The sequence below is a fragment of the Nyctereutes procyonoides genome, unplaced genomic scaffold (assembly GCF_905146905.1).
Source record: "Nyctereutes procyonoides isolate TBG_1078 unplaced genomic scaffold, NYPRO_anot_genome, whole genome shotgun sequence".
NCBI lineage: Eukaryota > Metazoa > Chordata > Mammalia > Carnivora > Canidae > Nyctereutes > Nyctereutes procyonoides.
In genome coordinates this window covers 10,015,452-10,159,630 of record NW_026575121.1, presented here as the reverse complement: position 1 = coordinate 10,159,630, position 144,179 = coordinate 10,015,452, and the positions used below count along the sequence as shown (strand labels likewise).

Below are 144,179 nucleotides of genomic sequence, written 5' to 3'. Positions count from 1 at the left end.
AACCATAGCAACGTCATCCCTCCTCCAGTCACCTGAAAGAAGATGAAGACTTCTGAGCTGCTTCTCAGTCTTTTCCTCCTCCTCCGCCCGAGGAACAGATCAAAACCTACCGCCTGCGTAATACTCAGCCCTGACATTGCAACAAAAATAACGTCGATGCTTTTGCATTTTTAACAATTTCTTGGCTCTCTACTTTAAACGCTTCCTGGACTTTCTTCCATGCCCAAGGAGCATGCATTCTGGAGAGCTCTGGAGACCTGACAACATTGTGATCAGTCCCCAGTGTCATCTGGGCATGGGTCGCAGCGAGAGCAGAAAATAGGATCCAGTGGGCCCCCGCTTGTGATGTTTCAAAGATATAATTTCATTGCTCTCTCGTCTGCTATGTTTTGAAATCTCCCCCACAGTTCTCCTTTGGTAAGACGAAGGCGCTTGGGGGGCATCCCCTACCCCAGTGTCAGAAACAGTCCCCGCAGCTGTGAGCTCCACTTGGGAGGTTGTCAGCAAGTTGACAAACTAGCTCAGCTGCTGGAAATCCACTTCGCGCTGAAACACAGGGAAGTGTATACTGGAGGTTCGCAATGTGGTACCAAATTCACTTTCAGAAAATCAAAATCGATTTAAAGTGTTTTGCTGACAGAGAGGAAGGGGCACCACATCATCCTCATCCTTCATTTCTTCTTTCCCGTCCATTCGAGGTTTCTGCTGAACCACACCTTCCCACAGGTTCCAGCCCTAAACAGCCACCTGGGGGCTTTGCTGCCTCCCCGTGATCATTTGATGCCAGAGGTGGGCACTTTGTGGACGCAAGCAGCTAGCCTCAGGTCAACCTCATAAAGGCGGCTCCAGAGAAGGCTTTCTCCCTGGTGCTGGCTCTCGCCATTGGTTGAGACAAACCTCAGTTGTCTGGTTGGTTGGTTGTTGGTTGGTTGGTTGGTTGGTTGGTTGGTTGGTGTTTATTCGGGGAGTGGGAAAGGATTGGGGGTTGAACATAGAAAATCAGCGGATCTGATCACCTCCAGATAAAGAAATTCTACATCTGAAGCCAACCTCCAACTTCATGGCACTTTAAAATTTGGCAACACAAACAGCTGGAGTCTGGGCTGGCCCAACTCCCAAGCTGTTTGGGAACCAGAGCGGAGGATTTCGGTAATGCTTCTGGCCAGGTTATTATTAGTAAGGCCATCTCCAGGGAGCTATCGAACCTGACGTTAATTACTGTCTGTCTTCTCTCTCCCCATTGCGGGTGATGTGTCCCACTGCCATCATGGCCAGTCCAGACCAGGCATGCAAGGGGATAAAAGTCCCAGCAGCCTGGAATGGGAGGATTGGGGCAGGGGCACTGCGGCTAGACAAGCGGCCTTAGGGCTTTGGCAATGTTTTCATCACACATAGATGAGGTTTAGTTTTAAGTTTCTGCTTCTGGTGCCCTCCCCAAGATGGCTCTACCTTTCCTACCTCTGGGGCCATAAAGGGTGTCCTTGCAAATCTGTACATAATAATAAACAGATAAAATAGATAAAGTAAAATAAAATAGATGTCCAAAAGTTACTTCAATTTGCTAAATCTTGGGTGCTACTCTAGCTATTGGCTACCGGTTAAATTGGCTGTTGTAACAGGTGTCAGGGGACAAACTGGAGGCATAAATGTGTTCTGTGGACAAAGTGGCATGACAGCGGCTACCCACAGTGGACTAGGCTGGTGATGAGAAGGGAAGCTAGAGGCTTAGAGAGTGCCTTTGCTGGAGGACAGCACGATGGCGAGGGTTAGCCATTTCTGATGCATAACATAATAAACCCTGACAATTCTACACCAAACTCCATGCCAACCAGCAAGAACTCAAAAAACTTCCTGACTTCAAAGGCCTCTCAGACTAGAAGGAGACAGTATTTATATAACTAACTATGCAACAACATGGTACGTGGAGAGAACAAAGACTGTGGGAATACAAGGACAGGGTAATTAATTTTTCTGGGAAGGGTCAGGGAAAACCTCACAGGGGAGAGGATCTCTGTAGAGCCTTGACTGACAAGAAAGGGAGCAAGGGAGATGACGGTAATCCAGGACAAGGGCCTGAGCAACAGGGAGGAGGCTAGGGTAGCCATGCAGGTACACGTTGCTGAGGCAGAAGGGTACCCAAGCCTGTGGCAGATGTCAAGGCTGCAGAAGGCAGGTGATCCCTGTTGACTGGAAACCAAACGTCCTGCCAAGAATTGTGGCAATGGGGAGCTGGCTTCTAGAATTCTTGAAGCAAAAAGTAATTTAGAGACTAATTTTGGCAGTAGCGATAAGAAAGGATGGAAGAGAGGAGGAAAGAGGGTGGAGACAGGCCGACCAGGTAAAGGGCTATTGCTCTGGTCCAGGTGAGACGTGGTGAGAAGCCTTTCCGGTGGCTAGAGAATTAGAAATAGAAGGTTAAAGAGAGGTTTTGGAAAGAAATCTAAGGCAAACTTGAAAGAATCTGATGGGAGATAAAAGGAAAGGACCAGGTGATATAACGTAGATAAAACTGTGGGATGATGGCGCCATACCTGACAAGGGACAGAAGAGTTTGGGGTTTGGGTTCCAGTGAATTTGGGTTCAGATGTCTTAAGCTTGTGGGGCTCATGGGACTCCCAGTGGGAAACCGGAACTACAACTCTGGAGATCCGGTGAGGAGCTAAGAGCACAGATTTGATCCCCCAACGACGTGGGGACATGAATCTTTAAGTAGTGGGTTCACTAGGACATCTCAAGCCTACAAAAGTGCTTGGCACACATTGAGGGGTTCCATAAATATTTGTGAATATTTATTCATTGGACGAATTTGATGACCATCAATCTGCGGGGGATAGCTCAGCGCCCTGGAGATGGGTGACATTTCTCAGAAAGCAAAGAGCAAGGATGGGGTGGAACCCTTAAGAAGGACATCCTAAGTGTTTAGAGGACACTTTCAGAAAGTTCGCTGTGAAGAAAAGGAGAGAGAAAGGACAGTACCTTGAGGGTTCCCTAAGATGGGCACCTCTATAGGGTTCACTAGTCAGTGTCCTAGCAGGTAACAGAATCCCAACAGATTGTTCAAATGAAGAGGCTGAACGAAGGCACTGTCTGTAGAGGTCCGGGCATAGTGAAGAGAACTACAGAGTGGCATGGCCACAAGAGACTGGCCACGGCAGGAAACCATCTCTATCCCTAGGTCTGACCGAGCAATGGGAGGAAACAGTATTACCGGGGTCCAAAGAACACAGGAGCCTTGAATCAGGGGCTCTCAGGCTGGTGGAGGGATGAAGCCAAATCATGGTGCCACACGGGGGTGCCTATGAAGAAGAAAACCCCTGATCTACCCTCTGATCTCTTGCCAGTGCCTCCCATAGGCAGACTCAACTGGAAACCAAAGTGCAAAGGGGGTGGGGGGGGTTCTAGGGTGTGGGAGCCAATTCTCCTGAGGGACAGAGAAGGGACGGAAAGGCATCTGGTAGGTGGGGGCAAATAGAGAACTACCAACACGGAGGGGGAAGAAACCCATCCAGGAAGGATAGAAAGCTTGTGCAGGTGCAAGAATGATTGGAAATATTGCCAGAGGCAGGGGCTTAACTGTGAGCTGGCAAGGTAAAGCTCACACGAGGCCAGGGAGTCTAAGATAAGGTAGACTTTGATGACACCAAGGACATGACCATCTGGAAGGCCTCTTCCCCAGACTCCAGAAGTAGCTGCTCCATATAGATGGTCCTCCTTGTGTCCCAGGATGACCCTGAAGCTGTGAGTGTCAGGCATCTGGTACAGCTTGCCCATTCCCTAGCTCCCTCGGGGCATATTCTAAGAGCCTCTCCGTCCCTCGGATACCACCACCACCTGCTATCTCTCCAGAGGCTGTGCGTGATGAAGATTCAGGGTGAGGCAGGAGGAAGCAGACACCTCCAAAAGCCATTTGTGCTGCCTCAGCTCTTGAGCAAGGCTGAGGTTCTCCCAGCAGGCCCACTCCAAACACCTGTCTGTGGAGCCCCGTGTGTGTCTGTGGAGCCCAGTGTGTGCCGGATACAGAAATCCGGGCTGTGCTTTCACTGTCCTAACGAAAATCATTGTCTTATCATCCCTATCTTAGGGACGAGAGAACTGATGCCTGATGTCATTGAGAAACTTGTCCCAGGTCACATTTAGCAATCTGATGGCAGAGCCCAGGCTGGGAACCCTTCCTGTCGTCTAACTCCCACCCACTGAGCATCTGGGATGTGCCCAGGACAGTTCTAGACACTGGCAATTAAGGGGTGAACAAGGCAGCCAGAGCCCTACCCTCCTAGAGCCCACTTTCTAAGTGTGGGTGTCGGGGGGGGGTGGTGGCAGACAGACAGCAAGCACAAATCAATACGATCATCTCCAATAGCGATAGTGACTTTTCCCCCCGAGCCTCGCCGTACAGCTTTTGGATACCCTCCAATGCCAAGCTGAAAAAAAATCCATGATCATAACACAAAACCCTGATTGTTAAGAAGGCAACACACCCACACAGCAGGTCTGTCTGCTGTGTTTGTGCGGCACCTTCCCACCAAGTGCTTGAAACGTGTTAAATAATCATTGCCATTCCACGGCAAGTGCATTTCTCTTTTATTTTAATCCTATTATAGAATTTTTTGATGGCAACCTGCTGTTAGAGTACATCTAACTATGTTAAAGCTCCCCGGGCCCTGAGCATGAAAGAACCTCTTTGGAACACACGCTAGGACAGGTCTACCTTGTTAGCATGGAAATGAAAATAAAAAGCACTGCTCTGGGGCAACGAGGAGGAGGAGGAGGAGGAGGAGGAGGAGGAGGAGGAGGAGGAGGAGGAGGAGGAGGGGTGTTCTAATACCAACACTTAGGAGGTGATCTCTCCTTGTTCTCTCCTTCATGCTTCAGGTGGTAGTGGCTTGATGGTGAGGACTCTTTTCTGTATTCTATCCAGGGCCTGGTGCTGGGTGTTTGAGCAGCGACGACTAGTAATATAACTTGCAACCCTTTAGCTAAAGGTCATATCTTGCTCTTATGCTCCCGTCGCTTTTTTCGGTGCAAGGGAATCAGTAGTCAGGATAACGTACAGGCTCACTCCTGAACTTTGGTGATGTTTCATTAACGAAATGGAAATATATATAATTTAAATATGCAGGTGAACATCTCCCTCCGCCTGCAATTATGCAAATGAAGAGCGGCCCTGGTGTGGCACGAATAACAGCTTCCTAGAGAATCCTGAGTTCACACTCCTTCGACAAAGTTAACATTTATGGGGTTGCTGCCAGAGTTTGTATTTTGATCATCTCACTCTAGAGAATAACAACCCACAGGTAGTACTATGTTGGTAGTAAAAATTAGAAATTATCCAGGGCACCTGAGCCTTCTGGGCCTCGCGTATGCCCAGGAGGATAGATAATGGGTGCTGTAAATAAGATTAATCATTGAAGTCCATTTGAATAAAAGATGGATAGATGTATCTGCTCTCCTTAGTGCTGTGGCGGTGGTGGCAGAGGTGACAATCATGAGGCATCCTTCACGTGTTCTGAGAGGTCGGTTCCTAGAAAATCCGTGCAGGAAAATCAAGTTCTCCTGTAAGGATAATGTCTTATTATGATCTTTGTGGCCTGTGGTACAACGTTAGGACTCAATGTATTTATTGTTCAGGAATCTATGTAAAGGGGTAGAATTTATTAATACCCCACAGATGCTGTTTATGGATTCTTTTTATAGTAACAGCGGAAGTTGTACCAAGGAGATGAGAGCAGATTATTTAAAGGAGTTTAACCAAATCATTCCCATGTCAGTGTGGGGCTGTGTATGTTTGTACACACCCACAAGATTCATCACTAAAAAGGGAGATAAATAGAAATAGAATTCATCTCCTTAAGGGACAGTCGAGAAGACCATAGTGGATGAACCCCTCAACTTGCGGGGTATATACAAAATATTTAACAGCCAGCCAGACATGAGATATCACAACAGATGCTGGCTTTATCAAAGCATTTGTCATAAACAGAAGTCCTGCAACAGCCCACTGGAGGCTCTTCTGCAGATGGGGACATCTATTTACTTACATGCTAAGTGCGTTCTACGATCGTCAGGGACTCTGGGCTAAATGTCAGTGATTCACAGAATAAAATGTTACGGCCTCAGAATCTAGTAAAGAAAATAAAGCGCATGTAAAACGTAATACACAACAGAAAAAAAATACACAACACAATGCATAAATGTCCTAAGACATTTATAACACAAAGGGTTATAGGAGTTAAGAAGAGGGGAATTTACTTATAGCTGGAGGAGCCAGCAATCTCCTCTGCATAGAAGAGACTAGTATTTGAGCTTGATGCTCAGATAGGATTTAGACATCATTATGGACTAACTGTTATTGTTCCTCCGGAACTCATACATGGAAGCCCTAACCCCCAAGGTGATGATAAGTGGAGGTGAAGCCTTTGGGAGATAACTAGGTTTTGATGAGGTCATGAGGTTGAGGCTGCCATGGTGGGATTAGTGCCCATGTAGGAAGGGGAAGAGACCAGAGCTCCCTCTCCCTACCTGTGAGAACACAGCAGGAAGGCAGCTGTCTATAAGGCAGGGAGAGGGCCCTCACTGGGGAACTGAATCTTCTGGACCCTTGCTCTTGGACCTGCCAGCCTCCAGAACGGCAAGAGTAAATGTCTACTGCTTAAGCCACGCAGCTTAACGGTGCTTTGTTATAGCAGCCTGAACAGTCTAAGACAGGTGTGGACGGTCAGGGAAATGAGCATCCCAGAGGAAGGAAAAATGCTAAGTGCCTACAGAGGAAGGAAAGTGAGAGGCAGATTCAGAGAGCCGTTCAGCTTGTCCACAACACAGGACTCATGAAGTCTGGTAATAAGAGGTACGACTGGGACGGTAGATTGGGGTCAGACCATGACAAGCCATGAATGTCAGAGGAAGGTATTTGGATCTGATTCTGCGGCACATGGAGCACAGTCAAAAATTATTTCAGTAGGAGAGTAACACGATAGAGCTTCATCATCAATCAACTCAACAATATTTTAACCTTAACAGGTAATGGTGGCAGCGAGCTGGCCCCAGAATGCCAAGCTCAGCTGAATAAGGTCAGGCAGTGGGCTGCATGCGCCTCTTGCACCTGAGCCTGGAAAAATAACTGCTTATTCAGGCTGTCAGTCACCAAGTCACTGGAAGCATCCTCTGTGCAGGACGACGATGAACTTCATACTTAGCAGCAGGAATTTGCTCTGCCCCACAGCTGTCATCTGGGACCAGGACAAAGAAGAGGCTTAAGAGGATCTGAGAGAGGAGCCTGTAGGCACTCCCATTTGTACTGTATATTTCCGTCAGCTTGGCTGACGAGGCTGGTCAATGTTCATTTTTCTGCATGAAATAGAAAAGCAGAAGTCTGTTGATTTTACGTTTTATGGCTGATCGATGAGGGTCAGAGTGAGGGCTTTGAGACCTGCTGAGAGGGAGGAATTGTGGTGCTTTTGACGGCCTCATTTGTGTTGTGTCTTCTTCTGGGAAAAAGGAAGGTCAAGGTGAATCCCTCTTTCAGACTCCGATGACTCCAGCGGCATCACCCCTGGGCTGAAGAGGCAATGGTGGGGGCGTTGCCAGCCAGGCCAAGCAAGGAGAGGTGACGGTTAAGGGCTTTGAAGAAATGCTGCACTTTTGGCATAGGGACCCCAAACTGCACCTGCGTTTCTGCAGGCTCTTCACTTGCTTTTTATATCCTCGCAGGCTGTCTCTGGAATTGCTGAAAGGTGGAAAATCTGCACACTCCTTGGGCGTTGAGAGAGACCGCAAGGGCAGGGAAGAAAGTGGCAGGAACTCAGGAGACCGGGCTCTCCAGTAACCAGGTACGTGTAATTCTAGCCCCAACCAGGTGCCTTCAGCCAAGCCCCAACTTTATTTCTGTAAAACTACCATCGCTAATAATAATAGCTATGAAGTGTTAAACACCCTCTGTATGGAGTGCTTTACTTGTTGGAAAAAAAAGAAAGAAAGAGAGAGAAAAGAAATGCTTTACTTCAATATGATTGCATTTAACCCTGGGAATAACCTCTAAGCATGTGATTATCGTCCTTATTTTACACAAGAAGTCAAAGCTCTGACAGGTTAAGTAGCTGGTCCAAGGTCACCTAGAAATAAGCCATAGAACAGACTGGAGCCCAGATCCCACCCTCTTAGTAATTGGCCATACTGTCTCCTCTACCTCACTCTTCTCACCTGTGTTATGGGGAAACCCATCATAAGGATCAAAGCCCAGCTAAGCCTCAATGCGGGCAGACAGGCCTTGCAAACCACAAAGGGCTGGGCAAATATAAGACAGCACTGCTATCAAATCCACTCCGCTTCGCCTTTGTTAGGGTCAAACAGGATTTAGACGCAGATGCGTTTCCAAAGGCCAAAATGTTGCATAAAACCAAAGTGTTACCATCAGGAAATTTTCCAAGAGTCGGTGCGCCCGGCACTATGTTCTACGCAGGCATCAGGGAGGGAGAGAAACAGGAGGGCCACCCTGGGATCCACAGAACCCATTTGACTAGGTAAGGAGGTTGAATGGCCACTTGAGCAAAAGCAGGAGACCCACGCAGAGATACATCTGCTCCATTCCACGGAGCAGAACGGAGCCGGCCGGGCCCAGCCCAGCCCAGCATTGCCCTCCTCTCTTCGGCCAGTTGAAGCTTTTTCCCATTGTTCTTGCTCCTACACGGTTTGCATGTGAAAGCAGCGCAGTGTGGACATCATTAAAAGTCTCCCGACTGGAGGCTGGAATGAGACACTGATCGTCCTATTAAGCAACAGATTTCATAAACAAACGCAATTCATCCTGCCTGCAGCCTGACACCGCTGTCGGAGGAGCGCTGCGGAAAATAATGCGGCTGCTCCTGCTCTGCTCCAAGTCCCAGAGGCCGGCGAGCCCCACCAAGTCACAGGGCCCGAGCTCTGCAAACGGCCTGCTGCGGCCACAACCATGCAGCGGAGAAGGAGCCCCCCCCCCCCGCACCTGCACCTGCACCCGCATCCCCCAAAAGCCTGAGTGTCCCGGTGGCTGTTAAACTGCCAGGGCTACAAAGCCATCGGAGCAGCCAACCGGAGCAACGGCCTCCCGAGAAATGACAGATTTAAAGGAAGAAATACCGTGCGCTTGCTTGAGGCGAGTTATTTTAATATAATGCCGAGATGACAGCTCTCCACATTTAATCATCAGACTCCCGATTCTTTTTTTTCCTTTTTTGCCACGACATTAGAATTTCTCACAATTTGGAAACCGTTTCTTTTCTACCCATGCCTGACAGTTGCATGTCGGCAAAAAAAAAAAAAGTCTTGTAAACTTCTCCAATTATTTTTAATAAAATGTAAATGATCTCCACAAGCCCTCTCTCTGCCCACGCCCCCCACCTCCCCCCCCCACAGCCAAGGGAAGCAAATGGGCCGTGCATGTCCCCCCACCAAGAAGGCCTCCTTCTCCCCCCATGCTCCCAACCTGCCACTCAGAAGGCTTGCCTCTCTCTCTGTCACCTACATTATGACCATTTCTTTTTCTGAGGGTGCCTGTGATCAGCTCTGTCAGAGAGACTGTGCATTTGATTATCTGTGCCTAAGTGGGCTGAAGCAGGCTGGCTGCCTCCCGATCAGAAGCTCAGCCACATCTCAGCGTTTGGCAGCCACTAAAATGGACATCAGCCCGAGCCTCTGGTTTGCTAATTCATAACAAGGTTAGGTCTGTAGGATTCTCACACCCTGTTTCTTTTAACGGATCAGAAGCTGAAATAGAGACACGTTATATCTTAATGAAAGATGCACAGCAGGATGGGACCTCAGCCAGGACCCACACCCAGGGTACAAGCGACTCCGAATGTTTCTTCTTTCACAGAACTTTGAGTGTCTACTGTCTGGAGGCCCTGAGGACATGAAAATAAATAAGATATGGGTTCTCCTCTGGAAGAGTTAACAAGGTAATAGAGCAGGGTAGACAGGTAAATAAATAATTTGAGCACAATGTGAGAGGCAACACCAACCAGGGAGGCTCAAGGGGAAGGGAGTGGGGGGCGTCTAGCTGCTGACAGAGCCACACAAGTGACAGGGAAGAGAGAGGGGCCCTTCAAGAGCAGGGCATCTTTGGGGAGGAAAGAGTACAGGCCACTGAATGGAGCGGACATCTGGAAGTGCAGCTGGAAAGAACCATGGTAGTAAAAAGAGGGATGATTTTAGTGGCTTTCTAACTACTGGGGGTCCAATGCCTGTCCCAGAGCAGGCTGGAATATGTTCTTATTTATATGTCAACAATCCTCCTCCCCCACCCCCACCCCCGCCCCCCAAATAAACAGCCTCTTGGCGCAACACCACCCCACTGCATGATAAACCGACCAGGGTAACTTCCAAGGGATAAAGGAGCCCCTGAGACCAAAGACCTCACCTCCAGGGCCTGAGTTACAGGAGGGAACTTTGCTCTCCTTAGAGGAAACTGCAGCAACTCAGCTCCTGACCTCCCGGGCAAGGATCTTCACCTGCCCAGCGGCACTCTGTCCACCTGCAGCCACAGCCCTCGCGCTACTGAGTCATCACCCAGCTGCACCTCATTAACTGCAGTGGGAGCGGAGGGGGGGTGTCTCTCAGAGAGAATGAGGCCGTCATTAATCCCGCTTCCCTGTCACCTGAAGGAGACATGCCGCTCTGCATTCCACAAGAAGAGTAACAAACCTCAGCCAAGGAATAGGTGCCAGGAGCCCCAAGAGCTGTGGCCACCTCCCTCTGATCTCATTTTCACCTATTCTGAGGTGCAAAGCTGGGACTTGGGAATTGGTAGTCTTGATAATAACATGAGGCGTTCTGCAGATCTGGGTTCGCTTCTGGGTTGTATTTGAGGTAAATAATTAGTGCTTCTTTGCAGCGGTCTGAGCTCCAAAGCTCCATCCACTCACCAGAGACAATAAGCGAGGGAAACCGAAGTCCTACTCAACATGTCCATGGAGATGAGCAGCATTCCCTGCTTTCTCCCCAGGATTTGGGGACCATATTTGACGCTGGGCACCTTGCCCAGTACCACTGCAGTGCTAAGAGGATAATTCCTGTACACAGCCCTCTCAGAACACCAGGGTAGGTCATTGCTTTGTAAATGCAAAGCATTATTCCCCAAAAAGGCAGGTGCATGCTTCCCAAGCAATGTGAAGAATCTGGCCCTGCAACCCCTAGCTCCTGTGCTGTCTTTGCAAGGTCTCCTCTCTTCCTTCTCCTGCAATGTACTACACTGAGATACAAATGAAGCTAAAAAGAGTCCAAACTCTTTTTGCAGGCCGTACACTTCAAAGGAAAAGGAAAATCTCTTGAGGTGACCATAGTTATACTACCACAGGTCAGCCATAACCACCACCATACCCCCTCACCACAGGTTCCAAATGAAAAATTTTGAGGGCTATTGAACACACCGCAAGTTTTCAGATCAAATCATGGAAAGTTACTTAGCACAGTTGTCTCCGTAATTGTGATACATTAGAGAAGTGGGTGGTGTTCAGCAGCCCTCAGCCCGGCACTTGCCCTGGCAACGGGGCAGCAGGGGTTGGGATTCTTCACCACAGTCCATTAACACCAGCAGGGAGACGGCTGCCCGACAACCTCATCTGAGTTAGGCTCTGCAGCTTAATCCTATTTGGTTTAATGGATTTGTCTCCCATATCAGAGGGTCATGAATAGATGAGGATAAAACCAGTGCCACGGGGATGCCTCTGAACTGGCCTGGTGTGCTTATCAAGTGGGCAGTCTTCCTCTCTCCCACCCATATGTCCAGAGTGCTAGACTGTAGGCAGTGCGCATCCTCCAGGATCCTTCTTAGCCTAGAAGCAACTAAAGTGTTGCCCCTCTGCAGCCTTCATGGCCCCCTGTCCCCATATCCACGTCCTGCTCCCTGGCGTCATGATCCAAGTCATCAGCAAAGCCCCTGGACATAAGAGGGATTGAAGATGTTCCAACATACACATTTTTTCCTCAGTTCTTCATTCAGCTATGCAAGTGTGAATGCCCTTGTGCTCCCTCATTTTTTATGTAAGAACACAGCATGGAAGGATAAGAAGTATCAAAAGGGATCATAAATCCTGTGCTATGTGCCAGGCAGACAAAAAGTACAGAGCTTGTCATTGTTTTTTTATTCTTCATAACAACCCTGTGAGGGAGCTCTGATTATGATCTCCATTTTGCAGATGAGCAAACTGAGGCCAGAGGAGGAAATTACTAATTATTGACTGTTACTAATTATTGACTGTGGAACTATGGTATCGTTATAACAACACAATAACCATAGTGGTAGCTGCCAGAGTTGAAGGCCTGGAAGTTATCTTCTGGAGCAAAGAACTCAAATTCCAGAATCAGACAGACCTGGGTTAAAATTCCAACTCCACTACTGATTAGCTATGCAATCTTATGCCATTTTCTTAATGTATCTGGGCTTCAAGATAACTGCACCTGAGATTGATTTTTGTAAGAATTACACATGAAAAAAATATACGATGGGCTTAACTCAGCATATGCATCTGTCCTGTCCTTTCTCTGTCCCTGATTCAGTTACACGGCTCATGAACCACAACATTGGCTGGTGAATTGCTTGTGGTCACCCAGTGCCACCTTATGGTGATTTTAGATCTCATTATTAAGATGTACAAATGAAAGTGGTGGGGCAATATGCCCACTGTCATTTCTACTCAAGAATGGGCATAAAATAACTACATGAATAATCAAAATACCTAGTATGGTTATCTGTGCATTATATATATATATATATTTACAGAAAAAAATCTCAATCAGAACCCAAGGTGGAATCAGTTAGCTAGTATTTCTTCTCTCTTAAAGACCTAAAGAATTATGAAATAAGAACAATGAAACAAACCTTCCTAAAATAGAATGTGCTACCTGGTAAAGTCATGAGCTCCCTGTTCACTGGATATAATCAAGCAAAGTTCGGGCAATCAACTGGAAGAGATTTTGTAAAGGGGATTAATGCATAGGCCAAAAGTTGGATGAGATCAGTGATTTTCAAACTTTTTAGCAGCAGAAGATGAAAGGATAAAAATGGAGTTGCTCAGGGTCGAGAGAGGTGGGAAGCTCTGAGTTCCCCCTACCACCACCACCCCGCCATGAAGGTGCTGAGGAATCCCTATGAAGTCTTAGGGCTTAGGAATTAAGGCAGTAAGAAAAGCCTACATTCACATACTATCTTGCAGTTTACAAAGTCTTCCTGGATATGTGTGTTATATTACAGCACAATATGTGATGATGTGAGTCCAGGTGTGCTTTATGGGAACTGGACACTTGATCACCCAAATAAGGTGAGCAGTGAAATGATTAAATTGTAACCGGAGTGATATTCTGGGGCCAAGGGAGAAAGCCCCTGGAGGGTGTGGATGGAGGGGTTGAGGAGGGGATATGAGAAACTGGCATCCTGGGTCTCCTGCCCAGGAGGAGGGGTATGTTTCCAGGAAGAACTCTTTGTCTTTAAACTCCCTACAAGTTCTGAGGCCCCAATTAGGCAAATGGCCCAGAAAAAGATAACATAGAACACAGAAGTCATTTTTTGGCAATAAACACTCACAACTAGAGTTTTGCAGCATGTACCCTATAGGAAAGTGATATCCCAAAGTCCAGCATCACTGATAAATCTGTGCAGTAATAAAGCTGAATCGCAAAGTGGCAAGAATTATAGCAATATGGTTCATGGAAGCTCATATTTGAAGTGGAAATTTTGTGCAACCACAGATAAGCTGGATTTTTCTGCAATTTGCAAATTAGCCCCAGTTACATAAGGAACTTGTCATTCCCCTAAAAAGCAGGCCTAGAGCTCTGAACTGCATTAACCAAAGCTCTTAATTGCAACCATGCAATCCAGTAAGGCTAAACAAAAATAAATTTCATATTGCATACACATATTATTCACAGAATCACTGGGAGGCTGAAGAAAAGGTAAACAGATCATTCTGGGCTGAGCTTTCAAGAATTATTCTCAAAATTCATAGCTCAGAACAGGGCCACCAAGGCAGCTGCTGTGATGGCAACCCACTCCTGAACCATAAAGCCTCTGCCATGATCAGTGACAGTAAAATGGATCAATTCCAAATGAAAGCCTCACATGTGTGCCACCAATTAATGGAACATCAGCTCACACAGAGCCCCAGCAGCAAGAGAATCTGGAAAATTTTGACCATTAAGTGTTCCATTCTCTTAACAACAGGAAGGTACTTCCAGAAGGGGGTTGGAGCAAGCATAGAGCAAACCAGTCCATAGTGTCCTCCCCTGAACCAAGACAAAAATCAAAACAAATAGGATTTGGGCAAGGACTCAAAAACTTAGAATTCTCTTAGCTACTTTTGGCTAAGAGTTCCAGTTGTCACTTACTGAAAGGAGACTGGAATTAACACAAAGTCATACCTTGGACTATTATCCAGGTATATCCATATTTGCTATATTATGTTTGTTTGCTCCAACTTTGATCGTGAGCTCTAAGTATTTTGCTCTAGAATGTAGCTAAACAATTCTTATCTGGTCCTTTCACTGCCAACATGAGATCCTGAATTGAAAGAGCCCTTCCAGATGGAGGCAGCATGGCAAGTTTGAAAAGTGAAGGCCTTTGGAGTCAGAAAACCCAAAGTCTGAATTCTTCATCAGCACGTCCATAAGTTAATGGCAGTTTGTTAATAACTCTGAAGAAGGTTCTATTTCCCCTTCAGTAAAAATCAAGATGTTGTTGCCCACCTTGGAAGTCATGGTGATAACTGAGTCAATAGTTCTTAAAACTGTCTGGCACAGAGCAGGTTCTCAGTAAATGGTGTTTTCCCCACACCTGTTCTTACCAGTTACCCAAAGAAGTCCTAACTAACAATTGTACAAAAGTTCTGTGTGGCTACAAATAAACCAACCTGATAAGGATAAGTAAGTGGTGTCCATTATGAAATGATACCTGAATTAAACCTCTTCCCAGTTGAGTGTGTCCTCTGACTGAAAAACAATCCCTTATGTCCACAATTATGTCTGCAATGAACACCCAAAGATTGAGATTTTTCAGGCAACAAAAAAATGACTTCAAGTAACCTTTTTTCTTTTTTCTTTCTTTCTTTGTTTCTTTCTTTATTTCTTTCTTTTTCTTTCTTCCTATCTTTCTTTCTTTTACTAAAGTGGCAAAATGGCCCCCCATTACTTTTAGAAAGAATTCTAACAAGAGCATGGACTCTCCCTTCTGGGAAGCAGACCATACGATACAGTAGGAATGGCTGAGGATTTATTGGGAAATTGTATCTATGAAAGGTAAAAGGGGGAGGAAGCAGGGCAGGGAAAGTTTTCAGTCTACAGTGCAGATCTGACCTCTGAGAAAGGAAAGGGCAGAAGAAGGAGGATTGGGCAGAGAGAGCCTCAGAACATGCAGCAGTCCTGACAAAGTCTTTGCCCACATCAACTCCAAAGCGAAGATTTTTCCTGACATCTGTGATCTGGTATCCCCACCATACCCAGTCCTTGGTTGGGGGCTGCTCGGGAGGAGTTGGTCCCACTTTTCCAAGCCAAGGAGACCCTGATTGCAGCAACAATGGAAGCTGGTCAGCTAACTGAATGTCTTCAACTCAAGAACAAGTTTTTTCTTGAACGGAGATCCAAGTAGCCCGTCTTCATGCTTGCCATATCTTAAAAGTGATTGAACATTGATTACACAAACACCATCATAGACAAACACTGTTGTATTCAAACACTATCACGTGAGAACTGAAGGTTTACTATAATTGGAGGTTGTTGATTTCCTCACTCAATAAATACTGTAAAAAATACTTACTTTCAGCCAGGTACTAGCCTAAGCACTGAAGTTCTGACACAGATTGAGAATAAGACCCCTGCTCTCAGGAGGCTTACATTTCTGTGAGAAAGAGGCAGAGAAACAATGCTATGTACTAACAGTGTGTGAATTCTTGCATTTAGATAACTTTAAATTGGGTGGTGACAGAAGGAGGTGATATTTGAATCACGAAAGGACACCAAATATGCAGCGTTCTTGGGGAAGCTTAATGCCAGCGGAGTCAACAGCTGGCATGCGGAACAGGAAGATCCATTCACCAAATCCCAGTGAGGATTTCCACCATGTACAGGATGTCAAAAATTACAACACTGCCAACCACCAAAAGTACACATCCTACTGTGTCTTTTATGGGCTCCAAGTTGCCAAGAAGGTCTCAACATACAAGGCAGTGGTTGGGACAACACTTTACTCACAGAAAGAAGAACTGCAGCAAGACTAGCATCTGCAATGTGCCCCATCTCCCTTGGCCAGTGGGCCCTTCCTCGTAGCTGACACAAGGTGATGGACTGCACTCCTCTTGGGCTACAGATGAAGACCCCCTTCCCTTCTCACAAGTAGAGGGAGCTGATATACTACTGGGGCTAGCCAGATGCCATATGAGGTATATACCTGAGCAATACAAGTTCATTGCAAACCCAGAAAAGGGGAAGCTTTCTCCTAATAGGAAAGAAGAATCTGGAGCTAAGTGACAGCTTGGCAGCTAGCTTTCATATAAGGGAATGTTCCAGGCCCAGAGTGCTGATTGAGCAATACCTGAGAGGAGTGGAGGTACAAAACCATAAGGTAAGAATAAACATGGATAGGGATGCCTTGGTGGCTCAGGGGCTGAGTGCCTGCCTTTGGCCCAGGGCATGATCCTAGAGTCCCGGGATCGAGTCCCACATCTGGCTCCCAGCAGGGAGCCTGCTTCTCTCTCTGCCTATGTCTCTGTCTCTGTCTCTCAATCTGTTTCTCATGAATAAATAAAATCTTTAAAAAAAAAGAATAAGCATGGATAGAGAACTCTTAGGATCTCTGAATCTGATTGGGCAAGGGAATCAAAATCATTAAAACCACGGTTAACGCTGGAATTTTGGCTTTAGTACCTAAGAAGTAACTAAGAAGGTGGTGGTTCCATTATTGAGATGGAACAACTAATAAATTCAATGGAGAGGAGGTCAAGAATTCTATTTTATAAATAGATTGGATATCTACTAGATACTCAAAAGCATAAAATGATATAGGGAAGAAGGAGGAAGGAAGGTGGGCAAGAAATAGAAACTTATTTTGATCTGATTTCTTCTTTCCTCCCGCCCTCCCTCCCTCTTTCTCTCTCTCTCATTCCCTCCCTCTCTCTTCTTCCTTTTGCCTCCTCCTTTCCACCTTACTCCCTCCCTTCTCCCTCCCTTCTTCCTTTCCTTTCCTTTCCTTTCATTTCCCTTCCTTCCTTCCTTCCTTCCTTCCTTCCTTCCTTCCTTCCTTCCTTCCTTCCTTCCTTCCCATCTTTCTCTCTCTTTCAACCTACTTAGAAGCCATCCTCCAAAAGTCATCATCTTTGGATAGGGAATAATACTAAGGACCCACATACCAAGTGACTCTAAAAGACACTCTGGCACCTCAATTAAAACTCTTCCTTTAGACACAGGCATTAACAGGAGATGCGCTGAATGCCTAGTTGAAGGTCTGAAGTTGCCAAGTCCTCCTACAGCTATTCCATTCTTCAGAGGTTCAGATTCAGGGGACAGTGTGTGTCAATGCCAGGACGGCTGAACCTCAGACAGCCACCTACTGTGGTAGTCATGCATCCTATGAAGCCATCAGGCAAAGCTGCCCACAGGCTCAAATATCAGCCACAGCTTTGCTCTCCACAGACAAGGGTAGCAAGCACAGCTTCAAAGACTCATCAGCCATATCCCTTTCCACTGCTGTCCATGTGTACTCAGTGTGCCAGGGGACTGTCTGCCTAACGCTTGAAATTATGATGCAGAGATCCACATAGGCCATTAATAGGTAAACCCAAACTTGTCACTAAGAACATGGAAACCCGCCTGTAACTGGTCAAGGGCTACGCCTGGTTAAGAAAGTATTTGTTATGTTTAGGTATTTGAAGAAACAGATATCTTTGGCATGTTGAAGCATTCCCACTTCCCCCTTCTGCTTATGCTTATTTTCATGATGTGAGTCCATATGAATGAAGAGCCCATAATAGAAACTGCTGATGGATGAAAATTAGTGCTTCTCAAGTGCATCAGCTCCATGAAGCTCTGAATTAAATACATGGGGGGGGGGTGTAAAGTATTTATCCCATTCTAGGAGAATGGTTTGGCCAACCTATTAAAATGGATAAACCCCACTAACACAAAGTCACAGATACTTATCTTGGTGGCTATCTGTAGTGGCTTTGAAATTATTTATAAAACCAAATCAATCCAAGTGATGGCCAGACTGCTCCTTTCCACAGGAAGATTTCAGGCTTCTTTCCCAACCTTTTCCAAGGCGTGAGTTTCTTAAACTCTTGTGATCAGGTTACTCATGACAGAGGATGATTAATTCTGATCCCTTTACAATTTGGAACTTCAATGAAATCTTCCCATTTGTCACCTCTTTAACCCAGCACAGATTTGACGCCTCTCAGATTAATTTTGGTGATGAATCCGATTTCAAAGAACATTCATCCAAAGTTGAACTCGTGCACCTGCTAATGTATTTCAGTACTTTTACTAATAGCTTTAGAGAGCTTTTTAATTTATATTTCACTGTATATTAAGATATGCTCCTTCAGTTCGCCTGCCTTTCCGTGAGAACATTTTTCATATTTCAGATTAGGACACCAAACACTAGAACTAAATGGATGAGATCATTTTAAATATTATGCAGATACCCACGCAGGTCAGGTATTTTAATATTTTCTCATCTCTAATTTATTTCTGTACTTGTTGAATGTGGCTTCTCATATGTCCTTTTAAGTATCTTCTTAATTTTAATGACATTTTAGAAAATTATTTGAGTATGTTCCATGAGAAGACATTTTTATGTAACCGGAAAAGGCCATAGGGGTAATGAAGTAGAAACTATTCTGGTTTGGAGTTTTTAGCACAATAAGGATGCATAATGCTGCTATCAGTATGTTTGCTGGCCTTGGGCAAATCACTTAACCTCTGTGGAAAATGGGTCAGTTGATGTTCATCTCATCGCCATTTTTGAGACAAACCTCAGAGTCATCATCTATCCTGAATTATCCCACATGTCATGTGTCTTCAACTTCCCCTGTCCCCACTGTTTTTCTTTCCCCATCATTTCATCCCTACAATTCCTTTCCTATTCAAGCCCCTATCACCCTTGGCTGCTACACATCCTACTCAATCTTCCATCACCAGTCCCTTCTCCTAAGACCCACAGGTTCCTCTAAGATTCAGATCTGATCACACCATTCACTTGCCAACAAAACAAACCAACTAGCCCACCCTTAGTGGCTTCCTTCCCTACAGGAGGGTCAGCTCAATTCAATAACCACTTCTTGAATATCTCTCAAATGCCAGGAGCAACTCAGCTAGACAACAAAAGACCTTCAAAAGCTACTGGCTGAACCAAAGTTGAGAATCAGATGCACAAATACTGGAGGGAAACTCTCTGATCAAGTACCTGTTCTCATTAACTTACATGTATTCAGGGATTTTTTTTTTTAATTGACAAAAGAAAGGGGAAGAAAATGGAGCATAATCATGAGTTTGGGTAATACTGGAAGATAAAGTCAGAGGAGACAAAGGGGTGGCAAATGTCTCCCCTTGGGGCCTTGGGGATAACTTTGAGGCCTAATAAGAAGAGTTTAGGATATAAGCTGAACCATGTTCAGAGGTATCTGTAAGATTCTAGTCTCTTTCATGCACAAACATACACTCACGTGGGAAGGAATGAAGAAATGTTATTAAAAAAGAGAGCCTGAGCTATTCACACTGTCCCTTTCCCAGTCATAGATCATAGGTCAGATTTGGCACCTTGAGAGTTGAGGGTGGCCACCAGCCAAGGTGTCTTGGTTAGGCAGAGAATGTTCTGGGTGCAGTCAGCAGTGGCAAGCTCAAGAGCCTCGATGAAAACACCGGAGCAGAAGAATAGAAGCTGTCGATTCAGAGTCCATAAGAGGCAGATGCCATGCTGGGGTAGGGGATGCCCAGAAATACCTGGGAGAGACTTTAGCACACCCTGAAAGATTGGATAAGAATAAAAACCCATCAGAATCAAGATGGTAGAGGCACCTGGGTGGCTCAGCCGGTTAAGCATCTGCCTTCTTCAGCTCAGGTCAGAATCCTGAGATCAAGTTAATATCAGGCTCCCTGTTCAGCAGGAAGATTGCTTCTCCCTCTACTCCTCCCCCCTGCTTATAGTCTCTCTCTCTCTCTCTCTCTCTCTCTCTCTCTCATGCTCTCTTCATAAATAAATTAATTTAAAAAATCTTTTAAAAAATAAGTAAAGAAAGAATCCAGATGGTAAATGCTACCATGACCCCATTGCACTCACCAGCAGGAAAGATCTGGAACATTCCCATGGCAGGCTCGTCTCCCTCCACACTCTATCCTTGGTCTTTTGTGGATAACCGATGCCCCTAGCAACTGGAGCCCTGTGTTCACATGCTTTTTTCTTATGATACCACTCCCTCTCTACCCTGGGTTGTGATAGCACATTCATCCTACAAGGTTTACCTCATTTGTCAGCTCTTCCATTAAGCCCTCCCTTCTCCCAACTTCATCATCTCTCCTAAAACCCTCCAGGCAGAATCAATCACTCTCAACTGGCCCCCTACCACTTGCACATACACTGTGCTTTCCAATTACATTTTTGGTCATTGTTTATGTGGCAATTCTGGCCCTAGGCTGAAAGGCAGAGGCCAAGCTTATTTAGTTTTATGCAAACAAACAGCAATCTGGAGTCTATCCACACACTGCCCCCAGTGCTCCATACTTCCTGACCCTGCAGGCATGGGTTAGGTACCTCTCCTATTGGCTCCAGTGCTCTCCATCAGTTTACCCCCCCACTGGCACACTTATCACACTAGCCTACCTCCTCCACAATAACTGTATGTCTCCAGTGTCCACAAGTGATTATCGCATGACAGGCAGTGAATGGTAATTTAGTACATAAAGGAACTCATCGAATGACTAAATGATAGAACAAATAAATAAGAAGTGGGGGAAAAGGGCGTTCATCATGTTTATTCTTAGTGTAAATTTCTGTAAATATTCCTAAAAGACTGGAAAGGGTCATTGAGAGAAATTGATTTTTTTAAAAATAAATCACTCAAATCCTTTTTAAATAGAATTTGAATGCCAGCTTTGTGGTTTTGTCTGTGTGAGCAAAGAGCAGGTCACTTTCTCTTCTAAGGATCACCTTCCTTATCTGCAAAGTGAGGAGATCCAACTATTGGCTAGAATTTATTGTGCCTTCCTTCTGTACAAGGAGCCATGTTAACCACATTAATTGCATTGTCTTATTTAATCCTCAGTAAATCCATAAAGTCCAAACTATATTTTCTATTAGAGAATGTAAATAATCTGCTCAAGGTCACAGAACTCTGGAAACCCCAGCCGAGCTGTGCCTGATGCCAAAGCCCAAATGCTCAAGTTCTGCCCCTACCTATTGTAAGATGCCTTTTGTTTCCAAATTTCATAAATTCTATTATGTTAAGAAATGCCCATGGCCTTAAACATATGCCAGACCAGTTGTGAGTCTCTTTTCTCACCCTACAGCTATAGAAGTTTGCAAAGAAAAGGTATCATAGTTCATTATGGTAGTAAAATAATACACAGTTTACTCCTTTGTAACATTGGGATCACACATGGAACATTAATGGTTCCAATCTTATACTGAGCATGCACTTTGGAAGGACCTGTGCACATCCAAAATGGCTAATTAAAAAGAGAACAGGTGGAAGCAACCGAAGTGTCCATTGACAGATAAATGGATAAACAAAATGGAATCTTTCTGGGCTTTAAAAGGAAGGAAATCCTATCACGTGTTACAGTATAGATGAACTTTGAGGCTATCATGCTAAGTGAAATAAGCCAGTCACGGAAAAGACAAAGAATGTACAATTCTACATATGAGGTACCCCCAAGTAGACAAATCTGTAGAGACAGAAAGTAGAATGGCATGGGCTTGGGGGAGGAGAGAATGGAGAGCTGTCATTTAAAGGGTATAGAGTTTCAGATTTGTAGGAGGCAAAGAGCTCTGGAGATGGGTGGTGGCACTGATTGCACAATAATGTGAATGTACTTAACACTACTGATCTATACACTTCAAAATGGAAAAATGGTGAATGTGTATTTTACTACAATTAAAAATCTTAAAAAAAAAAACAAGTATATCAGTTACTCAAAAAAAGGGGCGGGGGAGGAACCAAAATCACCTCCAAAATTCCAATCACTGTCAGATCACTTCACCCTCAGGGATCAGATCACTTCACCCTCAGGGATCAGATCACTTCACCCTCAGGGACTGGATGAGGCTCAAGTGAGTTTTGACGGGGACAGATCTTCATAGGATGAATCTGGGTAGATGCAGGAGCAGCAGGAAGGACTCTGAGAGGAGGAACCCAATTTTCCTGTGTGTGCTTTTTTTAAATTTAGAATTAAATCAGTTACTTCAGTACCATGTACATACAATCTAAACAAAGTTAATTAGTTCAGGAGCTGGGTTTTCTTTCTACTTTTCCATTCTTCTTGGTAAATAACTAGATGTGTGATCCCAAGCAAGTCCCTTAACCTCTCTGGAGCTTCATTTCTTTATGTAAAATAGAAAGGAACAGGACAGGAGGGCATCTAATCTAAAATCCTGGTTTGATGCCAAATTACCTGATCTCCTCCCCTTCCACCACCCAACCAGCTCACCACCACCCAAAATATAATTTGACTTATCTTTCTTCCTTTCAGTATTTCAAGTTTTCCTCAAGCAAATCGTCTCATTAAATGGAAAATACTTTTCTACATTGTGATGGGTGAATTTTTTTTTCTTTTGGCCTAAGACCCATTCTTTTCATTAATACAATCACATACTTTGTTTCTATTTAAATGATAAAAGAAAAAAAAAACAAATTACTTCCTTGCTCCTATTTCTCTTCCTCAAAGTCACCAAATGTTTCATTACCCTGTAGACTTCCTTAAAGAAAAACTGAGGAGGGTGATAAGATGAAATGTTTTCTTTCTAAATTCTTTTGTAACTTGAAAGGAAATAAATTGTACTAAGAAAGCCTTTCACTTATGGTCTCTATTTTAAACATCTTGCAATAGAAAAAAATAAAACTTTTAAAACAAAGAAAAATGTAGTCTGTTCCATAATAATAGGATCTACAAGGCAACAGACTATAGGAGCAGGAGAACTGAGTTTCAGCTTTTTACTTTCTTACTTTTTCCCTATAAAATTAAAAACAAACAAACAAAAAACAACACAGTGGCCATAACCAGAGTTGATATATTCAGCTGCTGTGCATAGATACAGCCATGTCTTGTTCACAGCTGGCCCCAGCTCCATGGATTGAGCCACCAGTCCTGTTTGATCACATGGCTGTTCTGATTGATTAGTATCCATGCCATACAGTTGTTAAATATTTCATTACTGCCCCTGCCTGTAATTCAGCAATAGAAATGCTGTGGTTGCTGACTTGTTTATTTGGAATAAGTAACAGAGTGATACATGATGAGTCAAGGAAATGAAGAAGGAAAACAGAAGGGAGGCGTAAAAAGAGGCACACTTGCTATTTCACACTTATCACATACAGATTCTAGGAATTAGATTTTCAAATTAACATGCTTTGTAAGCTGTGATGCACAGGACTCTCTATTCCCTAGACAAATAAACTGAATTAAATAATACCTTGTTCTCATTCTGTTTACACTACAGTTTATTATATTTGAACTAGCACAGCCTGGTTGTCAAAAAACCTAAACAGTGGAGTGCTCAGGATAGCATAAACCTGCCTTCTGTCAGTGAATTGTTTGTCCCTGATATTTAAATAGCATTTTCCAGGGCATCGATGAACCCTTTGGTGTCTGGGAAAGAGTAATTTATTACCTGGAAATCCAGATTTATTTACCTCCCAAAGATGATGATTTTGCATTTAGGAAATAGTGTAGGTCGTTCATCAAAAAATTTGACCAACGTTACCTTCATTTTGTTTAAAAGATTTCTCATGATTATGTAAAACATCATCTTTGACACATTGAATAATCTGTAAGAAAGAGTCCTCTGTTGCCAGAGGGAAGATGGCAGGAGGGTGGGGGAGAATGGATGGGTGAAATAGATAAAGAGGATTAAGAGATACAAACTTTCAGTTAGAAAATAAATAAGTCACAGAGATTAAAAATATAGCCTAGGGAATATACCTAATAATATTGTAAAAATGACACAGATAACAGATGGTAACCGCACGTATGATGGTGAGCACTAATGTATAGAATTGTCAAATCACTATGTTGTACGCCTGAAAATAATATAACATTGTATGTCAACTGTATTTCAATAATAAAAGAAAAGAGTCCTCTATAACTGCTAAGCTTCTATGGACTTCTCCAACTTCCAAACCGAAAAATTTATCACCATGTCTTAATTCACACATTACCTTATTCCCAGTTAAATGTTTCAAAAATTATAAAAATACAATGAGTGAGTAATGAGAGCAAGGCCATATGGAAAGCCATCCCCCAGTGCCCAAGGGAAAAAAAAAGATGTATCTAATAAAATACCACATATTTCTGTTTGAAATAAAAAGAAATGGAAAGAAGTAAATGTAATCAGTGACATAGTGCATTTTGTCTGTTTGATAAAAATGTATTACTTGGTTAGAAGAAGCACTCTTCTTGGAACTGAGGCTAGAGAGAAACTCTTTGGTGGATCTTTTAAAAAGACAGCACTGCGTATGTGAACCACATTCTCAAAAAACACCCTCATTAAAGACTTAGACTTCTTGGACTATGATAGAGGAGATTGCATCAGACCAGCCTTCCTACTGAGAACTTTCACAAAATGGATAAAATGCAAAAACATCCCCGTGTTGGCATCAAAAGCAATTGGAGCGGCCACAGCAGGATCTTGGACAAAAAAAAAAAAAAAAAATGCATAAGGAAGGAAGCCAACATTTTGCCACATTTCCCCTAAAATGTTTGCTAATTTCTAAATTTCTCAAGATGCAGAGCCAAGAATACAGCAGTATTTAAATCAGGCACCAATGCAGGTAAGCTTGGACAAGTACAAATTTCCAGGGGCAACCCCCTGAGTACAGCTCCTCTAGTGAGATTGACAACCTATGAACTAAAGACACACATTATCTGCCCCCACCCCCTCCCCTCCACATACAATAGTAGTACCAAGGCACTGTAAATACAATAGACACTGACATTCAAAGGTGACAGCCAGATGGTCCGGGCAAGAGACATAAGGGGATGAGAGTACACAGCAGCCACTGATCCAAAGCAATTCTGAAATCTATCTGGGCATATGTCACCAGTTCCTTGATTACAGCTCAGTTGTGGAAGCTGTTTTCCAAGGCTCTTGGTTTCACCCTCTGGAATTTTGTCTCCTCCCTCTTGGATATTGATTCAAAACTTCCTTTTCCACAAGAAATGGTCCCTACTTGCAGCTAACTAGCTGTCTCAGCCTGCTTCCTGCTCATATAAGGTTAAAGACTCAAAGGCTCTTTTCATTTTGAACTACCTCCATCCCTTATAGTCCAAGCTTATGATGCTCTATCAATACAATTCTCTTAAAGATCACTGGTTTTCCTATGAATAGTACTGGGATTCACTCCTGTAGACAAAAGGCCTACTCCCAGGTCTTTCTGATATAGACCCTAGTCTTTCTTGTGCTGAAAGTCAAGATGCTAATGAGCAACAACCTTAAGATTCTAAGAAAATTTTGTCCAGTTCTAACAGTCTGTAACACGCATCCTTGAATCTTTCTGAAATCCTAGCGATGTGTCGTACGTCTGCATCCTTGATATAATCTTTATCCTAAGATCAAGTCTTGTATTAAGAGCTTTTGGAATATGGGGAGCTGGGAATAAGATACAGCTTTATTTTTACACTTAGTAAGCCCTGGGTCCTTTATATTTTTTCTAATTTCTGCTTGAAATGATAAAAGTTCCTCCTCAGTATCTCTCTCTCTTTCTCATATAAAACTTTATCATACATAGTTAAAAATAATCAATTAGCACTTTTTTTTCCAATTAGCACTTTTGACATTCTTTCTGGAAATCTCTTTACACAGGTTCACTATTTCATTAAGTACATTTTCTGTTGTTCATGTTACCTCAGGCAACAGTTGCCTGTATTTTCTGCCACATTATATGAGTTGCCTTTCCTCTAGCCTCTTGTAATAGCCTCGTCATTGTTCTACCCAGTCCATCAATAATTCCTGTGAGGATCTTCTAGTGTTCCCCTACATCATGATCCCAAAGTTGATGCCACACACTTCAAGGTTTTGTTTCAACCATACCTTACTTCTACGTATTACTTTCTTTTGAATTTATTTATATCCTAAATGATTTATTCTCAGCCCTCATAGTTCAGTGGATTGACCAACTTCAGCTACACAGTTCTTGCTTGGTGTCTCATCTAGTTACAGTCAGACAGTGGTAGGGCTGCGGTCATCTGAAAGTTTAACTGGGTTAGATTTCCAATAACTTATTCACTCTTATATCTACATCCTAGATATTCTCTCTCATTCTTTCATTCTCTCTCTCTCTCTCTCTGTCTCTCCAATGGCAACTCATCTTCCAGCACCTTTCAGGGCCCTCCATGTGGCTTATCTATCTTATAGCATGGCAGCCCTAACCCCCAATGTGGCTGTAATTGGAAATAGGGCACTTCTTGACAGCAAAAGCCTCACAGGGAACATACTGAGAGTGAGTGTTCCAAGAAGCCAACTGAACAGCAAGACTTATGACTTAGTTTCAGAAGTCAAATAGTGTCAAAGATGATGTATCTGTTGGTCAGAAGTGAGTCACAGGGCTATCCTATATTAAAGGGGATTGATATAAGGGCAAAAATACTAGAAGCACAATTCATTAGAGGGACATCTTTGGAGACTAACTCATACAGTAAAACCATTGAAAAACAAAGAGAAAACTGAGAAAAGCAGTCAAATAAACTATGACATATTACCTTCAAAGGAGCAACAATACAACTGACGCTGACTTTTCAAAAATGAAATGATGGCATCCAGAAGATAATGGGATTGCATTTATAAGTGCTGAAAGAAAATAACTGCCAGCCTGGAGTTATATTTCTAACAAAAGTGTCTTGCAAAAATGAAAAATGTAAAAAGATATATTTTACAATAGCATCAAAGAACATCAGATTCCTAGAATTAAATCTGAAGAAATATGTGCAAGACTTCAACACTGGATGAGAGACACTTTAAAAGACTTATAGATTCAGAGAAATCAAACTGAAAAATTCAAGCCAATGCCTGATAAAATTCACTGATTCTTCTTATGGAAATGAAAAGAGCCCAAAATAAACAGAGTAATCTAAAGAATACAGCTGGGGTTTTATTTGACCATATATCAACTCCTATTATAAGGTCAGGGTAGTAATGATGCAGAGCTGGACAAATTGACCTGTGGAACTTGAGACATCAGAAAAAGACCCACACATACATGGTCACCTGATTAGTAACAATTGCAAAACTGCAAATTCAGCAGGAAGAGATTTATTTTTTTTCAATGAATGATGCTGGATCCATTGAATGTCTATATGGGGAAAAAATGTGACTTGAGCCCTGTCGTTGACTAAATTGCTTCCTCTCCTCCCCCAAATTCTTATATAGAAGCCTTAAACCCCATTGTGGCTATATTTGGAAATAGGGCCTTCAAGGATATAATTAAGGTTAAATGAGGTGACAAGGGTGGGACCCTGACCCAACAGGATTAATGTCATTAAAAAAAGGTAAGAGACACCAGGAGTGCACATGCACAGAGAAAAGGCCATGTGAGGACACAGAGAGAAGATAGCCAACTGTAAGCCAGAGACTGAGACCTCAGGAGAAAGCAAGCCTGCTGGAACCTTGATCTTGGACTTCCAGCCTCCAAAACTCCTTCCTCTCTCCAAAACAGTGAGAGAATAAATTTCTGATGTTTAAGCTGCCTGGTCTGAACCATTTATAATGGCAGCCCTAATAAACTAATATGGATTTTGGTGCCATGTAGTGTGATGCTGCTGAAGCAAATACAGAAGTATCTGGAAGCAGCTTTGGAACTGGGTTCTGGGTAGAGGCTGGGAAAGTTTTGAGACACGAGTTAGAAGAAGCCTGGTGACTGTTGGTAGGAATGTGGACATTCAAGGTAGTTCTGGTGAGAAATGATGGACATGTTGCTGGACAATGGAGGAAAGGCAATTCCTGCTACAAAGTGGCTAAGGTCTTGGCTGGATTATGTCTTGAATAAAGTAGAACTTGAGAGGATGATGTTGGATATTTAGCTGAGGCGTTTTCTAAGCAAAATGCTGTGGGTATGGCCTGGTGTCTCCTTACTGCTTATGGTAAAATGTGATAGGAGAGAGGGCCATTAAAGTAAATGGAAGGAATTGCTCATCAAAATGGAATAGAAAGTGAAGATTTGAAAAATTCTCAGGCTGTTTACATTTCAAAAAACAAGAAAGCACGTTCTGAAGAGACTGCCAAGGGTGTGGCTGGATAACACCTATCAGATTACCCACGGAGCTAAGCAGCCATTTCAGTAGAAGCCAGGAACAGTTGATGGGATTATACCAGGAAAAACACTGTCAGCTTGGACTAAAGGGGACAGATTCCAGACAAAATGAGGAAATGCTTTCAGCCTTCTGGGATTTTACAGGATGGGACAATAGAGTTATTTGACTGGAACCATGCATTATCCATCAAAAAAAGGGATGAATGGCCCTGGTAGTGACTCAGAGATGAGCAGACCTGCCACTGCCACCACAGGCTTGGAGGACATCAGGCCTAGGGGATAATGCTGTCTTCTCCCTGGCTTTGGAGGCCCAAGTTCTGCCACCTAGTGCCTCAGGGAGGAGTCTGCTACCTAGAACCTTGGAGGGCTGTCAGGGGATGCTGCTGCCCCAAGGGATCCAGAGGACAGACAGAGCATCAAACCAAAGAGGATTGTTGTTGAGCCTAAGGGTCTAATGCAATTTGCCTTGCTAGGTTTTGGGCTTAGGATCCGTTATCCCTTTCTTCTTACTAATTTCTCCTTTTTGGAATGGAAAGGTGTCTATTTCATGCCTATCCCAACATTTGTTTTGGAAGCACATAACTCGTCTGGTTTTATAGGGCCACAGCTGTAAAGGAATTTTGTCTTGGGATGAATCCTCTCTCAAGACTCACCACTATCATACTTGATGTGGATGATATTCATTTTTTTTGAAGAATTTATTTATTTATTTGAGAGAAAGAGAGAGAGCGAGAGAGTACAAGCAGGGGAGACAGAGAAGCAGGCTCCTCACTGAGCAAGGAGCCCGATGTGGGACTTGATCCCAAGACCCTGGGATCATGACTTGAGCCAAAGGCAGACACTTAATTGACTGAGCCACCCAGGATGTGCATGATAATTAGATGACACTCTGGACTTGGAGTGGATGCTGGAATGGGTTAAACTTTCAGAGCTGTTGAGATGAAGTAAATATATTTTGCATGTGAGATGGACATGAATTCTGTATAAAATATTCATAGCTGTGTGTAATCAACAAAAATTGGCAACTACCTAAATGTCTATTAATAGTAAAATAGATAAATAAACATTGGTATCTCCATACAATGCAATACTTATGGTTAGCATCCACTGTCTATAATAACTCCATGCAATGACATGAGTGAATGTCACAAATGTAGCTGAGTAGAAGAAGTCAACCACAAAACAACATACAATACATGATTCCATATATAGAAAATGCAAAAATAGTCAAATGCAATCTATGCTGTTAGGGGTCAGGAGAGTGGATACCCTTTGATGGAATAGTGATGGATAGGAGCAGGAGGGGCTCCTGGGAGGCTGGTCACATTCTGTTTCTTGGACTGGGCACTGGTTACACAGGTGTATTCCCTTTGTGAAAATTCATTGTGCTGTATTCTTACTACATGTGCACTTTTCTGTAAGTATATAATACCCTGATAGAGTTCTTTTTAATGAAGAAGAAAAAAATGCTTTCAGATAAATTAAATACAGATAATTTATAACCAGTATCAAGAGTAAAAAAAATATTATTATTATGAGCTCTTCAAGCAGAAGAAAATGGTCCCAGGTGAAAGCACGGAAATAAAAAAAAAAAAAAGAAAGCATGGAAATAAAGTTTGAAGAATAACAGAAGATAAATAGGAGTATCAAACTAAACAACCGTCTATTATATAAAACAACAAGAATATTATCTTGTGAAGTGTAAAGTATATGTAGAATTAAAATATGTAACAAATAGCACAAAAGATAACAAGGTAAAGTGCTCTATATTCTTCCATTTTCCAGGAAATGATAAAAATTATTAATTCATAACAGATTTTTATAAGTCTGGTATATATGTCATAATCCCTAAGGCAAACACTAAAAGAAGAATAAAATAATTTGTGACCAAAGGCAAATAAATAAAAGGAGGAAAATGGAATTATAATTAATCAAAAACTTGACTAGTTCAAAAGAAGGTGTAAAAGAAGAAAAAAGAACAAAGAAAATAAATAGTAAAATAATAGGACATAAGTACATGAAATATCAGTTTCATCTATATAAATGAACTAAATCATCTAAGACTAAAATTTTTAGACTAGATTTTAAGAAAATAAAAGTATGTTACTTATAACAGACATACTTGTAACATACAGACACAAAAATACTGAAAATAAAATAAAAGGAAAACAGATATATCATACACATTCTAACCAATAGAAATCTGCATGTCATACCAATGTCAGACAAAGTAGAAGACTTTTTAAGGAACAACATGAGTACAACACTACTGCACTGTACACTTCAAAATGTTTATGATGGTAAATTTTGAGTTAAGGGTTTTTTTCTACCCACAGTTAAAATTCGTAAAAATTTTAAAAAGAGAAAGCAGCATTGCTTGAGATAAATCAGGATTTTATAAATGGATCAATCCACAAGGAAAATAGAGTAGTCCTAAATTTGTATTTACATAATATAGCCTCAAAATATATAATGCAGAATCTCAAAGAATTAACAGGAGAAATAGACAAAAGCGCCCTCAAGATAAACAGAACTGAATTTCATAACTCTGCCTCTTACAATGTTCTCCCCATGTGGCTCTGGAATAAACCCAAAACGTGGTTCTGTCAAAGCAAGTGTGTGGGAGAACAGAGTAATTAATTTTGGGCATGCAGATCAATAGCGGAGCAGCTTGGCTTGGTCTATAGATACTTTTTAGGGGATCTAGAAGAATACGCAGTCTGCTTATCCATCAGATAACTAAAATACTCCAAAAGGAGAAAATTTAAGTATTAAAATAAATCACATCCAGCTTGACAGGAGACTACTGACATAGAAGCTTTCTTTTCTGCTGCTGTGGTTTTTTGGTTTTTCTACAACTGACTATTTGAAACACAACTGGCTATGATCCAAAAAGAGACCCTTGGTCACCGAGGGCATACTGCATTTAGTCATATTTATGTGAAAAACCATGTTTAACAGCTCACAGTTGATGTGTAACTGTGTTCAGTGATATATGTGTGAAGCATTTTGTTTAATGGTGCGTAGTACATTTGCTACTGTGTTTATTGATATATGTCGGAAACACTACCGAGATCACAAGAGTGTGACTATTGGCTTTATCAAAAAGACAGAAAGATGTAGTGGAAAACATTTGGGATTTCCAACCAAACATACATGGATTAAAATCCCAATTTGACAATTTTATAACCTATATCCTGGGGTAAATCACTTAACCTCACTAAGTATGTTTCCTTAAAATGGAAATAATGCTCTTAAAATGGGTAATAATGTCTCATTTCAGATGTCTTCAAGGATTAGAGATAAGGAACATAAAGCATCGAGCCTGAGTCTGGCGCACATACCGGCAGTCACCGTTCAAAAGCATTTTTCCTTGTGCAAGATCTCAAGGTTTCCAAGTCAAGTTCACCCCATCCGAACTCAAGTACATCTAATCGATTCCTAATAAACTCTGCAGGCCTTCAGGACAAAGTCTTTTCCACAGAAATGAACTTATGCCTAATTTTTTGCAACACCAACAATGGTCTTCAAACATACTGGTATTCAGAATTATAGAAGATGTCATTTATATTCCTTTATCCTTTGCTGAAGAAATGGAAAAGTTTCCCTCTTTCTTTTACCCAGAATTAAAAGGAAAAAAATGCAAACATTCTGCGTGTTCATAATGCTTTTAAGATAAAATATAGATATAACAGTATGCTAAATCTACTTAAGTAAAATTTTCATTTATGTGACATTTCTCTCTGATAAGTCCTCTCATTATGTAATGAGGATTTCCTGAAAGCCTACTGGTGTCAAACAAGATGTTCCTAAGGTCCTCTATAGCGGGGATGGGGTGGGGTTGAGGGGGAAGTTGCTCTACTTTCATTTTAGATCGGCTTCATTAAGACCAGGCTTTTCATATTTCACCAGATCTTAAATATAAAAAGAAAAAAGAGAGAGAAGTATGAGTAAAATATGGTCATAGTATATATTTTCCATTTCTCAAATTACCTAGGCCAGGATTCTACGAAACTAAGGGTGAGAAATTCTCTCAACCATAAGGGACTATCATCACCACGATCAGTGACAGTGGGAAATCCATCATCTTTCCAGGCTGCTGTGCACTCGGGTGTTTCAAAGGGAGCTCACCAAGCAAAGAGCAGATGGCTCCAGAAGAGAGCCCTTCTGACGACGACGAGGCCCCAACTGTCCCCAAGCTCAGCTGTCTCCTTCCCCTCAGGGCAGAGCAGATGCTTAGCAAGAAAGAAAGCTCTATGAAGTAGGTTCCCAAGTTCAAACTGATGTGGACAAGCTTCAGGCCTGGCTGAACAGGCATTTTATGATCTTTTTCTCATAAAGTAATCTTAGTAACTAAAATTACTAAGCTATGGTCTATGAAACTTTTTTTCATTAAATTCCTTCTTTGGTTTGCTTTAGAAAGCATGAGTTCCAGCTAAAGTAATTGTTTAAAACAACAATTGTTTAAAGTAATTGTTAAAAAAATCTTGAAGTTTTTTTAGCACACAAACTTGTATATCTAGCTCATTCATTTTCCAAGTATTATCTTAATCTTTCTGAGGAAATGTAAACAACTGGTTGCATAGAACCATAACTATGACCATGTGGAATCCCAGAAACAAAAAAGAGTGGCCTTATGGGAGCAAGTCACATTAGGAGAAAAACAGGTAATACTTTTATCTATTCTCTATTCCAATTTATTCCTGGTCTCCAGAAAAATATAGATTTCTGGAAACCACAGCTCCAAGCTTTGTACTGGTTGCTCGATTTACTAGACCACTCATCTAAAACCCTGGTTTAGTCAAATCACAAAATAAGTTCAATTTATGTTTGACTTTCCTCACTCTCTTATCCTTGTTCCAATACCATAAAAGTGTTAATGAGGAGAAGCAAGTGAACCATATTCACGTGGCAAAGAAGAGGAGTTGTGACTGAAGAAAAGGTTCAGATAATCCACAAAACTGAAATAAGTCCCAGAATATGAATGAATATAAATCATATATGCATTGAGCTAGGTGAAGACTGGAACATTAAGATACAGCTAGATACGGGTGGATGGATAGATGAATAGATAGATAGATGATAGATAGATAAATAGATAGAGACACAATATCATTGGAGGCATTATAAAGCTACTCACATATATAATACACTATCTTAACCCATAAGTTATTATGCACTAAGAATTTTCAAAATACATTTTCATAGTTTCTTTGCTTCTAGAAGCTTTTGTTACCTTTAGGGAACATTATAAAAATAAGTCAGATGGCATTGTCCTAACCAGAGGGAGTAGGGCAAAGGAATGCTGAATACTTTAGGTGCTTTATATTTTTAATAGAGGCTTTTTTACATTAGAAAGCTAATTGCCCTGATGAATAACTGAACTCTACATCTGAAACTAATTATGTACTATATGTTGGCTAACTGAATTAGAATTTAAAAAAAATAAAAAAGGAATCGAGTGGCCAGAAGAGGAGAATAGGTTGCAAAAGGATTAAAGTCACCACCAAGAACCACTGGATTACAAGCATAACCCCTGACCAGGCCACTAACTGTTTTCTCGTGTTTTATGTAAAACTCAAAATTGAATTTGCCAACAGACATGGAAAATTAAATTCCCCTGAGAAAGTTGCAAGAGCCTACATTTTTGCTACGGGAGAAATAGAACATGAATGGAAGTTGCACAATATCTGTCTTTTTTAATCAAAATCTCAACAGGGCCCTGAACAGTAGCATGCCTCAAAGGAAGCACCACTGAGAGTAGAAGAAAAGCTCTCCTTTGTGCAAGACCTGCCACATCTAGTAGGAACATGCATGATGGATGAGGGACGCTCAGCCAGAGAACACATCACATCTTTGAGTGGTTGAACATGCATTTAGATTGTTCATATGCTCCTGGTGATTTGAGCAAAGAAACTACCAAATGGGCTTTTAAGTACTTTGATTTCTAGACCTGCAGACCCAATAAAATGAAAAACTAACAATCTAAAGGAAAGGCAGTAAGGCAGGGTGTAACATGCACTGAACCCAGAAGTTGTGGTCTGGCATTGAAGCTTCATCACTAACTATTCTGTGACTTGCATAAGTAATTTAACCTTGATTTTCTTATTTAAAGAAAGATAATGATGCTACCTGCTTTGCAGGATCGTAGTGTCACTGTACCCCTGAAAAACTAGACTGACGTTAGTTATTATTACACCAGCATGCCTGATGCCAACATTTAATTAGAAAATGCTCTGGTATGTCCAGTGAAGGGATCACAGTGTCATTTTGCCTGGGGAGAGACTAGAAGGCTGTCCCCAAGGAGGCTTCAGAGACCTGTGTTCATTGTTTTTGTCAATTTATTATAATATAGGGGCTAGCCCTCAGATAGGCAGACTCAGATCCCTGATTTTTTAGCACCATGAATATAAATCTTTTCCTGAATAGCAGAATCACTTCAACCAACTTCATGGTACTACTGTACAAATCCAAAATCCCTCTCTTCAACAAATGGTGTTGGGAAAACTGGACACCATGTACAAAAGAATGAAACTGGACCACTTTCTTTCACCATACACAAAACGAAGCTTAAAATGAGTTAAAGACCTAAATAAAAATAAAAACAAAAAATAAAAATCCTAAAAGGGGCTATATGCAATAAGGTCTCTGACGTTGACCATAACAACATTTTTCTAGATATGTCTCCTGAGGCAAGGGAAATTAAAGCAAAAATAAACTATTGGGAATACATCAAAATAAACTTTCTACGCAGAGAAAGAAACAATCAATAAATCTAAAAGGCAACCTACTGAATGGGAAAAGATGTTTGCAAATGACATATCTGATAAAGGGTTAGTACCAAAATATCCAAGAATTTATAATAACTCAGCACCAAAAAAGCAAATAATCCAGATAAAAAATTGGCAGAAGGCATGAACAGACATTTCTTCAAAAAAGACATACTAATGGCTAACAGACACATGAAAAGATGCTCAACATCACTCATCATCATGGTAATGCAAATCAAAAACTACAATAAGATAACATCTCACACTTGTCAGAATGGCTAAAATCAAAAATACAAGAAACAACAAATTCTGTTTTGGAACATACTGTGGAAAACAGTATGGAGGTTCCTCAAAAAAGTAATAGATGTGGTTCAGTAATTCCACTATTGGTTCAGTAATTCCACTATTGGTTATTTACCTAAATAATATGAAAACACTAATTCAAAAAGGTATATGTACCCCTATGTTTATTGCAGCATTACTTACAACAGTTAAATTATGGAAGCTGCCCAAGTGTCCACCGATAGATGAATGGCTAAAGAAGGTGTGATATGTATACACACACACATACACACTGGAATATTATTCAGCCATAAAAAGAATAAAATCTTGCCATTTGCAACAACATAGATAGAGCTAAAGAGAATGCTAAATGAAATAAGTCAGCCAGGGAAAGACAAATAGCATATGATCTCACTCATATGTGGAATTTAAGAAGCAAACAGGCAAAGGAAAAAAAAAAAGAGAGAGAGAGCGAGAGAGACAAACCAAGAAACAAACTCTTAACTATAGAGAACAAACTGATAGCTAGTTGAGGGGAGGTGGATGAGGGTGGGGGAACTAGGATACGGGGATTAAACAGTACACTTACCACGATTAAAAAAAACAGTTTAAATATTTACATGAAAATTCTAACTTTCACAGGAACAGAATGCATGCTTCTATTATGTCAAGCCCATTTTCTCCCTGAAAACAGACCTATGTGGAAAACCAAGTCATAGGCAGAAGGAGAAAGTTTGCTGTGGACAAGGACTCAGGAGAGTAGGTATTTGTCACCTTTTAGGGGTCCATCTCTCTAAGGGCCCTCGGGTGCATTCTGGCCTCAGGGCTATCCAAGAGATAGCCCTGGCCTGAGATCAGGGGTTCAGTTTATAGTCTATGTGGATGTTCCTTCTCCATTTTAGGGAGTCAGATCATCAACAATGGGGTGGGAAGTGCACACAGGAAGATGGCAGGAGATAGAAGTGAGAAGTAAGCATGCCTTAGAACCTATGCCTTTTATTAAAAACATCTACCAAAATATCTATGAATGTTGAATGCCTTCTGGTCCTTAAGTGGGAGGCATTCTATTGGTTTTTCTGGCTTCAGGTTGGAAAGAAAATACCTTTCAGCTTGTGTCCTTTCTGGAAGTCTCTCTCTCATTTAGAAATGCCTCACTGGGATCCCTGGGTGGCGCAGCAATTTGGCGCCTGCCTTTGGCTCAGGGTGCAATCCTGGAGACCCGGGATCGAATCCCATATCGGGCTCCCGGTGCATGGAGCCTGCTTCCCCCTCTGCCTATGTCTCTGCCTCTCTCTCTCTCTCTCTCTCTGTGACTATCATAAATAAATAAATTAAAAAAAATAGAAATGCCTCACTATCAATCATCTCCCCAGCTACAGGGCCTGAGCCAGAAGCTGATCAATTACCATTTTATTACTTTGTGCCATTTATGGGGTATTACAGCAACAGCATGGGCTGATTGTAACATACCGGGAGCAGGGCAGGTGGTCTACAGGCTCAATCTAATGGCATATTAGCATTCACCAAAGCAGGTAAAAGTGGGATACTAAGTTTTTTCCCAAGGATTCTTGAACTAAAGAACCAGTGCATTTACTATTAACATATTCCCACATTTCCATTTAAATATCCTCACATAACTGTCAAGTTCGCTGCTGGCTTGGAATACAGCCATAAGACAAAATGACTGACTGATCAAACTTTACAAGAACTACTGTAAAACTGCACAGAAGGGTCTTCTGTTTTAAATCAAAGGTTCATACCATTGTCAAAAATACTGTAATCCCTAGGGGACTTTATTATTGTTTACCTATTTGAAAATTAAGTTTAAAACATAAGGGCCAACCAAAAGAGATGGAAAAAACTGCTGATTGCATCAAACAAAAAGAAATAAAGATAAATATTTAGGAATCTTTGTAATGACAAACTATGTCACTTTAAACACGGCAATGGGAAATAAGAAATGTTTCTGATGGTGAGAGAAAAATATATTAAGTGATTACTCTGTGCAAAGCATTGCTTTAGGTATTTTATATGTACTATCTCATTTAGCTATCCAAAATTCCTATGAAGTAGGTACTAACATCCCCACCATAGGCGAGGAAACGAAAAGCAAAGAGATTATGGTATTTCCTTTGAACAGAAGACATTATGTTGGCTGTTAGATCAGGCCGTGTTTTAAATGAACAGTTGTTTTCAAGTCCAGTGCAAGATTACACATCCTATGTTATGCCACGTCAGAAGGCATCACAGTTTGTCAAATTATATATGAATCCTGTGCTACCAAGGTAGCATGGATTACTTTCTCAGAAAACCAGCACCCCGTGGAAGCCTGTTCTATAACACATGGGCCAAGTCACTCCCCTAAAATGTGAGGCTGCACTGTCAGGAGTTTAGGAAAGCTTGAGAGAATTCAGTTAGCCTGTAAAGTCAGTTTTTGCCCAATCTTCCAGCACCCTATTACAAAAGGGCTCCTCTGTACCATATTCAACAATAAGGATCAATGAACATTACATTAAAATGAGTAAGAGTCTGAAAGGGAGTGGGAGAACAGGCAGCTGGCTGAGGTTTTTTTCCTTCCACTATAGCTAAATATTTCATCTTCCTCATGCAAGTGAAATGACTAGCCTCCACCTAATTAAACTGCACAGTGATTGTGCTGTGCTACCTTTAAAGAATGACAGACATAGGGCCTCACCAGTTGTAAACCACAGAAATCAGTAGCCGACATTTACTCGATGAAATACAAATTGAGATTAGCTAGCTTCACTTTTTATTCAGCAAATTCAAGTCTGCAATCAATTCCTGTGCATGTGTAGACTATGGAAATTGGTTTTAAATTGATTTGTTTCTTCCTTAGCTAATTACAGTACACAAGAAAATGAACAATCAATTGCTAACTCTACTCCTACTGTATACGTTTCAATGAGCAAAACAAGTCTGTCAAAGATAGATATTATTATGGTCTTTTCGAAGAGAAGCTACTAACCATTCCACATACATGGTAATATATCAGCTATTTAATGATAATTTAAAAGACTGTCTTATTTGTTGAACAAATATAAAACTTCCCCTGCTGTTATTAGTTAAGCCTATAGAAAGTTCTCAATTGATCAAGTGACTGCTTAGAAAAATAGAGCTTATCAGAGTATCTAGCACATAGAGACTTCTTGGTCACTGTTAGCTGTTAATGAGATAGTGAGTGTTGTACAATGGGGACTGGTGGACTCAGAAAACCCAGGGTTTCAAATAAATCCTAGATCCATCACTGTTTGACCTGAAAATCCTTATCCTAGTTATAAGGCCTTATTTCTGTTGAAATAAGTGTTTATGTCTACCAAAAAAATGTGTAAATTAATTCACAAAAGCTAAAAACTTGGGATCACTCTAATGTCCCTCGACTGGATAAATTAACTGTGGCAAGTTCATAAATGAAATACCATAAAACAGTGAGAAAGAATGAACTACTGGTACATGCAAGTGTGCGAAGCTTATAGACATAATGTTGAGTCAGGCACCAAAGAGGATATACTGTATGATTCTATTTATACAAAGTTCAAGGACAAGAAAAAGGAATAGATGATGAAAGGTTTAAATAGAAAGGCTTGAGTAGTGGTTACTTTGAGAATAGTTATTGCCTGGAAAGGTGCACGGAGGAGCCTTCTGCGGATCTAGAAATGTTCTAGACTTTGCTCTGGGTGGTGGTCACATGAGCATACACATTTCATCTAGCTGTCAACCTAAAATTCATATACTTTAATGTTATATCACAATTCCTTCACTTATTGTATGACCTCACATAAATTATCCTCTCTAAGCCTCCATCTCCTCATCTATGAAATGGGGATTATAATATAACTACTTCCTACAATGGCTATGAGGTATAAATATGATAACTCAGGTAAAGTATTTACCAAGAAGCCTTGTTTGCAATAAATGGTGATAAATGTTGCCAGTTATTACTTCCCCCTGAGAATGCAGCTATAAACAGGCAGGATTCCAGAGTTAAAAATTGCTTGAGGAATCATAATTAAGGTAGAAGCGACTATTACAAAAACATGTGAATCTGGTTTTAAGAAAAAACAAACACATCTAAACCTATGTTTATAAACTTGAGAGAAAGTTTCAGATTCTTGGCTTCTACAAACATTTCCCACAGAACTCACTTATATAACAAATTACTCATGAAGTTGAAATATTACTCAATATAATCCAAAAGATAGGTGTATATTTTATTTTTAAGGTACGGCTCATGTAAAACTGGGTACATTCTTGTTTGCTACAGTCTCTCTGGAGCCTAGACCACCAATTCTGGAAAGCTGATGCTTGGAAAAGCATTCTGACTCCAAAGACACCACTGGACCTGGAAACCAATTTCCAAAGCAGTGATTTTTCTACAGGAGGCCAGTGGCCAAAGGAGTTTAAACTACTTACTAGCTTCTTGCCCGAGCATAGCTAAAGAATGAATTACTTCTTAAAAACTGCTGCATTATTTCTTGGGAGAGCTCAGGAGTACGAGTAGGTTGGTTTTATCATGAATATTGCTGCAAAATCTCTAAGGTTATAGGACTGAATATGAGAGCTATAAATTTGAGTTGCTAGCTAGAATAGCAGAGGAGACTTCAGAAATTCCCCAGGCATGCAGAAAAGCTTGTACTATTGGGAATTCTTTTCTTTAGACATTTTTCAAATATTTTATAATAAACAATACAATGTGTCAACCCATTTTGAAATACTTATAATGAACCAATAAAAGACCAACTGTCTTTGACCAGGGAAACGTAGAGTGTGGAGAAAAAGAGAACATATAGTTCCCCATATATAAGCTGAGCAAGGAGGGTGGGTCACTGGCTGACCTCAACACCCCCAACCCATGGAGGTGGGCCCCTCACTTGTCCCTTCTTCCAGGTCAATGTTGTTCATTAGAACAATGATGATGGAATATTTTATAGCTGTTGTGTTCAATAATATAGCCACTAGCCATGTGTGGCTATTGAGCACCCGAGATGTGGCTACTGTGATTAAGGAACTGAATTTATCATTGTATTGAATATTAATTCATTTACATTTAAACAGCCACATGCGGCTAGTGATTATTGTATTGTGAAGACAGTTCTTGCCCATTGGGTTTTGATGAGCTGAGGTGCCTCCAGATGGGGAGACATTAGTGTCCTGCACTTACAGACTCAAATCTTCCCACCATCTGAGTCAATCTTAGAGAAAAGAAGACACAATCCAGCTACTTCCATCCCATCCCCCAGATTGATTCTGGTTCCCCTACTCTAATGCTGCCCCGAGAATCTGGTCAGCTACAGAAGGCCCAGCTGCTCACATAGCCTGTGAGTCACTCCAATTGGGTCCAATCCCTCCTTTTGCCCCTGGTCTTTTGTCCCGGTTTCCACCTAACCTCTTGTTCAGGGTGGGAGCCAAGTCCTGCTGAGACCACTAATCTTGGTGGCTGAGGCCTTAAGACTCTGGCTCTTCCCACTTCTGATCCCTGCAGCTCCACCTCTGAATGAGCTGCTATTATAAATGGGTTAGTGCCCAGAAGCACAACATGACTGGCCACCTCCATTTGATTTTCACTCATTGTCAGAATCCACCACTGTTTTACCCATGAAAGCACCCAGCAATCTTCTCAGATATAAGGCTAGAGAAATGATTCTGGTTCCCCTCCTCCATTGCTCCCTGAACTTTCTCCCTTATCCCAGTGCTGTTTCCTCTTTCTCTTCATTGGGCCTATGGTTACAGTTGGGGTCCAGATTCTCTTTCTTTCTTTTTTTTTAAGATTTATTTATTTGGGAGAGAGACAGAAAGAGCATGAGTGGGGGGGGGGGAGTTGGAGACAATCTGACTCCCCGCTGAGCACAAAGCCTGATGTGGGGCTGGATCACACAACCCTGAGACCATGCATGACCTGAGCCAAAATCAAGAGCTGGATGTTTAACCAACTGAGTCACCCAGGCACTCTCAGTTGGGGTCCAGATTCTTAATGTAGCCTAAAGCTAATTATTCAAAGTTAAATTGTGTTCCCAGTAGAATTGCAAACACCAAACATCAATGTACAGCTAGATCGAATATTTCATTTAAATTCAGAAATCATCCTAGAATATAAAATAGACGTTCATTTATTATTCTTGTGGTAATACGGCTGCATCTAAGACTTTTTGTAAAAATATCCTAGATTATATAAAATCATCACATGCTCTGACATTAACTGTTGACATAATTTAGGGAAATGCCTATCAAAACTAAGAGGGTCGTGTATGCAGCTTGGCTTATAAATACTTGACAGAAACATAAATGTGTATATTCCCAAAATATAACTGTCCATATGAGTTGCAGCATTTCAGAATGAAGTGGCTATTTCTGAAGTATGTGAAGGTGATCCATCCACTGAAGGATGATTTAATTCATCATTCTGTCTGAGAATGGGGGGAGGTGACATTGCTGGCCTGCAGTTTTGAACTCTGTCATATATACTTGGCAGCCCTTCACTTTGGGATTCACAGACTTGAAAATAACATCCTTTGAGTTCTGAGTGTACTGGTTGGAAATTCATATTTCTCATCTGGGAAATGTGAGGGGAAAGGATACTTGAAGAAAGTGCAATCTTGTGCCTATTTTCATGATGTGATGAAAGAGTCTTGCTGTTTGAGATTCCTCGATTAATCTTTCAGGATCCTTAAGTGTTTTTCATTCTGAATGATCTGAGGCAACTTGAAAATAAAATGGAAGAGCGTAAAATATTTAAAAAGTCAGAATGCTATGTGGCAATATACTTGAAAATGCAAACAACATTCAGTTGTTCAGGGACTAGTTATTTAGCGTTTTTTTTTTCTTCCTTTAGATTTTCTGCCAATGACTTGTACCTCCACCTGCTGGTGCACCGATGAAATGAAATGGAAATAAAATTCAAGCAACAAAATTAAATAATTTGCTGAAATCTCTGATACAGCTTTGGTGAGAGGAATGGTAAAAATTACAACTTACAATGAAATTTCTCAACAGATGTTGGTGAGAATGCAGAGAAAGGGGAACCCTCTTATACTGTTGGTAGGAATGCAAACTGGTGCAGCCACTCTGGGAAACAGTATAGAGGTTCCTCAAAAAGTTAAAAATGGAACTATCCACCAGTCCAGCAATTGCACTTCTAGGTATTTACCAAAGGATACTAAAATACTAATTCAAAAGAGTTAATGCACCCTGATGTTTATAGCGGCATTATCAATAATAGCCAAATTATGGAAGCAGCCCAACTGTCCATCAACTGATGAATGAATAAAGTAGAGGTGGTTTATATATATACATATACATACTGGATAATAAAAGAGGATGTAATTGGAATATTTATATATGTGTGTGTATATATAATATGTGTGTGTGTATGAATATTACTCAGCCATAAAAAGAATGAATTCTCGCCATTTGCAATGACACAGATGGAGCTAGAGAATATCATGCTAAGCAAAATAAGTTAGAGAAAAACAAATGCTATATGATTTTATTTGCATGTAGAATTTAAGAAACAAAACAGATGAACACGGGAAAAAGAGAGTGAGCAAACCATAAAGCAGACTCTTAACTATAGAGAACAAATTGAGGGGTAATGGAAGGAGGTGGATGGAAGAATGAGTTAAATGGGTGACGGGTATTAGACACTTGTAACAAGCACTGGGTGTTGTATGGAAGTGATGGATCACTAAATCCTACACATGACACTAATATTACACTGTATGTTAACTAACTGGAGTTAAAATTAAAACCTGGAAGAAAAATAAATAAAGTGAAGTTTCAGAAGAGTATCAATGTGTTTATTAATCCATTTATTCTGTGTTAAGTATTAAGAGTGAGATGAAAAAATAATAAAAATAACCTCACTAAACTTAACTCCAGCTATCAACATCTAATTCAATTATCTTGCCATCACCCATGTGTCATCCTTTCAATAATCTCACTAAAAGTTTTATAAGAAAATGCAGCAGAGAGCTGGAGCATAAACCAAAACCATAAATCAGAACATCTCATTTAAAGTCAAAGACAGAAACATCCTCAGGAATGTAAATCGGTCCTAAAGTTTTAGGAGACCCATAAAATAAGTGTTTAAAAACCCACTGAAGATGCAGTACCACAGTACATTAAAAGCATGAACTCTGGAGCCAGATTTCTGGAATTGAAAACTCAGTTCGGCCCCTGCAGCTGGGTGGCCTTGATCAAAACCCTCTTAATAACTCTTGCTTCAGTTTCCCCTTCTGTGAAATGTGGCTAAATGACAGTACCTACTTAATAGAATTATTGTGAGGACTAAATGAGTTAATATTTGTGGAGCACCTAGCACTGTTCTAGGTTTATAGTAAGTGCTATGTAAATATTTAATAAATAAATAGATAAAATGTTGCCATTGAATATGGGTGAGAGGAAACGTTGTAATTGTTATTACCAAGTAGCTATATCCTCCCAGATTGAATGCATCATCTTGATCACCTTCCTGTTTGCCCTAGCAGCCCTGTGAGCTACCATATGATTCAGAGAGCCTGCCCTATTATTATGAAGAGAAAACTTGAGCTAAGACAAGAACAAGCTGGTCATTGCCTAAACGGAGAATAAACAATAGCAGCTCCAGGAATTTGATCTTTTTTTGAAAAGGGTAATTTAACATTAAATGACCTGAAAAGATAAACTTCCTGTAAAATCTTCAAGTCTTGAGATGACACAAAAATCTAGAAAGTAAAGCAGCACAATGGAACTTCTAAAAAAAAAAAAACAGAATAATTTACCTAATCTAAAATGCAATATGATTATAAGAAATAGTCATACAGTTGCGATGTATACGCTGGCTAGACTACACCTTTCAATCATTCATTCAGTCAGTCAGTCAGTCATTTTTTCAGTACATATTTGATGCTTGATGATTCAACAGGGAACAAGTGATAAACACATAAAATAACGTCAGGCAGTGATAAATAATATGAAGGAAAATAAAGCAAGGTGGAGAGTGACAGTTGGGGAAACAGTTTGAGGCATGGAAGATCTCTTTGAGAGGATAGACATTTGAACAAAGCCACAAATGAAGGCAGAAGCAGACAATATGGATATCTCAAGAAAGAGCAAACTGAGTAGAGGGAACAGCAAGACCCTGAGGTCTGAGATGAAATATGTTTGGTTTATTCAAGAAACAAGAGAGCCTAAACAATGATCTAAATTATCAAGGGGAAGAGCGATAAGAAGTCATCTGTGAGAAGCAACCAGGGGACAGATAATATAGGACTTTATGGGTAGTGTGTGGCTTATTTAAAAACACGGCCCAAAAGTCTTTAATAATTTTTCAATGTAGAGGAAGGGGTCTTTTGTCCCCTCCCTTTGAATCTGGGTAGGCTTAAGACTACTCAGACCAGGAGAATATGAATGACTATATTATTTCTGAGACTGGATCATAAAAGAGGATGTGACTTCTGCTTTATCTAGTGGAACATTCATGCTTGCAACGCTGAGCCCCCATGTGACTTTCCTAAGTCTGCCGTGCCTATAAAGGGCACATTGTAGACCCTGCTTCCCACCCCGGAGTGAGTAATCCTAGACTTCAAATAATCCTAATCCACATGCGAGACATGCGTCTAAACCTTCAGATGAATCCCACCCCCAGCCATTACATCTTTTCAGCTAAGGCCTCAAACACTTTAGAGCAGACACGAGGCATCCCTGCTATGTCCTGTTCCAAATGACCCATGAGCATAATAAAATAGTTGCTTTAAACTGTTACATTTTGAGTCACAATTTGTTACACAACAGTAGTAACTGGGACCCCATGATGAGGATTATTAGATTTCATTTCTAGTGAGGAATCTTTAGAGAGTTGAATTATATGACCTGATTTGGAAAACAGGCTGGAAGAGGGCAAGAATAGAAGCAGAGAGTCCAGTTTGGAGTTATCGAGGCAGGAGATGATAGTGCCTGGGGTAGGATAGCAGCAAAGAAGGTAGTGAGAAGAGCACTGATTGGGTTATATTTTCAAAGTAAATCCAGTCAGATTTGCGGATGGGCTGAGGTTGAGTGTAGGAAGTTGAGTGTAGGAATCAAGAGCGACACAGGGATTTGGCCATGGCAAGCAACTAAGTAAACAGGGTTGTCATTTACTGAGATACAAACATGAGAGAAGGAACAGGCTTGTAGGATAGAAATCAAGACTTCAGTTTTGAACATACAGCATGTCTATTAGACATCCGAATGGAGATGTTGAATAGGCAACTGGAGATATTAATTTGGAACTCAGGAGACAGGCTGGTTCTGCAGTACTGTATCTAACTCTAAGGGTCTAATTTTAGGAAAGATATTTACAAACCAAAGAATATTCATAAGGGACCAGGATGCAGATGCTTCTAGAAGTCATCTTGTTTTTTTTTTAAAAAAAAAAGTGTTGAAGGAACTAAACACAGATTGGACAAAAATATCCATAATGTGAAGAGATATTTGAATCACTGGGACATACCATTAGGACTCCTCTTTGAGAATAAGGTATCTTATTTGAGGGGCCAACGATCTAGTGCCCACTTTCATGGAAACTAACACAAAGTTCATAATTGACTCTCCCCATAGAACTAGACACCATTACAAAGATTTTGACCTGAAACAAAACTCCCAAGCATTGTAGGAGTAAGACTGACTAGCATGATGTTGTGTGGGTGCAAGATTCTTGAAACAAAGTGCAGCCAAACAAACCACATATTCATATGCTCCCAGCAAACAGCATCCTGGCCTATGAAAAATTTATTCGTATGCTTTCCACTTCTGAAATCCCTACATATGGGAAGTTTTCGTTAGTGCTAACAGTATGAAATTATTTTAGCATTACTAACCACAGAATTCTTCTTTTTTGGTGTTTTAATCTTTTTGGCATTAATAGAAGCAGCTTAATAGGTGATTGAGAGGAAGAAATCTACAGCTGGAATTCCTGGGCTAAGATCTTAACTCTGACACTTGGGCAAGTTATTTAAACTCTGTGCCTCGGTCTCCTACTTCATTGGATTTCTTCTTATGGGGAATAAATAAGTCAGTAAGTGTAATGTATTTAAAATATGTAGAACCAGCTAAATAAGAAATGGTTGGGGGAAAAAAAAACCTGTTAACTCTGTTCAGCAGCACTCAGCATACTCCCCTCTATGAATGCACAGTTGGGACCACTTGTTTAGTTTTTTTTTTTTAATTCACTCAGGCATACAGAATTATGATGACTGTGAGGAAGAGCTTCAAAGTCTCAGGTCTGAACTTACCCTCTTACTTTGCAATCACTGAAAAAGATGCTTTCTTGAAGGCCCCTCTTTACTAATATCAGAATTGCTATCATTCAATTCACTGTCTCCTCTTGTGTTATCTTTCACACTAAATTCATCTAGATTTGAATGTGTACTGGGAGTGAAAAGGACAGAACCATTCTGTTTTCCATAAAAATGTACAAAACGTCAAACATAGTGCTTAGAGAGAACGATACATACTCTGAAATTACCTTAAACTCGCAGATTTATCCTCTCCACGCAGGGATGGGGCACGGAGAGCACCTGGGCCTGAATCCTATTTAAAAAGAGGGGTGAGAGCAGCAGATTAACTGCTCAGATATTTCACGCTCAGATATCAAAACTGACCAAGCAGGAACAACATCCCTCACTGGGAGTGCTTCGGGAAGACAGCATTTAAACCCGGAGCGAAAGGAAGATGTTCCAACTGGACCCACAAGGAAGTTACCAAGGGCAGAAACAGACCCAGGCCTACATGACCATCGTGCCTCCTTCTGCCTTCATCTGTGAAGAAAATCTTCCTCTCAAATAAAAAAATAAAATAAAAAACAAGTCCTAAAAAATTAGTCCTTTGAAGTCCCAAACCTGGGCAGACCCTGAATTTTCATAACGCCCTCAGCATGGAAATCTCCTAAATGAGGACACTAAGACTGCTAGCTAGGGTCATCCACCTGGGCCTCCTGCAAGATCCCTCTCCTCTCCCTGAACCAGGAGCAAAGAACGTGCCACCATCCCCGGACTGGGAAGTCTCTGCAGCCTTGCCCTCCTGGGCCTCCGCACAACTGGAAAGGGGCAGTGTCTCCCTGAAGAACCTCAGTGGAAGCCCTCAGAGTCGGCCTCCTGCGCTCTAGGACTTGGGCCAGCCTGGGCACTCCTTGCGCAGCATCGGCTCCAGCTGTGCTCACGGGGCTTCTTCCTCCCAGTCCTCGCCTCGCCTTGGCTGGCACAAGTCAGGGTGGCAATGGCCACCAGAAGGCCGCAGCCGCTGCCCAAAACACCGATCAACACGCCAGGGTAGCCAAGCTGTGCCGCCCCAGCTCCCTGCACTGGGCGCCCCCCACCCTTCCACCTCCGCTGCCTGGTTCGCCGGCGACCTCGGCGGCGGCACCAGCATCACTTTTCCGCCAGGTGGCGCTGAGGCCGTCGGCACCAGGAGCAAAGTGGCAGCGCGGGACGGCGCCGGCTGGTCTCCATCCGCACCACGATGACCGCCGTCGGCTGCCCAGTGGGCTGTGGGGACAGGCGGCGCTGGAGAGGCAGCTCACCCGCTAGCACCCCGGGGCCGCAGTTAGCTCGGCGTCGGGGCCTTGGTCTGCAGGCGGGTCACCCAGTAGCCCAGCGGAGCGCCCTGGGTCAGAGGCAGCTGGGCTGAGCCACTGAAGACAGTGGCAGTGTGCGTGGTCATCCTGGTGCTGCACAGGTAGCCACAGCACAGCCGGCCCCGGCGCGGCGGAGAGCCACCGTCGAGCGCGTTCAGCTCCAGCTGCAACTTGGCCCGTTACTCGCGGTCAGAGCATCGCGGTGCGCGCCGCTCCCCCGTGGTGGGGTCCACCGAGACTTAGCGGGATACCCACTTCTGCCTCCAGCAGCCGGTAGGTAACCTGGCCGTTGCGGCCCAGGTCCGGGTCCCGCGCGGCCACCGTGGCCAGGTAGGCGCCGGGCGGGTTGTTCTCACGCACCGACACCTCGTAGACTGGCCGCGTGAAGAGCGGCGCGTTGTCGTTCTCGTCGCTCACGCGCACGGTGTAGGGCCGCACGGTGCGTAGCGGGGGCGCGCCGCGGTCCTCGGCCACCAGCGTCAGGTTGTACTCGGCGATGCGCTCGCGGTCCAGCGACGCCGCGGTCACCACCAGGTAGCTGCCCGCGTAGGCCGGCTGCAGCCGGAAGTGCTCGTGCCCGTAGAGGGCGCAGCGCACCTGCCCGTTGGCGCCCGAGTCCCTGTCCGAGGTGCTGACCAGCGCCACCAGGCTCTCGCGCGCCGCCCCCTCCGGCACCAGGGAGACGGCGCCCGCCTCCGGCGTCCCGGGCCCGGTGGGCGAGGTCGCGTCCGCACCCCCGAGAGCGGCGGCGGCGGCCGCGGCGAAGGGAGAGGCGGCGGGTGCGCCCGGGGCGGCCAGCGGGGTGATGGCGATGTCCGGAGCGTTGTCGTTGACGTCGCGGATGCGCACGATGACCTTGCAGGTGGACGCCCAGGGCCCGGGGCCGCGGTCCTGGGCGCGCACGTCCAGCTCGTAGGTGTCCTGGCGCTCGTAGTCCACGGGTCCTGCCAGGGTGAGGCGGCCCGAGCGCGGGTCCAGGCGGCAGAGGTGGCGCGCCTCGGGCCTGGTGCGGGCACCGAAGGTGAACACCACGTCGCCGTTGAGGCTCTCGTCGGGGTCCGCCGCGTCCAGGTCGAGCAGCAGCGAGCCCACGGGCGCGTCCTCCGCCAGCTCCACTTCGGCCACCGCGCCCTGCGGGAAGGCCGGGCTGTGGTCGTTGGCGTCCAGCACTCGCACGCTGAGGGCGGCCGTGGCGGAGCGTGGCGGGCGGCCGCCGTCCTGGGCCACCAGCTCCAGGCTGTAGGCGGCCTGGCTCTCGCGGTCCAGCTCCTGCAGCAGCACCAGGTCCGCGCACTGGGCGTCGTCCGCGCGCGTCTGCAGTTCCACGCGGAAGGGGCTGTGAGGCTCGGCCAGGCGCACGCTCTGCAGTCCGTTGGCCCCCACGTCCTCGTCCACCGGCACCTCCAGGGGGATGCGCGTGCCCACGGCCGCGCCCTCGGACACCTCCACGGGGATCTGGGCCCGGGGGAAGCGCGGCGCGTGGTCGTTGATGTCCCTCACCTCCACCTCCACGTGCACCAGCCGGAACTGCTCCTGGGAGAAGCTGACCACGTCGAAGGCCAGCACGCACTGTGGCGCTTGGCCGCACAGCCGCTCGCGGTCCAGGCCCGCGTCCCCGACGGTCAGCTGCCCGTCGCCCTCGCGCACCCGGAGCAGCGAGCTGTTGAACTGCTTCATCAGGCGGAAGCTGGTGTCTCCGGACACTTTCATATGCAGGTCCTCGGCCAGGGTCCCGATGACCGTGCCGGGGGCGTCCTCCTCGAAGGTGCTGTATCGCACTGTCTTGCTCTGGGCCACCGAGAGCACCCAGCAGAGGCTGAAGAGCTGTAAAGGGAAAACTGTCAAGGTACCTGGGGCTGGGAACTAACAGGACACAGCCAGAAGGCTGATATGGGTGCGATGGGCTACCTCCTCACAGGTGCAGAAATTGACAGTTTTGATGCAAGACTCGGACACCAGCTTCAGCTGCAGAACTAGCAAGAATTCCAGTCTGGTCCAGCATAAAGTGTCAGCGGAAAATCTGAGCCTCCAGCAAGCCATCTTTGTTCCTCAAAGAGAAAAAAGCCAACAGGAGGTTCTGCACTGATACTTGCAGCCCCTCATGCCCTCCTGAGTAGGCAGTCAGGAGATACTTGCCCTCCTAAATATATCTAATCACTAAACCCTCTCTGCTGTGTAATCGCTTTTCTGTGCTCCAGGCCTAAGCTTGCTTCTTCTGAACCCGATCACAGAGGTTACATAGAGAGGAATGTGCAAATAAGCATCCATCCGAGCCAGTCTGCAGAGTCTCTGGGTTTTGGGTCATGTTGTTCCCCTAAAAGAGCTCACAGAAGATCCTGGGGAGCTGAACAGTGGCCAGAGCAGTGCAGGGGGTCATGAAGATCCCCATAGAAGTTTGCACTAGAAGGATGCATCCCACTTGCTTTTTTCCACTGTGCTTGAATTCCACTTTGATGGTAGGAACAGGGAATTTGCAGCCTCTGTATCACTTCCTAAACACATTTACATATTCTTCAGACAGAGATACAATTACTCTTCTCTACCATTTTTAAACCAACGCTTATATGCATCTTTTGCCACCCACAGTTACCCATCTATGTTGGGGTATCATTTCCTGTATTGAAAGATTCTAGGGGAACAGCTTCTCCAGAGTCAGGCAGTGTCTAATCAGGGAAGAACTGTTTTCCAAAGTAATCATTTCTAAATAGCTTTTCCGTAGCAAAGAAACCATTAATGATGAAATTCCAGCCCCTTCATCTCCTAAAAGGAGTCAGTAATTACTTGTATGTGAAGAATCGGTGTCAGTCAGGGAGGTTTGTCAACCACAAACCACTATAAGGGATAGTTAAGGGTAGGAAAAAGATTTAGGGAAATATACTGCAGTCTTGTTAGAATATTGCTATAGACCAATTATTTTTTAAAAGCTCTTGGCTGAAGAAAGCCATGGGTGGCCTGATAGGCTGAAGGCTAAAAAAACATTAAACCATCTGTCTAAAGCACGATAAATACTCTTGTGTTAAGTTCTCTTTGTGTGAAATGTTCTAAATGCTAAAAGGTCCACATGTTAATGATGACATTGTTCCTCATGCCATGGAGTCATCATCAGTGCAGCATTCTTTAACCAGTCATCTTGAATAAAATTGGTGAACAGACTGAGTTATTAATATGCCCTGGCTATTCTTGGCTTCTCCATGATCTGTAATGTTATTGATTCCTGCAGGGACATGTCAGTAAACGACTTTTTTTTTTTCCTTTCACTCTTAGGAGGGAGTTGCATCTATTTTAGCACCAGCATCTTTGAATCCAGTTCTGAAACTGAGCCACCTTTGATGAGATAATTAATTTGCAGGGGTTTTAATTTAGTGGAGCATTTAGCAAAATGAGTCTAATTATAAGTACCGATAACCCAATGTTGGAGAAGTCTGCAGTAGGAAGCATGAATTGATTTGGGTTGGGTTCTCTGAGACCCTAAAAGGAGAAAGTGCTTCATTTTGTTTATTTTAGGCTTGTTATTTTGTCTGATGAGGCATCAGTCTAAGGGAGACAACAACTCTACTTACAGTTTAGCTGGACCAGATTCCTTTTAAGCCTGTACCCTCACTGGCATAAAAACAGCATTCTTCCTTGGAAGTGGGTATCCCTAAAAAAGACCTGGTTATTCAGCCTCTGGGTCTCAAGGAGAACAAGAGGATCTAACCCCATATCCAACTTCTTAATTCCTAGTTTCTCCTTAATCGAAGGATGAAAATGGACTCAGCCCATGTCTTTTAAAAGGCACATGCTTCCATACACATTAGCCAGGAGAGGGACCCATTTAACCATAGTCTGAGTCTCATTTCTTCCTCTTCTCCCTCCTCTCCAGCAATCCCTGCCAGGCTTGGCCTCTGCCAGTCTTCAGCATTACTATTGCTATTCATGACGAGCAAAACTGCTCAGCATACTGAAAATGAAGAATAGTCATGACTCTATCTACAGAACATCAAAAGATCCAGATAAAATATGAAAAAGGCAAGCAATCAAACACATTACCTCCACAATGCTAAACATCTGGACACTTATGTTTGGAAACATCTAGCTATGATGTTTAAATGCTTGATTGCATTTTTCCTCACTTTTCCTCCAGCTGTTTGGCAGCAAGTAGACCATCTACGATAAGGAATATGCTAGATGGTTAGTGATTCATTATTAACATTAGCATTGTTTCCCTAGTAAACAACCACCTTATTAAAACACCGCTTTATGAATGAAGGACAGCTGGAGTTTCCAGAAAGAGACATTTTCTGAGGCAAAAATCAGTTCTGTGCCAGTAGAGTGACAAGCCGAATAATATAGAAACTGTATGATCTGTCCCCCTAGGGATGTGTCATCAGGAAGCTGTGTTTACAGCCCTGAGCTGCTGGTGCTCTCATGTTCCATTCTGTTGGCTCTGTTAGATAAAAATCTGTCTCAGTATTAAAAGCATTGTGGCAGAAATTTGGTTTATGCTGCTTGTTTTCCCATTTGCCAGCATATTGCCAAACTATAAGTCCATTAAATGTAGTTTTGATCTCTGTTGGCATCCAACATAAAGCAAAACAAACAAGGGGAGCAGAGGACTATCACCACCACAAGAAGACCAAACTGTGAATAAAGCAGCAATTTGGTCTTCTTGCTCAGTTTGGTTTTAAAAGGTGGCAGGCTTTTGGTAAACTCCCTACAGTTTACTTGTGTTTCTAAAACAAAAGTACCAAATATACTAGCATTTGCCTCAAAATGCCAGGAAACCAGATCTATAAAACAGCATTTGCATTCTATTCTAATCATTTCCAGAAAGGTTTTTTGTTTTGTTTTTTTTGTTTTGTTTTGTTTTGCTGAGCACTTAACCCCAGTGTGTCCCTTTTTTTTTTTTTTAATTTTTTTTTTTTTAGTTTTATTTATGATAGTCACAGAGAGAGAGAGAGAGAGAGAGAGAGGCAGAGACACAGGCAGAGGGAGAAGCAGGCTCCATGCACCGGGAGCCTGACGTGGGATTCGATCCCGGGTCTCCAGGATAGCGCCCTGAGCCAAAGGCAGGCGCTAAACCACTGCGCCACCCAGGGATCCCCCAGTGTGTCCCTTTATACATTAAAGCACACTGTACATAAACTAATTTTCATCATAAACACAGGGGAAAAAATTGGTCCCCTAATTCAGAATAGTGTCTGTGCCTTTGCATATTTCCTCTTTCCTATTACATGAAACTAATAACATAAGTTGGGGGCAGGGGAGGAAATGAAACTTCAGGAAAGTCCCTAATGTGCAAATTTCCCTAGACTATGGTGTCCACGCATCCGAGTAAGCATCAACTTTCACAGGACCTTGAACTAATGTCCTGTCTTGGCCCAGAAACACTTTTTCTGCCACTTAGAACAAATTCATTCTATATGATATACTGAGACCCATTTTCATTTCTCAACTGAACAAACATCCTATAGACGAATGAGCAAAATATTATCAAGTGCAATGTTGCTGTCTTCAAGGAGTTAAGTCCCAGAAATTGAAGCTAGTAAGACTGTTTGAAAGAAAACAAATCAACCTAACAGCCTTTTTTTTCCTTAAAAATCATACCTTAAAAAAAAACTAAAATTAATCTTCAGCCGTATGAGCCCCCAAAATGGAGAAATTGTTTTAAGTTATCACATAAGAAGCACTATTATCTCATTCCTGCTACTCCATTGTATAATCAATGTATTATTATGCCTTGACTGTGCAGTCGTTTATAAGAAAAGTTATCAGCAAATTGCTGGTCCTTTTTGTCAAATGATTTCAGGGGAAATAATTCAACCCTGAAGTCAGCCAAAATACTGTCTACAAGCACTGTGTAGGAACAAATGATATTTTATCAACTATTTAAGTGCTTTAACCTAGGAAAAAATCAGAGGGAACCGTGATAGAGTATCAACACTAATCACAAATTCCCCTTAACATAAAACAAAGATTTAAATGATATAATCTTTACCTAGAAAAGTTTCCCATAGGATCATTATGTTAATAAAGATTATCATCAAAACCATATAATCTTAAGATACTACATGAAATCAGTCTTTAAACTGCTGATTTTATTAGTCTAGCTGTATGAAGGACATTAGATCAATGAATAATGAAAAATATCTTACCTTTTTTGTTTCAGGGATGCCTCAAACCCCGAGTGAGCCAGTGAAATTGACTTTGGTACTTGACTTCATCATTGGCTCAAGGTTTAGACTTTGCATTCTTGCCACCCAATAGAGAGGATACCTGCTCCCCCCACCAGAGATTATAGCAAAGCAAGAGAATAAAAGAATAAAGATTGAGAAGCAGGGGAGCCTGGGTGGCTTGGTGGTTGAGCGTCTGCCTTTGGCTCAGGTCGTGATCCTGGGGTCTTGTGATCAAGTCCTGCATCAGGCTCCCTGTAGAGAGCCTACCTCTCCCTCTGCCTATGTCTCTGCCTCTCTCTGTGTGTCTCTAATGAATAAATAAATAGAATCTTTTTTTTTAATTGAGAAGCAACTTTTTATCTTTGCCTTATTTTATCTTCATCTCTCTTTTTAGCTTATCCTCTCTATTCCTACTCTACACAGAAGTTCATGTCCCCCAGTAGTCAGAGCACTTTCAGGGCCTTTATCAACAAACATTTGATCAACTATTGGTGATACATTAAAGATTGCACTCCTGTAGAAGAAAATACTTGAAAGGTAAGAAAAATAAATAAATAAAACCATCAGTGTTCAGAGAAGGTCACAAGTGCTAAATGACATGGAGAAAGTTACATCAAGTGTAAAGAAGAAGTGATCTCCAACTTTCCAGGTGAAATCACAGGCAGCCAGAACTGCCAAAGACAAATAAAACCTGGGAATCATGTGAACAAGTTGTGAAGAAGGACAAGCCAAGGCCCAGAGCCTTTTACTAATAGACTAGTTGGTTAGAGTAGGTGATTTGAGGACACTAAGGGACGAGTTTGAAATGGGTGATGTAGTTGAAAACCTTGATTCTAAGCTAAAGAGTTCAGATCATTTTTTGAAGGGGTAGAAATTCTTATTTTTATTAAATCTCAACTCTTGAATACATATGGAAGTATAACATACAGTGTCATATTAGTTTTAGGTATACAATGTAATGATTCAATAATTCTATATATTACTCAGTGCTCATCATGGTTAGTGAACTTTTAATATCCTTTATCTATTTTACCCATCCTCCCACCAAATTCCCTTCTGGTAACCACCAATTTGTTCTCTGTATTTAAGAGTCTAGCTTCCTTCCTTCCTTCCTTCCTTCCTTCCTTCCTTCCTTCCTTCCTTCCTTCCTTTTTTCTTTCCTTATTCTTTCTTTGTTCATTTGCTTTGTTTCTTAAATTCCCCACATGAGTGAAATCATATGGTATTTGTCTTTCTCTGACTGGCATTTCACTTAGCCTTATACCCCCAGGTCCATCTATGTTGTTGCAAATGGCAAGATCTCATTCTTTTCTACGGCTGAGTAATACTCCATTGTATATATATATACCACTTCTTCATCCATTCATCTATCAATGGATATTTGGGTTGCTTCCATATCTTGGCTATTGGATTAAATGCTGCAATAAATATGAGGATGCATATATCTTTTCAAATTAGCGTTTTCATTTTCTTTTGTAAATACTTAGTAGTGGAATTACTGTATCATATGGTGATTCTATTTTTATTTTTTTAAGGAATTTATTTATTCATGAGAGACACAAAGAGATAGGCAGAGAGAGAGGCGGAGGGAGACACAGGCTCCCCATAGAGAGTGTGACTTGGAACTTGATCTCAGCACCCCAGAATAATGACCCAAGCCAAAGACTGATGCTCAACCACTGAGCCACCCAGGTGCCCCTATTTTTAATTTTTTGAGGAAACTCCATACTGTTTTCCACTGTGGCTGTACCAATTTACATTCCCATCCAATAGTGCACAAGGGTTCCTTTTTCTCCACATCTTCACCAACACTTGTTGTTTCTTGTGTTTTCTATTGTAGCCATTCTGACAGTCATGAGATGACATCTCACTGTGGTTTTGATTTGCATTTCCCTGATGATCAGTGATGTCAAGCATCTTTTCATACATCTATTGACCATTTGTATGCCTTCTTTAGAAAATCTCTACTTAGGTTCTCTGCCCATTTTTAATCAGATTATTTGGGAGTTTGGTGGGTTCTTTATATATTTTGGATAATTCACTTGAAAATATTTTCCCCATTCAGTGAGTTGCTTTGTTATTTTGTTAATTATAGGCAAAACCTTTTTATTTTGGTATAGTTTCCACTAGTCTAATTTTGCTTTTGTTTTCTTTGCCTGAGGAGACATGAGAGTTTAAACACTTTTAAGGCAGCAGTGAGAAAGCATTGAGGTTTGTGGAGCAAGGAGTTGGTGATGTATATTCCATTGTGATAAATAAGGTAGTCAATTGCCTTCCCTCAACATTGGTAAAATCCTCAAAACGGATTGTGTTTTAATTGAAGATTTAAACCATGATCCCACACAATGACTTACTTATCATAAATGTATGCCAAATAAATGATTGAGGCAGTGTGGTATATAACTCCTGCCCACCTCAAAATCCACCTGTAGCAGAATGAATTAAAGAAAGACTGGAAGCAAAGGAGAAGACCAGTTACAGGGCCCCTGCAATCCAAGTACAAGATTTAAAGGCCTGAGCAATGAGTTGGAAGAAGTATAGGGTGAAAACCTGAAGAACATTGCAAAGGAAGTGGTAGGACTTCATGACAGATAAGCTCTAAGGGATGGAGAAGATATAAAAAATAAGTGATTCTAAAGTTATTGGTTGGCTTAAAGAATGATCACACTTTCCCAGTGTCCCCAAATACAAAAGTACAATGCCCCCAATAGGATTTCCCCAAGTCTCCTGCTACTTGCCAGCTGAATGGACCAAACACAGAAAATTTTATCTCTACAAATCTCAATGTCATTAGGGAATAATGCCTACCTTGAGGGGTTTCTTTGAGATTTAAGTGAGAAAATGTGGGGAGAGCAAAAAACCCAATGCCTACCACTTTGTGGATATTAAAAGACAACTGTGTCCTTTGTAATATGCCTTTGCCTATAATGTTGTGATTTATTTGTTCAAAGGCATACTTCCTACCTCCATTATGAGCCCTTCCAGGTATTAACCATGTCTTTATCAAATGTATATTCCTGTTTCCAGTACATTGCTTACTATATGAAAGGAGGTCATTTGTATTTGTGGAATATTTTGAGGGTCTCACCACGATATGGCACTTCTGCATAATCCTTACCCTATCACATCATCTGAATTCTAAACTAGAAAACTTACTAAAGCTTAGTATATGGAACTCGTATATTATGTGAGACTTCTGCAATAAGAGACTCACTGAGTAATACGAAGGATGGGGTGCAGCCACGTAGAACAAAACTGGTTTCTTAAGTCCATTTCAAAACTGATATACCAGGGCATATAAGTTATTTGTTGTTTCTTCCTGCTCAGTAGCCAATTCTCCTTTCTGAAATCACCTCTTCACCAAATCTGATCCATGTGAGAAAGTTATGATAGATGCTCCAACCCTTGGTGCTAGGATGGCCACATGACCCAGGTTTAGCCAAACTAAAACAGTCCATCATCCCAGTGATTGCCTCAGGTAAGTACACTTTTCCCAACTCAGGCCAACCAGGGGCCATTGGGCATCAGGTCCCAGGATTATTTCTGTAATTACTTAGAAAGTGATATTTCTTTTTTCCATTAGAGTTGCTATGCTAAAAAGATGTGAGCTGGGATATGAACCACCAGATTGGGAGTGCTTGCCTGAATATAAAGCCAACATTTTTCAAAGAAAGGCTGCGATGACACTGAGCACTTAGATGTAACCATGCCTGATCTCCAACTAAACTTTTCATTTAAATGTAACAGCAAATGCTCCTTTTTATGTTCAAGACGATTAACAGTTGGATTTCTCTTACTTGTTCCATCAACAATTGTAACAAATTCCAAAATTGAGAAAGGAACTGTTAGCAACAAACTCTAAAAGTGTAATTTGCTGAAGTCCATGGAGACCTACCATATTAAGAAGTTAACCTACATTCTTGTTATGTAGTTGCATAGCCACTGGTAAACTATTACTCATATTTTGCCATTCAGATCATGTGTCTATTAAAGTTAGAGAATAGGATGTCGGGATTGGAAGGGCTTGGCTACATTTATAAGAAGAGGATTGTCTCCAACTAAACAGAGTCCCTCTGAGAGCAGAAACAGAAGAAATTATGTCACTAGACGGTCCTTTTCTGAGGCCAGTAATCTAAGAGGGCTGGAAGTTGGCAATCTTGGCAAGCACTGAGGATAGAGAAAACAAAATTGTCTCCACCAAACTAAAGTTAATGCAAAAAAGAAAATAAAATTTAAAAACCACAGGCAAAAGGTAATGAGGAAGATAATACTGAGGTCTCACAGAGCCTTGAGCCCTCCTATACCTCCCAAACTCCCTCTAAGTCTAACTCCCTCAAACTCCCTCTAAGAATATCCAAGTAAAGAAAAATGACATTCTCCCCACAACAAAAAGCTATTTGGAGGATGCAACCTGGGAGCCCAGGGGCATAAACTAGCCATGACTCCCAACCTAAGAAATTGTCCTGAATGGCTTTGGTGAGGCCCAAGTGGAAGTCATTTAAGCTGAGGGTGAAGGGCATAAACAGAGCATCTAGAGCTGTTGCCAGGAGATGAAGATGCCTAGACAGTAATTTTGAGCACTGTTTCCAACTTTGATTATGGAGTTGATCAGATGCAAATAAACACCAAACCCTTGCCCAGCAAACAAAGGACTGAAATTCCTGAACCCTTAATACAAAAAATGACTTTAGACCTTTGAAAAGCCCCTGAAATATATTCTGCATGCCCAGCTCAAATGTGGTCACAAAGGACAAAGATTAAGAAAGATCCTCCCTAAAAAAAAAAAAAAGAAAGAAAAAGAAAGAAAGAAAGATCCTGCCTGTGACCGAAATCTGGGGAGGCCATCCTGGCAGATCTAAGAACCCACACCTTAGTGGAGGAAGGGAGTCTTTGCAGCTTTTGGCCAACAGGATATGCTTATGTGCTATGGGCAATGACCACTGTGTATGGTTTCCCCTTTTCCATATGGGGTTTTTAATTACAATTCTTCATCATTTAGATGTGTCGGGGGATGTCAAGGGTATCAGATGGTTGTCAGACCATGAGCAGTTATACTCAGCCCTAACTGGGAGCAACGCAAATCTTTCCAAGATCCTATATCAGTTTTTAAGCTTCCATAAGGGAACTGATTAAGTCACCAACTAGGAACAAAGAACATCCTAGTTAACAGGGCCCAACATGCAGGAACAGAAAGTTTGATTTATTTATCTTTCCCCTTTTCCCTCCTGCTCACCCACCCTGATAAATGCAGCCATCCCAATGTGAAACGTCCAGCTGCACCTATCCCTCCCCTGTCCTTTGTCTCTCAGTGAGCTACTGGATGTCTTTGTTGACTCATTTTGTCTCTGTAACATTGCTGTCAGCCTGCGGCTGAAGATTCCATCAGTTGACTCACCCCCTACCCTTCCAAAATCTTCCTCCCTTCTTTTCATCCAAGGTAGACAAGGCTCCCCCTCATTCCTGAGAATTCTCCTCTTATCTGTTTCTCTTGTTCCTGGCTGCTTTATCTATTTCCCCTATTCGGGACAGCTGACAGCTTTACAAAATAGCTTCTGTCTCTCCCGGAAACCTCATCAAAGGAGCCTGGGGGAAGGGATTTGAGTGAGGTCCCTTGCAGACTGAGAGCAGAGAGCCCTACCAATGCAAAATACAGTGGGACAATACTTCATCTGATTGCCCCGTCTATTCCTGAAGGACAACATGGTGTAGACTTTTAAACCTCTGAGGTCAATTTAACCAACCAACCCTTCACAGAGAATGGGGACGGCTATAGAATTTTCAAGTGTTCCTGCTTGCCTTCAGGATTTATTCCATTGTCTTTTAATACAGTCTGTAAACTTAATACCTATTAATAATACATTTGTTTGGTAGTATGAAAATGAAAGGAAGTATATGAAAGAATTACATGTTACACAAAGGTTAAGTTCTAAATTTATCACAAAACTTAAATATTCTATAAATTTAAAGCAGCTATTAAATAAAAATTATCATTTCCTGATCAAGACATTTCATTATCCCCACTTACCTCTAGAACAATATAGAACACTTAGACCCTCTGTGAATTCAGTCCTATCTTTCTCCTACTCAGAAGCTTGCACTCCACTGTTTATGCTACAGCTCAACCAGATATGAGATTTCTCTGGAACTGCTTTATTTATTCCCGCTGCCAAGCCTTTGCTCACTTTGTTCTCTGTGCCTACAGGGTGGTTCTTTCTGCCCGCACCATTGCAATGCTATGCATTCTTTAAAGCAGCGCTTTCCATACATTACTGTGGCTGCAAATCACCTGAGGATCCTATAAAATGCAGATTTGGATCTGGTAGGTCTAGGGCAGGGCCTGAGATTCTGCACGATGCACCTCCAGGGCTGCTCTTTGAGAAGCAAGGCTTGAAAGCTTATTCAAAGGTTAGCTCTTGGGGGAAGCACCTTCTCACTGCCTCAGCTGTGACGCATCTCTCCCACTGCCTGCCTACCAAAACTGTGATTTCCCCATTTATTATTTTTTTATTTAAATATTTCATTTATTTATTCATGAGAGACACAGAAAGACGCAGCGACATAGGTAGAGGGAGAAGCAGGCTCCATGCAGGGAGCCTGATGGGGGAATTCAATCTCCAGGATCAGGCCCTGGGCTGAAGGCGGCACTAAGCTGCTGAGCCACCCAGGCTGCCCTGTTTTTTTTTTTTTGTTTTGTTTTTTTTTAATACATGTAGCTGATTGAGAGTAGACTGGATAAGCCAGCATCACTGCAGTGTCTCCCTCAAAGGGGATATTTATAATAGACACAGACCAGATATCATGGGCAACACCTGGATACTGCCTAGAGTGGAGGCTAAGTGTGTGGGTGGATGTCTTTACTCCTGGCACCACCATATCCTAACCATCTGACTCTGAACAACTCATCTAAACTAAGTCTCAGTTTTATTTTCTGTTATAAAATAATGATGATAAAACCACTTTGCCGGACCCTTCTAAGGTTTAAGTCAGGGAACAGATGTAAATGACATAGTGTTTATAAAGCACTAAGCCCTGTGCCTGTTGCACTGTAAGTGTTCTATAATAATCATGAGTTTTTATTATAACCTGGAGTGACAGTTCTTTAAAGTTTCCATGAAAATTCTAAGACAGGTTTTAGATTCCTTTAATCATTTTAGGGCTGCTCTTCAATACCTCTCCTATGGCTCCACTACTCTCTTTAACGCTGAATCGTAATCACAAATACAATCTGTAAGGGTTAATAACCACCAACTGCTGTCTCCCTTCTGTATGTTAAAGCTAAGAATATGCCAATTCCAACTCTAGAAATTGATATAAAAGATTACTAAAATGTAGCCCATAAGGTTACCACAGCAACCGCTAGATGTCATCTTTAGAATGTCCCTCTGCTTCACATCTTACTTGAGTAGGAGCTACAATGTATATATTTTTTTTCACCCATCTACTAAATAATTGGTTCACATACAGTTTTAAAAAGTAATCATAACTGTTCATGCATCAATATAACAAGACATGCAACAGCAGCACTACTTTAAAATGCACTGTAAAAATACAAGACTTCCTCAATATTTAATTTCTATTTCTTTTATTTATGTTATGATATATAGCCTTTTTCTTTGAAATTAGTGAATCACACTTCAACTTGGTTTGTTTTAGGAAAAAGATTATTTTATTTTGACAGCTATTCCTCTCTTATAACCAGTGTGATACATGCCCAATGTGAAAAACACAAGAAAACCTCACATTAAAAAAAAATCTGTAATTCTACTATTCAAATATAACAGCTGGCAACATTTTGTATTTATTATTATTATTGTGTTATATATTTATTTGAATATTATATATGTGTACATTTGCATATAATATTTTCTCTGTATAGAGAGATATGAAAGATATATGTGTGCACATAGAAAAACATCTATATATATAATGTATACACATATATATTTATGTAACAAAATGATATTTACAAATATTGTCTATATCCTGCTTTTGTTTTTTTTTTTGTTTTTTTTTTTACCATTTTTTCCTGAAAACATTTGAGTTTTATTCTCAGCAAATTTCAATATTATGACATAGTGTTATCAACTGTAGTCAACATGTTATACATTAGGTCCTCAGACTTTATTCATCTTACAACAATATCTCAAAACTAAAAGTTACTACTCTTTTATTGCCCTTTCCTTATCCTCCTCCTAGACCTCAATCCCAGGGAACTATTATGGGTTTGTCTTTCTTTCCTCCACGTGGAAGTAATACCACGTAGTGTTTGTCTTTCTCTGATTTATTTCACTTAGCCTAATGCCCTTCAGGTTCATTTGCCAAATCATAGATAGTCCTATTTTTAATTTCTTGAGGAACCTCTATACTGTTTTCCTTAGAGACTCTACCAGTTTACATTCCCATCAACAGAGTACAGCATTGTCCTTTCTCCACCCACTCACCAGCGTTTGTTATCCCTTGTCTTTTTTATCATAACCATTCTAACAGATGTGAGGTGATATCTCAGGATGGTTTTGGTTTGCATTTCCCTAATAATTAGTGATGTGGAACACTTTTTCATGAACCTGTTGACCATTTGTATATCTTCTTCAGAAAAATGTCTCTTCAGGCTATTTGTCCATTTAAAAGTTGGGTTCTTTGTACTTTTGCTGTTGAGTTATAGGAGTTCCTTATATATTTTGGATGTTAACTCCTTATCAGATATGTTATTTTGCAAGTATTTTCTCAGATTCCATAAAAAGGTTGCCTTTTTATTTTGTTAGTGGTTTTCTTTGCTGAGCAGAGCTATTTAATTTGGTGAAGTCACACTTGTTTATTTTAGTTTATATTATCTTTGCTTTTGATGTCACAGAATACTTTCTAATTTCCCTTTTGATTTATTATTTGCCCCGTGGATCATTCATAAATGCTTTATTTTCCAAATATTTGAGTATTTTTCCAGATATCTTTCTGTTAGTCATTTCTAATTTATTACATTTGAGTCAGAATATAGCTTGAATAAATTGAATCCTTTTAAATATACTGAGATTTGTCCTGTGACACAAAATGTGGTACCACATTTATTTTTTTTTTATTTTTTTTTTAAGAGTAGTATTTGCTTTTATTTTTTTTATTTTTTTTTATAAATTAATTTTTATTGGTGTTCAATTTACCAACATACAGAATAACACCCAGTGCTCATCCCGTCAAGTGTCCCCCTCCGTGCCCATCACCCATTCACCCCCACCCCCGCCCTCCTCCCCTTCCACCACCCCTAGTTCATTTCCCAGAGTTAGAAGTCTTTATGTTCTGTGTCCCTTTCTGATATCTCCCACACATTTCTTCTCCCTTCCCTTATATCAAGATAAGAAGCTTTTGCACAGCAAAGGATACAGTCAACAAAACTCAAAGACAACCTACAGAATGGGAGAAGATATTTGCAAATAACATATCAGATAAAGGGCTAGTTTCCAAAATCTATAAAGAACTTATTAAACTCAACACCAAAGAAACAAACAATCCAATCATGAAATGGGCAAAAGACATGAAGAGAAATCTCACAGAGGAAGACATAGACATGGCCAACATGCACATGAGAAAATGCTCTGCATCACTTGCCATCAGGGAAATACAAATCAAAACCACAATGAGATACCACCTCACACCAGTGAGAATGGGGAAAATTAACAAGGCAGGAAACAACAAATGTTGGAGAGGATGCGGAGAAAAGGGAACCCTCTTACACTGTTGGTGGGAATGTGAACTGGTGCAGCCACTCTGGAAAACTGTGTGGAGGTTCCTCAAAGAATTAAAAATAGACCTGCCCTACGACCCAGCAATTGCACTGTTAGGGATTTACCCCGAAGATTCAGATGCAATGAAACGCCGGGGCACCTGCACCCCGATGTTTCTAGCAGCCATGTCCACAATAGCCAAACTGTGGAAGGAGCCTCGGTGCCCATCGAAAGATGAATGGATAAAGAAGATGTGGTTTATGTATACAATGGAATATTACTCAGCCATTAGAAACAACAAATACCCACCATTTGCTTCAACGTGGATGGAACTGGAGGGTATTATGCTGAGTGAAGTAAGTCAATCGGAGAAGGACAAACAGTGTATGTTCTCACTCATTTGGGGAATATGAATAATAGTGAAGGGGTATATCCTGCTTTTGAATGTAGCCTATTCTTTTTCTCTTAGTCTTACATTGTGAAAATTATTTCATGTTAATAGAGTCTTGTATGATGTCATTTAAACAGTTGCTTGATATTTTATCGTATGTATATATCATAATTTAACCATCCCTTTGCTGTTGAACATAGTGTTTGTTAGATTCAGTTTGGCTATTTGTAAAGAAAAATTTAAATGCAGTGCTTAAACTAAATTGGACTTTATTTTCTTTCATGCAAAATAAGTCTCAAGGCATGCATGGGGGTTCCCATATGGCCAGTACCCAGGCTCCTTCTGTCTTGCTATTCTGCAATCTTTAGGTGTTGCCTCAAGTTCCAAAATGGTTCAGATCCAACCATTACACTCACAATCCTGTAAACCAAGGGAAATAGCCAAAGAATGGAGACTTCTTAGTCAGTGTTCACACACAACGCTTCCAATGGCCATAAGTTAGCTATAAGGGAAGGCCAACGTATGTAATGCTTTACTAGGTGGCAATCTGCCCATCTACAAACCAGAGTTATTGCTAAGGAAGAAGAGATGTGACAATGGAAGGAAAAAAAAAAACAGTCTCTGATACAGCTCTTGAGCTTGTTTCCAATTTTTTTGCTGCTGTTAATAATGCTGTGATGAATATCCTTGCACATAAACACATACACACATCTAATTTCCTTGGGATAAATTCCCAAAAGGGTAATTGCTCAGTCCAAGGATATGCCAGATTTTAAGAGTTTTAACACCTATTGCCAAGTTGTTCTCCAGAAATACTGTACCAATTTCTACTCTCATCAGCAATGTACATTGGGGAGAGAAAATGCTTCATAAGATTCAATTTAACTATTCAAAGATTCCATACCTCCTGCGAGAAAGATAAACATCCCCACATCTCTAGAAAGATATTGATTGGGAAACTTTCGGGGGGAAAAACACACACACACACCAACTCAGAACCAAGTAAAAAAGCCTTTTTTTCCTATCTAATAATATCAAAGAAAATGCAATATAAGGCCTAGCAACAGAAAGGACATTGTTAGCTTTGGTTATTGAATATATTTTAAAAGGGATGCATAAGAAGATAAACAACATAGTATAGTGGAAAGAAGATAGGATTTAGTGCCAAAAGAACTGAGTTTGAATCCCAGTCTCTACTTTACTATGACTCTAGGTGAGCCATTTAACCTCTAAGCTCATTTTCTCTGTTATAAAAATGGGGCAATTAATGCCTCTCTCTCCAATCATAGTTGTATTTGAATCGAAATTTGCACTCTCCGTAAATTTTATGATACAATTCAGTATTTTATATCCTCCATAACTGAATGGAGATGAATAATAAATTATTTTTCGTCAATAAAAAGAAAATTGAACAAGACATTTCTCAAGGTTTCTTATTGTTTTTGCTATTGTGTTTTGTTTTTTTTCTTTAATCACTAAAGGGTTTCAATTTTTAAAATTAATTTTATTAAAGCATCATTTAGATGCAATAAAATGCACTTGTTTTAAGTGTCCAGCTCAGTGAGTTTTGACAAGTGCAGACCCTATGAAATCACTTCAGTCAGAATGTGGAATATTTCCACCATCCCCAGAAGGTTCCCTGGTGTTACTTTGCTGTTACTTTGTTCCACTCCAGGCAACCCCTAACCTGAAATTTATCACTGTTAGCTGTACCTATTCTTAAATGTCATATAAAAGGAATCATACAGTGGGTACTTATTTGTGTCGGTCATCTTTAACGCAGTATATTTTTGAAATGCATCCCTGTTATTCCATGTATTTCTTTTTAGTCTGTTTTTCTTTTCTGAGTATTATTCTATTGTATGAATATATTACCCTTTGTTTTTATTCACCTATGTAGATCTTTGAGTTGTTTACAACATGGGGCTCTTGTAAATAAAGCTACTGTGAACATCAGTATGCAAGTCTTTGGTGGACACGATTTTATTTTGAAAGAATGTGGACTAAATACCTACTAGAACAATTGCTAGAGTATATAGTAAGTGCAGGTCTAATTTTATATGAAACCGACAGACCATTTTCTATAATGGTTGTGCCACTTTGCATTTCACCAGCAGTGTGTGAGATTTCCTGTTGCTCCTCATACTCACCTACATTTGCTATTCATAGTCTTTTTAAATTTTTGCATTCAGGTGTTTGTGAAGTGGTATCTCACTGTGGTTTTAATTTGCATTGCCCTGAAGAATAATGATGTTGAGCATCTTCTGGTATCCTAATTGGCAGTTTCTGTATTTTTCTAATGCAGTGTTTGTTCACATCTTATTCCTGTTTTAATGGATTGTCTTTTTTATTATTAAGGTGTATATGTTCTTATATGTTTTATTTTTAGAGTGTTATGTCTTCTTCCCATTTTTAATGGGTTGTTTGCATTCTTATTATTGAATTGTAAGAGTTCTTTGTATATTCTAAGTTCTTTGCCAGATATACATATGTGCATGAGTATTTTTTCCAGCCAATAGATTGCTTTTTATTTTCTTAATGGTATATCCTGAAGAAGTTTAGAAGTTTTTAATTTTGGGGAAGTTCCAATTATCATTTTTAAATTTGAGGATTAGTGCTTTTTGTGTCCTATTTAGGAAATGCTTATCCTAAGATTACACATATTTTTTCCACCTATATTCTAGAAGTTTTATAGTTTATCTGTGACATTTAGATGTGTGATTTATTTTGAATTAATTTCTCTGTGGGTTATGGACCATGGACCAAAGTTTATTTTTTCTAATATGGATATCCAGTTGCTACATTACCATTTGTTGAAAAGCCTATCTCTTTCTTGTCACCTTTGTCAAAATGAATTGATCACATGCATGTGGATCTATTTAAGAATCTTCTATTTTGTTTCATTGAGTATATTTACACTTTGGCTATTCCATATTGTCTTGATTGCTGTAGCATTTATAGAAGGTCATAAAAGCAGGTAGTCTATAATTCCTCCAATTTTGTTTGTTTTTCAGAATTGTTTTTGCTATTCTTGTTTTACTATGCTTTTGCATTTCTGTATAAATGTTAGAATCAGCTTCTCAGTTTTTACAAAAATAACTTCTACAATTTTACAAAAATAACTTCTGCAAGGTGGTGAAAACAAACATTTTTGCCATATTCTTAGTCTTAGATAACATCATTCAGTGTTGCATCAGTAACTATGATATTTGTTACAGATATAGTTAATATGTTCATTATCAAAGTTGGAAACTTTCCTTCTATTCCTAATTTGCTGAGAGATTTCATATGTGGTTGTAAGAATTTCATCAAATGCTTTCGCTGTAGCTATTGCGATTATTTATTTCTCCTTTATTTTGTTGCGGTGATGGATTACATAAATTAGTTTTTAAATGTTAAACTATCCTTATATTTCTAGGATCAACTCTGCATGATCATGAGGTATTACTCTTTTTATAGCTATTGCTACATTTGATTTGCTGAAATTTTTATTTTTACACCCATGCTAATGAGGGACATTAGTTTATAATTTTTTCTTGTTATGCCTTTGATAGGGAAATTAATTATTGGCTAGTAAATTTAAACTTGTTAGTCTAGGTTTTAGGCTGTGGAAAGCCTTAGTTGTTCCTCATTCTCTCTAACTTAGTGGACTCGATTTCCAAACTCTCCTTCCTGAAGATCTTGGCAAAGCTTGGATTTTTAGGCTTTAACAGGGTTGGTCTGGAATAGGTCTCACTATAAGACGTGGTCCTTTCTACTAAAGTAGGACCTTTCTGGTGTCTCAGATAAATGCCTAGGATGCCAACAAGAACTCTCTCCTTAGGCTAGATCAGAACTCTCACACCTTCCAGTAGCGCTCAACCTCAGGTACCTCTGTTTTACTCTCAGGCCATAGTAAGCTTTGTGTGATCTTGCCCCAGAAGATGTGTCCCAGTCCTCACTGAAGAATTCATGAGAACTCCCATAAAAACTTCTCACTCCTTCTCTCACCAACTAGCACACCAGCACAGCCCCCTCCTTCCCAGTGCCCTGTGTACAGTTTCCATTCACATGAGTAGCCCTGAACTCCTTCTCTGTCTCTTTAGGTCACCTGGACCACCACACTCTGCATGGACTCCAGCTTCCTGTACCTCAGTTGGAAACTTGGGCAGAGACCTCGATGAACATAGGGAGAGAGTTTTCCTTCTTTGGGGGATTGTGCCACTTGTTCAATACTTGAAAATAGTTGCCTTTGTATTTGTCCAGTTTTACAGTCATTTATGACAAAAAGCAGAAGCCTTCAGGGCCTTGTTTTATATGAACCCTTTAACTCATTGCTGCTGAGCGGGAAGATATCAGAAGCAGGACAAAAATAAAGTGGATTTTTTTATTGTCTCAAAGATGTGCTGAAGGCAAGATGGTTGCAGGCTATATATAGACATTTGGAAAATATCTTATTTCTCAGCCATTTTAAAATCTTATCTTCTCAGTTCTTTCCCAAGAACCCTTGCATTCTCATAATATTGCATGAAATTTCTTGATAGTAACCACCTACTGAGTCAACAAAAAAAAGCCAGGCCAACTGATCCTTATTGCATTCTGAAAGGGAAAAATTGTGACTGAGGGAAGTACAAGAGGAAAAATCTACCTGTGTGCTTCACTAAGAGGGAATGGGAAAAACTACCTACTTTTTCCTTAATCCCAATGTGCTTGACCAGATAGGTCAGAAGGAGGCTCTTGGCCCATGAGTTAACAAGGATCTATCTATAGGAACTAGACACAAATCCTTGATCCCAAACTTCAAAAAAGAAAATAATGAAGGAGACCTCAACTCTCTTTCCTCCAACCAATGCCTCTCCTCTCCGCCTAACTTGGAGATTCCTTTCTTCTTGTATTAAATACCTATTGCTATATATTGAACCAATCCAATACTTAGTAGCCTAAATAACCACCATTTTATTTGCTCTGATTCCGTGGTCAGCAGATGGGGTAGGATTCAGTTGGGCAGTTCCTCTTCTGGTCTTCCCTGGTGTTGCTCCTGTTTCTACCATCATCTGCCAGTTCATAGGAGGCTCTGTAGTCCATGCCTCATTCATACATCTGGTGAATGGTGCCAGCTGTCAGCTGTACCAGAGGCCACCAGCAGGCCAGAAGACTTCTTCACATAGTGGCTGTGTTCCAAAAGCAGCAAGAGATGGAGCAAGCCCTAATGAGAAAGTATTTGTTATGTCTCTGTCACATTTGTTAATACCCTGTTGCCAAAGCAAGTCACATAGCCAAGGCCAGAGTCAGTGTGGGAAAAGACTAATAGAGGGTGTAGATACAGGGAGGTATGATTCACCGGTGCCATTATTCTAACAACCCACCATGTTATTGAGATCTCTAATCAAGTGCCTACGCCCTGGTTCATGTGTGTCATCTTTCTGCAGCAATTCTTCATTATCACAACGTGATAATAGAAGATGCAACAACTTGGAAAGACAAGAAGAAGGACTGGTGATTCCTAAGTCTTTTTTGCCTTAGCAATTTGACACAAACTAGCCAGGTCTTCATTCCCACAGGTGCACTTGTAGCTAGCATGTACAGGTACAGTGCTACTGGTTGTTTATATCAAACTTCCAGTTTAACCAGTGAGGACTTACGCTGGGGCTTGTATATATTTAGAATATCTACCCTGCCATATACCTCAGTTACTTACAACACACTAACCCAAATCTGAGAAGTACCCTAGGCATAATTCACAAGCTCACAGGCTCCTTAGCATTTGCCCAAACCATTAAGGTTATACTTGGAGAAACTGAGGCCCAGACAGATCAAGGGATTTGTTCTAATTAGGTCACACATGAAGTAGGAGAACTAAGCTTGGAATCCAAGTCTTCCCATTGTTAAACCAATGTGCTCTTCATTAAGCAGTATTGCAACTGATTTTCTTTTTATTTTTTTTTAAGATTTATTTATTTATTTATCATAGACACAGAGAGAGATAGAGGCAGAGACACAGGCAGAGGGAGAAGCAGGCTCCATGCCGGGAGCCCGATGCGGGACTCGATCCCGGGACCCCAGGATCGCGCCCTGGGCCAAAGGCAGGTGCCAAACCACTGCGCCACCCAGGGATCCTGCAACTGATTTTCATACAATTTAGTCCTGCCTTTGTGGATGACAATCTCTTAAACTGCTGCCTTAGTTTATGTATTTAAGATCTGCATTCCAGTCACAGATTTTAAATGTAAACTTTCTTAATTGATAAAGAGAAGACATTTGTAATTTCCTACTTTGTTTTCTTTATAGAGTGTAATAGGAACTTATTTCATCATTGCCATTCCATCTCATGGTTCTAGGGGTGGATGGGAATGAGAAAGGAGTGTTATTATAAAGTACAGATGGAAAATCCTCTTTCTGAATTCTCTCACCCATTATTTCAGCAAAAGCAGCCCGAAGCCCTGACACCTAGAAATTTCAGCACCTCTTACTGCTTTAACATGGCAGTCATCCTCAGAAATACTTCCATTCTGATTTAGTTACCTATTTATATATGCCCCAGAACTACTTCACTCTCAGCACTTGAGGGTTGGGGATGTTTTTCTCCCAAAAGTAATCATTTAGAGCAGGTTTCAACTGTCCTCTGAAGGAAGAGTCAAATTGCACTCCATAATAGATAAAAGGCAAGACGCTGGAAATGGAACTATCTTTTGCATCTTATAAAATCCAAGTAAGTCTTTCTGAACAAACAAAGAGGCAAGGAACAGGAAAAGATTAAAAAACAAAAACAAAAAAACAAAAACAAAAACAAAAAGCAGACCATTTGGGGCTACTCAGACTTCTAGGACCTTATGATTTTATATGGTCTAGCCTAACCATGAATTTTATGGTTACAAAGGCACGAGCACTCAATGCAACTACAAATCACTAATAACATTGTACAAGAAGATATTGAAAATTCAAATTCATCTTTAGCAAGTGTAGGGTGTGCTAACATGAGAAAATATAAACAGCTCATGGAGAGAGATACATAAGAAAGGTACTAACACACCAATTCAAACTCTTGTCAGACATCTCTTTAGCACTCCTTTCAGCAGGAAGCCAATTACTGGGGAAAGAATGAAGTTTGTTTTATGAGCACACTATTACAAACACAGCCCCTTCATCCTAACATCAAGGAAGAATTTTGCATTTCCGATTGAAACCAACAGTGTTCTGCAGCTGATGGGCTGGTGGTTTGAAGGTTAAAGCTATGGGAGGGCTAGGAGAGGAACCAACAATTTCCTTAACCCCCTAAATCTAGCTCTGGAGATTAATCTATGACACTTAATTTGTGAGAACCTGCAATGGGAGGCTAATGCCCTCGGGGCAAAGAACTAACATTAGTATAACTTAACACAATATTTGGCCTCATAGGCTTCTAAAAGTCTCTGGATGTGACAAGCCCTGAATACTTTTGGCACTGGAAGCCTAAGATCTTCATTAGAGGGATAGAAAGAGCAACATGATGTCATCTTCCATTTCTTAGCTTATGAACCTAATTATTAGTATTTAATAATATAATGTTACCTGAGAAGAAAAACAATGTCTTTATTAAAAGGCCATCTTTGCCCTTATTCTGCACACAAAAACATCTAATTTGCCTCATGTTTATATATTCCTTTCTTTCATATGTGAGTAAATAAGTACCAGGATCCTTAATTACTTCTCACAGTATGCTTGGTTAAATAACCGTGTGAAGTGCTTCTCTGTCCTCCCAAACATCTGCCAGATTTGTTCCAGGGAAGAGTAACATTTTATATAAATAAGGAAAGGAGTCTCAGGTCATCTGACAGACTTTTTGGATGATAGAAATATCACTTCTATGCCTAGGCACAGTGTTTACTACTTCTAATATTATTATCATGATTGTCCCAAGAAAGCCACTGTAAGTTGACCATAATACCTACAAGATGAATACAGCAAACTATAGAATAAATACCTTAAAAAAAATCCTACCATGGTATTTCCATGCCACAGATACAAAATTCCTTGAAGCTTTTATAGAAAGAGAAGGAGAAAGGAAGATTCTATTCAAGCTCCTTGGGCTGGCTCCTTGACTGCTGCAGTTAGGATTTTAGCACAATGATAGCAGTTCTCTTTCTAAAGCCTAAATAAGTTCTAATTTCCATTGTGATTTCTCCTTTGACTCATAGTTTATTAAGAAGCATATTGCTTTATTTCCAAATATTTAGAGATTTTTCTAATTATCTTTTATGATTGATTTTTAGCTTCATTCCACTGTGATCAGAGATCTTCTGTATGAATTTAATATCTGGAAATTTGCTTAAATGAGATTCATTTAAGATCACACTGCAGTTGTTGGATGCAGTGTTCTGGTTTGTTAATTGGGTCAGGTGTGGTAAATATGTTCAGCTCTTTGATGTCTTCCTAATTATTTTCCTCTGCTTATCCTATTGGTCACTGAAAGAGTTATATCAAAATTACCTAAAACTATTGTGGATTTGCCTTTGACTCAGTTTGGTTCTATCAGTGTTTGCTTTATGGACTTGGAGATTTTCTTATTATATCCATGCAAATTTTTCCAGTGTTACTTCCTGGCAAATTAACCATTTTATCATTGTAAAATATCCTTCTAGTAGTTCTTCTTGCCTTAATGCTTACTTGGCCTGTTATTCATTTAACAAAACAGCTTTTTGGGGGTTAATGTTCAGAAAGAATATTTTTGTCATCTTTTACTGTCTACATTTCTGTGCCTTTTTTAAGATTGTATTTATTTATTCATGAGAGACATACAGAGAGAGAGGCAGATACATAAGCAGAGGGAGAAGCAGGATCCCTGCAGGGAGCCCAGTGCAGCGCTCCATCCCTGGACCCAGGGATCACAACATGAGCCAAAGGCAGATGCTCAACCACTGACCCTCCCAGGTGCCCCTCTGCACCTTTATTTTTAAGCTGCTTACTATAGACAGCATAAATAGCTTTTTAAATCCAATTTAACAGTATTTCTTTTAATTGGAATATTTAGCCTTTCATTTAATGCACTTACTGATACATGTGGATTTAAATCTACTATCTTGCTATACATTTTTTTCTTTCTTTCATATGTTCCATGCTCCTTTTGTTCTTGTTTCTCGCCTTATTCTTGCCTTATTTTGTTTTTTCATTAAATATTTTTATTACTCCATTCTGCCTTTTTATTATCTTGTTTATTATAATTTTACTATTCCTTTAAGGGTTGCCCTACATTAAAACATGCATCCTTGACTCTGACCACGACATAATGCAAGGATTTTAGACCAATATAGTTCTGTTTATCCATTTTCCAGCCTTTTGTTCTATTTTTGTCATGTGTCCACCCCACAGGTATTTAAATTTCATTATTGTTATTGTTATTATTACTATTGTGTTATGCTTTCAATATTCATCTAGACCCACCCATATATTTACCCTTCATATTGCTTTTCATTCTTTCTTGTCTCTCCATGCTCCTGCCCGGAATCATCTTTCAGAAGCACTCACGCCAGTATTTACTATAACACAGGTGACCTACTAATAACATTATCTCACTTTTTTGGGGTGCATGAGTCTAAAATTATTTCTTTTGATTTTTTAAAGGGCATTTTTAACTGGGATAGAATTCTAGGTAAGTTTATTTTTTGAAAATTTTGAGTAAGTAATTCAAATAATTTTTCAAAACTTTGAATAGATAATTTCATTGTTAGCTAACCCAATACATGACTTCTTATTTCAGTTTTTGTCTGCTCTTAAGACTCTCTCTTCTTTTGTTTGCAGTAGTTTTACTGTGATATACCTAGTATGGTATTCTGTAGGTTATCCTACCCGGCATTTGTAGTGCTCCTTGATTTTTGGATCTTTCATTATTTTTGAAGACTGCTTGGCCACCATTCCTTCAAATATGGCTTCTGTTCCAATCTCTTTTTTAATTTCATTCACCCCTCAATGAAAAACATGTTCAAAATTTGCTTGATCTATTTAACTAGGTTCCACATTTCTCTTATGTTGAGATATTTTTTCTGGTTTATCTTCCAAATCACAAATTCTCTCTTAAGTGTTTTTTAATATGCTATTAAACATATGTATTGAGTTATTGATTTCAGTTGTTATTTTTCACTTCTAAACTTTCCACTTGATTATTTTTTAAAGTTATTATCTACTTAAATTCTCCATCTTACCCTTTACTTTCATCATGTTCATTAAGTTCCTGATAACAAGTCCAAGTCTGTTTCTGTTGTGCTTTTTCTCCTTGTTTTCAAAAACATATGCTTATCTCCTTGAATTGCCAGTAATTTTTTTATTAAATCCTAGATGTCAAAATTTGAAGAAATAATAGTTTGAGACTGTAGATTATGTCATCTTGTTTTAGATGGCATTACTTTTGCTTCTGACAGAATAGAGAAAAATCATCTTAATCTGATCAGAGAGTAATCTGATTTGTGGGGCTGGGCTATTTCTGGTCCATCTTCAATTCTAGAGTATACATTGTCCAGGGGCCTAGTTAAGACCCTGGAAGGTTTGCCAAGGTCTTTCTCCTTGAGCTGGCCCTGAATTCCAGTTTTCATCTTCTAGCCCATGAGACCATCAGTTGGGCTTCTCAACCTTTCAGCTATCAAATATCCACTCAATTTCTCAGCCTCTCTGCTGTTCTTCTTCTTCTTTTTTTTTTTAAAGATTTGTATTTATTTACTCATAGAGATACAGAGAGAGAGAGGCGGAGACACAGGCAGAGGGAGAAGCAGGCTCCATGCAGGGAGCCCGACGTGAGACTCGATCCCGGGTCTCTGGGATCAGGCCCTGGGCTGAAGGTGGCGCTAAACTGCTGAGCCACCTGGGCCGCCCTGTTCTTCTTTTTTTTTAAGATTTTATTTATATATTTTAGAGAGAGAAAGATAGCAAGAGAGAGCACGAGCAGGGGGGAAAGGGAGAAGCAGACTCCTTGCCGAGCAGAAAGCTTGACACAGCGCTTGATCCCAGGACTCCAGGACCACGACCCAAGCCAAAGGCAGACATCTAACTGACTGAGCCACCCAGGTACCTTCTGCTGCTTCTTTAGAATTGGCAAATGCCATGAAGGGAAAAGCAGCCCTGGTCATCAAACTTACCTCTTGTACTTTTCTCTCCAAGACCTTGATCCTTCAATTTGTAGTTGCTTTTGTAGCTCTTCAAAGCTTCTGATGGACTTTTTTGTTAGATACATTTTTTCTAGATTTTTCACTATCACCAGAAATAGATATCTCCCCCCAACCACCAAAAATACTTCTAATATTTTTAACATCCAATCTTGGCAGCAGCAGAAATTTGACCATCCCTATAAAATATTTGTTGTCTTTAGTTTAAATGAGGGGAGATTCATAAGCTTCCAGGGTGAGGTGGCTCCTGTTTGGCCAAGGGCAAATCTCAGCAGCACAGAGCAGATGTGAGCCATTAGCAGCCAGCATCCACAGCAGCTGGCAGACTGATGTGTCAGGCAGAGAGGAGACCTAAGAGGGCATCAGTAGCACTGAGTACAATAGATATTTTGATCACTTCAATAATATAAATGTTGTTGTTGTTACTTTTCCAGTTTTTATTGCAGTCTTCCTTATTCCCCTACCTGCCCCATTACTAACAGGTTTTTTTTATTTTTTGGCTCAACAACTGCGGTAGTAGAGAGGGAGAATGGAATTAGGGGAAAGAACCCACCTCAGAACACACACACACAAACATGAAATAGTACCTCCAACACCATTCCTAGAACACTCACTGCTGTCCTGGTGGTATACCTCACTCAGCCTCTTTATTGGAAAGACCTTGTCCTGATAAGCAGACCTCTTAGACAGAGTCCTTTCAAGATTCCTCTGAACTTGCTACTTCACCAAATGTCCAATTAACCCATGAGAAAGCTTGCCTCTCTGTCCTTCCAAAATCTGTACATATAGGACACTCCTCTTATAGTCTTCTTCCACTGGTCTAACATTTAGGGTCATCTACTCTTGTCATTAGGATTTTCCAAGCCAGAGTCGGGGCCCAATCTCTGGCTCCAGACTCCAGAAGATACAGCTTAGGCTTTTTCTAGAACTCTCTCTGCACTCAGCTGCTTTCTCATGGTGACTCAGGGATGGATGAGTTCCATTCTACAACTCAGCCACCAGGATAGGACATCAGGCTCTCTTTCTGGCAAACACCACTCTCCCTTAAGTCCCTCTTACCTGGCAGAGTAGAGGGAGGTATTCCCTCACCTCAACCCATGAGGAGGGGAAGGGAAACAAAATAATTCTGATTCACTTGAAAAGTATGGAACTCAACTACAATGACTAAAAAGATGTTTGGTAGGTGAAGGACTAAAGGGCCTTCTCTAATTCCCTTTCAAGAAGTCCATATTTTGAAAGTGCTTCTGTCTTAAATGCAGTGGGCAAAGAATTGGTATGCTTGTCCTTTTATGCTTCTACCAGAATTCATGAAGCCTCAGAAATTCTGTACTTGAATCTAACACAATTTGCCACAAGATGCTATGAATTATTAATTTCTTGATTCTAAAACATTATTTTTAAAACCTAAATGTTTAACTTAGTAGAATTTTTTTTCTCTGGAGAGGAAGATTGTCAAGTTTAGAAAGAACATATAGAAAATAGGCTATTACTACACAGTTGGCACCTCTTCCCTACTGAGTGACATAGAATCAACATTAGGATCTGACTTTTAAAATAATTTCATTTTAGCAGACCACATTCGACAGAGCTTTCTTTCCTCTGCACTTTCATGGGCCATGAAATTAGAGTCTTTCAAATCACTGTCACTGTGTCTGAATTTCAGGAAGCCAGGTATAACATATATTCTTTGAAGAGTCCTAATTACTCCTCTTAATTGATTCCTGAGCATTTACTGAGCATTCAACTCTGCCCTCAGTGCTGAATCACAAACCAAGTATGAAATGATTACCTCCCTCAAGAACTTGGAGACTAATGAGGGTACCAGAAAAAAATAAACAGATCATTAATATATGGCTGTGCAATGATGGAGATATGCACAGGACTGTTGGATCCCAAAAGAGCAACCAGCCAGTCCTGGGTGGTCAAGAGGGGCTTCTAGAAGCAACTGCTATTTGAGTTATCTTAAAGAACAAGTAAATAATTAGCCAGATGATTCTCAGTTTTTTATCCTGGATGACTGAGTGAATGTTGGTGACACCAGTGAAGATGGAAAATAAGTAGGTAAGATTTAGAATGAAAGATTATGAATTAAATCTTGGAATTAGTGAGCTTGTGCTAATTATCCAAAGAAACAAAGATAAATAGTAAATTTTGGGCCTTATAAGAATAAAACTCAAGGGATATTTAGGCTAGAAATACAGATTTTAGAGCCATCAACATCTAGTTGGCATTGAAATATTAACAGTAGATAAAATCATGAAGAGAAAACATAATAGTTTTACATTGTCTGGGTTCTGTATCTTTTAAAATATCTAATGAAAACAATGAACTCTGCCAAGAAATAATGTCCATAAAGAGATTTTTGCATATACTTACAGTGAGACATAGATTCCCTGAAGTTCATTCATGACTAAGAAAACATAATGTGAATAAGGGAAGTGAATTGATGATCGAAACTTCCTGAACTACAACAAAAAGCATTGATGTTCAAGACATCATGCAAGATAAAGCTGCCCAGAAAAAGAAGACTTGAAAAAGTTGGGTTTCGGAAACTAAATACTTTGAATTTTATAGCTATTTAACTATGTACTACCTGCCTTTGGAACCAGTTCAGTCTATAAAACACATTGCCACAAAAATCCAAAACCAGAGGCAATTTTGAAATATACATGTGAAATGGAGTTGGATCTATTCATATCACAGCTCCAGAGAATATATCAAGCTAGAAGTAATGAGTTCCAGTTTGTAAGGATTTTTACAGCTCAAGAGAAATTGGCTTTTCTAAAGCTTTCACCTTCCCTAGATTTCCAGAGCACAGTGCTTATGCTTCTACTATAAAACTTATTTCGGGCAGCCCAGGTGGCTCAGCGGTTTAGCGCTGCCTTCAGCCCAGGGCATGATCCTGGAGATCCAGAATCGAGTCCCACATCAGGCTCCCTGCCTGAAATCTGCTTCCCCCTCTGCCTGTGTCACTGCCTCTCTTTCTCTCTGTGTCTCTCATAAATAAATAAATAAATAAATAAATAAATAAATAAATAAATAAATAAATCTTTAAAAAAAAACTCATTTCATTCCTTCTTATTCACGTCAACTTTCCTCCCTTAAAGTTTGAGGGTCTTTGTAGGAAAGGACTAGTTCTTGTTTATCTTTACCCATGATGTTCTTCCCTTATCCCAACAGCTCCTCTCCAACCCATACCTAATACAAAGTCTTATGCGTTCATTTGATAAATATTTGTGGAACTAACTAGCATTGTCAACCTGATACAGACTCTTCTAACACTAGCAAAGCAGAAATCAGATATATGGAAGATAATGGAAACCAGAGGCTCTAATTGCCTCTTTCCAGGTAAGGTCTGTTGCCTCTCATTTCTGCAGCAATTGACCAGAAGAAGCATCACAGTAAATAATATTAATCAGCCCAAGGCCTCCACATCACATTTGCCATGCTTGTATTACACTGTGTGTGGAATTAGAGGAAATGGCGGGGAGGGGGTTTGTAAGTACCAGAGGCAAAAGATAGAATTCTTTCCTCATACCACATAAAAATGATCTCCTAGACAAAGAGAGACTATCATTTATGCAAAGCAAAGGAGAAAACAGGTGTTAGTACAAGAATAGATAATCTCAGGGGTCATAAAAGGAATCCTTTGCTCCACATAAATCAAGACAGAAATCAAGAACACACGTGCAAGAATTAAATCACAATTTAGCCTTGTTTGCTGTGTAACATTGTAACTAAGATTGGTGCAACTGATGGCTTTAAACATTTCATATGAGCCTGAAGGGAAGCCATTTTTTGACCTTTGAAGATTTACAGTCCTACCTACTATGAAATGGAGCAGAATGTCATTGATGTTTTCAGAAGAATATTTGCTCTAGCCCCTTGTTTATGCCTTCATTACCTTACTCCAATAAATCTTCACTTTATGTTTACACACAGAGCACTTTTGTCATCCATTCCTACACACGAAAGGTCTAAGTTTATTGCAATATTAGGCAAGGTGCTTTTTTACTTTCTGGTTTGTTTTTGGTTTTTATTTTGGTTCGGTTTTATCGCTTTGTCCATCTTGAACTATCTAAAGGGCACTTGAGCCCCACAAGGCTCACAATTCAAAAACATTAAATAAAATAAAAAACCAGGAGGAGACCAATTTCAAACTAGTCTTTACTTCATGTGAGCTTCTTGAAGTAATACACAGCCTAAAAGAAGCAAGCCCTCACTAGAACTATGGGTTGCCTATACTATTTGTCTTTTCTATGGGAATGCAAGGTTTGTTCCTTTCCAGGGTTATTGCGTAGAGGCTAAGGTAGCTCTGGAGAATACAAAGTATTGTTCTGGTCTCTAACTGGAAAAAAAAAAATCCAAACCAAGTAATCAGTTTGTCCTAGACAAAGAAAGTAGTATAATAAATAGCACGGAATAGAGTTTCTTTTTGTTAGGCTGAATGTCTTGTACGTTTATAGTGCACGGAATGCTTGATTCAGAAGACTTTGAAAGAAAATCAGGTACAAGACATGAGGGAAAATGGCAAGACTAGAATCATCAGTGAGGAAGGCAGAGAAATGATAAGTAGGAACGACTTCCTCTGAGGATGGAAATTCAACAGTTTTTTTTTTTTTATTTTTGCAAATTCAGACCTTTGTCTAGAATGTTTTCCCACTCCCCCCACTATAGGCTACCATATGACAAATTCATACTCATGATTCAAGCCTCGGCTCAACATCATTTCCTCTGTAGAGCTCCCTTAACACCACAAAAAGAATTCTTTTCTCTCCTTTGTCCTCCCATCTCACTTAATCAGTTCCTTTTTTTAAAGAATGTCTCCCCTTCCACTTTGAGAGCACCTTGAAAGCCTGGATTAGCCATCATTTTCTCCCCAGAGCTTATCATTATAGGTACTGCAAAAATTTGCTTAATAAACATATATTGAATAAATCCAAGTGGGTAACATTAAAAAAATCAAGCCCCCAGGTACTGAAATTAGACAGACAACTAATAGTACTTCTCTCACTGTATGTCAGGAAGACCCAGCCTGAAATTAGGGAAGCGTACCAGAACACACCAGTTATGAAATCAGCCTTGGATAAGAGTAGGTACAATGGAGTCAATGCAGAGAACTCTTAGAAGAAAAGCTAACACAACATAATTTTCTATTCTTCTTGGTTCATTTTCCAAGGGAATGTTAGTAAATAGGCCCATTTTTTTTATCAGAAAAAAAAATATTTACTCTGAACTATCCCCATGCACTCCATAATTGTATCCTGGACATAAACGTTATACACCCACATCAGTGTTACAGATCACATGGGTAAGGGTTGGAAGGCTCTCCTCCCACTCAGAAATTGCTCAGTCCTGTTTATGAACAACCACTTAATGCTATACTTAAAAGGACCAATTTAAAATGAACGCTGCATGGACCACTGCACAGATTACCATGGACACTGTCCAAATGTTACCTCATAGTATACGATAGGAACCCAAAGCTTATTGAAAAAGGTCCACTTCTTTTCAATATGCTTCTTTGTAAGAGAATATTTAGGGATGTACTGACTTTCTAGAACTACCCAACTGCCGTATAATTTAAATAAATAACTTTCTCCAAAAGACTCTCATAAACTCTCTGCAGGGAATGAAGAGACCTATATAATGAATGTACACATTGGCACATGGAGACATACACACTCAGGCATATGGACATTCACAGCCATGTGTGCAAGCACATTCACACACATGTTCACCCATATGCCCACACACTCATTTCTCTCCCCTCCACTCCCTCTCACACCCACGCACTCCCAATTAAACAGGGGAAGTGGCTCAGTGAGTAGATTATTTTCAGAACAGCTATTACTCAAAGGGGATACGTCTTCAGTTTCAGCTGGGTTACCAGTTGGACTTTACAGTAGCTCTCAGTAGCAGTCCACATCCCTGAAATTTAGGTCTTGTTTACTATTAGCATATACCGCCACATACATACAAATTTCTTCTAAATATTAAGGACAGTTGGTGGGTCTTGATGGTATCAGAAATAATCTTGATATTTTTAAATCTCAGAATAGTAAGTTGCAATCAAAGAATTGGGGCAAATAAAATTTCTTAGGCCTTAAAGTATCTTGGTGCTGTTCTCTGACTCCAGTTCGTAAGCAAACTCCCCCTGTCTTTCCCACTCGATTCACCTTAGCTGTTCTCAAAACCCCATAGGGACGGGTCCTTGTGTGTTCTACTTACCAAAGAGTGCGCACAGTTAGCACATAGTGAAGGGATGGATGACCCGATGAGTGTGGCAAAACTCTCTCATTAACACTAACTTTAGCTAATATGTGGACGTCTTCCATGACGTATCACAGTCCTCTTCTCTAGAGAAACCAGGGGGATATTAGAAACTTGTTCACAAAGACTCAGCCTTTCCTGGTTGTTTCCACAGCTCAGATATGCATTGCTCAGCATTCATCTTCCCCAGATGCTTGGCTTCAGGATGGAAGCTTCCTTTATTTAGAGAAGAGACTAAAGTCATTCACATACTTTTCATACAAATTATTCTTGTCCCTTTCCATAGTGACACTGCAAAGCAGTGACTCAGCCTGTACCTATGAACAGTGGGAAGAGCTGAGCAATTGTCCAAAGACACTAATCAGAGCAGCAGAAAATATGCATTATTCACAACCCGAAGCCTACCTTTTCTTTCAGTTTGAAATGTTTTGACCAGAACTTCAGATAATTATTTCAGATTTACACCTCATTTGTCTTGTGTAAGCACCATTTCACTTATACTAAAGATAAAAGAATTAACCTAGAGGTTTTTGTCCAACCATTTGTGCTAAACAAATGAAATCCTAGAGTCCCAACAAAAGTGTTAATGAATATATGCACGATTGCATTACAGTGAAGCCCTACCTGGTACAGGTACATGATACCTCTTAACTATTTTCCTCTCTCTCTCTCTCTCTGTCTCTCTCTCTCTCTCTCGTATTTATATTTGTCTCTATGTTTAGACTTATATATAATTTTTACACAGATGAAAAGACACATACAAATCTTTCTCTATAGAATTATCTCACCCCAATCACACTTCCTGCATTTTTAGTAATTGTCGCATCTGCAAAACTACAAATTAAAAGAAATCAAAAATACTCTAATGGGTCTTTGAAACCTGTGCCAAAGTAGAGCCCTTTTAGCTTAAGCTGAGCCACAGCCTTCAATTTGTCTCTGCCCCAGACGAAACAGTATCCATTTGGAATGCTACATGAAGATGTTTTGCTTTTGTGGAGATAATTGGCTCTAAACAGTCATAGTAATTAGCAGCATCAGGTAGCTTAGGCAGCATTTGGTCACCCATTGCCTATTTATTTGTGAGCAAATGGGAGGGTGTAGGGGTGACAGGAACAGATGGGGAAAAGATACAAGTACTTCATTGGCACCTTGCATGGACGCCTCATGCTGTCTTTCTCCCTCCGGCACCATCATTAGTGCCTCTGGCTTCTGAGCCAAGTCTGAAGAGCCTGTGGGCAAGTGCAGATGCCACCAGCTGTTCAGGCTGCCCTTCCCCCAGCCAGTCTTTGCCCTCCACTCATCAGGCATGACGAAGGCCTTTCTGTGCTGTCATCTTGATCTCTACACACTTTGGTTTCATAGTTGAGGATTTTTTTAAATTTTATTTTGTTATATCTTTTCGGGTTTTTTGTTTTGTTTTGGGGCTTTGTTTTTGTTTTGGTTTGGTTTGGGGGAAGGGGAAAGGTTTGCAACCATCACAAGCCAGTAGGGCTATAGGTAGGGGTTAATTGGGCATAAAGGCAAAATGTGCAAAGACCCAGCTATTGCTCTCAGGGAGGAGTCCAGAGGGTTTTTATAACTGACTGCTATCTTTCAACAAGAACTCTCTAGTCTGATGGTGGTACCAGGAACCAAGATGTGACCAATGTCGTAGGGAAGGAATGCCAAGCAGAAATGCCAATTTAAAAAAGACCCATGAAGCTGGCGCCTGGGTGACTCAGTTGGTTAAGCATCTGACTCTTGATTTCAGCTTAGGTCATGATCTCAAGGTGATGAGTTCGAGCCCTATGTCAGGCTCCACACAGTACAGAAAAAGAAATACAAAAAGCCAGAATGAAGATTTGGGGATAAAAACAGAGTAGCTGATGTTTTTGGAGCAGTTACTATCTGCCAGTCACTGTAGTAAGCAACTTGTATAGACACAACACTGAGCTTGCTATCAATATTATCCCTGTTTTTCAAATGAGAAAACGGGCTTAAAATAAAGGTTTTAAAAGTGGTTGAATGCTATTCAGTCTATAAATACTGAATTACAATCTGTGATTCAGACCCCAGAAGTCCCTTCCCAAGGCTCTCCCAGGAGTCCAGGAGACTGGGCATCTACTTCTGGGCCAGCTCCTGTGTAGAGTAAGCTGCATGTCCCTCAACTTGAAGATCTACCTCTGTAGATAAGACTGACAGGTCCAAGTATGGCTGACAACCTCCTGCATCAGAATTATCTGACAAGCTTATTTAAAATGTAGATTTCTGAGTCTATTCTTAAATCTAATAAATCAGACTCTCTATAGCAAGGTGCTCAAAATTGCATTATTAATAATTCTCCTGAGGATTTTTAGGTTCAATAAAGTGTAAGGGATGCTGGACTAGCCAATCTCTAAGGTGCCCTCTAAATCAAAAATTATATGGCTCTGATGGCTCATGTGGCACCTGAGGAAATTGTTGCATTATTTATACTCAGATGTTGCTTATTTAAAAGGAAATTCAAAATAGCTTTTTTTCAGTATAAATTATTTTACTCACAAGAAGTTGTTTTGAATGACTTTCCTTTATTTCCAAAATTCAGGGTCATTTCCAAAGGGTAGAGATTGTTGTCTAAACATCAAAGAAATGAAAACTCTTGGGTTTAGGATGATTCTAAAACTGCCCTTAGCCATGGCTGCATTTTTGGAATCTGACCTCTCTTAGGATGATCTTAAAGGAGTCAATACTCTTGAATGTATGAACTTTTTTTTTCTTTTTTTCAAATAAACCTCGTACCTTATAATCAACCAAATTACCTCTCAAACAGTAAACTGTATCAGGCTGAGCATGTAAATGCAAGCATTTACTTGCAAAAACAATGAGTTCATATAGTTCAACCTGGTGCAAATGGGCGTGTGTGTCTGTGTCTGGCTGGCTGGATGCACTGGGCACAGTCCTTCTGACTAGATACTTGAGTATCAACGTACTTTGTCCTCATAATGCAGCGCTGCCCCCAGAACATTCTCGATAGATGTTAGGTGATGCTATTGATGATGAAATTTCCCATTCAAGTTTCCAGACTTTGTCCTAAATCCTTAGATCTTAGTAAAAAGGTAAATATTCACAGCTACAGTAGACCAGTCAGTGACCAAACTAAAAATCTAAGGACTTCTCTCTTCCATCCATTCCCAAATATAATGTAACATGCAAATATGTGCATCCGACCCTTAAGAGCTGCAGCACTTTCCCCAGGTACTCTGCATATGTGAGTTTACTGTGTCTTTTAAAAGATGGCTTTGCAGTCTGACAGATTTTATCAGCTGTGTACTTTTTCCTACTCTTCAAGTCATTTTCCTTAAACTGAGTATTCAGTCGTTGTCGCTAAAAACACATCAATAGGAGAAAGAAATCTAAAAGTTAAAAATTAGGTGAAATGACATGGATTGAATGCCTGGAGAAGAAATAAAAGCAACTGAGCTCACTCGGCCGCATGAAATATTTGTGCTTTTTTCCTCCTGTGTCTTCCTCCTCTGTGCCCACCTCTGAGTGCCAGCAGAGTTATTTGGCAGCAGTGAGCTCTAACTAAAGCTTCTAGAAGCTCTCATTCAGCAGTGAAATTGTTGTCTTCCTCTGATCCTCAGATTATGGAGATGAGGGGATGAATGTACAGCACTAAGATTTCCTACCGAGATAGCTTTTCACTCTTTTCAGTAAGAAAAAGATCAAAAGGAAACTGGCTAATTAGCATACCAAAGGAGACAAAAACCCCTAGAGCTTTATCGTTGTTGCAATCCAATAATAAACACCCGAGTACAAAAAAGATTATTTGATAATGACACACAGAATTGAAAGCCTTTGAAATAGCAGCTTCTAGAAAAAAAAATTTTTTTGGAAAGAAAATATCCATAATTATACAGAATAATGCTTACACATTGGGGAGCAGTTCTTCGTTCCTATGAGAGCTACTTGCAGAACTATTTTGCCTAAGAACGGAGATGTGGATTGCCTTTATCTGAAAAACTCAAAAAGCCTACAAAAGGTTTCAAATCCTTTCTCAAGTAAACATTCAGCTCTTTCATATTCCTAAAAATTAAACACAGAATTCTTGTCTTAAAAAAATAAGTGTCCCCTTTTCCCAGACCAGTGCCCAGCCAAAGACTGGAGCTCAAAACCAAGGAAAATTTGCAATTCTTTGAGGCTTATTCTTCTCTATAGCCTTTTCTGGTTTAGAAACTCTGGTAGTCTCTGCAAATATGGGCTTCTTTCAAGGGAGGAGAACAAAGCAATTGTTTAATTATAAACAAGTTACTCTGGGACACAAGCATAGGAATCTCCCAGGCCTATGGAGAGAGACATCCTTAAAAGAAAATCAGACCCTCCACTCCTTGGGTTAATATTAATATTGTGATGCTTTTCCTCAAGCATTGAGAGGACAATAATCAACAGAATGGATTTTTTAGTAGTCACTGTGGGTTTGACTCAGCTGTGAGCATGTTTGCCTCTTCCTCCAAGACACAAGACTACCACGTTGGTCGACCTTGGGCACGTGGTCAAGCCAGGCTTCTCCCGTGAGAAGCTGACCCACTTCCAAATCAACTCCAGGACCTCACTAGGAGAGGAGTTGGTGGGACAATGAATTGGGGGGGTGGGGGCAGGTGCTAATAGAGATTTTCTGCACAAAGAAATAGAGGTTGCTAGGCCCTAATTCCCTTAAAATGCCTACTGGCCACAGGGAAGTTATTATTTTGCCTGGAGATCACCCAGATAATTATAATGGACTCGCCAGAGACGACTGGCTCTGAGCCATTTGAATTAAAAGCCCAGAGGCCTGGGTTATTAATACTTTATCCTGTTTCTAAGCAAAGAATCATTGTTAATGAGTCAAATGGTAATGACTCTCTTTACAAGCCTGAGTTTAAGTGAGTAATGCCTCTCCTATTTTATAGATTTATTTATTTTTTTACCTATAAATGGATGTGAAATATGCCTTTGACTGACCATTGAGTAGCCTCCCTTTTCTTCTGGAACACTAAATTCTCCGATTTGACAAGATTGCTTAAGGGTCTTATTTGTTAGCTTCACACAGAATTTTTGTTTCTTTTTATAAATTGTTCATTTCCAATGAAACAAGCCCCAAATCAGAATTTTACTTGGAAAATGTGTCTAGAGGAGTAAAATAAATGCCATTTACCCACCACTCCAAAGTATTAATTAGACTTAGCTGTTTGCCAGTTAAGTACCAGAGGAGCCCACAGTGATTAGCTACACTAATTGGAATTTCAAGTGGCGCTGATAACCACACAAAGATAATAGGATTATACCTTCCTTCCCTGAAAAAAGAAGTAGCTTTGTCATAACTGTTTAGATGATGATTTTAAGCAGTTTCACACCTAACTACCCCCAGAGAAAGGGAACATTTTTAGATTCTATTTTTATTCCGACAAAAAAAGAGAAACAAAATTCTTCCAGGTGGCAATGAAAGTATAAAAGAATGTCCCTCTTTGTCTTTGGATCTCAACTTGCTCTCAGAGAAACTACCAACAGCAAGTCAAGCTGAGTCAGAGAGTCAGCTAGACCTGCCCCTCTCCACAGGAATATATTTGTAGTTTTGGTTCACAGAAACTCTTTCAGAAATTTATGAACACCTCCATTCCCAGGATTGCCAAAACAATAATTATAACTTGTATTTGGGAAGGCTGAGCAGATACTATTATCTGCGTTTTATACATTGAGAAACTACCATTTGAAGAGGTTGAGTCTTTCCCATTATTCTCTTCACCTGATAACATTCAGTGTTTTTAGAAATGAAGCATTTTTCCAAGCCTGACAGATCCCAGAGGTATCGAGTGGCAGGGAGGGACTCCAATAATTTCTGTTCTCTATCTCCTTCCTAAGAGCCAGGCTCTGGACCAACTTCCCTAGCCAAATTGCCTTTGTTTGGTTCAGATACTTCTGTTTGATCCTTATCAATAAAAATCCCGATCTGGCTGAGGAGCTAAAAACCCTGCAAGTGGGTCATGTTCACTGTCTTGTCACCCCTTCCAATGTTCGGGCTGGCTGTTACAGACTATGACATAACCGATTAGAAAAAAAACTTGCACTAGACTAAAAAAAAAAAAGAAAGAGGGTGGGGTTGGAAATCTTCCTTCTCAAGTGTTAAATATTCAGAAGAGATAAATTAACATATATTTAGTTTAAGCAAAATGAAAAGTAAATGCTAGTCACAAGGTAACTTGCACTTATAGTCAAAGTTCTGGTAGCCATGAGGTACGGATTTTACCACTGGGCTGATCAGGTTCTTTCAGCAACTTTAGAGGTCATAAGGTGTGTTTTCCAAAGTAGAGGTATGAAGCCAGATTTACATTACAAATCTGTTTTGAAAAAAAAAAGGATAAATTTAATTGTACAGCTACTGGTTCTACCCACACCTGAAAGCATGCCTTTTCTAGCACATGCCTAGCTCCCATGAAGAATCTCAGGAGGTTCAAAAGGCATGTGGAGTTGCCATGGAAACTTAAGAAAGCCTGAAAAGCCAACATATCCCTACCTATCTCCACCATAAGCCCGGGGCATAATTTTAGACATTCTTTGAATTGGAATATGACATCTCCCAGAAAATCTCTAAGTATTACTATTTATGAGAGAAAGCAATGATTACTCAAGATTATGTTCCTGAAACTGAGTTTGGAAAATTTGAGTCAGAAGAAAGGCCTTAGGGGAATTGTAGAGATACGTGTATTAGTGTAAAGGAAGGTAGGAAAACTATGTATGGATCCTGAGGCCCTTTCTAGGGGAAACCAAGCAGAGCACAAGGCTTCCTAGGAAAAACATAAGGACAACAGACTCCAGGGTCAGGATTTCTCAAGGTGGAGAGAAGTTGACCAATAGGTGAAGAGACATAAATCAAAGGCAAACTTCCTTCTCTTTGAAATTTTCACTTGAGCTAACCAAGAACCAGGAGGGGATTTCTGGTTCATGTGAATTTTAGGCTAACTAAGAAATAAGCTCCTCACCAGAATATAAACTTTAATGCAGGGATCCCTGGGTGGCGCAGCGGTTTGGCGCCTGCCTTTGGCTCAGGGCGCGATCCTGGAGACTCCGGATCGAATCCCACGTCGGGCTCCCGGTGCATGGAGCCTGCTTCTCCCTCTGCCTATGTCTCTGCCTCTCTCTCTCTCTGTCTGTGACTATCGTAAATAAAAAAAAAAAAAATTATAAAAAAAATAAATAAATTATAAAAAAAAAACTTTAATGCAAGCAAAGTGCTTTATTGATTTTCCTACCTTAATGCCAAATACTGTGTGCCTGACTCTTAGGAAGTACTTAGTAAATGTTGAATGAAGAAAGGAAGGAGGGAAAGAAGGAAGAAAATGGTTGGTTGCAAATTTTTCTAAGTCTAAGAAAACTGAATCTTTGGCAGTCGACAAATTTTAATATCTGCAATTATGGTTAGTCAGTGCTATAATGGTCGCTTCAAAAGATATAGGAGATCGAATTAAATTTGTACTTATTGCCCTAAGGAGATAACTTGGAAGAGATTTTTTGTGTTTCTGTATTAATAGAGAACATGGGAGGGCAATGAGGGAGTAGCTATCAGGAGCTGGAGAGAAGGGGAACTGAGTTATGTCCTGGCAGAAAAATTAGTAAAACCGTTCAGTTGAGATAACTCAAAAATTCGGCATGAGTACTCAGGAGTGGAGAGCTGCTACAGAAAAACCTAAATGTGTGGCATCTGGACTTGTGGAGTGGCCAGAGACCTGACCAACCTCAAGATGGCGCTTCATGGTAGTCAGAAGGGCAGCAAGAAAATTGCTTTTGGAAGCTGGAGGAGCAAAACCTTAAGTTATATATGAGCAGATGAATTAGCAAAACTGTCACCTACAGACACACGGAAAATAAAAAGGATACCTAATTAACTTGTGGATCTAGCTAAGGCTTTATGCAGAGTGTGGAAAGTAGCACCTGGCATCTTGTAGTTGCTTGAGAAGAGTCATAGGAGGAGTAAGATGAGCAAATGAATGAGCTGTTTGGTTTTCGTCAAAATGTAGAGGAAATATAAAGGATTTGGAGGTTCAGAAGTAAAACTAATTCTCATACCCAGTGTATTTTGGAAAAATATTCTCAAAATAAGAAATCGCCTCAGGAAAAATATCACATCCAAGGCAGTACCAGTAAAACAGTGTCTCAAAATAAAGATCAAATCAAGGGTGTTGTTTATGAGAACTCAGAAAGATTTAGGGCACTGCCTCATAAACTGTCAACTAGACAAAAGGGCCTCTATTAATCCTCTAAAAATATTAAAGGCATTGTCCCACAGCAGTGTGATTTACAGGCAAAATTATAGAAGGGTCCATCTTGAAGAATGTTATAAGAATGTGAATATCTAATAAAGTGAACCCATAATAAGATTTATAAGCAACCTGCAAAGTCTTTAAGAGAATTATACTACATTAAATATTGACAAATTGGACCAAAAGAGAGAAACATTTCAAAATGAAATGTGAATTTCAAAATGAAAAGAAATCCCTGTGGTCTCAACCTTCTCTGAGCAGGATGAAAACTGAAAAAAAAAAATGGCTTAGCTACAATCATGGGCCATAGAGAACCACCCCCAGATATCCAACCTGGTCTCCAGCCAAGAGACTGGCAACATGTACCCAACTGGATTTTAGATTTACTCAAGACTAGTGACTGCTATATTTCTCCCACTTCCCCTTTTGTGAATGGGTGCTTTTATTGCAGTTTTTCTGTCTTTTCTCTACCACAATGATGATGGGCAGAAGAGAGAAAGAGAACTTATCTATTTGTTTTACAACTATTTAGATTGAAAGCAGCCGAACCTTTGAGTCTTTATTCTCCCTGGACCTGATTTAGATGATGAGGTTCTAGACTTCAAACCTGAGCCTGATGCTGTAATGGAATGGGACTTTAGGAGTCTCAGAGACAGACTGTAGAAGAAGAATGTAGAGGAGGAATGAGAATTATTAGAATCCAGAGAGTTGGCAGTGATAAAGAAATAATTTGTTAGCTGCCAACGAATCATGCCTTTGTGTAGTAGCCTCCCTGACTGACTCTGGGCTTGACCATGGACAAGCTTTGATCAATGGGACCTTAGCAAGTATGTTGCAAGGAAGGGCTTAAGAGGCACCTCATTTTGGTCTTATACTTTTGGAATGTTCCATCTTTAAAGCTAGCTACCATACTGTGAGAAAGCTCAGTTGGCTATGTGGAGAGATAGATCTATCTGAGCAAATTTATCAATCACAGTCAGTCATCCAAGTAAGCCATTATCAGAAAATAAAGAAGATATCTTGGTTATTCCAGGCCAACAAATATGGAGCATAGATGAGCTTCCTCCCTTGAGTCTTGCCCAAGTTGAATAATCGTAAGTCAATATCTGATTGCTATCACTTTAATTCACTGAGTTTTGAGGAGGCTTATTATATAGCAATAGATAACTGAAACAGTGTGTACATTTCCATTTTTTAAAATTATTCTTTTCGTGGGGGTGAATGGGTGACGGGCACGGAGGGGGACACTTGATGGGATGAGCACTGGGTGTTATTCTGTATGTTGGTAAATTGAACACCAATAAAAATTAATTTATAAAAAAAAATAAAAATAAAAAAATTAAAAAAATAAAAAAAAATTATTCTTTTCTTTTTATAAATATGCCACATGACTTAGTTTTCTCAATACTTAACTTTAATACCCAAAAGTGTGTTGGAAGGTTCCAAATTCCAACAACTTGAAGCTTCTGTTCAGTTGGGTTTCGGTTAATATAAATAGTATAAAAATGACCATATAACATTTTGAATTATATGAGAAAACAAGTACTAACTTTCTAGTAGAAGACTAAGATTCTTTGAAAATACTGATGCTGGGATCTTAGCAAACTTAGTTTCCACCATATTTTCCTGTTCTTTTTTCTTTATAGCATTTGTCACTGTGTGAAAATATTTATTTATTTGGTCACTCCTTTGTTATCCTTGCCCCACACTGGAATATAACCTTTAGTCTGTCTTTTTCTATAGAACCACAAGCATTTAGATCATTCCCTGGTATATAGTAAGGGCTCAAAAACTACCATATAAAACATAATGCTAATATGAGAGACACTTTTGGGGGGAGAAAAATGGGTGAGTTAGAAATTAATGCTGTGTTCTGCAGCATTTGATATCCTCCTTTCCTTCCTGACATATGGCAGATAATATTTCTTAGCTCTCCTGTAGTTGGACTAAGGGTCATGAAACTAGTTCAGACCAATAGGCTGGGAGCACTTCTCACTTGAAGCACTTAAGATCTAGTACTGCTTTCCACGATCTCTTCCCCTGCCACAGGAATACTGAAGCTTCATCTGAGTTGTCAGGGATAACCGTGCTCCCACATTGAACATGACCACCTTGGAGAGCAGCCTGGAACTGTGTGAGATTTTGCCTAAGCAAGAAATAAACTTTGTTGTGTTGAATCACTGAGTTATGATGTGTTTTCTCCAGAAACACAACCACACCTATCTTGACTGATCGTGCTTGACAATGAGTATGTATAATTTAAGGACTCTGCAACTATAAAACCTAGATGGTCATTCATAGATTCAGTGACAATTTATTGGGTATCTGCCATGTGCAAAGCAGTGTGCTAGGTCAAGGAATATAAAAAAATATGAATTAGATACTGCTTTCAAGGAGTTTATAGTTTCACAGGAGAGATAAATTGTGTGTGTAAGGAACTGTAGCACAAAGCAGAAAATTGTATCATAAGATAGGTCCAGGTAAAGCACCATGGAAATCTACCTAAGATGGATGTGATAAAGAGTCTTAGCATAGGTCCTTATGGGTATGGCAATTTATGAAAGTGAGAGGCATGATTTCTTGTTCATATGTGCTGTGGTGCAAAAAATCGAGCATTACGGCTACTATTTCCCCACATTCTCATTTCTCTGTACACTTCCCCTCCAGACTTGTTATGAGTTGAGTTGTGCCCCCCCCATTAAGATAGTAAAGTCTTAACCTCAGAACGTGATCTTATTTAGATATAGGGTCTCGCGAGGTAATCAAGTTAAAATTAGATTATTAGTGAGGACTTGAATCCCACATGACCAGTGAAGTTATAAAAGGGGAAATGTGAAGATAGGCATGCATACAGGAAGAATGCTAAGTGAACATTATGGTGGAGACCAGGGTGATGTGTCTACAAGCCAAGGAATGCCAAAAATTGCAAAAACAAAACCCTCCAGAAGTTGGGAGAAAGGCATGGAACAGATTCTTCTTCCCAGCTCTCAACAGGAATCAACCCTTGTGATACCTTGATCATGGACCTCCAGCCTCCAGGACTATGAGACACTACACTTTTGCTGTTTAAACTGCCCAGGCTGTGGTGCTTTGTTACAGAAACCTTAATGAACCAGTGTAAGCCTTAAATAGATGCATGAGACAGGGAAAGGAATAAAAGCCTGTGACTATTCAGCCAAGTCCATGTCCCAGCTGCCCATTATCTGTTTCTCTTTCCTCCTATTTACTGGCAACAGATCAGGTTGATGAGGAAAAGGTGGAAAGCAACCAAAAATTTCTGGCTATCATTGCCAGTGATGGAAGAAAGAAAGAAACATGTGTGTGCACAGGTAGGTTTTTCAGAGAATCTGATCAAGCTACTGGAAAAGGACAGGAAAGCGGTAGGGTGTGTGTCTGTTCATGCGTGCGTGCGTGTGTGTGTGGTCATTCTGTTTGCTTTTTTCCTCCTAAAGTGAATGTCTTTTATGCAGAGTTTTTATTTTTCCCCCAGAACAACCAAATTTAACAAAAAATATAAATTTTAACATGCTCTAAAACCTTTCAATGCTCGTATTTGAAATTTTCTCAAGCTCTATGGATGTGTATAGCATTAGGATGGTTTGTTTCCTATTATTGCAGTGGGATTCTAACTCATTCACTATCTGGGCCTTCCACACACCAATATAGAGAAGTCCCTTTGAGCATGTTTCCCACTCTTGGTCTCTTATGCTCTTTTCACATAGAAGAGGCAACATGAAGTGACACTAGCTCTTAATATGGTTTGTAAAAGTACTTCCGAAAGCAATTCCAAATGAGGAGAACCAAAATATTTGGAGTAATGTCAGCATCTCTGGTAGAGTAGACTCTACAGTCTCCCCTGGTGACCACTTTAAAATGCAAATCTTTTAGTTACCTAAGTTCTGATTGGGTTTTCCTTTTTTTCAACCTCACTAGTCTGTAGTCTGTTTGTAGGATTCCAAACATACATTTTGCCCCTCTTACAGGTTTTGCCAGCCATTGCCAACATACTGACAGAGTGACAAAATGTACATTGCATTACTAGACGCCTTACAAAATGCGCAAATGACACAGTTTCTGCCCTCTAGGGAGGATAAAAAGAATAATGGAAGAAATGCTATTTCCATCAGTGCATGTATTAATATTTGACTTAATAAAAAATGCTCATCTACAGAAAAATAATTTCTCTTGAAGTTAAGCTTTATGATAGATCTAACAGTAAAGGGAAAAGGAAAAAGGTCATAGGGCTAATAATAATAATTAGCACTTATGTTGGCACTTTCTGTCTTCAAAGCATTTTTTTGAAATATTAACTTGTTAATCTTCCCAACATTCTTGTCAAGTCTATAAAGCTTTAGACCGTTCTGATGTTCCCTCCAGTATAATCCCATATAATATGGGAACATTCATTTGATTTTTACACAGAAACACCATGGAAGTTCTGATTAGCCCACATGGCATCTGATACCCAGGCAGTTCCCAAAACTTTGGCATAAAGAAGGGATGCTACTTCCTAGCTTGTTAGTCCAGAGACTCACTCCAAATTGAAGGGTCTGCCTAAGAAAAAGGATCACCACTAAACATCTATCCATATTCTATCAAAGAGACTCTTTCTCTGTTTTTCTCCATTTAAATCATGAGCTCCTCAAGGAAATGGACTGTATATTTTTCGTGTTGGTTCCAAGGATCACCTAAGTCTATGTTGGCTCTGGTGGTCCTTAATAAACAAAAATTCACTGAATAAAAATGAAGTCTTTATTGAGAACCTGTTATTAAACTGTGAAGAATAAATAACATGTGGTATCTTTCCTGTCCTCTAGGAACTTAGCATAGAAGAGGAAGCAGAACTTATGTACAAGAAACAACTGGATACAGAACACAAGTAAGTGCCATGATGTGCGACACAAGGAAGGAATGCCAGGGAGGGGGGATTATATACATGTGTCTTCCCAATACATTGACTTTCCTTCCTTCCTTTGAGTTTACGCATGTTTGTCTGACCAGCTTTTAACCTGCAACAAATTGTTATGATAGTAAAACACTAATATTTCCTAGACGACTTAATATAGAAACTCCACTCATTTGGAAATTACATACATTTAAAGAGTTCTTTCTGTACAAAACAACAACAAAAACATAGAGAAATAAACACACACAAACACCACACACCCACACACACACACATAAAACTTTAATTCTGGCCCTTATTCTAAACTAAAGTTTCAGGATGTTTTGAAGAAACGGTAATAGAGCTCCAAGCTTTACCTGAAAAATTTTAAGACTTTTATGAGGCTGAGGAAAGCTGATTTCTGAAAGAGAACTTTCCTGAACTTCTTCTTAAGGCAGAAATTTGTTTTTCATTCCTTTCCTTTGCATGTGAGTTTTGTAGCAATTGTGGAAATTCATACCTCTGGTACCCGTGTGAATCCACTGCACTTTTTCCAGGATATTCTGAATCTTGTCGGGGTATTGTACAGGTGCCATCTGTCATGTCCAAAACAGAATTCATTCTCTTCCCCTCGAACTCATACCTGTTCTTTTCCCCAGCTAAGAGGCCCACCAAACCCGCAGGCACCCATCAGCCTCCCCTCTAGCAAACTCCAACTCATCAGCTACAGAATCCACCTCCTCAGCCTCCTTAGAACTACGTCTAATCCTCTTCCTGCCATCCCCACTGTCTTGGGCTCTGCTTCACGATCAAGGTCAGGGCATCAGTCTGTCCACATCATTCTTTTCCCCCCTGCCCCACTCACTCTAGCCTCCAGACTCACCTCTCTTCAAGCCCACCTTGACTTCACTACCCGCACACCTGTGGATTTATTGTCTCTAAGCTCCAAATACACCATCCTCCCCTGCCCTTCTTTGAGACCCCGAGCTGAACCCAAGTAACCATTTCTCTTTGGCGAGGGGGCACGATGTTAGGCCTTAAGAGTAGAGATGCTGGAGGGAGGATGCAAGAGGAAAGGACTTGTCTTCTTGGTTTCAGAGTTTTCCTTCCCAGAAGCATTGTGTGTAGCTTCCCTGCCTACCCTCCGCTCCCTTGCAAGTGGTGTGTGGGAGATCCAGTGACGCAAACCCTCCCACGAGTTCCGCCCGCACTCCAGCAGGTGGCTCCTGCTAGCCAGCCCAGCCTGCACCCCCTCGGTGAGGCTACCTCTCTGCCTTCTCCTGGACCACAGGAGGTGAATCACAGCCTTGGCAGTGGGAGACCGATGCCTCTTCCAAGTTTGCTCCTTGCTCATAGGCTCTCTCAGCCTTATAAGAAATGACTACTCCCTACATCTTACTCCTGTATTCTTGAAGAGTTCTCTTTATACTTCTTAGGAGGGAATACCCTTTAACTAGCTAATAATTTGTATGCAGTAGTACATTTTCCCTGTTCAAATTGCTACTGTGCTTTTAGTCTCCTGGCTGTATCCTCACTGGTTCAGTACTTCTGTTCTAAATATAAATCAAATCATCTCAACTCCCGCTACAATTCTGCATGACTTCTCATCGTGTGTAACATTAAATCTAAATTATCTTTGGGTCCAAAACAAAAGTCTAACATCACACAGTTTGACTGTCACCGCAGATCAGATGAACCCAGTTGAGATTACAGTGCTGCTTGTTTTCGTGCTTGGTGGACATGGCGTTTGACCATGTGCCACCAGGGGTCACTCAGACATCCTCCACTCCCCTTGTTTGCCGCAGCTCACCTCCAGCCAGAGCCCTTGGACCACAATCCAGAAGCACCCATTCACTGCCCACTAAGCTCCAGGGTACCCACAGATAAACAGCCACAGAAGTACTGCTTCCCCCCATCATTCCAGCTCAGCCCAAAAGCCTTCAGCACACTCTGAAATGATAGATAACAGTCCACTGGAAGAATTTGAGGCATGTTGCAGACAAACTTTTCTCCTTGTTTAAGTCTTCTCAGATATGGCTGGCTCTGTTTCACTTCAAGAAGCCTGCAGCCACCCGGCAAAAAACATGTCCCAGGCTGTCATATCTTTCCCCCTTTCCCACAGACATCCCCAGGAGCCCAATTCATCACACCCTTAACGCCCCCCTTCAGATTTATCTGTCAGGGTAAAGGACCCAGATTAAAAATGAAACAACCATGTCACTTGCTTGACAAGGGGAAACCCAGTCTGCCAAATTTCCATCTCTATCACCGGGGAACAGGACTTTAAGAAATAAATAATAAATGCTTCCGGACCTGGGGCCACCTACCCTGGAATACTTAGGGGCTTCTTATCTTGGAGCAACAATTTTTCCAGGTAATAGGTTAAGGCATATATATATATATATATATATATATATATATATATATATATTACCGGTAATTCTTCTGCACTGTTGTTCGTGACTTATTTGAGATGCAGGGCACACGTATTTAAGAATTAACACCCCTCTCTCCTCACTCACACCCTTAGAGTGATCCCACTTCCTGCTATCTTCTAGTGCAGAATAGACACAAAGACTAGTTACACTAGGGGAGTTATTACAATCAGGCTCTTTTATATCTTTAAGGCAATTACAGGCAAAGACAAGAGGGCCTAATGCACAGCATTTTCAGAATTCATAATTTCGGCATCGCGTCTTGCCAAGCCATGATAACATCCAGATGTTGCCCTATTGAAAGGTGTTAAATAGAATAAACCTCGAGCCAAGAGTGCTTCCATGTTTTATTTTGGGGCTTGGCTTCCAAAATGTAAAGTATATGTATTTTTTTTTTCTTTAAACCATCAGAACTTCAGCAGTTTAAGAAATAATGTCCTGGCCCGCATGATGTCTTAGTGTCTGGTAATAATAGTGGTAGCAGTACTGTTTTATTTCTTTAATGAACACATATAGTGCTTACTGTGTGCTTTTCAAATACTTAGTTCTCTACATGCCCTATGCTGATACAACAACCTTCACCATAAATTTCCCCAGATTGCTATCTCATTCCAGCTGGACATTATGAAATGCCATATCATCCAGGGTTGTTTGCATGTAATAGGAAGGGAACTGCCACTCACTGAAGACTTGCCAGGGGCTAGGATAGAGTGTCCTCATGAATCCATGAAAAGGTACTGTGCTCATTCACAGAGCTCGTCTAAGACTGTGGGAGGAAAAAATTAAATCCTAAAGTCAACACTTAACTAGTCACATCCTGGGTACAAGTTACTTGGGAGACATTTGGAGGTGGCAGGGTTTTTTTTCCCAAAGTAGATTACCCATGCCATAAAGGGGCGGCTTACTCTGCTCACTCAGCAGGTCCATGCCAAGTGCCTGGTATGTCTGTGTGAGCCCCTGTACTCAGTGTCTTTATGGTCTCACACACACGGGCCCTGCCGTGTGCTGGGTGCTGGGTGCTAGCAGAAAGGATGGCACAGTGTGCTAGGGGAGTGCTTTGGAAGGACACATAACCCATTCTTCAGATATCCAAGGATGGCCTCCCAAAGTCTAAGGAATAACTCCCAAAATGAAAAAAAAGTATCGCATTGCCAGATCCACGGAGCCTTTTTTTTTTTCTGCCTTTGTCCTTGAGATTGTCCTCCTGAATTAAATGATTGGGGGTAGAGGGTTTAACTTTGAAAGTCCAGTGTCAGATGCATCTCCTTATATTTGTCCCATTCTGGAATGTTGGGTTTTTTTAAATATTTGTTTATTTTAGAGAGCACAGTGAGTGCAGGGGGCAGTGGCAGAGGCAGAGAGAGTCTAAAGCCGATGCAGGACTCAATCTCAGGACCCTGAGGTCATGACCTGAGCCAAAACTAAGAGTCAGACCTTTAATCAACTGTGCCACCCAGGCACCCTCACCTTTTTAAAAAAGACTTATCCATTCTGGAATTTTTTTTTTTTAATGAGGCTAGCATTCTCACCAGTTTCTTATACCAAGAAGGTCCTTTGTGACATTGCCCAGCTCCTTTCAAGAGCCAGCATGTGAGCTTTCTGGCTCCTTAGCAGGCAGATGCAGACAGCACCCACAAACCTCTTCTCCCTATGTGCATAGAGAAAGAGGGCTAACTGCATGTCCTTTAGGTGAGACAGAAGAGATGCTTATCTTAGATCCATGAACTATCTCCCTCCATAATTCAGGAAGCTGCAACCAGTAGAGAAAACAGCTTATCATAAGGAAACTGTGGCTTTCTCCATGGATACAGAACAAGGTCAAGGAGTGTAGGCTATTTATTGTATCCCATGGACTGGAGATGAGGGTAGGGTACAATGCCTCTGGGTCACTATCAGGAAGTAAAGTGTAGGCGCTGTCTGTAGCAGCAGTATCCTGAAAAATTTCAAGTCACTCAAAAAGCCAGTCTTCCAAAATCAGGCTACCATGTCTAGGTCAGGCAAGAAGAGAAGAGTGAGACAAAGTAAGAGGCCTGGAGAGAGGAAAACTGCCAGAAGCTTACAACTAGAGAAGAGTTTCAGAGCAGAAGGAAGAGAGGAGAGCCCTGAAGAAACTCTATGGAGCCAAGAAACAAGCAGCTACAGAGGACCAACAAGGATCTCTGCAACTCAGACAGGGGCATGCTCTGAAGTTTTAGAGGAGGCCAGAAGGTTGCCAATACCCTCAGTTCATAGCTGGCAGGGGAAGGAAGAAAATGCTTCCACTATCGCTGCTAAGTATCGGCCTCCACAGAGAAGCTTCAGAGCAGAGCACTCAGGTCAGAAACAAGCTGCCATGTTTGATCCCGGTTGGAATCCCCCTACCTTCCAAACTCATATCTGCTGAGATCCACACTTTATGTGACCTGACAATGACCCTACCCCCAGAGGGTCTGGAATGAGGGCAAGAAGAAAAATGTTCCCTTCTTACCAAAAACAAAGGGCGTAAAACTGAATGTAATTCAAGGAGTTTTGAGAGCACTTTTAATTTGGGGACACAAAGATGAGAGAGACACGCTCTCCCTCACTGAAAGAGCTCAGAGAACCCAAAGTGAAAGATAGATTGGTCAAATAATTGAAAAAATAATCCAGGCTCTCATTCATTAGATAAACATCCCCTGCTCACAGTTGGAAGGTAAAAATATATGCAGTCTCATGGGAGTACAGAGATGGTACCGCTCTACCAAGGAGACCCAGAGGAAGTAGAAAGAAACTGAACAATCTGAGCAAGAAAGGATTTTAAGGTGTGTTTGCTCACCCTGCTGAGAAAGTCATTATTAGGGCCAAGGTGAGATTGGGACATTTGCAATTAGTGGGGAAGAGATGTGACATTTATTTAAAAAAAAAATCCATATCCATGAAGACTATAAGCTTTTTGAGGATAAGAACAAAGTCCTCCTCACCCCATGATCCCTGCTTTGCATTAATACTTGCTACATAATAGTTAATAAATATGTATTTAAGTAAACTGACCTGAGGTATTCCAATTGTTGTTTTTTCTAATTTTACAAATGGCATCACAGACTGAAAAATGATGAAAAGCAAAGGAGGAAGGCTAATAGTTTGACTTAAAAAGTATTTTTAACTCCTTAGATAAAGAAAGCTGAAACCTGGGTTTAGGATTTATTTCATATTTTTTTAAAAAATCGATGATTTAAACTGTCTTGAAAAGTGTGTAAAACAAGGCCTGTGAGGTTGCAGAGGGAGAAAGAGTCAGGAACCAGGGGCCAGCTGCTGGCCCACAGATGTTTGTTATACTTTTGTTCCAGACATTCATCATGAGCTCAGCAAGGAAGCAACAAGCTTGCCAAATCAATAACATTTCTATCATGTTTCATCTTTTTGGATTTACAGAATGATTTGGTAATTCCACTTCTCAAGCTGGCACATCTTGAGCAAATGAGGATGATTAGCCCCTTCGGCTCTTTATCCGAAAGTTGCCAGCCTCCTGTGAGAAGTCAGCTTTCTCCCCAAACATAGGAGACGTTTAAAGGGGATTATTGCTTTGGTCCCTCCTGAAGATGCAGGGGAAGTTTACCTTGGATCCCCCACCTAGCTTGGGCCCATCTTACTCTCTCGCTGGCTCAGCTCTGGGGCTCCCCACGACAACAGCACTGACAAAGGATGGTGCCAAGAGAGGTGACTTTTTAAGTATCACACTGATCCTGCTGCAGCCTTGGAAGCATCATTCCGGCAGACAAGAAATCAGTGCTGGAAGCCCAATCGAGTTCTCAACAACGGAAAGTATTTGAGCGTGCTGCCTGAGTAGCCCAGGCCAACCCTGGGGAGCTGCCTTTATTCATTAACAGCAGTTCCTGAGTCTTGCCAGTTAATAGAAGACGCTCTCCAGAGACATGAGCCATCACTCCTTATTTGGCATCAAGGATCTTGATTGCAAACTGAAGACTCCGAATTGAAGAGGAAGTGGGGCTGAGGGGGGTGGGAAGCAGGCAAAAGAGGAAGCCAGGATGAGAGGAGGGTCAGGGAAAGAAATGGACGGGCAAACTGAAGAGGGGCACACACGCAGGAGATGCAGACACAAAGAGAAGACAGAAGGAACAAAGCAGAGACGAAGTAGACTGAGCAGAAATGTTTTTCAAAGCAGAGCTCATTATTCTTTTTGTAGACATGCGAATTGCAGGTCTCTAATGCCACTGATGTGGGGGGCCTCGGATGCTGCAGGCTGGCCCTGGTTGTTTCCTGAAGGGCCCGTAGAGTGGAGCAGAGCCTGGGTGAGGCCAGCAGATGATTGGAAAGGAAAAGGGAGCAAGCTGCTTTTTAATTTGGAGAGTAACATCCAGGAAGGGGGGGCTGTTATCCCAGGAGAAAGCTGCCTGCATTTAGAGCTGACTCCAAAGAAGAATTGTCAAATAAAATGTGGGAAATAATTCAAGGGTAATGAAGAGAAAATAGAGGCTTATATCCATACTGTCCCGTCTGCGCTTGCTCAATGAGTCTCCTTCGCTTCTCTTCCCTTCACTCTTGTTTGTGGCTCTATTCTTTGCATCAGGAGAAAATAACATAAGGGCTCACTATGTTTCCAGCAAAAAAAAAAAAAAAAAAGGAGAAAAAAAAAGATGAGTAATTTCCATAATATATTATTACATCAGGAAAATTTAAATTTAGTGTTATAAATCTTTTTTGTTCACCAAATATGCTGTCAATTTGAAGAACAACTGTTTGGTTCCTTCTACTTTATCGTGTGTGAGCTTAATTAATCACAATGGAATCCTATTCAAACTATTTTCCAGCCCAAGAGGCAATTGTTTTCTATAGCACGATGTTTCCTCCTAACTAAGGATGGCACTAAACTGGAGAAAACATTAAAACCCTGATGCGCATCATAATGAACTCCATGCAAAGTAGTTATATTAATGTAATGGAGTTGAGATCTTAATTGCAGTCGTGTTTATATTTGCAACCTCCTTTTTTAAAGCCTTTTTATTTTACTAAATGATTTGAACGACGAGGTAGGAGAGGTTACTTGGCCTGCTAAATAGAGATGGGTTTCACCACACTAAAGGAGGAAAAATGAATCTGGGAGGGAAGACTGGCTAATTTAATTTCGTAAAGTAGGTTTTATTCTCAGTTGATAATGGCTAAAATTGCTCTGTGAAAGCAGTCTTTCCAGAGCCAGAAAATGTTCCCTGGACGCTTAAAAAGAAGCATGTCCAAGAGCCCTTTTTGTTCCTCCCTATGACAACCATTAGCTGCCACTGAAAAACCTCCAGCTCGAGTGCTGAATCCTGTATGAAGCAATTTAGGCAGATGCATCCACTGGCCTCTGATTGAAAGAGCTGATAGATGGTAATACACCTTCCAGCCAACCTCCGGATGGGAGAGATTGCACAGTAGGAGCTGGAGGGAAAATCCTCCAGACAGCCTTATATAAAATAGACATTTAATTAAGAATTATTGCCTGATGGATGCAAGAATGAATGAATGAGTGAGTTAATGAGTTAGTGAGTGATAGTGTCAGGACTTTAGTCATAGGACGGGACCCTCCCCTCTCAGCTTTCTCTCTTGTTCCTAATTTTCACACACATACTAAGAGGAAATATAGTCACAGTTTGCAATTAAAACTCATGAATGTGGACACTGGGCAAATATTATACTTCCCTCCCATAGCTCAGCCAGGAATTATCCTGCTATGTGCTAGCTGTTATATCAGAGGGAGAGGAAGGTGGTGCTATCTCTGGTTTCATGGTGCCTTTCTGAGAAATTTCTCTTGGGTCTTAAGACTTAGAGTTACTGTTCTTCCCCAGAGCAACATTTTATTATACAGAAACAAATAACTGGATAAGCCAACTTTGCACTCTTTGTTGGGGCTGCCGGGGAGCTCAGGATTAGTCCTGCAACCAGCCTCTAGTACCTGTGCTGTCCTAGGCAGGCAGATGAAGCACTCACCCTACCCTTGACTTTAGCCTGTTGCCTTCTTTTCCTGTTTTTAACTCCAGCTTGTTTCTTTGTTTATTTACATATTTAATTATAGCTTGTGCAATGTGGATTTTGATAATCAATCAGATCCTTCTCAATGGAGGAAAAAAGAAAGGAAGAATGAGTGGAAAGAGATAAAGAGAGTTGAATTAGATGCTATGAAGCTTTCAATCATTCAGAAACATTAGTGTTTTCTCATGGCATGCCAGGCACCGTACTGGCTGCTGTGGAGTTTCCAGTCCAATAGAGGAGACAGATGAGAAAACATAAATTACTATAGAGCTTAGAGTGGTACTACCTAAGTATGAACAAAATGCCATGATGTAAGTAGAAAGAGCCACCAACTCTATCTATGGGGATTCCTATCAGCCTCACTAAGGTGAAAAGGAACTCATCGGGTGAAGGAGAGAAGAAAGCTATCCCCAGCAGAGGAAGCATCACATGCAGGAGTACAAAGACATGAAAGGAAATGAGAGGTCCCATTTGACAGAAGTTGGGTATGTTTGGGGTGGGAGAGATTAGGAGGACAGAGTGTGAGGAATAAGAAGTCAGTCACAGTCAGATTAATGGAGGCCTGGAATAACAACCTATGGTGTTTAGATATTTATCCAGGGTATTGGGAAGCTAGAAGCAAGTTCAAAAACAAGACAGCCAGGTGTCCAATTTACCATCTCCAAAGAAGTCTCTTGGGATCAGAACAAAGAGATGCAGGAGAGAAAGTCCCCCTAAGGTCTCAAAGTTGATGAGCAATGTTGAGAATAAGGATCAACAGCAGACAGATATATAGGCATCTCTGAGCTAGAATGGCAGGGCTGTCCTTAACTGATTGGCCACAGAATCAGGAATGATAGTGCATAGCTTGAGAGATGGAGGATGAATGCCAGTCTCATCAAATACAGACTAGAAGAGGAAGAGGACACTTAGCTGGGAGATGCCTGCAGGACATTCGGGAGGATAGCAGAGAGCTAAAAATACAGATCTGGAGCGTGGGGATGGTACCAAGATGAAGAATTAGATTTGACATTTTTGTGTATAAATAGCACCTAAAAAGTAATAAAGAAGACAAGATCACTCAGGACATGAACAGGTACAACACAGACAGAAGAAAATATGGAGCTCCGTAGTTGGGAGTTTTTAAAAAAAATGTTATCAAGGGAGTAACTAAATCTCCTTTTCTGGCCTTTTTTTTTTTTTTTAAACACTAGGCTTTCATCTTCCTGCAGTAGTTTGGGGTAGCCATTCTAACAGGCAGACCTATCTGCCAGGTAATCTTTAAAATGAGTTTAGGTAGCTCTCCCAGGGAGAGCACTAAGCTTGTTGGAAGAGCGGTCAGACACCTAGACTCCTTACATTGTGTTGAAAAAGCACTGCACAATAACATTAGCAGGAGGCCACCTCTCAGTGCTTGGAAAAGAACACCTAATATCCCCCAGGGGACCAATGTCATGTTTGGAAGCAGCAGCAGAGGTAAAGAACTGGGCTGTGTGCCAGTATAAAGTGGTGTCTTCAGGCTGTTTAAAATACATCAGAAGCTATGAGTGTTGCTTTAAAAAAACAGGAGTGTCAAGTGGTAAGGAACTATGTTGATGTCCAGAATATATAAACGTCAAGGATAGAGACTGCCCGCTAAATTTAGGTGTGGATGAATGACACCAGGAGTCAGGATGCTGGCATGTTTAAAGAATTAAGTGAACAAAGAGAGTAAGACAGAAGGGAGAGAGGCAGGAAAGAAAAAAGTCCTTGGAAGGGAAGAGAACTGAAGGGCAAGGAAGAAAGCAGCCAGTAGGGGCCAGTATTGATGACCTGGCCATGAGACAGGGGCCAACATTACCGAAATAGCCAAAGAGAGAGGGTGACCAGAGAGTGCTGAGGGAGAGAAGAGATCAAGAACAGACGGGATTTCTGGCAGTCAAAGGTAGAGAGATTAGTTAAATAGAAAGTAAAGAATGTTGCTGAGTCAACATGGTTCTGACCTGATGCAACTGGCTGGTAGTCGGGAGCCATCAGCTCAAACTCTGAGCTCTGACATCCACTGTGAGGAGAAAGGCCATAATCTTAATTTATTTGAGTTTTTGTTTTCAGCTTTATAGAATGGGAATAATGCTACCCCTCTTTTTTTAAGATTTTATTTATTTATTCATGAGAGGCACAGAGAGAGAGAGAGAGAGAGAGAGAGAGAGGCAGAGACACAGGCAGAGGGAGAAGCAGGCTCCGTGCAGGGAGCCCAATGTGGGACTTGATCCCGGGACTCCAGGATCATGCCCTGGGCCGAACAAAGGCAGGTGCTAAACCTCTGAGCCACCCAGGGATCCCCAGTGCTACCCATCTTTCTAGGATGCTTGAAAGTCTAGGATGCTTGAGATGATGGATACAGAAGTTCTGGACCAAGAGTATCAAAAATACTAAATAAATATTTTTATATGAATGAATGAATGAATGAATGAAGCCCAGATTGTGAAAAGTTTTGTTGATCTGGTTTACAACTGACATAAAGCCTAAAGGATTGACCAGAACTCTAAGAAAAAGAAAAAGAATAGTGAAAGATATTATAGGGGAAAGGAGAGAAAATGAGTGGGAACAATCAGAGAGGGAGACAGAACACGAGAGACTCCTAACTCTGGGAAAGGAACAAGGGGTAGTGGAAAGGGAGGTGGGCGGGGGGATGGGGTGACTGGGTGACGGGCACTGAGGGGAGCACTTGATGGGATGAGTACTGGGTGTTATACTATATGTTGGCAAATCAAACCTCAATAAAAATATACAAAAAACAAATAAATGTTATGTCCGCTTAAAAAAAAAAGAATTTACACATGTTACGGGTTGAATTGTGTTTCCTCCTACCACCTTCCCACACACGCACAAAAAATATATGTTGAAGCCCTAACCCCAATATCTCAGAATGTGACCTTACTTGGAAATAGGGTCTCTGTAGCTTTAATCAACTTAAGATGAGCCCATTAAGGTGGGACCTAATCCAAAATGACTGGTGTCCTTATAAAAAGGGGAAATTTGGACACAGACACACACAGGGAGGATGATAAGAAGATGCAGCAAGAAGACCATGTGAAGACGGAGGTAGAGATTGTAATTATGCTGTCACAGGCAGAGGAATACCAAGGATGGATGGCCACTACCAGAAGCCAGGGAGGCTTCTCTCCTACACAGTTTTGAAGGAGCCTTGCCAACTTCTTGATTTTGAACTACTAGCCTCCAGAACTATGACACAATAAATTTGTTATTTTAAGCCACCCAGTTAGGGAACTTGGTCAAGGCAGCCCTGGGAAACTAATTAACATTTAAGTTCAGAAAAATATCAAGAAGGAGGTGGAAATCCATACTGTGCACCTAAACCTACCGTCAACAGTTTCGACAACAGGACAACTTGACCTCGCAATTCTGCACATTATCACTACTCAGGATTCTTTTGATTGAAGCTATGCAACAACGACCAGTGTGTCTGGAACGACAGCAGGCACGGTAGGAGGAAGAAGGTGAAGTGGTAAGGCAAGTCCCAGGCAGGCCAGAGGCTGGGGCTGCAGAAGGTGATTTCCTACGAGGGAAAAATCCATTCTATTTGTCCAACTGACAGAAACAGCAACATAGATGAATGAGAAACAAGGCAAACGTAGAATATGGTGCCATTTGTATTCTTTATAAAAATCACAGCATTCACATTGTTTTGGCAGAAAACTCAAAATAGAAACATTTGTCATGTTTACTTACCAAGTTACTAATGAGGCACAGAGAGGATTAGGAAATCAGGCAACACAGAGAAGCGTTTTATAACAGAATTTTGAAAACTCAGTAAGGAGCAAGTTCAATGTTCACATTATTTGGGAAAGGGTTTATCCATCTGAAGGACAGGAGGATGGGAACCTGGTGCCAAGCCCTTGTGAAGCATGGAAGACACAGACTTCTCATTTCATCTCTAAATGAGCCCATTTTATAAGCAGTAAAACTAAGGCTTGGAAAGCTTAAGAAATGTGCCTTAGACAGCAAGATCCAGGGCTGGGATTTATACCCAAATTTGCCTGCCTCCCAAAGTGGGCCCTGTTCCCCTCACCATGTGGACCTTTAAGGATATCAGTTAGAATGAAATTTCTTAGGAACATGAAAATCCAGTGATAGAGATAGCCTGAGGTAGAGTCCAAGGACTCCGTGAAGGTGTCATCTAGCCACCAGTCCACTCAGCCCAGAGCCCACCTGGGGCATGCACTTAGCTCCCAGCCTCCCCTGAAAGTCAAATGGCCATTTGATGTGTGTGTGTGTGTCTGTCTGTCTCTCCTTGAGGAGTTGTTAGCTCTCCGCTGGGCCAGGAAGCAGCTGAGTGACTTTTGAAGGCCACCTGGACCCCGCTCGAATTGTCCCACTGCAGAGAGATAAAAGCTCAAAGACCCAGCCACACTCCCTGGAGACCTCCAGCCCTGCCCCCAAGCCAGGTGTGTGCTCCCCACATCCTGAAGTAGCTCATTACAATCAAGGGCTGAATAGTAAAACAGAAATTAAATTGACACTTTGAAGCATTAATCTGAGCACAAATTAATATTCATCAACATCTGCTATTTGTTCAGGTGAGTGTTCAGACTAAACAAAAAATAGCATTCTTCCTACCCAGAGACAGCATGCACCAAAGAAGATGGGTCCCGTGTTCAGGTCCTCTGCATACAGCTGGCAGGCGGGCTGGCTCCCTGAGGAGATAACACCAGTTGTGACAGTCCTCCCTGAAGGACCCTGAATATTTTTCCAATAAACCATTTTTATTTGGCCACTTTTCTTCTTCCTGACTCTCAAGACATCGCTATTCCTCCTCAGAAGAAGCTGGGTGATGTTTATTCCATCTCAATACTTGGCAACAGGTGCTGTCCCTGTTGCCTGCCATTTGATCATTATCATCAGGGCAGGAGAAATTTCTTTGCTGGATAATGACTAGCTAAACCTCTAAATGTGTGTGGAGAGAAATTTGCAGGAGAGCAAGGAGGCGGTGGTAGAGCCACAGGGGTCAGTATAGCTCCACATGCACAAGGAGTGAAACTATTCCACAGTAAAGCCTGCATGGGGACAGCCAAGAGGAATGTTCGCTGATGGAACATGGGGAGTATCGCTGAGCCATAACATCTTTAGAGCAAAGGAGTGTTTTTTGGATTATAACCAAGATAACAGCTGTTCTCTTCCTGCCAAAAAACCCAGACAAACTTCTGTAAGCCCTCCCACGATCACAGGCCAAGGAGGATCTCAGAGATAGGGAGAGGCAGTCTGCACCCTGGGTAACATGGTGGCTGCAATGAGCACTCTGGAGAATGTCTGGCCTTGCATTTTGACATTTCTTCTCTCCCTCTCCCAGGTAGTTGAAACAGAGTCGTTAAAATGGTAGAAAGACAGTTAATGAAGATAGTAAACAAATCAAGAGACTCCAAGTTGTGCATACTTTTGAAAAAAGTACCTGGTGGGAATTGCATGGGTCTGGGAACCTGCCTCTTTCTGTGTTAAGTAGTGATGGAGGGATTTTGCAAAAGATTATCTACCATGAGTAGGAGTGGCAAGAAGTTCATCTACTGTGAGTGGCAGCAAGAACTCTAAAATCAGACTGTGAGGTTAAATTCCAATGTCACCACTTATTACCTATGTGACCCTGGGCAATTTACATAGCCTTTTGTGCCTCATTTTCCTCATCTGTAGAATGGGAATCTTAATTGATTAAATGAGTTGAAACATAGAAAGCACTTGACACAGTATTTGCCACCTTATAAGTATCCTGTAACTGTTAGCTATTCTCATAAACTTAGTCATGGAAATTGTGTATTAGAAAATCTCTGGTAGGGATCCCTGGGTGGCGCAGCGGTTTGGCACCTGCCTTTGGCCCAGGGCGCGATCCTGGAGACCCAGGATCGAATCCCACATCTGGCTCCCGGTGCGTGGAGCCTGCTTCTCCCTCTGCCTATGTCTCTGCCTCTCTCTCTCTCTGTGACTATCATAAATAAATAAAAAAAAAAAATTTAAAAAAAAAAAAAAAAAAAGAAAATCTCTGGTAGGGGGGCAGCCCTGGTGGCACAGCGGTTTAGCACTGCCTGCAGCCCAGGGTATGATCCTGGAGACCCGGGATCGAGTCCCACATCGGGCTCCCTGCATGGAGCCTGCTTCCCCCTCTGCCTGTGTCTCTGCTTCTCTCTCTCTCTCTCTCTCTCTCTGAATAAATAAATTAAAATCTTTAAAAAAATCTCTGGTAATTCTATGAACAGAGATGGATATAGTTTGGAGGTGGAGAGTGAATGAACCAAGGCTGGATCTGGTCAATATATTAAATCCAGTCTGTTGATTAGTTGAACTCCAAGCAAGTTCCATGTGGTCACTAGACTTCAGACAAGGAATTTATTCAAAGATGAATCCCTGCGAAGGTAGTAAATATAAATACAAAAACTAATATAATAGCTAAATAAAAACTATAACAGCTAAATATAGCAGAGATGTTACTTGGGTCACTCATCTGAGGGAACAATAGGTGGTGCCCATGGATACAGCCAGCAGGATCAAATGCTGCCAGGTGATGCTTCCAGCCCAGGATCAACCGGGCCCCAAGATGTTGATCTGAGAGTGGTGAAAGCAATGACGGAGCTAAGACAAAAACAGTCCCTGCTCTCACGGGACCTACATTCTACCTGCAGGAGGGGAGGGAGAAAAGAGATAAATAAATTAATAAATACAGAAACAAGAGTAATATTAGATGATGATAAGAGCAGAGCAGAGAAACAAAGAAGTTGATGTGGTATAGATGAGAGTAGTTAGGGAGGCCTCTCCAAGGAGGTAACAGCAAAGCTGAGATCCGCATGAGAAGACCCAGCCATCCTGACACAGGCCACGAGGAAGGTGGCCCACAGGGAAGAACGTCTTATACAAAGGCCCAAGGAAGGAGAATATTTGGAGAATTCAAGGAACAGAAAGAAGAACAAGGCAGCTGGAGTGAAGTGGAGGAGAGAAAGTGTAGTAAAATATGAAGTGAGAAAAGTAGATGGCAGCTGGATATGTAGGGCTCCGTAAGGCAATAAGAAATTGGGGATCCATTCTAAAGTGCAATAAAAACCAACAGGAATGGACAAAGAAGATGTGGTTTATGTATACAATGGAATATTCTTCAGCCATTAGAAACGACAAATACCCACCATTTGCTTCGACGTGGATGGACCTGGAGGGATTATGCTGAGTGAAATAAGTCAATCGGAGAAGGACAAACATTGAATGTTTGGTCTCATTCGTTTGGGGAATATAAAAAATAGTGAAAGGGAATAAAGGGCAAAGGAGAAAAAATGAGTGGGAGTGGGAAATGTCAGAGAGGGAGAAAGAACATAAGAGACTCCTAACTCTGGGAAACGAACTAGGGGTGGTGGAAGGGGAGGTGGGCGGGGGGTGGAGGTGACTGGGTGACGGGCACTGAGGCGGGCACTTGACGGGATGAGCACTGGGTGTTATTCTATATGTTGGCAAATTGAACACCAATAAAAAATAAATTAAAAAAATAAAAATAAAAACCATCAGGGATAGTTTTTAAAATGTATTTACTTTTTAAGAGCAGTTTTGGTTCACAGAAAAACTAACAGGAAGATAGATTTCTCGCATGCCTGCTGCCCCTACACATGCTTGGCCTCCCCCAAGATCAACCTCCCCAGCAGAGTGATGCATTGTTACAACTGATGAACCTACACTGACACATCATCGTCATCCAAAGTCCATTGTTTATGTTATAGTCGGCTCTCTCTCATGTATTGTACATGAGTTTAGACAACTGTATAATGTCATATATCCACCGCTGGAGGTTTTTAAGAAGGGGCGTACCATGATGTGATTTGTGATTTTAAAAGATCACTTTGGGGCAATGTAGTAGGCAGATTCTGACACGGCTTCCAACAATCCCCACCTCCTGGTTTTCATGCCCTGTGAAATCCCCTTCCCTTGAGTGTGGGCTGGACTTAGTGACTTGCTGCTTCTAACTAATAGACATGGGATAGAGAAATGACGGGCTGTCACTTCCTTGTTTAGGTTTCAAAAACCTATGACTAGCTAGTTCTCCCACTCTCTCTTGTTTCCTCCCTCTCCTTGATAAAGCCAATTGCCATGTTGTAAAAACACTCTATGGAAAGGCTGATGTGGCAGGGAAATAAGGGATGCCTCCAGCCAACAGTCCAAGAGGGAGTGGGGCCCCTAGTCCCAGTCCTGGGAACTGGATTTTGTCACAACCACATGAGGGCACTAAGAGGCAGACACTTTCCAGTGCAGCTTGATACCAATTGGCAGAGATTCCAACTACACTGTGCCCACATTCCTAACCCACAGAAACTGTTGTTGTTTTAAGCCACCAAGTTTTGGTTGTTACACTGTAATAGATAACTAATACAGCCTTCTGTGTCAAAAGTAGATTTTAAGAGGACAAGAATGGCCACAGGAAAATGGTCAAGCAGATATTGCAGTAGATGAGAAGATTATAACTTGGATTAGGACAGAGGTAGATGAGATGGAGAGAAGAGGGACGGACCTCAGGGACATTTTGGAGAAAAAATGAACAGCACTTGCTATCGTGTTGGATATCATCTTGAGGGCAAAAAAAAAGGAAGCAACACTAAAGGAGTTTTAGCTCGAGAAACCAGATATATGCAGAGGTTCAGGAAATAGAAAGAAGTAAATTTGAGGGTCAAGGGCTAAATGTTAAGCTTTCTGTCTTGGTTATATTGAGTTGGAGATAATGCTTGCAGAATACCCAAGTGGAGGGAACAGTAGACACTTCAATAATTAATGAGTCTGGAGTTGAGAGATTAGGGCTGGAAAGTGGATTTTGAAGTCATGAGCTTTTATAGGTAATATTTCAAGACATGCTACAGGATGAGGCCCCTTTGGGAGTGTTCTAGTTACCCTGCTGCATAACAAGCCACCCCAAACTAAGTGGCATAAAGGAACCATTTTTATTCCACTCTTGGGTTCTGTAGGTCAAGAATTTGGACACAGCACCACAGAGAAGGCTTGAGTCTGCTGCCCAATGTTTGCATCCCCAGCTGGGCTTTTGGCTAGAGTACCACACCTGGAATCTCTAGGGGCCTAGGCTTTCCCACAGTGTAACCTATAACCCAGATTCAAGGGGAGAAGACAGAGATTCCACTTCTGCATCAGAAAAAAAAAAAGAATGGGTAGAGATGTTTTTAAACCACTACAAAGAATTAATATAGAGAGGAGAAGGGAATCCTAATTGGGACCTCTGGAGTATCCTAACATTTAGGAGTTGAGGAGAGGAGGAAGAATTAGCAAGAGACTGAGATAAAAGTCCATGAGGTCGGAAGAAGCTGCTAAGTGAGCATGAGGTCATGAAAGCCAAGAGAAGGATCTGTTTCCAGAAACCAGTTGACATTGTGTAAAATGCTTCTAAAAATTGAAATAAGATAGGGATAGAGACGATGGGCTCTGATGACTTAAGTGTGATTTGACAGAAGCAATCCCCTTGGGGTGGTGGGGACAAAAGCCAGAATACATTGGGAGACTGAGTAGAAAAGAGACTGCAAGGAAAGGAAAGATGTATCAACCATAAGCTGACAGTTGTGTGTGTACTTGTGGTGACCTGTGAGACCCTTGGAAACCATCAAACCACAGAACCCTTGATTTAGAAGGTCATGAGATCATATGCTTGAACATTTCTGATCTTAGGGAGCTCATGACTTCCTCACAGCAGCCCATTTTATCATTATTGGAAAAGTTATTTCTTTCATAAAGTCACTTCTGGCACCCATTTGCCTTTGTCTGCCTGGCGCAGTATACAACCAGTGTAATTTCAAAGTCATGTTCCACTTCAGACCCTTTTTTCTCCATGAAGCATCCCCAGTGCCCCTAGTTTTCCAGATACTTCCTGGTCTTCATTACTCCCTCCTGAATGTGCTCAAATTTGTTCCCATCACTCCCACAGTGTGGCATTCAAAACCAAACTCAACATCCTGGGTGCTGCCTGAAGATGCCAAGCTCCGCACCAACCATTCCCCCTACAGCTATTTCAGGGTTTGGTCACACGGCTGTCTCCTACTGTAGAAACGAAGAGCCACCAGCTGTCATCCACACTGAGTCTTAATCACCATCAGCAATATTTCATGCAGTGATCTCAGCTGATTGTTCTTCTACACCAAAGCTAGATGCTGCCAAGCCCAGACACACTGAAGCAGCTACAAAAAGGAAGCCTTTGATGCCACCTCATACACCTTGTTGCTGTGGCTTTTTCTTTTGCATTACGATGAAACCTAATGACACCGAAAACCTCCTAAGGACACTGTTGACTCTGGTCAGTCCCTGGTAGAGCAGGGGCCTCTGAAAGGGTGAATTGGGGGGTTGTGTCCAAGAAGGAAATCGTGGCATGGCTCCAGGAGTTTTGACCAGTGCCACCATTTACTGGTCTGAATACCTTCTAAAGCTTTTCTTCTCTCCTTCCTAGGTGAAATTTATAAGAACTCAAATCAAAGTTCTCTCTCTAAAATCCACTCACAAGGCTTTTGAGCTAGCTTTTTAACACTTTGTCTTTCTGCTGTTTTTCCTCTGAAGCCGTTTGAAAGTATTTCTAAATCATTTAAATGAATATTCATGTCTCCAGACTATTTTTCTACTTACAAAAAAAAGTTAGGAAAGCTTGCCTGGCACTAGAGAAACAAAATCCAAGAGAGTGAGATGAGAAATCTTTTGGTTAATTCTAACAACTCCATCAGTATAACAGTGAACACACACCCACAGAGTACATACCTGCAGGTAGGCCAAAGAGAAGGCCCGCTATGCTAGACAACTCCAAAAAAAATGCTCTTTTGTCCTCTGAGTCCCGCCAGCATGGAGGTCTGGGTAAAGTGGGTGGCTAAAATGTTCTGAGCAAGTTGGAAAAGGAAAATTTTCATTACCCCCATCACGACTTGCCCTCTTTCTTCCTTCCCTGAAGGGCTTGACACTCTATCTGGATAGAAAGAAATAAAACATTAAAGCTTACCCATGGAATATTTGGTGTGAGAGTCTTTGTTCCAGTTGTTCCGGTTCCAGGTCTAATAGAGCATTTTAGGGTTAAAGGAAGGTTTAGACCCGTCTCCAAGTCTATCAAACTCTCTCCAAATTGAGAAGGCTGAGTGCAGATTACACTCTGAACAAACAATGCATTTTTATAACGTTAGTATCTTGACACATTCAACATAAACAGAGTAATTATTGTGAGCTCTGTGATGCCAATTGCTCATCATGGCATGGAGGAAGGAGGTCAAACCATGTTCCACGTGTGGAAGTCAGACTGTCAGACTCTTTCCCATGTGAGATTTGTAATTTTGGTTACGTTTCATGAACTATTTGAGCCTGTTTCCACAGATTTAAAACGGAAATAAAAGTGCCTCCTTGTGTGTATAGTCCTGAGAATTGAAGTGCTGTATGTTCACAGAGGTGGTATATAGCAGGTGTTACATAAATTGTAGTTCCTTTGCGTTTCTCTTCTTTTAATCCCTCCTGCTTGAGGATAGCATCCAACCTACCAAAACCGTGCTTTGATCATGTCACTCCCCTCATTGCAACCTGTAGTGGCTTCCTACTGTGCAAAGAATAAAACCCAGACCTTTGAGTCACACACCTCCCCGGAACTTACCTTGCAAGCCGTATCTTTCCAACTGCCAGGAAGGAAGGCTCAGCTCCAATCTCTGCAAGAACTTGCATTGCCCTGTTTCTCGCCTCTCTTTCCCATCTCTGTGCTCTGGTTTGCTTGTGGCCTTGCCTGCTCTTGAGTACAATCCTCACCTACCCCTGCTAATTAAAAGGCTTCAAGTCATTAAGAACCAGCTCCAATACTTCTGCTTCCTGAAGACCTCAAGATGGGATCATTCTTTTCTTTCCTAAACCATGCTCAAAGACTAGTTGTGTTGCTCATAAACTATTTGACGGATGCTATCTCCTGTTATTATTGTTTACTTACGTATCAGAGGCACATGTCATATGATGCGATTACTATTTGTTGATGTGTTTATTTTCCCCCACTGGACCATGAAATCCTTTTGGGGGCAGAGACTACATCTTTATTTATTGTTTTTATATCTCTAGCATCTGACACAGATGTCAGGTACCCCATAAATGATTAGTAACATGAATGAATGAATTCTCTTTATCACTAAATTATGTCTTAGAAAGTAAAAAAGTGCATAATATTTATATGTCTTTTACTAGGATTTCTGTGGTTTCTTGCAATTATGAAATACTTAGTAATATTTGATGATGAATAAATGGCTCCCCAAAATGAGAGTTCAGTGGATGAACTGATTAGTATAAATCGTGGAGATCAGTAATGCAAAACTCTGAAGCCACACATTTTTATCTCACACTTAAGATATTTTAGAGTTATCTAAAGTTTTTCTAGTTGGAAGATATGTATACTTTGGTTAAAGATGATACAATAAGGGTCATTTTATGCCACTATCTATGCAAAACCCATAGGCAACCAAAAAGAATAATAACAAAGTTGGGGAAAATAAATCCTTCTTGTCTTTAATGAAATCAGGGAATGGAAATAATAGAAGGCTTTAAACCTGTACATTCTGAATAGGGGCAATGTCACCCCATGAAGATGTTTGGGATGATGTTTGTAATGATGTTAATAGTAGTTATGCCTGTGTAGTGTGATTTGGAGTGGTTTTTTCCTCTTCTTTCTCTTTCTTTATTGCTTAATTTCTTTATACTAAGCTACATTGTTTTTCTAAGTTCAATGGAGTTCTCTTTAAAAATATGTATAATATTCGAAAAAAATATATGGCATCTCTAATTTTTAAAAATAAATGCCACTTCTTATCTCTGCTCTTTACTTAAACCCTACTAGATTAGAATCTACTGATTTTCAGGCTCAGTGACCTTAGAGAGTAAATACTAGGCTGTTTTGAACCTATAGGAAACCATTAGAAAAACCATTCTACCTTTCCAAATTCTCTACCCCTCTGGGGCTGACGCACTTAATCAATTTTTAGGAAGGTTGCATAAACCAGAGAATCGTCTTTGGTTTTCAATCTCAGAGAAAGGTCTTTCACATAATGTTAAAGGGGTTGTTAATGCTCTTCCCAGACTAAGCAATACATTCATAATACAAATACTTGTGGTACATGGGAAGTTACACTGCTGTGCATATATAGCTTCTCCATGTATTTGAAAAATCTTCAGATCCACCTACACACACACACACACACACACACACACACACACAAATGCCAAAAAAAGGAAATTATTTCTTACCTAATTTTTATCTACTCCAAAGTTTTCTAAAGCAATCTGACCTTCTATATCAGCCTCAAAATGACTACATAATGAGGCTCACTGTCATTATTATAAGTACATTGAACCTATATGTCCTCGCAGCTAATACCTTGGCCCACATATGGAAACTACATGAGAGGTGAGGGTAGGGAAAAGTCAGACAAGTTCAAAATGAGCCAAGTACCTCCTTCAGCAAGAAAATGTCCAGAAGTGGCAGGCGAAAGCCAAAATCTGTAAAGTCAAAACTTCACAGAAAAACACTCTGGAGCCTGGAACCATGTAACCAACAAAAAGCCAAGTTAGAATAGATGAACTGGCCAATTCAAGAGACAGGGGCAAGAAACTAAATTTAGAAGAGATGAGTCAGGGCAAGCTTAAGAGTAGCATCCAGAAATGGGTTGAAATCAGAGGGACCACAGCAGAAACAGAAGGGCAAAGATGTGGGTATATCTGACCCTAGGTAGAGTTCTCTGGATGATTAGTTACTGCTTCATAGGTCTTCAGTATAAGTATCACCTCCTTGATAAATACTCAATAATTTATCAGACTGACTTAGGAGCCCTATAGTACTACTATAATATTCTGAGTGTAACTTTACCACAGCACTGGCCATATTACACTGTGAAGTTGATTCACTTGCTTCTCTCCATCAAGGGGTGCAAATTCCGTAAGAGGACATTGCATATCGTATTTGACACTGTATCTACAGCATCTAGAATGGTACTTGGCATAAGTTTCAAAAACCTAGTTGAATAAACATGTTTTCGCATCTAGGATTTAAGGGCAGGAATTATGGCTACTTAACAAATAGGAATCAATGTCCTAAAATAAAACCAGTAACATTACACCATTTCTCCTGTCACTGAAAGTCTCAACTTTTTAGCCTGTTTTACCGTGTTATTAAGTGCTTTCAGCCACCAGGAACAAGAAATCTCAATTCAAAATGGCTAAAACAATAAGTAAAACTTCTTATCTAACAATATATCCTAAGAGAAAGTGACTTCAAGGCCCTAGGTACTTTCTATCTTTCTGACCTAACAGCTTCAGCAAATCAGCTTGTGTTCAAGCCAGCTATCCTCATGCTCACAAGATAGCTGCCAACCATGTAGACATAACTTCTGGCAGGAGAACAAGGCTTCTCTTCCTAAAGAGTGCTCAACAGAAACACATCTCACATCTCTTTGGCCAGACCTTTGTCTCAGTTCAAATGTTAAAATAAGTCACTTAAAAGAGAAATGAAATCACTGTGATTAGCTCAAAGAAGCTGATGGCTATGGGGAGTGGGGGGGGGGGGCGGTGAGGAGGATGGATCACCTGGATAAAAAAACCCAGCAAAGTGGGAAAAGGAGATGGGCAGGTGGCCAACAGTGATTACTATAATTACCTACAATACCATTCATGGTCTGTCTCTTGCTCCTTGTCCTCAGGCTCCGCTCTTACCATTCTTTCTATCTCAAATGCTGTGTTCCAGCCATATCTACTGTTCCCTAAATACACCATGAAGTTTCTACTTGACAGATCATTTCTTTCCTCTGTGCTTTTGCTCTATGTTTTTGCTTCTCCCTAAAGTGCTTTTTCCCACTGTCCAGCTGGCAAATGCCTACTCAGCCTCCAACTCTCTATTGAAGTATTACCTTCTCTAGGGAGGCCTTTTTGACCTCTTCATGTAGTGGATTACTCTAACAATGTCCCTCCCCATGTCTTGTCTGCCACTTCAATCACAGCACCCATCACACTGAAAGGTGCCTCTTTGCTTATACCTTCATCTCTCCCATTAGACTAAGAGCCCCTAGGGAGCAGAGCTGAGTCTTATTCATCTTTGTATCCCCCGCCTCTAGTACAGTATTTATAGAAACTCCACGTAGGCTTGATAAATTGAGTAAAATTGAATGAGCTGAACTGAATCTGGCTGTGTGTAATATTTCCAGCAGTTTCTCTAATGTAACTGCTGTGAGAGAATCTTTGAAAGAGCAATCACCAGACAATTCAGTAGGGACCATGCTCTGAAGTGCCCTCCACTGATGATGCAGGAGGAGGAACCCAGAGCCATCCAGAGCCCAGAGGCTGTGGAGTTGGGCATCCTCCCTTGGAGTACGGCCCATGCCCTTACTATGTTGAACCACCATTCTGACTTTAACACTAAAAATCCTGGGATGCCTGTGTGGGTCAGTCAGTTAGGTGTTTGCCTTCAGCTCAGGTCCTGATCCTGGGGGCCTGGGATCGAGCTCTGCATTGGGCTCCCTGCTCAGTGGGGAGTCTGCTTCCCCTCTCCCTCTGCCGCCCCCCCACTCATGTTTTCTTTCTCTCTCGCTCTCTCTCACAAATAAATAAAATAAAATCTTTAAAAACAAAACAAAATACAAAAATTCTGCTTCTCAGGAAATTTCTCAGGCCTGAGCAGACCAGAACAGATGTCATCAAACCCCCAGGGGCCCTGCCACAGTGGATCTTTTCTCCACCATCTTAACATAATCCCTTTTTCTCAAGATAAAGAAGATCGGTCCCCACCAAGTGTTTAATGTCTGGGGAAATGAGAAAGGTTGTTTGTTATCATCTGCACCAGAGAAAGAGATTAAGATTTCTCACCTGGGGTTAAAGGTTTAGAAACCGTGGGTAGAAGTGAGCAAATTATAGAGACCTTAAATGGTTGTCCAGGGAAGAGAGTTACACAACATTAGTTGTTTCTAAGGCAACAACTTCTGAGATTTATGCCAAGATTTGGAACCATTTCCCTCTAGAGCAGATGATTATATGCTCATTTATCTCCAGAGAAGCCTTAAAACCTCTTCTTTCTCAGAAAACCCATTTGGCTAAAAAACACAGTATTTAAGATGGAGGGTTACTCTGAACACTCCCAAACCTCCAGAGAAATTCTGCAGAGATTGCTATGCCATCCTAACACTTGGCTACAATTCCACGTGGCTTCTGTTCAGCAGAGTTTCACAGCTGCCATATGATCTGTTGCATTGGAAGGAAATTCTAAGGAAATATTCAAATGGTTATTTAAGTATTAAGGTCTCCTCAGAACAGTTCTTAATAGCTAGTCAGTCCACACCGCAAAATGGCATCCTGCAATTACATTCACTGATGGTAATGAACGAGAACAGAAGGTGGATTCCCCAGAGAAAGACCAGCCTCCATATATAGAAGGTGGATTCCCCAGAGAAAGACCAGCCTCCATATATAGAAGATTCTCCCAGTGGCTTCTGAAGGACAACGCCCAACAACGTCCTCTGCAGGAGGCTTTACAGTTTAACAAGTAGCTCAGCTCAGCTCTTGCCTACAACTGCCTCTTATCTTGGTGTATGGTGGGACAACTACTCCCAACACTGGTCTCAGTTGTGGCCTTACCCAACAGTCCAACCTGTTTTTGGTTATGTCCAGTTCTATGGAATGAGTTTGGGATTCTAAGACTAGAAGAGAATCATATCATTCACTTTGTTAGAACCCTTAGGAATGTAAACACTTGAAGACCGAAGGACTGTGTCTTATTTTCCTTTGAGCCACACTGCCTTGTTCATATCCCAACTCTGTCACCTACAAAGCTTGTGCAACCTTGATGAATTTGCGCAACCTCCCAATGCCTCTGTTTCTCTGAAAGTAAAATGGAAGTAAGTAATAATATCAACCTCATAGCATTGTTCTGAAGATCAAGTGAATAATAACTACAAAGTGCTTAGAACAGAACCTGATCCATCATAAGCATTATATAAATATCAGCTGTTATTATTCTATGTAACAAACACTGAGACAAATAAAACTGTTTACTGAGTTGAATTGAAGTTTCCACTTCCTAACAAGGTGCAAGTGAGAATAACCCTCCAAGTGCTTATCATTACTGACTGGTTTGGCTTCTTTGTTGCCTAGTTAGAGATGTGTCCCCTTTGCTTTGGCCAGACACTTGGCCACAGTCTTTAGAGGGGATTAGAAGAAAGAAGAAGAAGGAGATCCCTGGTCTCTGCACAAGTTCTAGTTACAGCAGTTCCACTGAATGTTAGCACTTTGAAAGTTCAGAGAAGAGGAGCACATACCTGGCTGGAGAGTTCAAGAAAGGTCTCATGGAGTTGCTATCTCAGCTGAACCTCAGAGAGATTTCAGTGGAAGTGGAAAAGGAGTACATCTCTCAAAAGAAAGCAGCATGCTATGCTGGAAAATCGTAAAGTATGTTCAAGAAATACTGATAAGCCCACGTGGGCATGGACCATGGAGGAATCCAGGGCTCTGTTATTCTTTCACCATATATCTCCCCAAGGATAGCAGAATGGCTGAGATTAACCCAGAGGTCATGTCAAGAAAGAATTCATTTTTCTTTTCCAGTTCCCATCAGTACCATGTGGCTTCAAAGCCCGAAGAATCAACTAAGCAGCTTTCATAAACCAAAGAGAGTTAGTCTGTTTGAATTTGAGATCGAAAGGAGACGCCTTCCAAATGACATTCTGTACCTTTGTTCTTCTGCAGAGCACACAGTAGGTGTGTGAATAACTATCCCTATTGCGCTGACTAGAATCACTGAGGTGGGAAAAGCAGTGCATTCCCAACAGAATCAAGCCACCAAGGTGGCTGGGGGAGAGTAGTCTGTATGAAGAAAAAGGTGTGAAGTCCAAGCTCACAGATGGCCTCTGGGTCAGGATGAGGTTCTTGAAAGAACAGAAGTATGATCAATGAGGTCATTGACAAGCAGCCGTCCTGCTGGACTGTCATTTGAGCTTTTTTGTGTAAGAAGAGTGGTTCTCAATCTTCCATATCTTGTGGCTGGAGTCACACTCTCTCATCCCAACAGTCACTCAGTCATCAGGGTCTCACCATATGATGAAAGACATTAACATGCCCGTAGACACCCTGCTATATTATTCCACATGGCCTCTCAGCCCCCAAAATCTTAAGGCCTAAAGAAACAGCTCATCCAAATTCTTCCCTGATTCCATGGAGCTGTGATTACGTTATTTTTTCCCATCCTTATCTGTTAGAGATCTAGTGAAACATTTAGAGAATTTCTTCTCTGAGATTTGCTTTAGACTGCCGTAGTTACAAGGAGGGCATGGAAGGTAAGTGGTAGGACAAAAGATGAAACAAAATTGGGGAAATGTTGAAAAGTGTGGTAGTGCACGGTTTCGTTATGCTATTCTAATGTTGCATATGTTTGAAATTTTCCATAATACATTTTTTAAAAAAAATATTCCCAGGCCCATTCACAAAATGGAGCATTCCATTATACTGAGCACTTGGACAAGGAAGTAGCTCTACTTGACACAGCAAGCAAAGAAAGAGAAACAGGTAGTACAACTGACTGCCCATTCCTCAGATTGCCCTGCTGCCAAACCCAACAAAACAGTCTCTGAGACTCAGCACTCCCTGACTGTGAACACACTGGGCAATAGACATGCCTCCATATGGTAGCCCTCAGTCTATGATTTAACAGTTTCTAGAAAGGCACATCCCTGTTGCTTGTCCCAGGGAGAGTTTAAAGAGTATGTAAGAAGGGCCGTGTGTCCCAGTGCAGTGCTGGTTCTTAATGAGGGCTCAAACTTCTTATGCTGCTTTCCTGTCCCTGCCCATATCCCCCCTGCCATCCCTGCCCCGCCCCCCACCGAAAGGGTGTTAGGACAGAGGTAGAGACCTCCTTCTCCTAGTATGGATCCCTCTCTCAGACAACTGAGATCTTGATTATTGGCTGAATTCTTTATCTTACTTAAAGAAATAACTATACCTAGTACAACTTAGGAATTAAAACATTCTACTGCCAGGTTGTTCTGGCCTCTCCAAAACATCTCCAATCTTTATACATTTATACTCTATAAAAGAAAGTAAAATCAGCACTCAGACCTAAACATTTTCAGTGCTGCTTTTTTTTCTTCTTCTTAATACAGACAATAATGCCCTGATGGAAATCCATACTCTTTTTTTTAATTTTTATTTATTTATGATAGTCACACAGAGAGAGAGAGAGAGAGAGAGAGAGAGGCAGAGACACAGGCAGAGGGAGAAGCAGGCTCCATGCACCGGGACCCCGACGTGGGATTCGATCCCGGGTCTCCAGGATCGCGCCCTGGGCCAAAGGCAGGCACTAAACTGCTGCGCCACCCAGGGATCCCTCCATACTCTTTCATCTGGAAAAGTCTAATGTATTTTGGGGGCACCTGAGTGGCTCAGTGGTTGAGCATCTGCCTTTGGCTCAGGTCATGATCCCAGGGTCCTAGGATCGAGTCCTGCATCGGGCTCCCCATGAGGAGGCTGCTTATCCTTCTGCCTATGTCTCTGCTTCTCTCTATGTCTCTCATGAATAAATAAATAAAATATTTAAAAATATATGTGTGTTTTTGAGTGACATACAATTTTAGTAATATTATGTGGAGCAACTCAAGATTTTATTTAGCTTTTAGTAGATTTATAAAAAAAAACTAATAATAATACATACTAATAACAGTCAAGGTAGCAGAACAGATTGAACTTTATGCACAGAAATTAGAAGACCTTGGGCCATCAGTCTGGTTGATAGGAAGAAGCATATCAAGCATACTCAGGAATGGCCAGTGGAGTGGGAAGAGGAAGAAGAATGAATGTGTAACAGATGTGGTTACTGTTAGTAACTGTGGCTACTTTTAGTCAAACAGGAAAGACATTTGTCAGTAGACAGAGGGAGCAGAAAAGTAGGATAAACACTATATGGCCAAGGTGACTCAGAGGATATCCAAAGGTTCTAAGTGTCCATTCCTGGCAGGTGGAACTATCAGGAAAAGTACATCACACTTACTACGCAACATGAGAAATGTGAGGGAGTGAATTTTCATTAATGGTTGTGAAAGTCAATGTCGTATCTCAAGGACAGGATACCACTGGTGACATGAGCAATTAGGTGAAATTGCTGCCTTCCAGCCTCAAGAAGGCTGTGACTTGGGAGACAGGACACCAAAGACTAAAGAAAGCTTCTGGAATGGTTGTAGATGAGACTAGTATGGCAGGAAGCATGGGGGCAGCTGAGCCCAGAAAAAGACAGAGGAAGGCACCAATATGGCAAAAGTACAAAAAGGGAGAAAGAAAGAAAAAATGTAATAGCTGCTATTCACTGACCATTTACTATGTGTCATATTATCCTCATACCACCCTGCAAACTAGATAACATCATCTTCATTTATTACAGGAGGAAATTGAGACTTGTGTCACCCAGATGTAAGTAGGAGACTCCAAATTCTACCTATTGTTGGTTCTGATTTCAGAGTGTAGACTTCTAGCTATTACTCACAGAAATGGAGAGAAGAATAGACCAAGAAGATGAAAAAAATATATATATATATGTACTACATGAGGAATTTTTTTTGCAAAATATACTTCTGTTGGATTGAAAATGAGATAGAAGACTAGATATAGTCCATTACTAACTGTGCTTCTCTCTCATGAGTAGGATTATTATACAGATTATTCTTTTTGCTTATCTGCATTTCTTAAGTTTTTTTTATCATGAGCCTATATTGCTTTGCAATGAGAAAATAAATCATATTTAATATTTTTAAGTGTGGAGGAAGTTTAGCATCCTAAATTCTCTGCCTATGTTTCCCATAATTGTCTGTCTTCTATGAAAATGTAAAGCCTTTGGCTGAGTTGGCAATATAGTATTTACTCAAAGACAGCAAGGCCCAGAGGACTGGAGACAACATCCAGAAGAACTGACAGTCTAAGACTTAGGGCAAAAGAGCAACATCCCCATAAGCAGAAAAACGATCAGTTTCAGATATGCTCAGCTGTTATCTCCCTCCTGTGATTTCTCATCCTGTGAATTATTCCAGTACTTGTATATTTATTTTTTAAACACACAACAGAGGAGTTATTCTCCAAGTCTCTATCAGCTAAAGTATTAACAGCTTCCAGCTGAGAAAATATCTTTTCACTTTGCTTAAGCCTAATCATTATTTTCTCCCTCCTCCAGGAGTTTTGGTATCATACAATGGATCACAGTACAAAAGGCCATGTGGGTGATTTTTTATAATGTTGCTTGTAGACTTACAGTGTATAATTTGAGTGTAAATCTATTTAAAGATGTCACTAGTTTGGATTTTCTTTCTGGAAAGAAACACTTTGCCCCCCCCCCTTCATTCTTTGGGAGCCTAAATATAAATGCGCCCAAACTAAGAAGCAAACAAAGAATAAAAAGGTTTCTTTTAGAAGTTTCATCTTATTTCTTGATATCTCTTTTTTAAAGATGAAATTATAGGCATGAGGAACTTTGTTCTCAAAACTTTAAATGTCTAAAATGTAAAACTATGTGTCTCCACCTGAGGAGGAAAGTGCTCCTTCTCAGATGGAAAAATTCTTCTAAATAGAGACATGAAATATTCAGAGCAACTAACTCTTCCCCTAGCCCAGAATCCCCAGAAAACAATGGGTTTAACTCTAATATTGTGTTTTCTTTTGTCAGTTTCAAGGACCACTTACAAGCCTGGGCTAGCCAATGTATTGAGCTACAGCTTCCTGTTAATGAAATGAGTGAGGAATACATTCTCTTTATGAACCAATTTCCTTTGCTGCAAGGCACCAAAACAGCCTGTGCCTGCACTGGCAACCCAGACAACTATCTTGCAAATGCCTGCCTTTCACCTTTAAGAGAGTAAAGGAGAAATGACTTCTAAGTACACTTGTGACACCAATGGTTAGTAGGAAAAAACTCCAGATTCCATCTCCTGTGTCGTGGGGCCCTCCTTTTTGTCTTCCTTAGGTACCCTGCAATCTTTTGCTCTCCTCTGTTCCACGTTACTCTTTTTCTTTGTAATTAAAAATAGTCTTCAGAAAGTAATATGAAATATAGCCTTATTTCAGTACCAATGACCGATAGCCCAATGAGTTTTCCCTTTCCCAGACCTCTCCCCTGCTCGCTCTCCCCTCAGATACTACTGACTATGTAATACTCAGAAAAGCCACAATCTAAAAAGGAATGATATCTTAAATGGTAGAGTGTCGTGAATCAGTCAACCTGAAAGAAGACTCTGGGGATCCAAGAGGGATTTCATACTCCTGACCACAGCCAATAAGTGACTTCCCTCAGGCCAGTGCCAGCATCTTTCTATAAGATGAGCAAGAAAGCATACATCCGTGATATAAATTCAGTTTCCTTCCCTACAAAATGGTAATGACAATAATAACATAGGCCTTATATGGCTGCCATGAGAATTAAATGAAATAATGAGTGGGAAGCCCCTGGCACATAGAAAATAATCAATAAATGTTAGCTTGTTAGCTTCTTCTTTGCTTTTCCTTCATTTATTCACCCATTCAATTAATATTCAATGAACCAGCTTCTTCCCGGATTTGAATCACTTCCCAGTGGTGATATGAGTTAGAGCTGCGGGACATGCCTGGTCTCCTCCAGGCTAGTAGGATACAATTTAGTACCCCTTAGCATAATGCACTAATTGGTCCCTTAGTGACCTGAAAGAGTTAACGCACTATTGTAGAGTTTAATCTACCACTTCCTGACAAAATGAACTTTAGAATTTTCTTATACAGAAGTTCCCTGGAATTATAGTACACAAATTCTCTCTCGCCATCTCTTTTTCTCTATCTTTATCACATACACATACACTACAACTCCCTAAGAATAGTTAAGATAGGTTAGAAAATAAGATTAAAATAGTCCATTTAGATTTTACTGAGCACTTTTTTTCTGATCACAAAACAATGCACTGTAGAAAACTTCAGAAGTTCACAAATCTAAATAAGACACAAATTTTTCATAATCTTACAACCTCCCCAAAATAGTTTTCAGGAAATACTGAAAATATTTGTTCTATTTTCTTGCAAATTTTCTATTCTTATATAATACATATTCCGTAATTCATCCACTATCACATATACTTTAAGTAATGTGTGTTGCTTTTATAATTAAAATCATATCATGAACATTTTTTTAGGTTATTAAAATTCATTAAGACATTTTAACAACCACCAAATATTCCATCATATGGACATTCCATGACTTGTTTAGCTACCAGTCCATGGTAGGACATTTAGGGAATTTCCTTTTTGTTTCTACTATAAATGATTTTGAAACATACTACGTCATATGTATAAGTTTATTTCTTTTATTTCCTTAGGCTGGATTCTTTTTTTCTAAGATTTTATTTAATTTATGTGAGAGAGAGTGAGTGAGAGAGAAAGCACATAAGCAGGGGTAGAGAGAGAGGGTGAAGCAGGCTCCCTACTGAACAGAGGGCCTGACGTGAGGTTTGATCCCAGGACCCCAGGATCATGACCTGAGCCAAAGGCAGCCACCTAACCAACTGAGCCACCCAGGCACCCCTAGACTGAATTCTTATAAGCAAAGTGATTAGATAAAAAAAAGTACAAACATGCTGAAGGCTTTAAGAAGATTATCAAATTGCTTTGCATAGACTAGCAATGTTTGACAATCCCTTTTTACCACATTTTGGCCAGCCTTAGGTTTTGATCTGATAGATAAAACATTAGGTTTTATTTTTGTTTTAATTTCATCATTATGATTACTAATAACACTGGCCATTTATTCCTGTTTATTATCCATTTGCTCTATCTGTTCTAGGAATCGTAGGTTTATGTTTTTTTCCCCATTTTATTGAGAAGATAGAGGTTTTACTATCAGTTATATTAACTCATTATACATTAATATGTTCCCATTGTTTTATTTTTAATCTGAAGTATTTGCTCCATGGAAAGGGCCATAGACCTCAAGCAAAGCTATTTTTCTTGTTAACAAATATATCCCATCAAAATATCAAGAATACATAATTTCCTTGTTTGTGTTTAAATTTTTATCATGTTTTTGACACAAAGTGTGTAATTTTAAATATTAAAATCAATCTTTTCCTTTGCTATTTACTCCATTGCTTATAAACTTAGATAATCCTTCCCCATCTGGGATAAGTTAAATATTTACCTAAAGTTTCTTCTAGTGTCTTAAAGTGGTTTCATTTTTTACGTTTTACTCTCTAATTCATCTAGAATTTACTCTGTGGTATAGCAAGAATGTAATCGAATCTTTCTCAAACACATATTTTCCAATGCCTTTTATGAAATAATTTATCCTTTTTAATATTAATTTTCTATAAATTTGCATCTATTTATGTACCAAACATTGTTTTCTATTCATTTGTCTATTACTGGTTTATTATTTTGAAGTCTCATAGGTCTGGTCATTCCCTTCTCACTCTTAAAAAATCTTACTTTTCAAACTGTTTGTATCTATTCTAAGCTGCTCTTTCCTTCAGATAAACTCTAGAATTAATTGGTCAAGTTCTCAAAAATTCCATTACATACAAATTCACGAGCTTGTTGTATTCCCAGTATTTCTTTCCCCTTTCTTCCTGCCAGTGTAGCTCCTGTTCTTTCAAGGGAAGAATGGGCATAGCCTCTGACGATAAATTCATTTCCCAGACTGCACTGTAATTACACTAAACAAGTGAATCAGTTTTGACCAACAAGGCAGTGAGGCTTAAAAATATTGTCCACAAATTCTTTGGTAATTTTCTCTTCAAAAGGTGGAAGGGACAGTGTGACTCTTGCAAGGCTAGTTTATAAAATGTGATCTCTGCCTTACTGTCTCTTGGATTGCTCTGAAGGAACCCAGCTGCCATGTTGAAAGGATACAACATGGAGACCATGGAGATACCCAAGTGGTGGGTAAGTGAGTCTTCCTACCAACTGCTATCTTGGCAGTGAACCATCTCAGAAGTGGATCCTCAAGCCCAGTCATGCCTTCACATGACTGTAGCCCCTACCGACATCCTAACTGGGACTTCATGAGAGATCCTGAGCCAGACCCATCTCGCTAAGTCTCTATGGCATTTCTGAACCATAGAAATTATAAAATAATAATTATTTGGTTCTTGTTTTCATCTAATTGTAGGAGTGCAGTAGTCTCATTATTGTTGTTTTTGTTTGCCACTGTTTTGGAGGATATTTGTTCCATAGCAATAGATAAGAAATACAGAGGTAGAAGCAGAAGTCTTCTAGAGGCTCTTTACCTTTCCAGAAAAATGAGAAAGACAAAGCTGGAATCATCCTTTCTTTTTTCTCCTTAAATGTGGGTGTAATGTCTGAAGAATAGCAGCCATCTTACAAACCACAAGGCAACAAGCATAAGTGTGAAAGTTGGTGCATTAAGGATGATGCAACAGAATTACTGAAAGCTGGATGCTTAAAGATATTGCTGAGCAGCTGGAACAATAAATAACCACAACCAGCTGGTAAATAAGTCTTAAAGCCAGCAAATATATCTCTCTCATTATATGAGGGAAATAAACACTTTGTGGGGTTCCTGGGTGGCTCAGTTGGTTAAGCATTCAACTCTGGATTTTGGCAAAGGTCATGATTTCAGGGGTCATGAGATCAAACCCTGCATTGGACATGGTGCCTGCTTAGGAGTCTCTCTCCTTCTCCCTCTGAACCTCCTCCCTCCCTACATATATACACATACTCTCTGTCTAAAAAAGCAAGCAAGCAAGCAAGACTTTGTTTGATTTACCTCTGGCCAATTAATTTGTTATGGCCACCAAATACATTCCTAATGAATGGTTACGATCAGATGTTGCTCCATGGTTAGCACAGAACCAGATATTTTAGAGTCATGAACAACAAATTTTAACAGCTCTAATGCAAAAAACAAAACAAACAAACAAACAAACAAAACAACAACCATGAGGACTTCCTTCAGAAACTTTGAACTTGTGGAAATAATGGAAGGTGAATTAATAAATGACAGTGGAATCTAGATTACTTCAGGGAAAATGCTTTAGAGTCTTTAGCATATGAACAGACTCCCTTTTGCAGCACTTTTTTTATGCTGATGTAGATTAACCCATAGTCAAACTGCCTGCAATCAGGTATTGATCACAATTCTTCAAAATGCCCATGAAACACAAAATACAGTAAAAAGTGTTTTATTTTTTTTAATTCTGCAATCCTACATTTTAAAGCAATTCTAAAAAAAAAAAAAAAAAAAAAAAAAAAGCAATTCTGCACATCTTTTAATGAATAATTAAAAGCAGATATCCTGAAAACATTGTTCATACATAAGTGATCTGTCACCAGTATTCCCCAGTGAGGTAGGTCATCCACTTATTTGTCTCTCTCGGGACATTATTTAATCTTCAAAACATAAAAATATATGTTATTTTATTTTTACTCTACTACATTTTACAATGTATACGATCAGAAATGGTGCTGTTCCCGCAGCTACCAGAATGGCTAAAACGTCAAGTCCTGAGAATGCAGAGCAACCCAAACTCTCAGACCAGAGAGTTAATTGCCATGATTAAGTGGAAATGTTGGACAACTGTTTAGTATTTACTAATATTGAGCATATGCTTACTCTTTGGCCCATCAATTCCACTCCTAAGTATATAATCAACAGAGATGGTACACATGTTCACCAAAAGATAGATACAAGAATACACACAACATTATTCATAATAGGCAAAAACTATGAACAACCCAAATGTTCATCCACAGTAGGAAGGATAAGTGAACTGTGGCATGCTCACCAGTGAAATGCTAGAGCAATAAAAATGAAAGAACTACTACTACCAACAATACTGACTCTCACCACGTCAGTGCTGAATGAAAGAAGACAGACAAAAAAAAAAGAGTAGATACTGTATGAGTCCATTTATTTAAAGTAAATTTTTTTCTAAAAATAAATTAATCTATCCAAATAGTGATAATAGAAATCAAAACAATGATTAGCCTGGTCAGGACAGGGAATGGAGGGGAGAAGAAGAGAGTTTCTGGGGTCTGGTAACTTTTTATTTCCTTTTATTTCTTCACCTGAGTGGTTTGTTCCATGAATGGGGATATTCAGTTTGTAGTTCGCAGAAATTCATCCAAGTGCATGTTTTTTTTTTTTGTCTGTATACTTCCCTTAAAAATGGTGTCATTTTTTCCCACTTATTCTCACAGTATAATTTTTTTAATGTAATGTATTTAAATGTTAATATAAAGCAGGCCAAGTTTGTGACTCATAGCAACTTCTGCTTTAACAAACTGAAGACAGAAAAAAAAACTGAAGCCACTGTCTAAAACAAAACAAAAACAATTGTGTCATTTGGTCCAAAAAAAAAATTGTTTCTGGGTAGGACAAAATAAATATTACCAGTAGTTTCCCTTTTCCTACCCCTCAGGCTAAATTGGGACTCAAAGGAAGGGTGATAACAGAAGAGATAGAGAGGTTCACCCCCTTCCTACTTCTGACAGAATGTGGAGAAATGGATAGTATAGATGGCCAAATCTGGATTCTTTGTCTACCTTAATTTGAATACACTTAGTTTGGGTTGACCCGCTTCCCATTATTAGCACTGCACAGGTTATCCATTGGAAGTGTGGGTGTTCATAAGAGCATCTAGGCCAACAGTTGCTTTGGACCTACTCAACCTCCACACCCACAACTCTGATTCTCAGGTCAGATTTAAGATTTAAGAAGGATTTAAGCCTCTGCCCAGTTCTGCTCTGCCTCACATGTTTCCCCGTAGACATACTCTCAAAGACAGCATGAAGAATGCATGTTAAAGATGACTTCTAGGGGCACTTGGGTTGCTCAATTGGTTAAGCATCTGCGTTTGGCTCAAGTCATGATCCCAGGGTCCTGGGATGGAGCCCTGCATCAGGCTCCCCTCTCAGCGGAGAGTCTGCTTCTCCCTCTGCCCATTTGCCTGCTCACACTTGAGCTCTATCTCTCTCTCTGAAATAAATAAGTAAAATCTTAAAAAAAAAAAAAAAAGACTTATCTGGCTCCTAGGGCTTTATTGGAGAATTTATCTGGAAATTAGATGCCCAGGATGGTGGGGTCCCATCTTAGAGACTCAGCCTGAAAAACCAGATGTCTCCCCAGAGTCCAGGAGTTCTGTCTCACACTTGATTTTTTTTTTCCCTGTAAAAATCTACTCAGAAAAAAAAAATCTACTCAGAATTTGGCCAGAAAAAATAAAAGATATATGAAGCAGCTTAAATATTTTTACAATAAAAAAAAATTTTACCCAAGTCTAGCGAGATCCACATAGACTGTGTGATGTGAAGGTGTTACATGTTTATCGCAGCCTTCACAATTTATATATGGAAAAGCTGTTTATCCTCAAGAGGGAATATGGCATGCACTTTTACTTCTTCAGGTGCCCTGAATTTGGAGGTTTAAAATAGTCCTTTGTAGCGCCTCCCTGGGATTTTGAAAGATGCTTCGGGCTATTGGAAAACTTTAAAGGGATTTAACGAGAAACTGCATTGCACCATTTTCTTTAATCTGTGTACATAGTTGTGTAGTTATGGCTAGCTTTAAACCATCCAAAGGCTGGGGGCGTTTTAAATCCCATTTGTTTTTGAGTGGGACTATTCATTAATGAGCTTATGTGCTTGCTTGCTTCTGAAGTTAAATCTTATTTCTACATCTACTTTTTCTAATAATTTTTTGTTTTGATTTGTTGAGCAGAATACAATGTATGTTTGTTAATTGTACAATCCCTAGACTTTGAAATTTGTTTTAAAAATATGTTTTAAATGTCCAAGGCTCAACATAGCCTTAATTTGTTTCTTTTATAAGGTAAATACCCCAAGCTTGGAGTTATTTTTCCTTCAAGGTACGGTTAGTCCTTAACACATCCTACCCTACTCCTTAGCACTCCTCCCCACAAAAATAAGCCCACTTTTATTCTTCTTATAAAAGACTCAAAAAAAAAAAAGACTTTAAGAACACATTCATTAGAACATGCTTCACCAAGAATTCTTCTAATACGCCTTTTCTTAAAATCACATTCTAGAGACAGCCCTGTAAGTATCTGTGGATTTACAAGACAGAGTACTTTCTCAGCTCACACTTGTGAGTCTGCCTCTGTATGGAGGGGGCCATCTCCACACACATCTAGGGAGCTCTCATCTAAACCTGTTTTGGTTCATTTCCTTTTTTTTTTTTTTTTTGGTACATTTTTTGGTCACTTTACTTTTTTTTTAATCCTCTGATAGGAGATTCCAGAGGTACAGGTGCCAGGAGCCAGGGAAAGGGGTGGAAAAACAAAATGAACAACAATAAAAAGAAAAAAAAACATTTCTCCTTCTGTACCCCAAGACCCGCCTGTGCCTCCTCTGTGTGGGTGAGCACCAGGAAAGTCGAATATCCAGTCTGTGGTGGTGGTGGTGGTGGTGGTGGCGGCCACAAGCAGTCAGTAAGCCAACACCAGGACCTTCTAGAAGAGACACTGTTGCTTGGGCCAGGGGCCCTCCTCCTCATCCTCTTCCTCATCCTCCACCAAGAGCCATCCACCAGGTACTTGATCTCATTGGCATCCTCACACTCACTTAGGATCTTGGAGAGGAGCCCGTCAGTGATGAGCTGGTCATAGGGAGCCGGCTTGCCGCACACAGGACACATCCAGGTGGGCTTCTTCTCACTCATCTGGAGGTAGAAGACAGCGTCAAGGCACTGCAGATGGGCACAGGTGGCAGGGCACTGATAGCCGCATCTTCACCAGTGGGCAGATGAGGGAGACCCACACACCCGTGGTGGTGATCTTGCTGTCAGGGTCCAGACAAAACTCTCTGACCAGCACCTTGCACAGCTCTGCAAGCTGTGCTTGACCTTGATGGTTTTCAACCTGTGCCCAAGCCATCCCTACCCTTTACTCGGGCTCTCTTTCTCATTTCTGTTTTTGTTCCTCTTCTGAGCAACCTCTTGGAAGTAATTCCACCTTCCCTGACATCCAAGGATGAGGACGTCTTGCTCAGCAAACAAATCCAACAGTAAAATTCTATCTGCGTCATGTGTACTCATAGGAGAATGACACGCAGTCATGACGGATTGGCAGTGGAGGATGGGTGAGCCGGCAGTTAGACATTCATTTACAGTAGCATGACCCCACCTTCATTTATTTACTTATCTTCCAGATGGGCTTCAGAAGAGGTTTGAGGTGGCTACGTAACCCCATCTCCAAAGAGCAAAGTAATTAATACTTTCAGGTCATAATGATTTGGGAAGGCGGGTAATTATACCATCAAATTCCTTCTGTCCTTGCAATAACCTACATCTAAAGTGAAGATTAAAGTTATTCAGCCTTTGAAGAGAAGCTTTTTGTTTGGGGATTTTCAAGTATGCTTGTCAGGTATATGCCCATCACTGGTAACATCTTCGAAATATACTTGTCATCTCTCTGACATCAGTAAATCCATTCATTCCCAGCTGTAATTTATCTCTTGATAAATCATGCTATCAAGTTGAAGTGTGAAAGCAATACCCTTAGGACATAAAATACCACTGAATCCGCTGTTTGGTTAATTTATTACTATTATTAGGGAACTGACAGGATTACTATAAAAATCGAGTGCCCAGAGGCCCCAGATTTTTATCAGGTCTTCGATACTGGCGCAGTGTTCAATCATACCCAGCTGACCCAGCCACTTCCCCGGTCTCCTTCTGCTGCCAGACCCTCTGGAGAATTCTTTTGGGAAGGGAGGAATGGCTGAGCCAGGCACAGGCTCTTCCAAAACATTCAGATAGATAGGTGGGTCTGACAGTCAAGAGATAAAGCTTTGAGGCTTCTTTCTCGAGGAAGTTGTTTGCTTTCTTAAAAGGACTGCCTCTCTATTCAGCCCATGACAGCATGGCTTTATGTATGTTGAGGCATAGCACTAAAGACTGACATGGTACAGTGACAGGAGTTCCAAACAGGAGGCAGCAGACGTGACTTGAAATCCTAACTCTGGCATTTGCTAGCCTGACCTTGGACAAGGCTATTTAGTGCTTCCAATCCTTAGTTTCTACAGCTGCAAAATGGTGTTAGTAACGGGATTGCTGAGAAAACGAATTAAGACTGGTACATGTACTCACCTCATAATAGGTGGCCGAAATTGTTTGTGGCTCCCTTTTAATACCGTAGTTTTTAAAGCAGATTTTATAGGGCTGTATCAATAATCTTAGTTTTTTTCAACCGTTAGTGATTATCCAATTCTCTGTCATACTCATATTTGTTTTAGGGCGGGATTCTATCCAGCATTGGGCATTAAGATATGTGATGGGGGCAGCCCGGGTGGCTCAGTGGTTTAGCACTGCCTTCAGCTCAGGGCATGATCCTGGAGACCCGGGATCGAGTCCCACGTCGGGCTCCCTACGTGGAGACTGCTTCTCCCTCTGCCTGTGTCTCTGCCTCTGTGTGTGTGTGTGTGTGTGTCTCATGAATAAATAAATAAATAAATAAAAATCTTAAAAAAAAAGGATATGTGATAAAGACACCTTTATAAGACTTTTTTCACATTGTTGGCCCTAATGAAATGTAGATACAATTCCTTTTTAAAAAAAAAAAATGCTGTAACCAACCCCAACCTTGCAAAAAGAAAGAGAGGAGAGGGTCTAAGAAGGAGAATCTAAACTATAGCCAACCCAACAGTATTTTAAACAGTACTTAACACTTAAAACATTCTAGCATGAACCAAGTTGTTGTATGTGTCCAGGAGCTGCTTTGTGAACATGCTGGTACAATTCAGGAAACTACTAAAGCTTCTGCTGTTGTGCTCTGTATGCTTTCCAGCCTTCTCACTGACTAGCCACTTCCATTGTCCCCTCAAGACCTTTGCACTGGCCAGGCTCCCAGTTTAGGATACTTGTCCCTAATCTCAACCAACCTCCTTTCACCACTTCATGAAGACCTGAACTCAAATGTCACCTCTCTAGAGGGGCCCAACCACGGATTCAGCTCACTTGTTGCTTTCTCTGCTAATTCTTCTACTTCCACTTCTCTTGCTCAGATTTGATAGCTTTTTTTTTAATCCTTCTCATTGTGCTTTTTTCATACTTCTCCTGGAAATTTGATCTTATTGTAGTAACTATTTGTATAAGGGTCTATTTTCCACACTAAGTTAGATTTTCTTGAAGATTTTTTTTTTAATATTTGCATTCTGAGCTGTCTAGATCAAGCTCCTGACACACTATCGACTTTTATGTATATTTGTTCCATGAGTTCTCTGGAACTAGGCTACTCACTCAGATTTCTTTCCCTCAGGGCTTCCTATTGTCTCTTTAAAAAGAAATTCCTAGCAATTTCTCTGTATAGGAATTTATACCAAGGAGATTTTTGAATAAGTATGTAAAAATGGATGTGCAAGAAAATTTTTCAGAGCATTGATTATAATATCAAAAAATTGCAATAGGCATAAATGTTGTTCGATAGAATTAGTTAAATAAGTTATGGTATGTCTCACAGAGGGATATTGTGCAGTCAATAAAAATGATGATGTGGATCTATATTAATTGACATGGGAAAATAACTATTATTGAATGAAAATGCAACAAAACAGGATACAGAATAGGATGTAGAGCATGATATATAAACAAAGTCATATATAAATATAGCTCTAGGTACTCATGCATATAGAAATATATGTAAGAACATTTGCCAAAATGTTATAAGAGTTAAATCTGGGTGGAAAGTTTTCATACAATTTTTTCTTTTCTCTCTGTACATTCCAGAAATGTGTAGATTTTTGAAAGTAGGCATGAATTCATTTTATAACCAGAATAAAATAATAAAATTATTTCATTTAAAATATATATACTAATAAAGAGGAGAGTAGCTAGGCTCTACTATTCCGCTACATCAACGTCTTCACCCAAGCATGGAAAAGAGGCAATTCTTCTCATCCTGCTAATTAAGCTTCCTGAAAGCAGGTCAGCCCTGGGTGCAGGCCACACAGATGGGCATCCTCATGGCATGATTAGGAGCTATTGAGCTGCTTCTGCGCACCCCACCCTGGTCTCATCCTTGAGCCTTGCAGTCAGGATTTAAAAGCCCAAGTTTCTCATTATTAGTTATTCCATTTGGATACTTCAATTAGGCAGCTGTTAAAATTCATGGGGAAAAAAAGCTATTATTAGTTAAGGACATGATAACCCAATTAATTCCCCAGCAAAAGGCTGAACCATTAGATTATGATATGGAAAAGGAAAGAAGGGGGAATGGGCAGGAATTGCTGATGCGAGTGGGAAAATTCAACATAAACAAACTCAGTCCCTGGGGAAAGTAGAGAAAGGGCAACAAACAGAACGAGGGGCTGGAGTGATAACCACACCTACTTTGCAAATGTGTAGGGCAAAGCTCACTTCTCTGTGGGACACAAATAGCTGGTAACATTGCTCCTTAGTGGAACACAAATAGCTGCACACAAATACTCTACGAAGAGAAATTCTTCTAAAAAAAAAAAATCCATCACTCACAGTTTGATTCTCCATCAATACATGCTTTACTTCTTTTTGGCCACACCTGCACAGTTGGATGATGACCATCTGCTGCAGACCAAATGGGACAAAATAATATTGTGATATATTACCCAGTGTTTTTCATTCCCCATACTTCCTGCTAACCCCCTTATGGCAGATTGTATTTTCCCGAGATGGCCATACCAATGTATGTCCCAATCCACATGCTCACAATGTGGCCTGGACATGCCTCCCCATTCAGAGGTGGGGTCAGTGTTCCCTCTCCTAGAATGCAGATGGACCTTTGTAAATTCCTCAACCAATGGAAGGACACTGTGATTGACAGGCTTATCATAAAAGGCAACATGGCCTCTCTCTCTCTCTCTCTCTCTCTCTCTCTCTCTCTCTCTCTCTCTCTTCCTCCCTCCCTCCCTCCCCTTCTCTACTTGCCATTGGAACCCAGCTACTATGTTGTGATAAAGTTCATGGCACATGTATGGCCATGTGACAGTCTTCCAGCTGACGGCACCACCTAGGCCCCCAGCCAAAAGCAACCTTCAGATACTGCATTTACAAACTTTATGATCTCAGCCCCCAGTGTTGATGATTTCCAGCTGAGGCCCCAGATATGGAAAGAGAGATAACTTGTCCTCACTGTGCCCTGTCTGAAACCATGAGACATAATAAAACGTATTTTTGTTTTGAGCAGTAAGTTATCAGCATACTACCCTATTCCTTGTTTTTTTTTTAATTGGAATTCAATTTGCCAACATATAACACCCAGTGCTCATCCCACCGAGTGCCTCCCTCAGTGCCCGTCACCCAGTCATCCCAACCCCCCGCCCACCTCCCTTGCCACTACCCCTTGTTCGTTTCCCAGAGTTAGGTCCTCTCATGTTTTGTCACCCTCATTGATATTTTCACTCATTTTCTCTCCTTTCCCTTTATTCCCTTTCACTAATTTTTATACTCCCCAAATGAATGAGTCCATACAATGTTTGTCCTTTTCCGATTGACTTATTTCACTCAGCATAATACCCTCCAGGTCCCTCCACATCGAAGCAAATGGTGGGTATTTGCCATTTCTAATGGCTGAGGAATATTCCATTGTATACATAGACCACAGCTTCTTTATCCATCATCTTTCGATGGACACCAAGGCTCCTTCCACAGTGTGGCTATTGTAGACATTGCTGCTATAAACATCGGGGTGCAGGTATCCCAGTGTTTCACTGCATCTGTATCTTTGGGGTAAATACCCAGCAGTGCAATTTCTGGGTCGTAGGGCAGATCTATTTTTAACTCTTTGAGGACCCTCCACACTGTTTTCCAGAGTGGCTGCACCAGGTCACATTCCCACCAACAGTGCAAGGGTGTCCCCTTTCTCCACATCCTCTCCAACATGTGTTGTTTCCTGTCTGTTAATGTTCACCATTCTCACTGGTGTGAGGTAGCGTACTACCCTATTCTTACCACTGCCCTCAAATTAGGATGCTAAAAGAAAAAAGTGTCAATTAGTTTTTGAGTTTCAAAGTAGTTTTTCCAAGAATCATCTCTAGGACAATGGCTTAAAGGAATTAATTTTGGAATCTAAAAATCCGAGCATTTGACTATCAAAAGACAAAGCCCTAAAGAACTTAGAGACATATTTATGACTTAAGCAATAAATTCAGAAGAAGCCAAGATGACTGCATTTTCCAATCTAAGAAGATATCAAAAACAATTTTTAAAAACTATTTGCTAGAGAGAAGACAGAGAGTCTGAGTGGTAGACCTGGGAAGGCTTGGAACTCCAAATAAGAGACTTCACTGCTGGAATCCAGGCAGTGTAGACCAGAGGCATTGCTAGGGTTTTTTTTTCCTGGATGCCAATAAGATTGATGACGAGGGTCAAGGATGGGGATAATCAGACATCTCTTGCTAACATTTGTAAATGATGACCTGGGACCAGAGAGGGCCCCACAATAATCCAGAAGTTCCAAGGGCAACTTAGTAACAAGCACAGGGAGAAGGAAAGAGTGGGGAAAAAAAACAGTATGGACAGGATTTACCCAAGATTGATCATGTTAAACATTCTGCCATCAGTAGCAGGGGATGATTGAAATACTGTGTAAATTTACTTACTAAAATATTAAGCAACATTATTTATACATCTAAGTTATAGCTTAAGGAATGTGTACCCTCTTCACCATTTTGATATTCGCCTTCTCTGATAAAGTTGTAACCTCCAAGAGGGGAAGGACCAAAATGGCCCAGAGTAGGCACTCAATGAATAGGTGTTAATGAGTAAATAAATGAATAAGGAATTCTAAATAGCTCTACTGTGGAAATCAGAGACCATGAATCATCTCACCCCTGTTTCCAACAAGCCAGGTGGCCTTTACTAGGTCTCTAACTCTCTTGGGGCCCAAGAGTCTTTATAAAATTAGATGATCTCCAAGTGTACCTCCAACTCTCATATCCCACTGGTCCATAAGCTACTATACAACAGGAATCAAGATCCAATCATTTTCATAGCCCCAGGACCTAGCATAGTGCCTGGCAAATAGCAGGCACTCAATAAATATTTGTTGAAAAATGAGATTAACGTTATGCTATGTTTCAAACCCTAACAAGGACAATGTGTAATTTGGTTGCCTTTTCAAGTACATAAATGTTAAATGAAAACTAAAGAGAAATAACAAACCGAGAATGTCATAATGTCATTTTCACGGTACAGCAACATTTCCTAACTGCCCAGCATTTAAGGAGTAATGGTTTTATTGCCCTGGAATCTGACACGGTGATTTGCTCTGACTTGCCTCCCTGTTATTCTGACTGACAGCCTCTCTGAGCTGTCTTTTGGTGGGCAGCTGTTGCCCCTGGTGCATTTTTGATCAAAAGTACATACGTCCTGTCATCTTTTATAATCCTCAGAACTTGAAGATTGTCTTTTAGTTAAGTTTTCTGAACTGAAATTAGGTTTGAATAATAATCAGGATTGTGGATCTTCTAAAGCAAAGGTACTTTATGAGAAAATGCTATCTTATGATTCTTCCAGGCATAGAATTTCAGAGTTGAAAGATTTTTCCATCCTAGGATTTTATCTTATTAATATTCTCCTTTGCAATTCAAGTACCAAGAACTGGAAAAATCTCTGATTGTCCTGCAGCAATGGCATTAAAGGCTCCTCATAACATACAGGACCAGAATTGTGCCATAATTTAGTGAAATTGAACATTGCTCTGTGACTGCTAATTTTCCATCGAGATGATTCTGTCTCTAAGCAAGAAAAGAAAAGATGAAATCTTGATAGGGAAAAAATATCCATTTTTCTAATTACTGTGAAGATTCTCAGATGCTTTAGGGTAAATATACCATTTTACCTTTACCCTAATTTTTACCATAAGGTTCTGCTAAAAATCTTTATGTCTAGAATGTCATGACGGAGTTTTTCTTTTAATCTTCCACTTGGAAAACCCAGTTATAATTGTATAGTGATGATGTGCTCTGTTCTAGGAGACTGCTGTATCAGCGTATTCATTTTTAACCTTTATCTTCAATTATTTGCAGTTTGGGATTTAATCCCCAAAGTCAATTTGGGAGACTTCTCTTTTAATAAAGGAAGCTAATTTACCCATTCTGCAGTTTCCAAACAATCACAATGAAAAACATGAGCATATACATGTTCATAGACTCTAAGTCCAGAAATATGCTTTTTAAACGTTCCTACTATGTTAATCATTAATGCAAAGTAGCTATTATTTTGCTGTTTTCTATTAATTTCAATAGAATCTCACTATGACTTTGTTGTGGGATAAATATCATTGGACTACAGATCTTCTGGATGAAATGGGTCTTCTTTTTCATGGTCATATAAAATAAAATAATAATATATTTTATTTAAAATATATTATATTATATATAAATATATATGTGAATATATATGAATATATTCATATAAAATAAAAATAATAATAGTTTCATATCTTTTTCAAAGAAGGCACCCAGGAATGCCTGGCATCTAACTCTTGATTTCAGCTCAGGTCATGATCTCAGGGTTGCGAGACTGAGCCCCATGTTGGGCTCCACATTAGGCATGGAGCCTGTTTAAGATTCTCTCTCTCCCTCTCTCTCAAAAATAGATAGATAGATAATAAAATAGACATCCATTAGCTCCATTGAAGTAAATGTGTAGTTGTTTACTGCCAATATTGGTAATTCAAGAAATTTTAACAACTATTAGACTATAAAGTCATGTCTCCACTCTGACAAGTCTTACCCATAAGATGATCGTGTTGGAATGAAGTGGATATTCCAAGTGATCTGAGGGCCTCTCTCCTCTGTCATGCCTTTCCCACTGTGCAATATTAGTCCACATACTATTCATCCTTTGACCTCATGAGATCTCTAAAATGCGAACATGTTACCTGAGGATCAGGATATATTGTCACATCATGGCATGTGAACACCCAGGAATTATTTTTGGATATTAGTTAATGAGTTAGATATGACAGGCTTAAGCTTTGAGTAGAGAAACATAGGACAAATATCAAAACAGAAGTAAAGAATTATATATATTTTTAGCAACCCTCTCTAATAGTATTTTAAACATGCCATTATTATAAAAAAGCTTTGTATTTGTTTACCTTTAGGTAATTAGCTTCATTGAGGCTCCTTAGAGATCAGACTGAGGCAAAGATGAGAGGCCCAGGCTTTGTAAAAGGTCTGATCCCAGGGAAGTAACAGTGAGGGGGGAGGGAAGGAGGAAAGCATAGACAAAGTGGCGGATTACTGAACTGGCCACATCTTCCTGGAAAGCATAGTCAGCTCAGTCACATGACTCTCCACGCCTTCTAGTCAGCTGTATGGAACCACCACACCTGGAATAGTCTATGTGGACAGAATGGAAGGATTTATCTGCCAGGATCCTCCAACTCCTGATTACCATTGCTCAAAAGGCACCCCACCAAGTGTCAACTATCCACTCACTTCTGAGTTATGACATCCAGTCCCTCCAAGAAGCTGCTGGAGAAGCCCAAACCATAGCCAACATCGCATAGCTTTCTCTGAGCCCAAAAGTGCTGGGGAAGTCACAGGCTTTGTGAGTTTGGTCAGGTCAGATCTGAGCCAAGAAGCCTTAAGTCCCCTGCTTCAGTGGACAAAATGGAGTCCATGCTGAAGCCCAGGGAGTAGTGGTAGCATTCAGACTGAATAGCATTCAACACTATTCAGTGTTGATTGGGCTGTTCACTGAGCAACCATCCAAGGCCTAGAGGGCAGGTGGGCTGAGTAAATATGGAAACGTACATGAAATTATCTGGAACCAAAATTACTGCTATGTAATTTTTTGTTAAATAGGCTATGTCCTCCTTCATGGCAGAAATCCTATCCTACCATCCTAGCATCTTTGTGTCCTGAGAAGCAAGGGCCAGGTATACCATACCAGACTGGAGTAAACCTTGTCAAGATGCATTTTTGTATATGCTCATCTGATCTGGTCATCCTATGCATGAGAACATAGACAATAATTGTCAAAAGGCTTCATCCATCAAATGTTACCTATAGCACTTTTTAGAAAGGGATTCTTTTATTTGGGCCAGTACTTTAAAAAACAATCAAAAACACAAAATGAAAACAAAAATACTCCCAGTGTACTATAGTAATTAAGAAGACAGGCTTTGGAATCACTAGCAGACCTAGTGACATATTTGTATAACATAAAACTGGATCTTGGTTTTCTTTGATGAAAAATGGAGACGAGGGATCCCTGGGTGGCGCAGCGGTTTGGCGCCTGCCTTTGGCCCAGGGCGCGATCCTGGACACCCGGGATCGAATCCCACGTCAGGCTCCCGGTGCATGGAGCCTGCTTCTCCCTCTGCCTGTGTCTCTGCCTCTCTCTCTCTCTCACTGTGTGACTATCATAAATAAATAAAAATTAAAAAAAAAAAAAAAGAAAAATGGAGACGATAATATCTGTTTCACTGCACTGTTGAAGTATATTGGACTGTGTCAACTTAGCGGAGCTGGGAACCGTGTTTCCTAGATAACTGTTTCTGGTATGATTCGACGTTAGGGTTGGCCAAAAGAGAAGCCTGCCCAAAATTTGGGAGAATGCAAGTGAAGCAGAGGGGAGGGGAAGGACAGGAGACCTTTTCCTGCAGTCAGACATGGTTAGTGGTGACACGGATGGTGGGTCCCAGCAAGAACTGACTTCTCTCTGCTCCACGCCTAGCTTGTCACCCCTACTGCTGCTTCTGCTCATTAGCAGAAGCCACAAGCCCACCCCCAGATGCGTGGCTGCAAACCCATGGAGGCAGCTGCCACACAGAGGCTGTAGCTTCCCACGGTCCTCTCCAAGAGGCTGCCTTTGCAATCCACCTGACGCAACTGGATGTGCTTCATTTCCCAGATCTCACTGCAAGCTCTGAGCTGTCTACCTGAGCCAGTGCTTCAGGACAACCGGCAAATGACACCTCCAATCTTCAACTCTCTCTCCTAGATCTTCAATTCCAAGCTTCTTGCTCAGTGATGTACTAAACCTACTTTCCAGGGAGTACCTGATTTGCAGCTTTTGCTGACTTCTGGGGTACAAACACTTCCACTTTTCAAGGCTTCTAACATTAAGTAACTGAACACAGAGTTGCGAAGAAAGGCACCCAAGTGCTCTCAGAAGCTCATGAGCCAGCCCCAGCTCACCTCCAAATGAGCCCCTCATCTCATAACACTCACAATGGCTCTCCTTCCTTGACTGAACTCTGACTCATACAGTGAGATTAGAGGATGATGGGCATCGTGCTCAACACGGCACTGGCACACAGGAAATAATAAATTAAAGTCAGTGTGTTACAAAAACCAACCCTCATGTTGTGCTTGGTTCTGAAACTGCTAAAGGCATGGATGTACTTGCAACCTACAAAGCAAAAAAACAGGCCCAGAGATAAAAGAATTTTCCAGCTAATGCAAGCACAATTTTTACATAGATTAACAAAAGGCTGTTGCATCTCTTTACAAATTAAGTACGCAAATTCGATTTCCTACAAAACAAATACGAATTAAGGGAATAATAGAATATTATGCACGTGCGGCAGTAGAAGGTTGCATTCTATGAATATTAAGCAGCAATTTTGTAGTTAACGTTAAATGACCATCCCGGGGAGAAATTTATAGTTACCGAATCTGTCCAGAAGCTTGTAGCTCCTTTCCAATAAACTTAATAGCAGACAAAGCCTGTGTAAACTTAAATTTCAATACTGCCTTTCCCCTCCCGTCTGTTCTCTCAACTATGCTCTTTGCTAACTTCGTGGCTGTGGTCACAGAATATAAATACCCTTATCTCATTGGTGAAGCACTTTCAAAATCCCAAGCATGTGACATATGGACCTCATTACATCTAATGGTCAATAACAAACAAGAGCCTGCTGCCAGGTACAA

The 144,179-nt window shown here is 40.8% G+C and overlaps 1 protein-coding gene across 1 annotated transcript; it reads right to left on the bottom strand.

Moving 5' to 3' along the window:
• Positions 1-48,094: 48,094 nt before the first annotated feature.
• On the bottom strand, positions 48,095-133,192 carry LOC129516337 (protocadherin-8-like). The gene is made up of 4 exons (XM_055335661.1): positions 133,052-133,192; positions 132,646-132,978; positions 48,381-49,988; positions 48,095-48,289 (listed from the first exon to the last, which is right to left on the bottom strand). Exons 1-4 carry the CDS (start codon positions 133,190-133,192, stop codon positions 48,095-48,097), a joined length of 2,277 nt encoding a protein of 758 aa, XP_055191636.1.
• Between the last annotated feature and the right edge of the window lie 10,987 nt (positions 133,193-144,179).

What these genes read in the sequence shown, in the direction of transcription:
- LOC129516337 (XM_055335661.1), bottom strand. Translation starts at nt 133,192, where the DNA reads ATGGCTTGGGCACAGGTTGAAAACCATCAAGGTCAAGCACAGCTTGCA. An exon ending in TCTCCCTCATCTGCCCACTG is followed by an intron (nt 132,979 to 133,051) that starts GTGAAGATGCGG and finishes TTCTACCTCCAG; the next exon opens with ATGAGTGAGAAGAAGCCCAC. An exon ending in ACCGGCTGCTGGAGGCAGAA is followed by an intron (nt 48,290 to 48,380) that starts GTGGGTATCCCG and finishes GCCAAGTTGCAG; the next exon opens with CTGGAGCTGAACGCGCTCGA.